The sequence below is a fragment of the Acomys minous genome, assembly GCF_964271855.1.
Source record: "Acomys minous genome assembly, chromosome: 3".
NCBI classification, from domain to species: domain Eukaryota; kingdom Metazoa; phylum Chordata; class Mammalia; order Rodentia; family Muridae; genus Acomys; species Acomys minous.
In genome coordinates this window covers 69,508,112-69,615,611 of record NC_140485.1, presented here as the reverse complement: position 1 = coordinate 69,615,611, position 107,500 = coordinate 69,508,112, and the positions used below count along the sequence as shown (strand labels likewise).

At 50.6% G+C, this 107,500-nt stretch overlaps 3 protein-coding genes across 6 annotated transcripts; all 3 read right to left on the bottom strand.

The window, feature by feature from the left end:
• Positions 1 to 5,355: 5,355 nt before the first annotated feature.
• OCSTAMP (osteoclast stimulatory transmembrane protein) lies at positions 5,356 to 10,985 on the bottom strand. 3 transcript variants are annotated; one of them, XM_084777685.1, is made up of 3 exons: positions 10,700 to 10,985; positions 7,699 to 8,520; positions 5,356 to 6,186 (listed from the first exon to the last, which is right to left on the bottom strand). In XM_084777685.1, the coding sequence occupies exons 1-3, from the start codon at positions 10,730 to 10,732 to the stop codon at positions 5,752 to 5,754; spliced, it is 1,290 nt and encodes a 429-aa protein (XP_084633811.1). In that variant the 5' UTR covers positions 10,733 to 10,985; the 3' UTR covers positions 5,356 to 5,751. The 3 variants fall into 3 exon arrangements, with proteins under 3 accessions (XP_084633811.1, XP_084633810.1, XP_084633809.1); XM_084777684.1 differs by having other exon boundaries at positions 7,699 to 8,698; positions 10,700 to 10,984; XM_084777683.1 differs by lacking the exon at positions 10,700 to 10,985 and adding an exon at positions 9,887 to 10,677 and having other exon boundaries at positions 7,699 to 8,698.
• A 4,136-nt stretch (positions 10,986 to 15,121) lies between these two features.
• On the bottom strand, positions 15,122 to 84,113 carry SLC13A3 (solute carrier family 13 member 3). 2 transcript variants are annotated; one of them, XM_084775077.1, is made up of 13 exons: positions 83,949 to 84,113; positions 60,295 to 60,560; positions 57,568 to 57,731; positions 49,403 to 49,469; positions 46,667 to 46,846; positions 43,194 to 43,319; positions 38,557 to 38,652; positions 37,384 to 37,488; positions 35,607 to 35,704; positions 29,960 to 30,072; positions 21,268 to 21,429; positions 18,777 to 18,914; positions 15,122 to 16,702 (listed from the first exon to the last, which is right to left on the bottom strand). In XM_084775077.1, exons 1-13 carry the CDS (start codon positions 84,057 to 84,059, stop codon positions 16,526 to 16,528), a joined length of 1,803 nt encoding a protein of 600 aa, XP_084631203.1. In that variant the 5' UTR covers positions 84,060 to 84,113; the 3' UTR covers positions 15,122 to 16,525. The 2 variants fall into 2 exon arrangements, with proteins under 2 accessions (XP_084631203.1, XP_084631204.1); XM_084775078.1 differs by lacking the exon at positions 49,403 to 49,469 and having other exon boundaries at positions 43,194 to 43,236.
• A 16,442-nt stretch (positions 84,114 to 100,555) lies between these two features.
• Positions 100,556 to 103,012, bottom strand: TP53RK (TP53 regulating kinase). Its single transcript, XM_084775081.1, has 2 exons — positions 102,649 to 103,012; positions 100,556 to 101,346 (listed from the first exon to the last, which is right to left on the bottom strand). The coding sequence occupies exons 1-2, from the start codon at positions 102,914 to 102,916 to the stop codon at positions 100,868 to 100,870; spliced, it is 747 nt and encodes a 248-aa protein (XP_084631207.1). The 5' UTR covers positions 102,917 to 103,012; the 3' UTR covers positions 100,556 to 100,867.
• Positions 103,013 to 107,500: the final 4,488 nt, after the last annotated feature.

Below are 107,500 nucleotides of genomic sequence, written 5' to 3'. Positions count from 1 at the left end.
GTCCACCTGCCATGCCTGATGCTTGAGGAGGCCAGAAGAGGGTATCAGGGAGGTGATGGGAATTGAACTCTGTTCCTCTGGAAGAGCAGCCGGTGCTCTAAACCACAGAGCCAGCTCTCCAGTTCCTTAACAATATATTTTAACAAAGCCAATTATATATAATACAAATAATGTAAAAACTAGCCCTTCGTCCACAAGGACAAATTATATGTTAAAAGAGGAAAGCTATATAATATGTTTTACTCACTGGAAGGCCTGGAGGTTTCTGACACAGTTATCTGTTCTTGTTAAATACCAAAAGGAGCATTGAGGTGCGGAGGCTGAGAGATGGTCCTCCCTGAGTCAGACTGCCAGAGATTTAATGCTGGACAATTGTATATTGTCTCCTACATCGAATGTGATTGCGTTGTGATTTAAAAAAAAAGGGGGCATCAGAAGGCAGGCCTCAAAAAACAAACCTGTGGTGCCGTGGCAGTCTGGTTAGTTAGCAGTGTTCCTAGAGCGTGTAACTTTAGTTACCTAGTTACCAGAGGCCAAATAGGAAAAAATAAAATAAAATAAAAGCAGAGAGGTAATGTGGAGAAACAGGCAAATCTTTCCCAGGAACCCAGCCATGCCTCACCTCCCAGGCATCCTTGTCAAGACTTCAGACTCAAGGAGTGAGTCATCTTGAGCCAAGAGCATATATAGAATCACATGAGGCAGAGTCCCAAACCAATACCAGCAACTGTATAGCATTAACGAGATATCCAATTTTATTATTTTAAGTCACCGAGTTTCGGGGGCAGTCTGTTATGGGGCAAAGAAGACATGATGGGTCTGCAAGATGCTTCAGTGGTGTGCCGTGGTGTTCTCACAGTGGCATGTGTGCCCATGCACGTACCAAGTGAAAAGAGAACTGAGCTGTCTTTGCGGAAAGATGGATTTCAAAAGCAAATGTGTGGGGAAAATACAGTTGGTTTCTATATATAACAAATGTAAAAGGTGGGCCCAACGTATTAGCAGTGCTTCTAGAAATCATTTAAAATCAGCATACTAAATTTTTTTTTGTGGAATAAGGTGTGAACGAGAAAATTAATATAGAAGATTTGAATTAGAAAGGAACCACATGCGGTGGATTGAATAGGAATGCCCCCTCCATAGACTCACGTGTGTGAATGCTTGGCCCACAGGGAGTGGTACTACCAGGACGTGTGGCCTTGTTGGAGGAAGTGTGTCACTGTGGGAAGCGGGCTTTGGGGTCTCCTATGCTCAAACTTTGCTCAGTGCAGCACAGTCTTATTCTGCCTCCTTCAGATCAGGATGCAGGACTCTCAGCTCCGTCTCCAGCACCAAGCCTGCATCCACGCTGCCATACTTCCCGCCGTGACGATAAAGGGCTAAAACCTCTGAAACTGTAAGCCAGGCCCAGTTAAATGTTTTCCTTTGTAAGAGTTGCCTTGGTCATGTCTTGGTCTTCACAGCAATAAAACTCTAACTAAGACACCATATATGTATGTGGATGTGTGTGTGTGTGTGTGTGTGTGTGTGTGTGTGTGTGTGTGTGTGTGCGTGTTTGCATGTTTGCATGTGTGCAATTACGCTATAGATTAAAGAAGGGAAAAATATTAAGTTACATACTTTTTTTTTTGGCAGACAAGCTTGGTAAAAATAAAAAAGCAGTTTGGTCATAGAGTTGGAAAACTGTTTCTCATCTGGCTGAGGAAGGCTGTCATTCCTGTCACATTTCTAGGACACTTTCTGCACCCAAATTGGAGATCATATGTTCTTTATTCTAACAACGTAGGAGACTCTTAAAGAAGTAACTGAGCTCATGTATAAAGATATGTATCGGTGACATTCCCAAAATGTTTTGTTTTGATTTTGAGGCAGAGTTACACTATTTAAGCCAGGCTAACCTTGAACTTAGGATCACCTTTCTCCACTTCCCTAGGAACTGAACACAGTGGTGGAGTAGTGGGTAGACTGTTGAGATAGGAAGAGGAAAAGAAGGCAGGCTTGGCAGGTGCTGGATTTTGCAGTTTTCCACAGTGGCCACTAGATGGCAGAAGACACCCCATCCCCTACCCCCCATCAACTTCCCCTGGAGGCTCCCCCATGAATTTCATTAGCTAGGAAGTGTGAAGTCTCAGTAGCGGAGGCTGTATAGAAGGCCTGGTGGCACTCAGAGAAAGGATAAGCAGGCTACCAAGATGAGACTTGATAGGCTATGACCATATACGGGGGGGGGGGGGGGGGATAGGGTGAAAGCAGGAGGGAGGGAGGGAGGAACCGGAGGATACAAGGGATGGGATAACAATTGAGATGTAATCTGAATAAATAAATTAAAATTTTTTAAAAAAGAAGAAGAAGAAGGCCTGATGATAGCAAGTGCTGGGCAAGGTTCTAGCTCTTTCTGACTTCAAATAATGTATCCAAATACCATTAATGTGGGTCAAGTAATTTTTTTTTTGTAGCCTCGTGAAACCAGCTCCTTTTTCTGACAACACTTTTCCATTGGGGGACTGCCCCAACCATTACTCAAGAATGCCGTAAATACGCTGTCACGGGCTGTGCACAGCACAACACCAGAGGACCGTCCATTGTGTGAGAAGAACCCACTAGACGGATCTTTGCCCAACCTGTAAAGCTGTCAAGGTCATCCACAGAAACAAGGCCCATCTTCTCTCTAGCCAAGGAGCAGGCACGTGACCCAAACCTAGCATGCCAGGTATCTGAACTTGAACCCGGAGTGGAATGGGGTCACTCTGGCACAGATGCTGTAGAGACTGCCCGTGATGCCAGTTACAGGGGTCTCCCGGGCTCTGGTGGCTCTGGCTTTCCCTAGCTCCTGCAGCTTGCCTTTTGAGTTACCCAGAGATGCTTTCTGTTGCTGGCAAACGAAGAGCCCCCGCGAGTAGGCTGCACATCTGACTCGCTAAGGCAGGAGCTAGGCCCCTGAGAAGGAGTTCTGCATTAGGATGAAGGCCAGTCTTTACTCATCATACACTCTCTTATTCATCTGATCAAAACTCAGGAGGCCTGCTTTGTGCCCAGCCCTGCTCTGCTACATTTGTTTATTATAATATTTAAATTTGTTCTTTGGGAGTTCATGGATATATACAATATATGTATGAATCCAATCAGTGCTGCCAGTAAGTGCACATTATGGGGCCATCCGGTAGAGAATGGACAATCCACCGGGAACCATGCCCCTGAAGAAGTTACTCTCAACCTCAGTGGCCATTGGCTGTCAACAGCTCCTCAGCTAGGAGTGAGGCCTCATGTGCCCCTCTCCAATCCACGCCAGCATGTTGATTGGCTTATTTTGTGTAGGCAACCACAGCTTCTGTGAGTCCAGGAGTGCAAAGCATTTATTTACGTGTGTGTGTGTGTGTGTGTGTGTGTGTGTGTGTGTGTGTGTGTGTGTACATGTCATGGTCAGCATGTGGAGGTCAGGGGGCAACGCCAGGGGGGTTGGTTCAACTCTCCCACCATGTGGGAGTTGAGACTAGAGCTCAGGTTGTCCCAGAGTGTGCCCCCTGCTTCCCAGGGAGCTGTCTAGATTGCAAGGTCCCTGAGGTGACAGGTCTGTGTGCTCCAGACTCGGATGCTGACATCGTAGCTCCTCAAGCAATGGCATCAAGAGGTGAGGTCTTCCGGGTTCCTGTGGTTAGGCCTCCGCAGAGTTAGTGGCCAGGTGAAAGACACCCTCTGTTGCTCTCTTTCCCAGCTCAGTTGTCCTGTGGAACTCGCAGACTGGCAACAAGTTTGTCTGTCTAATTTGAACTTATTCTCCTTTTTGTTTTCAATACTACTGGACATATCTAATTTAGAGAAATTATATTAAATATAATAATCTGATCCTATACCTGAAATGAAAATATCTAACCCTTCCTACTTCTTTTTATTTATTTTTTAATATTTATTTATTGTGTATACAGTCCTCTGCCACATGCCTCCACCTGCAGGCCAGAAGAGGGCATTAGATCACATTATGTATGGCTGTGAGCTGTCATGTGGTTGCTGGGAATTGAACTCATGACCTCTGGAAGAGCAGTCAGTGCTCTTAACCTCTGAGCCATCTCTCCAGCCTACCCTTCTTTCTTTCCTTCTTTCTCTTTTCTTTTCCTTGTGGGTGCTCAGTTTATGTATGCATGTTCATGTGTGTTCCGGGAACATGCAGCTCACAGCATGCGTGTAGCGGTCAGAGGACAGTCTCTAGCACCAATCCTCACCTTCCCCTCGGCTGAGGCTGGCTCTCCCCCTTTTTCTGCTCTGGGTTCCGGCCTAGCTGTAATTCTAGCACTTGGGAGGTGGAGACAGGAGGATCAAGAAGTTCAAGGATACCCTTCTCTACATAGTGTGTCTGAGGGCAATCCTGTGCTACATGCGACCCTGTCCCCAAACAAGGATTATAAAACAAAATAAACAAAGGAAAAAGGAAAGAAAAGAAATGACACCTCTTAGTTACTTTTCTTATTTGCTGTGATAAGGCACCATGACCAAGGCAATTTATAGAAGATAGAGTTCATTTGGGACTTAAAGTTCCAAAGGGCTGGGGCCCATGACCATCATACAGTGAGCATGGCAGGCAGGAACGGTGCTGGAGCAGTAGCTGAGAACTCATGCCTTTGTTTGTTTGTTTGTTGAGACAGAATTTCACTGTGTAATAGCTCTAGTTGTCCTGGACTCACTTTGTAGACCAGGCTGGCCTCGAACTCACAGCAATTTGCCTGCCTCTGCCTCCCTAGTGCTGGGATTACAGGCGTGCGCCACAATGCCCGGCTGAGAGCTCACATCCTGAGACAGAACCATAAGAGCTAACTGGGGGTGATATGAGCCTTTTAATCTCCCAAACCCCACTCCCCGAGATACATCTCCTCCAACAAGGCCACACCTCCTCATTCTTCCCAAACAGTGCCATCCTCTGGGAACCACATAGTCAAATGTATGAGTCCATGGGGGGGGGGGGCTTTGTCACTCAGACCACCACAGATGCTAAGGAATCCGTTGTAGCCACAGTCACAGTGACATGGTTCATCACCTGTGTGTTTATGGTACTGATTTTCTAAAAAATAAATGTGAGCCTCGTGTTTCACACTAGTTATACGGGCTTTGGGGAAAACACTCCTCATATTTCCTCAGCCCCCGCCCTCTCCACAGAGGCAGCTCCTTTGGTTAGTCCTGACAACACTTGGTTCTGTCTTACTGAATGGGGTGTTGCCTGATGCTCCAACCTGAAAAGTCAATTACAGACTTGAAATTTGTTGTCTTATTATTGTTGTTGTTATTTTACTTTGGGGAACTCAAGGCCACCCATGGCTAACCAGAGGCCAGGCTCACTGCCAAGAGTCACCCTGTAATAAACGAGCAGGGTGTCTTGTATTTTTATTTACTAAAGTTGACCAGTCTAGATGTAAAGCTCTGAGGGGGCAGGAGACAGCCAAACAGCTTACTCTTATATTTAATACATATACTTATAAGATCAAGCTTTAAGATTACTGTAAATTCTGAGGGCTCAGAAGCTGAGGTTAATCCACAGGCAGAATCTGCACGTGGACTTTACCAGGGCAGTTTTCGTCTGGTGGGAAGGAACTGAGTTGTCTTGGTCTTCCCCGCCTTCCACATCTCTTTACTGCGCCTTCCCTACTCTTCCGGGCCTTCCACTTGCTGTGATTTCACGCTCATCCCACATGGAAAGCAGATCCCTGTTGCCACGCTCCACCATTATGTAGATACGGAAACTGAGGCACTGAGATGCACAGTGACCTACCCAAGATCACACAGAGGCTGAAGAGGGCCAAGTGACTGAGGTCCCTGTGGCTGCAAAGTGTTTGTCCCTGGCCCGGGTTCCCTGGGTCCTCGGGTGCTCAAGGTGCAGGCCTGTTGGTCGTGTCTCCTCTGGAGCCGGCCCTGCAAGTGGCTAAGCCTCCTGGCCTCCTGGGTCGGGAAGAAGGAGGCGGCGATGGCATGCCGCAGGCGCCAGGCGTAGGCCTGGAGCACCAACGTTGCACCCGCTAGCAGCTGCAGGGTGCCCGCGGCCAGCGCTTCCGAGACTCTGGGCTGTTGAGCCTGTGGCAGGTGGCAGTCCTGGGATGTGAAGCGCAGCTCCCACTGGAAGGAGCGCTGCGTTGAGGCCAACACGCTCTCCACTGGAGGCTGGTTGAGGACGAAGAGGATGAAGTCCAGGACTTTATATGAGGCCTTCAAAACAGAGAAAGGGGTTGAGTCAGAGGAGCCACCAGTCCATTTCCTATCCCTGCCACCTACAGAGCGGGTAGAGGGAAGGGCAGCTGTGACTCATTAGCCATCAGAGCCACATCATACAAATCTTACCTCTGTTATTCTTATTGCTGTCGCTGTTAGCTTAATGGTATGGCCTAATAAATGTTTATTATTAGGCTTAAAATTATTATGGCGGTATTATCTGTTTGGTTTGGTTTTTGGAGACAGGGTTTCTCTATGTAGCCTTGGCTGTCCTGGACTTGCATTGTAGACCAGGCTGGCTTTGAACTCACAGCGATCTGCCTGCCTCTGCCTCCCAAGTGCTGGGATTAAAGGCGTGTGCCACCACCGCCCGGCTATGGCAGTATTATTTACCTGCTTTCATAATCAGTAAAGACACAGACATCTGATATATTTTAAAATAGCCTTAATTCACCTGGGGCAAGGCAGACATTACTTCCTAAGCTACCTTCCACTATCTCCCAGCCTCCGTCCCATGCCATCTGCCTCTGATAATTTGCCTTAGGGCCGCCTTCCATCCATAATCCCAAAATACTTGATGAGGTTGTTCATCTGGGCCATCTCCTTCCACGTGGGACTTCAGAGTTCCTCCTCTGGGCCCACGTGACCCCTTTCTATCCCATGGCGATCCTCTTCCTCTTCCGGTACCTGTCTCTCCCAAAGCCCAGGAACTTTGGCCACACCTACCCCATTCTGCCCTGCCCAGGCTTAGGCCTTTTAATCAGCCAATCAGGAGTAATTTCTTAGACAATGTTAAATAGCAATACTTGGGGTACGTGGCAGTTTGCTCATAAACACTAAGAATCTTGCTAGTGGGGGTGGGGGATGGGGAGTGGGGGTGGGGGATGGGGAGTGGGGGTGGGGGGTGGGGGTGGGGGGTGGGGGAGGGAGGGACAAACAAGTAACAAACACCAAGCACCAGGCCATGCTCCAACATACTACCTTTGAGTAAAGTATTTTTAGAGAAAACTAATGAAAGCTTGGGGATGTAGCGATGGTTGAGGGTAGAGGGACTGCCTAGCATACAGGAAGGAAGCCCTGGGCTCCACCACCGTGATGGAGAAATGCCCGGGGATGTTAGCAATGTACACCTCTGGGTGTGTCTGTGAGGGCGTTTTCAGGGAGAATTAGGTCATGGGGCCTCTGTGCTAATCAACGATTTGATTGGTTGATGGGTCTACAGCACAAAGGCCTTGTTGGAAGGAGATGGAAAGGTCAGAGATGGGGCCCAGCAGGAGGAAGCAGTCACTGGGGGTGTCTGGGGGATGTGCCTAGTCCTGGCCCCTTCCTGTATTTCATTTCTCTGCTTATTTGTCCCCCATCCCCACGCCCACCCCCATGCCCACCCATGCCTCCCTATCATTTGTCCGTCAGACTCCTAGGCATATCCAAGAATGATGACCCAGAGGCCAGCGAATACAGATGCCTCCCACCTGACTATTCTAAGAGCATTCCCCTCCGTGCACTTACGTCATACTTGACTGTTAGTGTGATGGGCACAGTAGGCAGCTTCTGAGCCCAGGCCACAGCTGCCTGTGCCAGGAGGAAGGCTCCATAGTCTGTGGCCACCATCACAGCTGTGGCTACCAGGAGCAGTGCCAGTAGCCCCAGCCTTAGGAGGCAGTTCAGCGACTCCTCCTGCGACAGTTTAGGCTGGGCTGTTTGGAGCAGCCAGGGAGGTGGAGAGGTCAGCAGATGTGTGGCACCAGCCTGGGCCAGCTGCCGAACCAGCTGCCGAGTCGCATAGATATTGTCGAAGCGCAGGTCAGCGAGGTAGCGATAGAGGTACCAGGCCGACTCGCCCAGGAGACCCAGCATAAACAGCCCAGTGACCACGCGCTGAGTCCCCAGTGCTGCCCGAGCTAGGACCTCCAGGCCAGAGAAGTCCTCCAGGACCTGCTGAGTGACTGTGTGCATGTGACGGCGGAAGGCTGAGCCATTGCCCTCTGCCTCAAATGCCAGGCTCCGGCTGGCTGCTTGGCTGGCTGGGCCCAGTTCCCTGGCTGCCTGATGCAGCTGGTATGTGGTGTTAAGCAGACTCTCCAGAGAGCCCTGAGTGACACAGCTCAGCACTCGCCCGGCTGCACGCACATTGGCCAACACGTTTGGCACCACAGCAACAGCCAGGTTGGCTGCACTGTAGGACAGGAGCAACCTGCGGCCCTGTTCGGAGCCCAGGGTAGGCACGCTGAGTGCAAATAGGCAGCGGATGGGGGGCACCAGGCCCAGGCTCAGGAAGACCAGGAGGCCACAGACAGCTGTCACCGAGGCAGGGGGTCCCAGAGGATAAAGCTGCGAAGAGACCAGCCAGTGATGAACCAGGCCTGTGACGACAGTGGCCAAGGAGACACATAGGAGAAGCTGGATCAATAGTTCACTACAGGTGGCTGGGACAGGCTGAGAGAAGGCCTTCCAGGCAGCCTGCAGGGGGACCACTGCCTTGCAGATCCCCGAGCGCCAGTGCTTCCACCTGCACAAGAGAAAATAGGGGGCCCTTGTGTCAGGAGGGTGTGTGGCTATTCTCTGGACCACCTGCCTGGCTGCTAGCAGACTCCTCTTAGAGCCACAGGCACAGGCACGCTTTCCAGATAGACCAACGGGAGGGACTCCGTCCATCCGGGCTCACACCAGCTGAACCAATCTCCAGGAAGTCTTGCCAGGGCTGCCAGTCAATAGCCCAGCGTCTGTGTAATGCTTGAGTGTGCAGGGCTCAGTCTCTGGGCTGAGGCCATGATTACAGGCTCTGGGAGTAGCAGATAAGTTGTGGCAGGAGAGCAAGCATGGCTGAAGTAGAGAATGTAGCAGGAGGAGAGGGAGGGGGAGAGGGAGGGGAGGGGGGAGAGGGAGTGGGAGGGAGGGAGAAAGAGAGAGAGAGGGAGAGAGAGAGGGAGGGGGAGAGAGGGGGAGAGAGAGAGAGGGAGGAGGGAGAGGAGATATCTGGGATCTCTGTGTGTGTGTGTGTGTGTGTATGTGTGTGTGTGTGTGTGTGTATGTGTGTGTGTGTGTGTATGTGTGTGTGTGTATGTGTGTGTGTGTATGTGTGTGTGTGTGTATGTGTGTGTGTGTATGTGTGTGTGTGTATGTGTGTGTGTGTATGTGTGTGTGTGTATGTGTGTGTGTGTATGTGTGTATGTGTATGTATGTGTGTGTGTGTGTGTACCTCACTGTTGATTCCATTCATATATTTATAGATTTCAATGTCCCCTCCATCACTTATAGACAAGGGAATGGCCAGTTGGCCTCTTGGGTACCTTTTCTCTTCAACCAGCCTTAGTCGTTAAATTAGCATCTATCTTATCTATCTATCATCTATCTGTCGTGTATTGCACATTAGATAGACGTGCCTGCATGTCAACGTCATTCTTTCTCCACCTCAATTTTTTAAATTACATTTTTACTTTGTGGGTGGATGCTTGCATGCTACTGTGTGTGTGTGTGTGTGTGCGTGCGCGCGCGCGCGCGTGCACACATCCCTGCAACTTGCAAGAGTCACGGGACAAGTAACTTCTGGGATCTGCTTCTCTTCTTCCATCACGTGGGTTTTAAGGATTGAACTCTGGCTGCCCAGCTTGGTGGCAGGCACTTTTATACTAAGATGTCTCCCAGACCCTCCACCACACTATTCCAAGACAGGGTCTCTCACTGGGATGGTACTCACCGATTTGGCAACACTGGCTGGCCAGTAAGCCCCATGGAGCTGCCTCCACCGCCCCAGTTCTGGGAGTGCAGGTGCATTCTCTCATGAGTTCTGGGGATCCAAATCAGGCCCTTGGAGCATGGAGGCACTTTACTCAGAGAGCCATCGCTCCAGCTCAGCATTGGAGGCACAGCGGTAAGGGAAGCACATTTACTGACTTCCTAGGAGCTCACAATAGTTACAGCAGAAGGAAGGCTACAAAATGGCTGGATCCAGGGACACAGGCTTATCACCGCTTCGCTGCAGGTGTCTGGATGGAGCTGAACATCCGTTGCCTGCAGGGCTGCGAGTCCCAGTGAGCCCCCTACAGGTAGGTGCTTGTCACTGCAGCAAGCCAAGAGTCTTTAACACCTGTAGCCCCTGCCTGGCCCCTGAGGACTTTTAGGGGTTGGGACCTCACACTTCTCTAAAACACAGTGTGATTATTTTTGGAACGGGGAACCGCTGAAGTAATATCAACCAGCACAAATCGTTTTAAGAACGGGAAGTCATGTTAGGAGCTCCGTCAACGGCAGCAGGGGGTGACCTAGCTCTCACTCTGAACCTCACCCTCTGCGCACGTCTCTCACTCAGTTCCCACACAGCTGTATCGGCACCGCTATTCTCTCCACCCCGTCAGAAGAAACCCAGGGCCTAGAAAGGTGAGGAGGCTTCGTTAGTGGTCACAGCTGGCGAGGAGAAGGCGTGAGCCTTGAGCTCACACCCATTTCGATGGGCTGCTGACGTCTCTTGCATGTGGCCCCGTGGCCCTTGTGGCCCAATCCTCAGACCTACCCCATCCTGATGAGGTGTTCTATGGTTCCCCATAGGGTCCTCATGGTCTTTGAGAGCGGTGTTCAGGCAGCTGCTGTGACAGGCGCAGGCAGGTGGAGAGGAAGGGTGGCTATTGGAAAGTCCTGTAGCTTCTGCTTTTTATCAAACCCCCAAGGCTGCCTGCTCCTGCTCTGCCAGGGGCCCACCTCCTGGGGGCGGGGCCAGCTGCCTCATCCTCTCCTGAAAGGCAGTCAGGAGCAGCCAGGCGGTGGGGGAGGGAGAGACACATTTTTCCAGGCAATGCCTGTGATCCTGAGGGCAGGATCATAGCCCGTTTCACAGAGGAAGAAACTGAGGTTCAGAGAAACCATGCAGCTCACTCCACAGTAACAGCAGACTAAGAACTCCAGTCTGCTGTCGCTGTCCCTCCTGACAATTCCTGACCCATAGGGACCCCTGCTAAGGCCACACTGTGCTGTTCTTAACTACGATGTACAGCCACGGGAAGGGAATGATAAACGCTGCCTGCATTGAAAACAGTAGGTGCTTGGGCTGGAGAGATGGCTCAGAGGTTAGGAGCACTGGCTGCTCTTCCAGAGGTCCAGAGTTCAATTCCCAGTAACCACGTGATTCCCAACCATCCGTAATGAGATCTGGTGCCTTCTTCTGGCCTTCAGGCACACATGCAGACAGAACATGGTATACATAATACATAAATAAAACTTTTTTAAAAATGAGAAAAAAAACCAGTAAGTGTTCAATAACTGCACATGTCCCTGTGGTGATTGCCCTGAAGGTGTAACTCCAGGTCATTGTAGAAGCTTATTCCCATCTGGCATGCCGAGATATCTCCCCAGTGTCAGTCCTTACTACCTACCCCAGAGGCCTCCTCAGTCATGGGAAGGGCTGTTCCTCCGCTAAGGGACACAGCTGACAGGATTCTGATTGCCAGACATATTTTCCCTTATAAGGACATCCTGCTCGGCCCTGGGGAAGTGACTTCACACAGAACAAAACTGAGTGAGACACCTGCAGCCCGACTCTCAGAAGGCTGCGAGCCCCTCTAGGAAGCCGGGAGCTCTCACGGGTGACAGATTCCCCACTCCCACCAAAGCCTTGACACACACAGTAGAGGCAGGAGCAGCCAGCCCTCCGGCCTCGTGGGCCTTTGTGAAGCTGCTGCTCTGCCGAGTTGACATACTGCTGCTCAGGTGTCCCAGTGTGACACTTGCACTTCAGTGCCAAAAACACAAACGAAAACAACCAACAACCACCACCACCAACAAAAATAAAACAGCCACGGTTTTAAAGCCAGGAAAGAAGGAAACAGGGAAGGAAGAAGGAGGGAGGGAGCACACACACACACACACACACACACACACACACACAGAGAGAGAGAGAGAGAGAGAGAGAGAGAGAGAGAGAGAGAGAGAGAGAGAGAGACTCTTATTTTGCTGGACAGTCTTAACAGGGCCACCTCTTCTGTAGGAGGCTTGGGTCCTTTGCTGTCTAGTAAGCTGCAAGGAGCTATTCAGCTGGCCTCTGAAGTGGTCCTGGGCTAGAGGCAACAGCTCTAAATGCAATGAGGGCTTTCCCTCTCCAGTGCTGTGTGGCCTTGGGCAAGACATGGTCCCTCTCTGAAGTCTCTATGTCCTCTGATATAAGAGAACAAAGCACTTACTCCATGAGCAGCTACGGCCTGCACACAGAGTATTCAGCAGGTGGTACATAAATGTTCATACCATAAACTTTTCCACCTGAGTTCCATCCTGCAGTCCATAAAATGTGGCCAGCCTTTGCCCAGCTCTGTAGCCAGTTGGTTAGGAAACACAGGGCATTCTGGGAAGCCTCAGGTGGCTGAAGGAGACTTGGAGCCCGGGGCCTGGGGAGGGAAAGGCAGGAGATATTTTTTAGTTTTCTTGGCACACGTGGGCGGCCACCTCACAGCCAAGGGTGACCTGACCTCGAGGCCCACAGCATCCTGAGGGGCTGCTGAGTCACTAGAAGGTCCACAGGGCTGGGCTGGGGGTGTGTGTGTGGGAATTTAATCTCGAAGGAATCAGAGGCACGAGATAAAGAGGAAGTGGGGAGTCTCCAGCTGTTCCCAGGGCCACTCCGCTCACAGCCCCGCAAGGCGCGTTAACGTCCTTGTGCTTTTTAGTGTAGGGGTGAGAAGGTGGCTCAGAATTCAGAGAAGGCTGAAACCTTACCTGCAGGCTGTGGAGATGGCTCAAACTGTGGAGTATTTGCTGTGCAAGCCTGACGACGAATTGCGCCTTAGCCCCAGAGTCTGTGGGGGAAACAGCCAGCTGTGCTGGTGTACGCTCATAACCCCAACCCTAGGGAGGTGGAATCAGGGGGTTTCCTGGAGCTTGTTGGCATGCTAGCCTGGCTGAAGGGTGTCTCGAGGTTCTGTAAGGTTAGGTGAGCAGCTGCTGAGGGTTGCCTCTGGCCTCTGCAGGCACTCGCATTAGTGCACGCATAAACACATGCATGAGGACACACGTCTTGCCGTAGATAACCTAACAGAAACAGAATGGGAGCTGCCAACAGGAGCCGTAGAAGTTTCTAGTAATGACATTAAAACCAAAAACCACTTTATTACTGTGTGTGTGTTTAAGTCGGAAGACAATCTAAAAGAGTTGCTTCTTTCTTTCTACCATGTGGGACCTAGAGATTGAATTCAGGGTCAGTAAGCTTGGCAGCAAGCACGGCATCTTGCCTGCCCTGAAATCCACTTTAATGAAATATTTGTCTCATTGAATATATCCCAGCTCTGACCTGCTTAACAAGTAAGACACGCACAATAGCACGGTGGGATAATTTATATTGATTTTTGTGTCACTGCAAGCGCTTGAGAGAATCAGTCATGCCACGGCCTGAGTGTTAGGTGGGCAAATGGTGACCCGCACCGTCCCATCAGGAAGAGCGTGGGCAGTGCTGCTTGAGGCAGCCAGAGCCAGTGACCACTGGAGCTGAGACAGGGTCATGAGGTCATATTCCTTCATAGGCTGGGAAGGTGGCTTAGTATGACAGTAAGGACAGGTGGGGCCCGGGGTGAGAGGGTGTTTAGGGTGTTTAGGGTGTGACCTACACACAAGCTACCAATTATCACTGCTATTTCATTTGCTTTTATCTGGAGTCAGGAGCTCACGGTGTAGCCCAGGCTATCCTGTCATGCATAAACCCTGATTGTCCTGTTTCAGTCTACCGAGATCCAGGACAACAGGTGTGTTCCACCACACCCAGCTTGGCCTTTTGTTTCCCAAGAGAGATAGAACTCCAGATTCTTAGGTGCCATTCCTGACACCCGGGAAGCTACCCAAAGAGGGACCCCAGAGAGTTAATGACCACTGGGAACAAACACTCCAGCCCCAGCCAAGTTCTGGGACCCTCCTATCACGTTTAGTCAGCCTCCAGCAGGGAACACCACAGGGCCTTTGCTCATGTTCTTGGAGGTGCTGGGGTGCTGGGGCCTCCACAAAGCTCAAATTCAGAGCTGTGAGCCAACAAATCTTTCCCAAGGCCACAGTGCAGAAAGTGGGTTACTGGGCATCTTCGGATGGCAAACAGCGACAGGACTGGCTTGTTCGTTCTTTCTGACATTTGGCACTGCTGGCAGGCTCCAGAGGAGCCCCAGTGTATTTCCTGTGATTCAGTCTCCCCACTTCCCACGCCACCACGGTGAGTGCCTGTCCTCTTGCCTCAGGTTTCTTTTGCTGAGAATGCACAGTCAATCAGTAAAGGGGACCCGTGACAGTCCTAGGAGAGGTGAGGACAGCTGCCATCCGTTAGAAGGGAGCAGAAGCTGGACTTTCAAGACCCAGCTGAGAGCCCTGAACCTGACGTCATTGCTGCGCACTGTTCATCGTCATCCAGACTCCCACCACCGCCATCTCCTCCTTTCCGCAGAGCTATGAGTGTCCAGCCATTGTGTTTGGCCTCAACCCAATGCCACTTTCTCAGAGGAGCTCACCCCAACCCCACGGCTTGAGTCAGCTCATCATGTGGCCGTGGAAATGGTGACCGACCATTTTCCCGTCCATCTGCTGTCCCGCTGCTTGCTCTTCCGCTGCATTCAAAGCAGCACATCATAGTCTAAGTGCCAGCTGAATGGGCCAAGGGGAGTGGTAGAGAAAGATGGAGGTCATGGTCAAAGCTGCAGTCAGTTCAAGGGTCAAATAGTTACTGAGCACTGGCCGTGTGCCGGAACCTGGTCCAGACCTCTCATTACATCAGGGAGCCAGAGAATGGCTTTTTGCTGTTTATACCGAACAGGGTGAGGAATAGAACACACAAGAAAATAAGCGCCTCTGCATCCTGAGAGTACGGAAGTGTGAGTGCAGGGGAGACTGCACGGGAAGGGGAAGTTGGAGGTCAGACTTGCAGAAGTCCTGACCAGGAATCTGGGGGTGCGATTCTGGAAGGCCAAGAGTCACCATATCCAGTATTGACCAACATTTCTTTATTTGAGCACATTTTGGATCAGCAGTATCAGAAATCATGACTCCTGTGGTCACAAGACTGTGGGCGTCTCTGTGCGTGGTCTGTCCCTGTCCTGAGGGACAGTTCCACCCAGCCCGGGGAGAGACTGAAGTTGATTCAGTCTTATGGTGGTGCCACCTCCAACTTAGAGCCTCCTCCAGCTCTGGGAAAACATTCTGACTCACTTGTGCCCTATCAGAAACTGTCTGTCCCTGGGACGTCCACTCTCAGGAGGAAGTGAGGGCTCCACCCCTGGGTGCAAGTAGAGTTTCAAGCCACCCACTGTCCCCACACTGTGCTGTTCACAGTGTGCCTCACACTGGCCATAAGGACAGCAGTTGTCTGCTTTCCAGCTCCAGCCTCTGTTGGAAGGCTCTCCATCTGCACAGTATGTCACAGCATACGTCCCACCTGAGACACTTTGCCCTGGGTTTCTCCGAGGCCTGCACCGACGACCTTCAGATTTTCCCTCTCATCCCTGAAGATTGTGGCTTTTGCAAATAAGACAGACTGACTACATGAGATGGGAGTTGGGAGGCCAAACCCAGCTGTGGGATTAAGAAACAGCTGGTGGTCTGCAGCCACGGAGCCCCTCCCAAGGACCACAGACAGGAGGGTCCTAGAAGGATAATGGGGACCCAGCAGGGCTGACCTAGAGTTAGGGCCCAAGAAAATCAGATGAGAAAAGAGAACCCTAAGTGTCTCGGGTAGATGTGTGAGCTGGGGTTTCTCAAACCCCGTGGTGTGCTTGCTGCTTGCAAGGCTGGGGAAAGCCACAGAGAGTCTCTGGAGGACTTGGACCTGCGTCCTCCCTCTGCCTCAGGGAATAGGAGCCAACCTCTGGCTACCTGGTGTCTGCAAGGGAGATGGTTAAACAGAAAGGGCAGAATCCAGCCCTGCTGTGAACATCTGTAAAAAGTGGCCTGGATCTTTGTTGCCACGCTGCCCCTCCCAGCAGAGTGGTGATGTCTACACAGACCTAAAAGCCAGTGGCAGCCACAGCATGGATAGCCAACTAGCCCAGGTGTGCAAAACAAATGCCATTTCAGCTTTGTTCCTTGTGGCTGAAGTGGACTTTCCTAAACCCTGACCACAGACCAGCTTGAGGGGGGCGGGGGAGAAGCCTGTTCTGCAGGCAGCAGATGCAGGAGATAGCTGGCTTTGAAATGCATGGAAAAGAAAGAGAAGGCATTGCAGGAGGTGAGCCTGTGGCCCACGTGGACCACTGGAGGTCATCCTTGCTTGCTGCCTCCTATCAGATTACAGAAAAGAATTGCTTGGTCAGCATATAGGGTCCTAGCAGCAAGTGACAGCAACAACCCTCAGGGAAGGCCCAGCCCAATTGGAAGTCCCCAGCAGGGCTCAGAGGGCTTGAACTGTGTTGTTGGTCAAGGTGGGTGGCAGCGCGGTGACGTTGGCAGCATGGGGGTTGGCCCAGTCTGGGAAGGTGCCCAGCTGGAAGATGGTCTGTGCCCAGGTGTTCATGGCCAGGCTGAGTAGCAGGACACCCATCAGGTTCATCAGGAGGCCAGTCCGCACCTGCAGTGGAGACCAAGCGAGCTGAGCACTATAGGACCTCAGAGCAGGCAGAAGACGGCGGCTCAGCCCACACCTGGCAGTGCCCCCAGTGGGCATACAGGAGCCAGCCACAACTGTAGGCAACAGATGCTTTCCTAGGCTCGGGCTGGCTCCCAAGCCAGGTGACCTCCCCACTGCACAGAGGGCCTCTAGGTACCGGGCACCTGGCTACAGAGTGGTCATGGGTTAGGCCCAATTAGCACAAAGGCCATGTCAACAAGGTTATCGATTCCCCTTTAAGACAGAAAGGCAAGCCTTGCCTAATAGTCTTATTTGGTCATTATGCCCCTCTCCACATTCAGCACACACATGTAGATACAGGTACATGTGCATGTTCATATGCACACACACTGGAGAGCCAGTTAAGGAAATTCTTATCTTTTTTTTTTTTCCCCCAAGACAGGGTTTCTTTGTGTAGCTCTAGCTGTCCTGGACTCACTTTGTAGACCAGGCTGTCCTCGAACTCACAGCGATCCGCCTGCCTCTGCCTCCTGAGTGCCGGGATTAAAGGCGTGCGCCACCACGCCCGGTGGAAATTCTTATCTTTATGAGACAGGGTCTTATGTAGCCTAGGCTGGCCTCAAACTTGCCATGTAGCTAAGGCTGGCCTTGAACTCCTGCTCCTCTAGCCTTTGACTTCCAAGAGGTGGGACTACAGCTGATTTTCTATAACCTGCCTATCTGATGTTTCTGCCAACATATGTTAAAAGCTCCTTGATTGATGACTTTCTCTGCTCTGCTGCTATGACACCTGACAAAGCTGTTAGCACACCGAAACATGGCGCTTGTGGCATCCGGAGTCTGTGTTTCTGGCCCACGTTCACATACATTTAGCTCCAGGGTACACTGTCTCTTCTCTTTTGTTGAGGTGAGAGCAGCTTTTGCTTTGGCAGCTGCAAGTTCAAGGCCACCAAGGGTCACAAAGTGAGACATCTCAATTGTTCTGACCAGGCTGGCCTCGAACTCACAGCGATCCGCCTGCCTCTGCCTCCCGAGTGCTGGGATTAAAGGCGTGCGCCACCACCGCCCGGCTGAAATCCACATTTTTAATGAATAGGGAGTAGTCTTCCAGTTCACTTCCAGCCACAAAAAGTACCCTCCCAGGAGGCTGACGGCTACCTCTTCTGCACTGCTGCCCCCCAGTGGCCGGACTACAGATTACACTGGGCAAACCCAACTTAGGAAAGAGGCGGGAGGGAGTTCTTTCCCCTGCCTCTTTCTAATTCTTGGTCTGTCCTCATTTATCCTGGTGGGGCTTTATGTCTGATTCAGTAGACTGTCCTCAGCTTAGGTGAGGATGCGTGCAGTGGTGGCGGCTATGGACAGAGGCAGAGAAAAAGAAGGAGGAAGAGAAGAAAGAGACAGAAGAGAGGGAAGAGAAGGAAGAGGAGGAAGGCATAGAAGAAAATGGAGCATGAAGCAGTGGTTCTCAACCTGTGGGTCGTGACCCCTTTGGGGGTCGAATGAGCCTTTCACAGGGGGTCATCTAAGACCATTAGAAAATACAGATGTTGCCAGGTGCGGTGGTGCCGCCTTTAAACCCAGCACCCGGGAGGCAGAGGCAGGCGGATCTCTATGAGTTCGAGGCCAGCCTGGTCTACAAAGTGAGTCCAAGACAGCAAAGGCTGCACAGAGGAAACCCTGTCTCGAAACCCACCCCCCCACCAAAAAAGAAAGAAAGATAGAAAGAAAGAAAATATAGATGTTTACATTATGATTCATAACACTAGCAAAAGCAAAACTACAGTTACAAAGTAGCGATGAAAATAATCTTATGATTGGGGGTCACTACAACATGAGAAGCTGTATTAAAGGGCTGAAGCATTAGGAAGGCTGAGAACCACTGGTTTAGAGGAAGAAGAGACTAGAGAAAGAGAGGGGAGGAGGAAGAGGGGGAAGAGAGGAGGGAGAGGGGGAGGGCAGTGGTTGTAGGGAGATCCAACTGGGGCATGGAACCGACTGGCCATGTCCGCTGTGTCTGGCCATCACCCACCCCTCTTCTTGCCAGGCCACTGATGAGAAGGCCCACACTTACCATGTCTTTGACCAGCAAGTGTCCAGTGGAGAAGGCAATAGAGTTTGGGGGTGTCGAGACGGGCAGCATGAAGGCATAGGAGCAGCCGACCGTGCCTGGAATCATCAGGTACAAGGGGTGCACATGCAGGCGGATGGCCTAGCCAGAAGAAGTCGGTAAGCAATTGAGACCATTGATTGGGAAGAGAGCGGCAAGATACAGAGATGGTCAGAGTGACGGAGGACAGTAGAGTCACATGAGAAGAGGGACAGAGACAGAGACATGTAGACAGACACACAAACACACAACATGCAGTTTTAGAGGAATGGGAGACCCTTCTTAAGGTCAACGATGACAGGGACACACTTCATTTTACCAGGGAGCAGGCAAGGAAACTTATTTAGAATGCCCCTTCCCACAGGAGCGAGCTTGTGGTCCCTGCTGCTCCAGAGTAACTGAGCCTGAGGTCTGAGTGGGGCCCGAGCCACTGCATCTCTCCTATGTTCCCAGGAGCCTAGGCTGCGGCTGGTCTAAGGCCATAGGCTGAGATCCACAGCTTACATAACCAGGCTCAGCCTTGCCCTCGGCTATGTCGTCCTAGAGGTTGCCATGGGGGCACCTATGCTCAGGGTCTGGCTGGAGTTGAGAGAGGAGGTGGGTGTCTCCTTGGCAAGCACTGCCATGTTCCTATAACAGAGAGTCTACCTACCCTCCAGGCCAACTGCATCTCTGAAACTCCCTAGAGGGAATTTGTATAACCCAAACTGTAGGCTTTTTTCTACATAGGCTCTAGCATCATTTCCCAGTTTGTAAGTATTTTTATTCTGATGAGAAGCCATATTTAAATGTCCTTCATCGGTATCTTTTCTAGGAACTGCCAGTTACAGACTCGGTAGGTAGGCTTTGAACTCCCTGCCTCCTTCAGACGACCTCATAGCACCCCTATTTCCACCCACTACCAGGTACCCTAGACTCCAGAGCAGGATCCTGTTAATCCAGTCCCACTTGGCAAGGGCCTGAGGACTCCTGGCTGCCCCAGCAGAGGGCAATTACTCTCATCCAGCACAGTTTCTGGGGCCCATACGCTTCCACCCAGGAACTCTGATGTGAACCTGTCTTGATGCTAGCAGCCTGTGCACACAAGGCGAGGACCAGCTGTACTGTTGGCGACAGCTTTCTAAAAATGCCTGCCTGTCCATTAGGACAGAGCTTAAACACTAACTGTTGACAGCTTTATGGAAATGTCTGCTTTAACACTGTTCATTTACAGTGGAATCTGTTTCTGGGGTTGAAAAAAAAAACAACAAAAGCACATGTACATCTGTGGTTGATACAGTGCCAATGCCATTAAAAATGGAAAAATAATAAACAAAGAGGTACGGAGATAAAGCAAGCCCTGTCCAAAGGTGGATACCTCATCGCTAACATTGTTACCTCTTATCAATTTTGAATTTTATGAACAGTGTCCTATGGCTTGTTTTTCTTCAATTAGTTTACATAAAAGAAAATCACTAGATTTCTAGCATCCACCCATCCCCTTTAATTTTGGGACAGGGTTTTGTCTATGTAGCCCTGGCTATCCTGGCCTTCACTATGTAGATCAGGCTGGCCTTGTGCTCACAGAGATCTCCCTGCCTCTGCCTTCCAAGTGCTGGGATTAAAGGCGTGCACCATCAGATCCCTCTGCCTTTTATATTCCTAAAATGCAGTCCAGCTGTTGGCAGATGTGCTCTCAGCCAGTCCTGGCTTCTCTGCATGCTGGCTCTTGTTCTCCCACTTTGTTTTCTTCCTGCCTTGTTTCCTCTGGGTTTTTGCTGAATCTATCATAGAATACAGGGCTGTCTGCATCTTTCTGTGCCCCCGGGAATGGTTGGGGTGAGGTGGGAAGTCGCAGGTGGAAGGTTTGCTGGATCTTGCCTAGCAAAGGGGGGTGGTTGTGGACAAATCACCCTGACCTCCTCCAGCTCAGCCCATCAATGTCCGGTGCCTTTCATAGCAGAGGGTCTCAACAGGATGAGATCTGTCCTCCCAGGACTCTCTTGGCAATGTCTGGTGCCATCTTGGATTGCCACTGCTATGGGCTGCTGCTGGCCTCTGGTTGTCGGAAGATGAGGAGTGCTCTGACACCCCACAATGTGCAGGACAACCCTCCTTCCAGAAAATTCTTGGACTAACACAGGAGGCAACAGTACTGTGGCTGGACTTTCTCCTATGGTGGTCTGGCGACTCAAGAATTTCCCTGTAACCCAAATTCTTTCTCTTTCTAAGCAACACAGCATGTCCTCGTTGGTTAATTCTCACACAAAGGAAATTTGACAATTACCTGACTTACGTGTTCCTTTAAGAAAGAAGCCCCTGCCATTTGGGAACTGGCTCTGTGGTTCCAACTCTGCTGTGCATTCTGGAAGCAAGCAGGGCAGCTGGGGCCCCAGGGAAACTCTGTGGCAGGGGGACTCCGAGTTCAGAGTTGGGCCAGAGGTATCCCTTTACCTTGCCCCATGGGGACCCTTACCAGCTCTGCCAGGACAGGCAGGAAGATGATGATGGTGGCTGTGTTGCTGGCGAACTCTGTGAAGAAGGCGATGACCACAGTGATGAGCAGCACGGCCAGCACTGGGGGCACGTGCTCCAGGGGGTGCAGCTGCCCACCAATCCACATGGACAAGCCCGACTCCTATGAGCAGATATGCCTTCAATGTCAGTCCCCCCAACACCACCCTTGGCAGGCAGCCACTAGTGCATACTCCTCAGCCGCTTGCTCGGCAGGCCATGGCCCAGTCCCCTGGGGCCCCATGGTCTATTTGGTTAGAAAGCAGAGTCTCTGTTTCCATTTGGGTCCAGCGCCTAAAGTTCCAGCTTGAGTGGGAGAGGGAACCAGACAGACCCTTATGCCTGAGTCTTATTTTTCCAATGATGGTCACCACTTAAAATGCCTACTGTTTCATTCATAGAAGATTAAATATTGTCTCTTAAGTTGCTTTTGTTGTGGGTATTTTTATCACATCAACAGGAAAGGAAACAGAGACAACAGGTGTCTGATATATCAGATGTGGTGCAATGTGGTTGATGATAGGCTTATAAGCAGCCCTAAGGATTTTTATCGCAACAATGAACCAATATTGATTCACAAGACACCAATAGTAGTATGGTACCATTAGTCACCATCTTAAGAATCACCATTATCAAGGTTGGGCACCTGCTGGCATTTGCTGGCTTTGCCCTGCCCTTGGTCCCTGGTTTACTGAAGAGGAAAAATTCTTGTGAGTTGCCTATGGCCCCATAGCAGTGACTGAGATACCTACCTAAATTCATATCAACTTCTAGAAAGTTCCTTATCATTGCCACCTTTCTCTGGAGGAGCTGGTCTGTCACTTGACTTTTAATTAAGAACATTGCCCGTTTGGGTGTGGTAGCTCACACCTATAATGTCGGTACATGGGAGGTGGAGGCAGGAGGATTCCTTGGTAACATAGCAAGTACCAGGCCAGCTTGATACTGTCCCGAAGCAAACACCCAACACAACACAACACAAAACAAAGGAAGATCCGTGTCCAGCGTGGACCATGGTTTCCAGTGCTTGGAAGGACAGAAAGGCTCCCTAGACTCCTCTCTCTGGCCAATGCTACACAATTGTCAGGGTGAGGAAGTCCAGAGGATGGCTAGAGATGCACAGGAAGTAGAAAGGAGGGACATCTGGTTTGAGGGTTTTTTTTAAGATAGCATGGAGAAGAAGGGGCTTTTTCCTTCTGGGACGCAAGCTGAGGAGGAAGGTCAGCTGGGTGCTTTCTCTGCCTCTCTGAGCTAGCAGGCTTTCACTCTAGCATCTGTCTCCTCAGTCTTTATTGGTGAAATTGAACATTTGGGGATTTTGTTTTTAAAACGACAGTACCCTCTTTACTGACCTCTCCAGAAACTGCCGTGGCTAACACCAGTTCATTGCACACACACTCTCTCCCACCACCGAACATATCTTCCAATGCTGATCCAGGCCACTTTCCTTAACACCTCACAGCTGAGGGCCCCCTCTAGCAGGTCTGAATAACAGTGCAGGAAGTGGGGGCCCCCCATCCCACCTCAGGGCTCTTCCTGAGAAAAGTAAGGGAGCTGCAGGTTTAGGGGCCAACCCAAGGCAGGGCTGGATAAGCCCCAAACGCTGAGAATTAAATGCCTGTCAACCACTGCCCAATCACAACCTGGCACCCTCAGGTTCGGGCACATCATCTACGAGAGGCGCTTGATCCCTGCTCTTTCATATTGAGTGAAATGTTCACTGCTCATTCTGAGGTCATGTTTCTTAGTAATTTATTTATTCACCTTTGCAATACTGAATACAGAACCCAGGACTTCATCCATGTGATGCAAAGGCTCCACCACTAAGCTCTAACCACAGGCCACACTTTACTGTTAACTCTGGGACTAAGTTGCTCAGGTTAGCCCTGAACTCACTCTGTAGCCCAGGCTAGCCCGTAACTTTCAATCTCCCTAGTCCAGTCTCCTGAGTAGCTAGGATTGCATGCCTGGGTCACTATATCTGGCTTCAGAAGAGTTCCTGATAGACTTTTGGGGCCCAACAGTTGTTGTCCAGAAAGAACAACACATTACCTTCTCTGATTTACCTTAAATATTACTTTCAGGGCCCAAGTAACAAGAGCTTAAGAGGCTGGGTATGGTGGTTCATATCTTTAATGCCAGCACTTGGGAAGTAGAAAACAAGATGATCAGGAGTTCAAGGCCAGCCTTGGCTACATAGCAAGTTTCAAGCTAGCCAGACCTTCACGAGTCTCTATCTTAACAAACCAAAACCAAAGGACCAAAATCAAAACAAAACCAAATGACAGCTTAGACATATTTCAGCCCAGCAAAGTCCTCCTAGTGTTAAGGCATTTTCTGCAACCTGCAGAATTCTGTAAGAGACTATGCCAGCCCTTTCCTGCTACAGGGAGCACAGGGTAGCTGTGTTCCCACAAGCCATGGTCTGGCACAATGTGCACTGCAGAGAGAGACTGTTAATGACCAGGCAAGTGGCCAATCAAAAGCTCCCTGTGGCCTGGCCTCTGAGGGAGAGGCCTCTTGCCAGTCTCACAGTGCCTTTGACTTGGGCTCCTCAATGAAGGGAGTCTTCTTCCTCTCAGCTCCCCGAAGTTCTGCTGGGGACACTAAAGGGATTTCCCCCAGCCCTTTCCAATCCCCTGAGGAATCATGGCTGTGGTTTCCTTAGAAACAGGCCCCAGAATTCCCAGGGAGTCCAGAGGCCAGCAGCGACCAGAGGCAGTGTGGGTAGAGCTACGGGGCTGTGCTTAGCTGGGCTAAGCGTGCTTTGCAGCTAACCTTCACCTTCCCTATGCCTCAGTTTCCTTATCTGTAAACCAGAGGTCATAGGCAAGAAAAGTGGACGATCTAAAATGTTTGGACACTGTGCGTGCCAAATAGTTGGCTGTCCCTAGTGGTTACCTATGGGGGAACTCAGAGCTGACTGACACAGTGGCTGTCAGACTGTGTTCCCTAAACACCCCAGAGGTGACCAGTGGACCCAAGGCCACTTTGCAGTAGTGGATGGAAGGAGACTGAGCTACCAGGGTGGTGTCACTCTTCCTCCCTTTTTTCTTCAACTAGAGCCTCTCTCTGTGCTCTCCTCACTGCATAGTGTAGCCATGTTTCTTAAGGACAGTTCAAGTCAATGTGCAAAATCCAAAGTCTCCCAGAGAGAGACTAGAATCTGGACAGACAGCCCCCCCAACCTCCCCAACCCCCACCGCCTTTTTATTCTTTAAGTGGCAGAGAAAATGAACCTAATCACGCCTCCAAGAAAGCAACACTGGGGCCCTGGGAAATCTTTCTAAAGGTCTCATAAGACACAGTAAACTCAGCTCTGTGAACTAATTCTTAGCGGAGACAAAGCAAGTTTGAGTAAAGAGAAGGCTGTTGTGTGAGCATTTAACCATTGCAGCATCTAAGAGCTCGGTGGCCTTAGGTAAGTTACCTACCATTTGAGGATTAAATGGGTGTGTGTAAAACATGGCCGCCCCTGGCTATAAGCACAGAAAAGGATTTGTAAGTAATCTGGCGAGCAACAGTATTTTCCTCCATGCTGGCAGTGCTTCCCAAGTACTTAGCTGATATTAATTTAATTTTTGTGACCATGTATGAAGTAGGTGGTATAACTTTCCCCCTCTTATGGTTGAGGACACTGAGGCACTAGGATCTTGTGGTGGCTAGTTTTATGTCAACTGAATACAAGTGGCCTCCATCCTGTAAGGCATTTTGTTAATTAGTGATGGATGGGGGCAGAACTTAGCCCATTGTAGTCACCTGTGCCATCCCTGGGCTGGTGCTCCTGGGTTCTGTAAGAAAGCAGGCTGAGCAAGCCATGGGGAGCAAGCCTGTAAGCAGCACCCCTCTACGGCCTCTGCATGAGTGTCTGCCTCCAGGTTCGTGTCCTATTTGCGTTCCTGTCCTGACTCTCCCTCAGTAATGGACTGTTTTCTGGAAATATAAGCTGAATTAACCCCTTTCCTCCCCAAGTTGCTTTGGTCATGGTGTTTCATGACAGCAATAGTAGCTCTGACTAGAACAGAGCTGAAAGATGTATTCTGAACTTAGACTCCGAATCTTAGCCATTAACAGGCCGTACATAAAAACTGATGGCGATTTCCATTGGAAAGCAGCAGAGGGCAGGAACACATCTCTTGCCTGCCTCCGGGACTCACTGCCTCTGACTTAACCTCAAGCTCCCCAAAGCTTGGTGGATTTGTACTTAAGATGTGATTTACACTCAAGAAGGCACTAGCACACAACCAGACACAAGATGGTCACCTGCCAGCAGCTACAGCAACTGTGACACTCTGTGTGATCGCGGTGATGGCCAGCATTGCAGTACATGGGGTATCTAGTGTGTGCTGTGCAGCAGGTGGCCTGAGGAAGTTATGGCTTCTAGAGAAGCCACATGTCCAGGCCCATTTATGCTCCAGCCAGGGATCCCTAAGCCTTGGGTGGTCTGATTGCACTCTGGTGAAGGCCCTGGACAGGGTCCAGAAGCCAAGAGGTGTCACAAGCTTCCCGGTGGCTCTTGGGCCAGATTATGCCGCCTGGGGACAGAGGCTGGGGTGAGGGGCAGCTGGTAGACAAAGGCCTCACTGAATGGAAACCCTGGCTGACTGCCCAGCGCTGGCCTCCCAGCATGCACTAGGGCCCTGAATCCCAGCCCCAGGGCCAGTGCCCCTCCACCAATCCCCCAGCTTAGGAAATCCTCTGGGGTACAGGGTCTCCAGCAGCCCCTGTCCCAGGGCCAGGCTGTGCCAGTCACTGTAGCAAAAGGCATCTTGGCCATTGAAGTGAGCAGGCCTGAGCCTCCCCGTTACCTTCCACTGGTCCGTTAATGTCTAATCCATATAGCCAACCACATCGGGCTGAGTCCTAAGTACTGTCTCATTTTATAACACGATTGTGACAACTCTGGCAGGTGGCTGCCTTGTCATTCCCATTTTACAGATGGGGAAATTGAGGCCCAGAAGATTTAATAACTTGACCAAGGTGACACACAAGAAAATCTATGATTCTAATGGAGACAGTTTGGTCTTTCCACATGGCCTGAGCCTCCAAACGTGGACAACACACTACTTCCTCCAGTAAGACACCCCAGATACACCGTGTAAGAGGGCACTCTAGCCTTCCTTCTCTCAGAGACATCCTTAGCTGCCTATGGCTTTGATTGCCTGAGGCTGAGCTGATTCTCAAGTGCTTGGCCTGGGATTTCTTGGTGCTTTCTTCCCCTGGCTGAGCAAACAGGCTTCGCAACTGGCTTCTTCTGTCTTTAAAGTGGGGACAGCAGTTCAGAACATACCTCAGATGCACGATGTCCTGGGTTTAATCCCCAGTACAGCCTACGACAGTGGTGCATGCCTATAATCCCAGATCTGGGGAGGCAGGAGGCAGGAGGCAGGAGGCAGGAGGCAGGAGGCAGGAGGCAGGAGGCAGGAGGCAGAGGCAGGAGGCAGGAGGCAGGAGGTAGGAGGATAAAGATTTCAAAGTCATCCTTGCCTATGTAGCAGGTTTGATGCAAGACTTGGCTGCATGGGACCCTGTCTCAACAGAGTGGACTGGAGTGGGATGGGCTGGGCTTGAATAGAGTGGAACAGGATGGGATGGGATGGCATGGGATGGGATGGGATGGGATGGCATGGGATGGGATGGGATGGCATGGGATGGGATGGGATGGGATGGGATGGCATGGGATGGGATGGGATGGGATGGGATGGCATGGGATGGGATGGGATGGCATGGGATGGGATGGGATGGCATGGGATGGGATGGGATGGCATGGGATGGGATGGGATGGCATGGGATGGGATGGGATGGCATGGGATGGGATGGGATGGCATGGGATGGGATGGGATGGGATGGGATGGGATGGGATGGCATGGGATGGCATGGGATGGGATGGGATGGGATGGGATGGGATGGGATGGCATGGGATGGGATGGGATGGGATGGGATGGCATGGGATGGGATGGGATGGGATGGGATGGGATGGGATGGCATGGGATGGGATGGGATGGCATGGGATGGGATGGGATGGGATGGCATGGCATGGGATGGGATGGGATGGGATGGGATGGGATGGGATGGCATGGGATGGGATGGGATGGGATGGCATGGGATGGGATGGCATGGGATGGCATGGGATGGGATGGGATGGCATGGGATGGCATGGGATGGGATGGGATGGGATGGGATGGCATGGGATGGGATGGGATGGCATGGGATGGCATGGGATGGGATGGGATGGCATGGGATGGGATGGGATGGCATGGGATGGGATGGGATGGCATGGGATGGGATGGGATGGGATGGGATGGGATGGCATGGGATGGCATGGGATGGCATGGGATGGCATGGGATGGGATGGGATAGCATGGGATGGGATGGGATGGGATGGGATGGGATGGGATGGGATGGGATAGCATGGGATGGCATGGGATGGGATGGGATGGGATGGGATGGCATGGGATGGCATGGGATGGGATGGCATGGGATGGGATGGGATGGCATGGGATGGGATAGCATGGGATGGGATGGCATGGGATGGGATGGGATGAGATGGGATGGCATGGGATGGGATGGCATGGGATGGGATGGCATGGGATGGGATGGCACGGGATGGGATGGGATGAGATGGGATGGCACGGGATGGGATGGCATGGGATGGGATGGCATGGGATGGGATGGCACGGGATGGGATGGGATGGCATGGGATGGGATAGCATGGGATGGGATGGCATGGGATGGGATGGGATGAGATGGGATGGCATGGGATGGGATGGCATGGGATGGGATGGCATGGGATGGGATGGCACGGGATGGGATGGGATGAGATGGGATGGCACGGGATGGGCTAAGACAGCAGCAGTGAGTCAGGGGTTTTCTGAAGAGACGAGGACTCACTTCATCCTGGCCTCCAGGCTCTCTAGAGGGGACAGTGCAGCTTCTAGCCTTCAGAATCAAGTTCAGTTTGGGTCTCTGCGCTTATGCAAAGCTCCTGGAGACTTAGTTATCCACTGCCACACTGACCCTACCCATATAATGGGGATAGAAATATTACTTCCATTAGGGCTAGGGGTCAGGACTAAATAAGGCAGGCGATGCCTCGGTTGCACTTCAGGTGTCAGGGCTGGCTGACCCTGACCTCACAGGTGAACAGGTGTGAAACTGCACCTCGGAGCTGGTCTGGTTTGTGCCTACCCCGGTCCTAGCCAGCCTCTGAGCTCAGGGTCTCAGAAATTGTGAAACCGGAGCAGGAGCCACATTGTTCTACGTTGTTATTAAGTCTCCATACCTTACAAGAATTAATTTCTAGTTCTTAAACCTAAGGTACCCAGAAAAGCATGCTTTTCTTTCTTAAAAAAGCAAGCTTTTCTTTCTTAAAAAAGCAAAAAAACAAAACAAAACAACAACAACAACAAAAAACCCCCCACAACACTACTTACTTATTATTTATATAGTATCCTACCTGAATGTGAACCTTCACACCAGCAGAGGGCACCAGATCTCATTATAAATGGTTGTGTGTGGTTGCTGGGAATTGAACTCACAACCTTTGAAAGAACCTCTGGGCAATCTCTTCAGCTCCGCAATGTTGTTTTTCAATCTGTGCTGAACTTGTGACCCTGTAATGTACGACTGCCCTTTGCCTGGTTGAACTCATGGCCCCATGATCACTTTGTGCCTTTCAAAAACATGTTATCAAGAGACCCTGATCAATACTCATGACCACCCACGCCATGATGCACGACTCCCCTTTCCTATAAAGGGGGCCTCAAAAAGCCAGCGAGGGGCTGCTCTCTGAAATCCTGACTTAGGGTGAGATGCACCTCTAAAATAAAGCTTGCTTCAGTCAGACAATCATGGAACTTTCTCCGGGCATATTTGGGTTTAACAGAATGGCATTTAGAATGGCCATCAATACCTAGCATTCATGTCACTGGGCTCAAGGCCACAGACTTTGGAGTCTGGATTTGAATCCCAGCCCCATAGCTGTGTGACTTTAGGCAACTCATTTCACCTCTCTGTGTTCTGGCTTTGTTGCAATCAATGGGGTAACAGCAGCATCCACCTCAGAGGTTTGTGGGGAGGTATCCCTAGTGTCATATGTCAGAAGTGGGGTATACTCTCTGTCACCCCAATATTAGTGCTAGCCTTGGCGCATGCCTATTGTGGAACCTGATCCCTCCCTTTCTACACCACCAGGCACTGAAGGAGACTAACAGGCTACAATCAAGAATTGTCCACCTGGGTGACAACAGAGCCTGGCTGTCTCCCCATTTGTTCCCAAGAGGTCAGGAGGAGGCTGGTCACACCTTCCAGGCCCACAGCTTCAGGCTTACTCAGCAGCATGCCCAAAACACCCCTTCTCCCGGGTCTTCACAGATCCTGGGCCTGTAGTGCCATGCCTCCTGGGCTGTGGTCAGTCCTTGCCCTTCCTTCCCACAGTCCCCACTCCCCCTAAGCCCACACCCCAGGCTCCCTCCCTTGCCACAGTGACCCCTCCTTCCTGGCAAAGCCTCTATTCCTCTAGTGCCGGACAGCAGCCACTCCTCCAGGCTTTCACCTCACAATACCCGCCCCACTTCCTGCAGCCCCCCTGCTCCTCCCAGGCCACAATCCTCCCTCCTCCGGTCCACTGTCCCCCAAGTCATTCCAGCTCTCACCTCGCAGCCTTTGGCCATGGCGAAGCCTCCTCCCAGGAGAAGGATGATATTCCAGGGCACTGTCTCCTGGGCTTTCTTCCAGCTCAGCAGGGGCTCAGTCTCCGAGTTGGGAGCTAGGTAGAGAAACAGACCCAGTCTGGCTCAGAGTGGGAAAGATAGCAGCCCTGAAGCCTCATCTTTGTGTGTGTGGGGGGGACTTTCAGGGACCCCAGAAAGACAAGTCGACTCCTAATATCTGTTTTGGGGCTTTAGGGAGAAACTCCCATCCTTTACTCCCATCAGAATGGAAATCATTTTCAAGGCTCCAATAGTTAAAAATATTCTGCGCTCAGGCTTTCCAGAAGCTGGGACACTGTTTAAGTGTCTCACCAGCCTTTCTGGGGAAGGACTATTTTTATCCTCATTTACAAGAGAAAAGGCTTTTCTCCGTGTTTGAATGTGGGGACTGTGGGCCCAGGAGAAGTGGTTTTGGCATTTTGGTTTTGAATACCCATTCTCCAAGGAGAGAGTAGGTTTCTCTGTACAGCTTCTGTGTCCCAGACTGTAACCCAGACTGCAGCCCAGGAGGCATGGGTGCTACAGGCCCAGGGGCTGTTGGGACTGTGGACCCAGGAGAAGTGGTGGATTTGTTTTGGTTTAGAATGCCCATTCTCAAAAACAAGGAGCAAAAAGAGGAAGGAAATTGAGAAAAATACACTCTAGCATTCTTGAGCCCATGGCACTGTGGGGTGGCTACCATTTCCTGGAAAGTGGAATTGGACAGCAGTGGCTGCAGTGGGGTAGGTGGGCAGCAAACAACTGGTCCTAGGGTCAGAGGGAGATGGGCTGGGCTCTGCAGGCTGGAACTGTGGTGAGAAGGAAACTGCAGTACAAAAACAAAGGCAGGTACCAGCCAGACTTGGGGCACCAAGTTAACATCTCCTTCATAAGCTGGGTGCCTTGGGCCAGTGACTCCACCTCTGTGAGCCCTGATTTCCTCATCTGCAAGATGGAATGGCAACACTCCCTTCAAGGACTCGGCAGTGTGAAGGGCTCAGCCCTGGTTCTTCGTCTGCCTAATAAATCCCACATGTCTACCGTGTGCTTAATGCTCTTCTTGGCACCACAGACACAGAAAGTGTATAGAGACCAACTCTTTCCTTGGAGAACGAACATTCCCCAGGGAAGGCAGGTAATAAATACATCTCAACGTTGGGATATATGTTATAAGAAATGAGCACTCAGGAAGGCAAGCGTAAGAGCATCTCTGTGAATGCAAGGCCAGCCTGGTGTACAAGATGAGTCCAGAATAACCAAGGCTATACAAAGAAATGCTGTCTTGAAAACAACAAAAATAAGGAATAATCAAATAATTAGATCAGAAGAGAGATGGTGTGTTCAGGGAGGGCTCCTCTGGGGAGGTGGCATTTGGGCAGAGCTCTGAATGATGCTGCTGAGTAAACCAGGCAGACACCTGGAGGAAGAGCTGGTTGGGCTGATTGGTAAGAGTTATCCTTGCTGTCATCATCACTATCATTGTCCTCACCATCAGCACCATCATTGTCCTCACCATCATCACCATCACTGTCCTCACCATCAGCATCATCATTGTCCTTACCATCAGCACCATCATTGTCCTCACCATCAGCACCACCACTGTCCTCACCATCAGTACCACCATTGTCCTCACCATCAGCACCATCATTGTCCTCACCATCAGTACCATCATTGTCCTCACCATTATCACCATCACTGTCCTCACCATCAGTACCATCATTGTCCTCACCATTATCACCATCACTGTCCTCACCATCAGCACCACCATTGTCCTCACCATTATCACCATCACTGTCCTCACCATCAGTACCATCATTGTCCTCACCATTATCACCATCACTGTCCTCACCATCAGCACCACCATTGTCCTCACCATCAGCACCGCCATTGTCCTCACCATCAGCTCCACCATTGTCCTCACCATCAGCACCACCATTGTCCTCACCATCAGCACCACCATTGTCTTCACCATCAGCACCACCATTGTCCTCACCATCAGCACCACCATTGTCCTCACCATCAGCACCACCATTGTCCTCACCATCAGCTCCACCATTGTCCTCATCACCATCACCATTGCCACCATCATCATCTACTTATCAACCACAGTACAGTGCCCAGTGCCTCAGTGACTGAGGATTGAAGAGAGACACATCAGTGCCACTCATACCCATGAAGGGAAGGCAGTTGGTGTGATCAGGGTACTCACGTGGCCTAGTCTTTATAGTTTATCTCTTTTAACTAGTGGTCTTGATCAGGTGACCTCTTCCCATGGAAACCCAGTGGCCCCTTGCCACGGCTCCATGGTTCCTACTCCACAGAGGAATACTACAAAATGTTGCCTCAGTCGCATCTATGCAAGGCAACTGGTAGCCTGAGGATGGCCACACATGGGATTCCCACCCCTGCCCACACACTAATTCCAGAAACCCCAGACTGACAGCCTCTGCAGAAGGATGTGGTGTGACTCCATAGCCCTAACTGATTGTGCTATTGTTATGGCCACATGTGTTGGCTTTGCATTTTGAGTCATTTGGCAATATCTAAAACTAGGAGAGATTTTATGCAGAAATCTAGATTCTTTACTTCTCTTGAAAAAAAATCAGAAAAACTGAACAGAAATTGGTTCTGGTTTTGTGTATGGTGACAAGCAGTGAAAACAGAGTGACACCTCCCACAAAAGTAGTGTTTGCAGGTGTGAGTGTGCATGGACCTTGGCATGCCCATGGACAGATTTTTCCCCACTATTGTTTTTTTAAAGTTATTTATTAATTATGTATACAGTGCTCTTTCTGTCTGCATATAGACCTGCAGGCCAGAAAGTCTATATGCACCAGGTTTCATTATAGATGGTTGTAAGCCACCATGTGGTTGCTGGGAACTGAACTCGTGACAACTAATCTTACTGTCATCCTGACTGGTTTAAGGATCACCATGGCAACACAGCTCTGGGCATGTCGTCTGTGAGGTTGTTTCCAGAGAAGTTTAAGTAAAGAAGGAAGACCCACCCTGAAAATGGGCAGCACTATCCCATGGGGTTTGAGAGTTGACTATAAAAGAGGAGAGGAGCTGAGCACCATCTTCAGCTCTGCTTCCTGACTGCGTGTATGATGTGACCAGCCACATCCAGATCCTGCCACCATGCCTGCTCTGCTATGATGAACTGCTTCCCCTCAAACTGGGGCAAGGCAATCTGGTTTCATTCTGTTGCTGTGATTAAAAAAAACATCGGAGCTCATGATTCCAGGCTATAGTCTGACGTTGCCGGGAGTCAGGACAGCAGGGATTCAAGCAGCCGGACACATCCCCAGTGGAGAGCAGAGAGAGGGTGGATGCATACACGCGCAATGCGCACCTCGCTTTCTCTACTCCTTAACAGTTCAGGACCAAAATCCAGCGAATGGTTCTGCCCACTTTTAAATTGGGTCTCCCAAAACCAATGAACATAATTAGGACAATCTGATCCCCCACAGACAAGGTGCCGACCGAATCTAGATAGTCCTTCACTGCACTGTCTTGCCAGGTGATTCCAGATGATTAAAACCATCAAACCAGCCGGGCGTGGTGGCGCACACCTTTAATCCCAGCACTTGGGAGGAAGAGGAAGGCAGATCGCTGTGAGTTCGAGGCCAGCCTGGTCTACAAAGCAAGTTCAGGACAGCCAAGATAAGACAGAGAAATCCTGTCTCAAAACAAAACAAAACAAAACCCAACAAACAAAACAAAACACATCAAACCTTTTCCAACGTGCTTCTTATCAGGTATTTGGTAACAAAACTGAGGAAAGTAATGAACCCACCCTCTGGTGCCTAGTCCTTGTGGTGTGGGAACTGTCCTTTGTTTCAAAGACGTGACAGGCTAATGCACTAGGGAGCCACGTGTCCTGTGAGCGACACTTTCCTGCTACCACTCAGCTGGACCTACATGCTCTCTCTGGAGGATTTAGAATTTGGAAGCCAGATATTTCAAGTGGTCAACACCAGTGGCAGGACACCCGCAGGACCCCCGGCTGTGTAAGTGGGAAGCAAGGCCCTAGAAAATGTGGGAGGCCGTAGCGGAGGCCACAAGGCAAGGTGGAAAGAGAGTCAGGGAGTAGTCCTCTGTGTCACCATACCTCTCCACAGTGAAGAATGTAAGGGACAGATCCTAGACTAAGGTCCATCAGGTCGAAGTCTGCTCAGGAGTCCACGTTGCTATGAGGGGACTCCTGGGAGACACTGCCCAAATAAGAACACTCCACAATGGGAGGCAGAGGCAGATGGATCGCTGTGAGTTCGAGGCCAGCCTGGTCTACAAAGTGAGTCCAGGACAGCCGAAGGTACACAGAGAAACCCTGTCTTGAAAAAAAAAAAGAAAGAAAGAAAAGAAAAGAAAAAGAAAGAAAAAAGAAAAAAAAGAACAGGCCACAGCAACAAGACCCTTAGTGGAATAGTCTGGAAGCAGGGATGGAGAACAGCGACAGCCAGAAGGACAGAGAAGACCCTAAAGGGCATGGCGGTGCGGTACAGGTGGGGAAGGAGTAGGCTCAGAGTCCCAAGAAGAAACAACAGGGAGGAAGATGCAAAGACAGACCTGGGGAAGAACAGATGTACCCAGGGTGGACGTGGAGGCTTCAGAACAGACACAAGAGGTGGTCTCTGAGAGGAGAGAAACTCTGAGGGGAGGGAGACCCTAGAGTCATACTTAAAAAGAAAACAAACAAACAAACAAAAACCACCTCCCTGGATGTCTTCGGGCAGTTTGCCTCCCCAGTGTCTGTTCAGTTTATGTCTAGCTCAGGCTTGTCTGCCTGGCTCTTCAGGCATCGGAGTTGCAACTCCTACCTTGAGCAAGAATTTTCTATAAAAATATCCAAAAATAAATATGGTTGGCTTTGTGGGCCCAGAGATCAAATTGAGGCCATTGTCTTCAAGGTCACATAGCTTAAAATAAATAAATAAATAAATAAGCCACTTCCGAGATCTACTGAAGAAATGGAAAGCCCTTTTTCTTCTTTACTTTATTTTATTTTTATTTTTTTGGTGTTTTCAAATAGGGTTTCCTCTCACTCTGTAGACCAGGCTGGCCTCAAGTGCACAGAGATCCACCTGCCTCTGCCTCCCAAGTGGTGAGATTAAAGGTGTACGCCCCTCCACCGCTGGGCATGCTGAGCCTTTTTTTTTTTTCAAACTGTGGAAGCTGAAGTTCCTATAACTGTCACATGCCAGGAAATATTTTTCCTTTGGCCATTTCCCAACCATTTGAAAATGTGGCAAGCACCCTTAGCTCTTGAGTTGGGGGCGGTTGGCACAGATAGGGGCTGGATCTTGCTGGGGGGGGCGGGGAGGAACTGTGGCTGTTAATACTTTTGCTGGACGGTCACCTGGGGGCAGTCCCTAGTCCTCACACGAGGACCTTGTGGCTACCAGTTCTGAGAGCCGCTCCCTGATTCCCAAGCCCCTTGTCTACTCCTTACCAAGCTGAAGGCTCACTCCAGCTGTGTCCATCTTACCTTTGTAGACCCCAGCTGTGGCCATCTTACCTTTGAAGACCCCAGCTGTGGCCATCTTACCTTTGAAGACCCCAGCTGTGGCCATCTTACCTTTGTAGACCCCAGCTGTGCCCATCTTACCTTTGAAGTCAAACCACCACTTGAATGAGGGCTTCTGGGATGGAAAGAAGAACAAGATGATGACAATGGCCACACCGGTGACAGCGTCCGAAACAAAGCTGCAGGGAGAAGGGCCACACGCATGTGACTCTGGCTCCTGACAGGCCAGGGATTGGCAGACGTGTGAAGGAGAGTCTGTGGACTGGGAGAAGTCGGCTCCAAGGGACACTTAGGGCTGTGAGACCATCATCCTGTGCCCAGGTCAGAAGTGCCTTCCCAGGTGGGCTCAAGCATTACCCAGCATTCCCTAGGGCATATTACTGCTATCAAACAAAAGCTTGGTCTCCTGATCTAATAGTCTAGAGTAGGGACTTTCCAAAGAGGAGAATTTGAAAGGCACAGGATATTGGGGTCCATGGAGCACATATAAATCACCTAACCTTAGACCCCGATAAGAGCCCTGTACGTGTGTCTAGCTTCTGCTTGGACTCCTGACACAGGCAGCTCACCACTGGAGGGGCAGCCACCCACACCAGCCTCACAGCCTCCAAACCCAGCTTCCACATTTTAAGAACTCACACGGTGTCTTTGTGAGAGCTTAGTAGACATGAGAGGCCTTCAGAGCAGGCTTTGGGAGAGGACGTTCAGAAAGCACAAATGACATGCTTAAGACCAGATCATGGCCTGGGGAGTGGGGCCTCAAACTCTGATTTTCCCAATTCTGAGTTCAAGGAAGCCCAGAGCTCATTGCTGACTGTTAAAATTCACACCAACCAAGAGTATTTGGAATTGCCAAGAAGATGGAGGAGGAGGTTGGCCAATATCACATCATAAGTGGGCCCACTTTTCTGCCACCTTTCACAGGGACAACCCTAGGGAGGGCACTGGGAACATTTGAGTAGTGAGGTGATCTGTGGGGTTAGCCTTGTGTGTGTGTGTGGGGGGGGGTAGGTTAGCATGTTTCACACTTTTTTGTTTTGCTTTTGTTTTTGTTTTTGTTTCTTGAGACATGGTTTCTCTGTGTAGCCTTGGCTGTCCTGGTAACGTTTTAGACCAGGCTGGCCTCAAACTCACAGCAATCCACCTGCCTCCGCCTCCCGAGTGCTGGGATTAAAGGCATACGCCACCACACCTGGCTATGTTTCACACTCTTAACATGGGACCTCTCCTCCACTGAGCTATTTTACTTACCCTCAAGAATAAGACTCTTTCTTATGCACCCACCCACCAATAACTGCCTCGGTACTCTCAGGGAAAGGCCTGTGCTTAACACGCCTGAGAAGGGCCTTGGAGGCAGGTGTTTGTCCACTTTCCCAACCGCAGCCCCCCATCCTTCCTTCCTACCAGCTCAAGCAGTTGAGTCTGTTCACATGCCTCAGTTTAAGAGGACATTCCTTTTCTGGCCTTGCATTCTTTCCAGAACTATTCACGGTCCGGGGCCCCACTCCATTGTTTTATAGCCCGGCCCACTCACTTGACAATACACCCGGTCCTAGCTGCAGCTGCTTGATAGTCTAGCGCCTGCTCTTGACTGTGCCCATGACACCATCCCAGGCTTAGCATGTGACATATTCTCTATAAGTGAGTGACTTAAGGAACAAACAGCACACTGAGTCACATAGGTCATAAAGACTGAGCTAGATTCTAACCCAGTTTTGTCCGAGTGCTTGTTACCTGAGAAACCAAATGTTATCATCCCCCTAACCTCTTTTGGGAGGGACTTCTGCCCTCCAGCTCCACAAGGCCCACCCCAGGACCATCCCATGAGGCACTGCCTTCTGGATCTGCAGAATCTCACCCAGGCGCGAAGAGGCTGGCCCAGCCAGGGATGAACTTCGGGTCGCGGGAGAAGAGGAGAATGGCAAATGTGCAGAACAAGATGAAGACAGCCTGTTCAGCAAACCTGTGATGCAGAGATGCAGACATGCTGATGGCTCTGAGCCCTCGGGCTGGCCCTGCCCTGCTGCAGGGAGCTCAGACAGGTGCCCTGGGCTGGCCCTGCCCTGCTGCAGAGATATCTGGGGGTGGGGTGGGCATTCACTCTAATGGAAGCCTAGAGTGAGAGAGGGAGCCCCAGGGAGTGAGTGAGTCACATCTCCCCAGGGTCCTCAAAGGCTTCTATTGTTGTTAAGGGGAACCGGCCAGTGTCCTACAGAAAAACCAGACAGACAGACAGAACAAAAGAAAGGCAGAAAAGCAAAGAGAAAGGGAAAATAAAAATGGAAGGGGGCAGACCTGCTGTGGCAGTACGTACTTAATCCCAGCACTCAGGAGGCAGAGGCAGGCAGATCTCTTTGAGTCCAAGGTCAGCCTGGTCTACATGGTGAGTTCCAGGATAGCTAGAGCTACATAACAGAGAGATCCTGTCTCAAAAAACAAACAAACAAAATGGAGGGAGACACAGAGAATCAGTCACACAGACTGACCAAAATACACAGAAAATGACAGATACTCCAAGAGGGGCATACACAGGGAGGGGGCATGGCCAGACATGGAAAGGGGGATGCATAGAGGTAGGAAGACAGACTCTTCGAGTCTGGAGGAAGCAGCGAGCAGTGTATCTAGTTCCCAGACTGGGGGTGGGGCGGGGGCGGGGGCGGGGGCGGGGGCGGGGTGGACTCTTAAGGCATAGGAAGTAATGGCCAAACCACTCCTTGCAGGGGTCTACTTGTTTCTAATCACATGAGAAACATGCGTTAATCAGGCCCACAGCTCTGGGAGGTGGCGTTAGATACCCGAGGCACTACAAGAGAAAAGGCATCTCAGGTGGGATGGGGAAGGTGCCCAACAAAGTCCACCCTGAGCTTTATGGTCTCTAAGGTGCCTTCTGGCACCAGTGCAAGGCAGGAGCCATCTCCTGCCCTCTGTCACCATCACTCTCGGCCACTGATCCTGAGGTGCACCCGAGACTCAGCCAGGGCCAAGCTTGAGGTAACTCCCTGAAGCCCACCCCAACAACACTCCCTCATACCTGATGGGCCCCAGGTTCTGGAACTCTTCCCGAATCACGGCTTTAGCCTTATCTTCTGCATCAGCTCTTATCTTAGATTTCTTCTTCCTCCAGCCCCTGGGGTAGAAAAGAGAAAGGTTAAAGGTAGTGGCTGCCAGGCAGGGCGAGACTACTTCACCCCTAAAGTTCCCTGTTTTGTTAATTTACTCATGTAGATTCGGAAGCCTGCAAGTGTCCTGGTACCCACCTGCCGATCAGGGGACAACTTGCTGGAGTCTCTCCTATGAGTGGGTTGTGGGTATTGAACTCTGGTCTTCAGGCTAAGCTGCACGTGTCTTTACCTGCTGAGCCATCATGATGATCTGACCTGTCTTCCCTACTCCCTGCCTGGCCCAGCCACAGCATGCCCATCCTGTAGGCTTTGATGCCTGATGCGTGGTCTCCTGCCATCTGCCTTTCCTTCCTACAACTTATGCTCGGGTTGGCCTTTTAAAAACCTGAAATGGGGGCTGGAGAGATGGCTGAGAGGTAAAGAGCACTGGCTGCTCTTCCAAAGGTCCTGAGTTCAATTCCCAGCAACCGCATGGTGACTTACAACCATCTATAATGATCTAGTGTCCTCTTCTGGTGCAAAACACTATATACATAATAAATAAATAAATAAATCTTTAAACAAACAAAAAAAAACTGAAATGTGATTCGCTATAAGTCAAACATGCTCATGGATAAACAAAAGGCCAATGGAACAAAACAGAAATAGACTCCATCACCAGTGAGAATTCAGTCTATGGTGAGAACAACGTCTTCGACTGGCCTGGAAAAGAGGGTTAGTCAATCCCAGTGCTGGATGTGCAGGACAGTGGATTGACAGCCCTGGGCAGTTTTCAGTTCTGGGATTAGGGAACACTTCATGCAGTGCAGCATTTATTCGTTTTTTAAAATCTGGGTTCTCCATACACCACAGGGCTTAGGATCGCCTCTGGCCATGCCTGTGAGAAACTGTCTTGGTTGTGCTGACTGAGGTGTGAAGATTCACCTGATTGTAGGTAGGCCAGCTCCCTGGGCAGGAGGACATCCTGGACCGCAGAGAACTGGATGTCAGCCAACGTTTATCCATCACTCTCTGCTTACCGCCTGTGACATGCTGCTTCAGGTGTCCCTGCCTGGACCTCCCTGTCACGATGGCCTGTTCACCTGAACTGTGGGCTGAAGTAAGTAACTCCTCTCCTTCGAGTTGCTTCCACCAGGGCATTTGAGAGAAACTGGCACTGAGCAGTGAGGCCTTTGCTGTGATGAGCCTGACCATGTGACTCTTAGGCCTCTGGAACTGACTTGTGGGAAGAATTTGGAAGAGTTTTGGAGCTTTGGGCTAGAAAAGCCTTCATATGCAGGGGATTGAGTTTAATGGGCCATTCTTCTGGTGGGAGGTTGGAAGACAAAAATGCTAACTAACATGGGTGGGTTCAGGGGGATGTGGGACTAGGACCCATCAGCGCCTGGGCTAGGGGCTGCTTGTACGACATCTTAGCTGAGAACACGGCTTCGTCCTGCTCATATTCTGAGAGCCCGAGTGAAGCTGGAACTGAGAGGTGGTGGACTAATGTGTTCAGCAGAGGAAATTTCAGGGCAGGAGAGTGTTCAGGCAAGTTCTGGGAAAGCAGCTCCAACTGTTAAAGAGAGCAGCGTGACAGAAGAGAAGTGTCCTGACTTACGCTAGGACACAGGGAAAAGTGTCCGTCCACTAGAGGCTCCCAGGTCCATTTAAAGCAAGAAAACCTAAGCTGGGGGAGTGTCTACCACTGAGACAGCTGCCTCAGAGGGTCAGCGCACAGGAACTGACACAACTGTGGCCCAAGGGGGGACAAGGCTGCATCCAGGCTGCATCTCCAGCTGGCAGCAAAACTTGACCGCACCGGTTGTCTAAGTTTGGAAGACTCGGAAGGTGCAAGACTGAAGGGGGTCACAGAGGAGCTGAGGCCTGGTGACGTGTGGCAGGGTTGGAGCTCTTGCACACAGGCCCTGGGAGGCCACAGTGTGAATCTGTGATGGTGAAGCCTCCGCTGGGGCAGAGATTTAGGGACCCTGGAGATGATGGGAACGTGGGACATCTTCCAGGGAGTGGAGCTGTCCTCAGAGAGGAGCTGTGTGTGCTGCAGGGCTGGCATTGCGGGGGTGGCAGGGGTTGCAGGGACATTTGGAACCTAGAACATTGCAACGTGAGTCCCAGGTGCCAGGCTCAGAGCTCCTGGGTTTAGCATTTGCCCTGCTGGGTTTAAGTTTGGCTTTTGTTTGGTTATTCTTGGTTTTTGCCTAACTTCCACTTTCTTTGAACTAGGGAGTGTTGCATGCAGTATTATATGACGGACACATGTAAGCTCATCAAGAACTGGACAGTGTCACATGTGGTATTACATGATGAACACATGCAATCTCACTGTGAAAAGACTTTAGACTTTCCGAGTGTTAGGATTGCTAGCGATTTGGGGACTTTAAGTTGTCTGGACACATTTTTCCTATAACATGGTCATAAGCCCATGGGGCAAATGTAGAAGGCTATGGCTTAAAAGCAATATGTTTGGGTGTCAAGGTGACAGAGGGTGGGGTTGTGATGGTTGGTGTTCACTGCCAATTGGTCAGAATCAAGAACCACCTGGGAAATGGACTGAAGAGATACCCCCACACGCCACTTTGTGTTGTTTTGATTTTTGAGCCATATGCGTATATTGTTGTTTCAAATGGGAAAATATTAAAAAAAAACACTCAGGGCATGGTGCTACATGTCTTTAGTTCTAGCATTCAGGAGGCAGAGGCAGGCAGATCTCTGGATTTGAGGCCAGTGAAGTCTACACAGTGTGCTCCAGGCGAGTCAGGTACACACAGTGAGCTCCAGGCCAGCCAGGTCTACACAGTGTGCTTCAGGCCAACCAGGTCTACACAGTGCACTCCAGGCCAGCCAAGTCTACACAGTGTACTCCAGGCCAGCCAGGTCTACACAGTGCACTCCAGGCCAGTCAGGTCTACACAGTGCACTCAAGGCCAGCCAGGGCTACACAGTGCACTCCAGGCCAGCCAGGTCTACACAGTGCACTCCAGGCCAGCCAGGTCTACACAGTGCACTCCAGGCCAGCCAGGTTTACATAGTGAGCTCCAGGCCAGCCAGGTCTACACAGTGTGTTCCAGGACATCCAGGTCTACATAGTGAGCTCCAGGCCAGCCAGGTCTACACAATGAGCTCCAGGACATCCAGGGCTGCATATCGAGACCCTGTCTCAGACAAACAAGACAGTACCCACCAAACAAACAAAGAAAAGTGACCTACACTGGCTATCTTGTGTGAGGACCAAGCCCCACAAAGCCATCAACAACCTTGTCCCTCCTATATTTGGATGGGGCTGGATCGTTCTTTGTTCTAGGGTGTCCTGTGCCTGTCAGGGTGTTAAGGGGCACCTCTGCTCTCCATCCAGGGGAGTCCAGTAGCCCTTTCAACTGAGAACCAAAATGGTTCCAAATGTCCCCTCAGTGGCTACCAGAACACAATCATTCCTCATTACAATCCCTCCCATCTAGTTTTCTGGCCTTGTCTCTCATAGATCTCTCTGTGTCTCTCTCTGTGTCTCTGTCTCTGTCTCTGTCTCTGTCTCTGTCTCTGTCTCTGTCTCTCTCTCTCTCTTATCTTGAGCCCAGCTGCTAAGTTTCTATCTGCTCCAGAACACCCCTTATCACCTCTGCCCCGGGGCCTCTGCACCATTGAACAAGTGGGGCCAGGAGGAGGGCTACATAGTGAGACTCAGTCTTACAAAGACAAGGAGACGGGGGTATAGCTCAATGACAATGTTTGCCTGGCATGTACAAGGCCCTGGGTTAGATTTCAGGGCACCACAAACAAAATGAACAGACAACAGTGAATTTAAATATCAAACTTCATATGACACCCATAAAGGGAAGCGAGAATCACTGTCACGGAGCAGGGAGATGGCTCAGAGGGTAGCGCTCTTGCCTTGTCAGCACGAGGACCTGAGCTGGATCCTTAGAACCCATGTGGAAAAGCTGGGCATAACGCTGGTGCTTTCAGTCTCAGCACTGAGGAAGCGAAGGCAAGCTAATCCCTGGCTTTTGCTGGCCTGCCAGTCTAGCCTAGGTAGTGAGACCCTATAACAAAATAAAGACAAACAAACAAAAAATAGAAGGGTCAATGGTGAGTAAAGAACGACACCAGAGGTCTTCTGGCCTCAACACACATTTGTGAAAATGTGTGTGCTTCCAAACACAGGCAGGCACGTGTGCATGTACACATGTGCTTGTGCAAACACATACTTATATGTGCACCAACACAGAGACATACACAGACACACAAAGGCACATGCAGACAGACAGACAGACAGACAGACAGACAGACAGATAGACAGACAGACAGACAGACAGACAGACAGACACACACACACACACACACACACACACACACACACACACACACACACAGAGCCACGGTCGTAAGCAAAAAGAAGCCATAAAAGTAGACATGAGGGCAGAGCATATGCCTATGTCCTGGTTTGACACCATCACTGGTCCAAATCATCCTCAAAGCCAGAGCCACTTTTTCTTCGTTCAAAAGGCAACAGGTGAGGCCCACCACCAGCCTTCTAGAAGGTTCCACATACCTCCAACTCATTCCGCCGTAAAGGAAGGAGATCCAGAGCCAGCCCACCAGTAGGAACAGCAGCATGAGAGGGAAGGCAAAGATGAACCAGGAGCCAAAATTTACCACATCACACTGTGGGAAGAAACTGGAGAAGAGAGGAAAGCAAGGGCAGCCATCAGACAGGACCATGAGGGCCAGGAGGGAGGCATCCACGGGGTCAGGACAGAGTTACAGGCCCTGGGAGAACAGAAAGAGAAGACCCCCTTCCCCTAGGCAGAAGGTACCTTTCCTTCTGGTGGGAGGGGTTCTGACTCAGTGGGACCACATGCCCCGTGAGCCTCATTTGGAAACTTCCAAATGTTTCCTGTAAATCTGACCCAAGGGTGGGACCTAGAGGTGAACATCTTTAATCCCAGCACTCAGGAATCAGAGGCAGGGAATCTCTGTGAGTTCAAAGCCAGCCTGGTCTATATATATAGTGAGCTCCAGACAAGCCAGGGATACATAGTGTCACAAACAAAACTGAAAAAAAAAATGTATTAGATTGGGGGAAAAAAGTTATAAAATGATGAAGATAAAATAATACAGACAAAGCCAGGCACAGTGGCAAGCGACTGACCGTAATTCCAGCACAGGAGGCAGACACAGGCAGATCTCTGTAAGTTTGAGGCCAGCCTGGTCTATATAGTGAGCTCCAGGCCAGCCAGAGTTACATAGTGAGACCCTGCCATAAACAAAACTGGAAGAAAAAAAAAAAGAAAAGAAAAAGAAAAGAAAAACTGTGGTATTAGATTGGGGGAAAAGTTATAAAATGATGTTGATAAAATAATATGGACATGTGGTGGTGCACGGCTTTAATCTCAGCACTCGAGAGGCAGAGGCAGGTGGATTGCTGTGAGTTCGAGGCCAGCCTGGTCTACAAAGTGAGTCCAGGACAGCCAAGGCCACAGAGAAACGCTGTCTCAAAAGAAACCCAAGAAGAAAAAATATGTGGACAAATAACTACCAGCAGCCAGTTATAAATAAATAAACAAAACAAAATCAAATATGAGTAGGTGTTGTCTAGCAAACAAGACCATCAATAAACTGAAGAGTGACAGGATTTTATAACTTTGGTTTTCTTTATCTGATTTTCTACAATAAAAAGTGTATCCCATAGCAGATATGGGACAAGTTGCATAAATTCTTAATGTATCAAAATAATACTAAAAGGAAAGAAACCAAGATGCCATAGTTGATTAAATATAATACCCAAGATCAGATCATTTCTACCCTTTAGAAATGTATATTTTCTGTAACGTTTTTATGATAAAATCAGGCTATAAAAGTAGATAAACTGTAGGCAAAATAGTACTAAATAGAAATGTATGCTTACAATATATTACTATTATACAAATCATATTATTAATTAATATATCATATATTAATAAATAACATGTTATTTCTATGCTAACATATGTAAAATATATTCATATAAATATTAATAAATACATTACTATTATATATCATATATAGAAAGGACTATAAGGAAGCTTACTCTCAGTGGAATTAAAGGTTTAAAATTTTTAATATTTCTGTAAAAGTTTATAGTGTGTGCATCTCATTTTGTCACCAGAATAAACCAGTAAAGATGTGTCTGTGCACAAAGGAGCTCACCATAGCCTTTCCTTTCTCCCAGGTCCCTGTTGGGGCTCAGTGAGGCAGAGGGACTCTCCTGTCTCTGCCTCCCAGTGCTAGGATGACAGGTGACAGGTGACACCACATCTGGATTTTCACCTGGGTGCTGAGGATCTAACTTGAGTCCTCATGCTCAGGCAGAGAGCGTTTTACAGTGCTGGAGATGCCTAAGCATCACTTGGTACCACGGCTGCATGTGAGAAATGACCAGCAGCTCCTCAGGCCGTCGTCACCACCACTGCCCTCCCAGCTCTGGACTCTGATTGAACACTAGGTGTAGCTGGCGGCCAGGCTCTGCAGCCATGCTGAATTACCAGGTCCCTTTTAGTGCTGTTTGCCAAATGTTTACATTTGCATTCGTGCAGATAACACAAATAGGCAGTAAGAGGGTGGGGGTTGAGGGGGTTTGGACAGAGAAACTCCGGGGACCCCACCACTTGGAATCCTGGATCTGAAAGTCATAGGGAATCTTGAAATAAGATTGACAAGCCAGAGCCTGCGCTATCAGAGCGAAGCCAAGCACCAGGGAGCCCTTCTTTCCTGTTCTCAGTGTCCAGAGACCCTACCTGCTGGCCTGAGGGCTCCCCTGCAGGAGCCTGCTCAGAGCCAGAAGCCTCCGGCTTGTGCCAGCACCGCCCTCCGGCTAAGATCTGAGTTTTACATCTTGCCACTACACCGCCTGGCCCCTTAGGGTCTCACTGTCTTACTTGTTGATAAGACAGTTTACCAACTATGCTTGGAACTCCCCACCCCACCCCACCCCACCCCCGCCCCATTCTTTATAAAACACTGTTTGCTTGTTTGTTTTTGAGATCATGTCTTGCTAGTACCTAACCTATGAACCCCAGTGATCTTCCGGCCACAGCCTTCAGGGATGCCCCCACCCCTCCCTCCCTGGTCTCGCTGTTCCCTGAGACTCCCAAGAGCAGGCACACCTCGGAGCCTCTGCTTTTCCAGCTTCCAATGTCACGCTCTCACTCTAGGGCTCTTGTGGAAGGTCATCTCAGTGAACAGATGTCCCCGGCTGCCCTATCACCACAGGCCCCGGCCTTGTGGCACGCCACCTGCTCTGCTTTATTTCTGCCCCATTCATTTGCTTTCACTTGGTTTGTGTTTTGAGTCGGGATCCCAGGCTGGCCTCGAACTCTATGAGGATGACCTTGAACCTTGGGTCTTCCCGTTTCTAACTCCTGATTGTGTTACCACACCACCCGGCATTCATTTGCTCTTTGCTCACTGCCTTGTCTTTTTCCCAGAAAAAGATGGGACTGAGTGTCTCTGTGTTCCCACAGCTAGACCAAGAGAGTCACATGATTACCATCCTTGGCTGGGAAGGAAGGGGAGGAGACGAAGGATGGACCCTTGGCCCACAGGGATACTGCATTTAACGTGTGTGTGTGTGTGTGTGTGTGTGTGTGTGTGTGTGTGTGTGTGTGTGTGTGCGAGCACGTGCATGTGTGTGTGAATATGTATTCATTATGTGTGTGCATATGTGTGTGTGTGTATGTGTGGGTGTGTGTGCTCGTGTGTGCATTGTGTGCATACGGAGGCCAGATGTCAGTGCAGAGCCTCCTTCTTGATCACTCTCCACCTTACTTTTTGAGGCAGGATCTCTCCATGAACCTGGAGCTTATTTAACCAACTACACTGGCCGGCCAGTGAGTCCCCAGGGATCCATCTGTTTCTGCCTCCCCGGAGCCAGGACGCATCACTATGCCTCACTTTTAAGTGGGCTCTGGGGATTCAAACCCAGGTCCTCACGCTTGCGCACCAAGCACTTTATCCACGGAGCCATCTTCCCAGCCGCACACTTACCTCTTGAGCTGGCCGAGCAGGATGAGGTTGGGGGCTGTGCCTGTGAGCGTGGCGGTGCCCCCGATACTGGCTGAATAGGGAATGGAGATGAGGAAGCCCTTCCAGATGTTTCTGCGGTGTTCTTCTTCCTTGGAATCCTCGGGCAGCTCCAGCGGGGCCTCTGCATCCTCAGGGTGGCCTCTGTGGGAAAGGACCCAAGAGAAGCAATTAAGAGCCATCTGAGCCTCTGGCCCTGAGAGAAGGCAGCCACCCAATGCTCGGCTTGCTGCTTTAGGAGTCTCTAGAGTCAGAACTGCCACGGACCCTGAAAGCCTTCAGCTCAGATACTCTACTCAAAGAATTTATGCCAAGAAAACAGTGCAGGGTGCACCATGGCATTAAGTATTATTTTACTCAAAAGTAACCTAAATGTTCATCAAAGGGGGATTGGCTACACGTGGAGTCTCTTTCTGGACGAGACATCTCTGCAGCTGTTAAAATGTGTCGTTTGGGGCTCAGCAGGTAAAGGCCCCTGGAACATACATGGTGATAGGAGAAAACTGAGTCCCGCACATGTGCATGGCATGCACACTCGTACACACATGCACACAAAAACCCAGCAAAATTAAAAATTTAGAAGTAAAACTAACCGGGTGGCCTTGAGAGGCATCTGTTACGATGAGTGTCTGTATCAAAATCACATGAGAGGCAGCTGGTATCACTGCCTGGACTTTTCTTGTGATGATACTTGTGTAATACTGTGCCTCAGGGACGCACAAGTACTCAGTCCCCAGCGGTGACACAATTTTGTTTCACTTCTTTCCTTACCGTGTTCCCCCACTTTTGTTTCTTCTTTGAATTTTCTGTATTGTTTTCCTTGTACAGTTTGGGAGTGAACGAAGCAAAGAGTTCCTAACTGCTTCTTGGAGAGACTGTGAGGAAGCCAGAGATGGCATGGCCTGGGATCCTAGTGCTCTGGAGGCCGAGGCCGGAGGACCCTGAGACTGAGGTCAGCTTGGGATACACAGTGAGAACTCCCGGTCTCAAAATCAGAGACCATGATTTGGCTGGACCGGCTGGCTCACCAGTTTACCTCACATGTTGACTTGTCTCTACTCCCCAGTTCTGAGGTTATAGGTGCACAGTGCCATGCCTGGCTTTTCTTTACTTGCATTCTGGGGATTTGAACTCATGTCTTCAGGCTTGCACAAAGGATCATCTTACAGACTGAGCCATCTCCCGTCCCTTAAGGGTGATGCTTACTGTCTAGGGCTACTATAAAGTGCTTATTTATGGATGGAATTTGGAACTGCATGCTCAGGGTCTGAGATAGGGTATGCTGACTAAAGCACTCAGTTCACCGCATACATGTGTCTCAAAACATCTTGATGTTTGTCAGTTATTCTCCAACAAGTCAAGAAAAGAAAACTGGAATGAATATTTTTAAAAATTTCTCTGGGTGATGGTGTCACACGCCTTTAATCCCAGCACTTAGGAGTAAGAAGCAGGTGGATCTCTGTGAGTTTAAGGTCAGCTTGGTCTACAAAGTGAGTCCAGGACAGCCAGGACTACACAGAGAACCTCTGTTTCAAGAAAGCAAAACAAAACAAAACAAACAAACAAACAAACAAACAAAAGCCCAACAAAAACAAGTGCAAGCTGGGAATGTGATTCAACAGGCTTGCCCAGCCTGCACAAAGCCCTGGGTTTGATCTCTGACATTAGAATGAAAATGAAGTTATTGTGTAATGGAGCAGTTTCTAAAACATATTTGAAAATTAATTTTCTTTCTTTTTTTTTGAAAACTGATTTTCAAAACTAATTTTGATTGACCTGAGTTTGATCCCTATGACCTACATGGTAGAAGGAGAGAACTAAATCCTGAAAATTGTCCTCTGTCCTCCACATATATGTTGTGGCTGTAAACACACACACACACACACACACACACACACACACACACACACACGCACGCACACGCACGCACGCACACACATACACACATACATACACACACAACACACACATACACACACACATTTTTGAACAGCATCTCTCATTGGCCAGAACCCACCAAGAAGGCTAGGCAACCATGCTTGGCTTCTTCCTTCCTTCCTTCCTTCCTTCCTTCCTTCCTTCCTTCCTTCTTTCTTTCTTTCTACATGGATTCTGAGATCAAACTCACCTTTGTGTTTGTTTGTTTGTTTGTTTGTTTGTTTTCTGAGACAGGGTCTGTCTGTGTTAGCTTTGGCTGTCCTGGACTCGCTTTGTAAACCAGGCTGGCCTCAAACTCACAGCAATCCTCCTGAGTGCTGGGATTAAAGGCGTGTGCCACCATGCCCTACTCATCTTTGTGTTTGTAAGATGAGCACTTAACTGGTAGGTGCCCCCACCTCCAGCCACACGGATGCCTTTTGGTTTGATATAATTAAATTTTTTGTGATACTATCTTGCTACATTTCCCAGAATAATAACTTCCAAGCTTTCATCCTTCCTCAGTCTCCAAAGGGCTGTAACTACAGGTGTGTGTGTGTGTGTGTGTGTGTGTGTGTGTGTGTGTGTGTGTGTGTGTGTGTACCCACCTGGCTACTGGCTGCTTTTTAAAAAGGAGGGTCTCACCTGAGCCACGGGGCTGAAGGGCAAAAACCTGGATTCTGAATCTCTGGAGAGAACTTGGGGCTGGTGTGATACCCAGTCCTTGTCAATCACCCCCTTGAACCAGGCTCAGGATTCCCCGGGAATGTAGCCAGAGCTTACCCTTCTGAGCTGGCGAGAAACTGCATCTCCGTGGGCACCGTTCGAAGTCCATTTCCCCGCAAAGCAGCTGGGAGAAGAGAGCAGGCACATGGGTGAATGCAAAGGGCACCAACTGGAAGTTTCCAGCTCTTGTGCAGCCAGTCACAATGAATAAGATTTCATTGCCAAGATGGTGTGCTATTCATTGAAGAATAAAAATGAGGGGAGAGGGAGGAAGGAGGGAAGGAAAAGGAGTAGGGGGACATGGGAGGAGGGAAGGGAAGGTCAACACTCTGCATCCTACATCTTTACCCTACATCTAACAGAACCAAAGCTGACCTGAGGGGCCATTACCAAAGGTTCTCTGGGAAAAGATGAGCAATGTGAGGGATGGTATTCATCCATCCATCCATCCATCCATCCATCCATCCATCCATCCATCTGTTCATCCAAAACACAGTCACTGGCCCAGTGCACAGCACTGAACAAGGCCCCTGCTTCACTAGAGACTGGATTCTAGAATAGGAGACAGGCAAGACTATAATAAAGACAGTTTCAAGCAGCGATGCATGTTACAGCAGAAATAAAACCAGGGTAGGAAAGGGAAAGGGGAGTCAGGTGCCACTGATGTCATGTCACTATGGCGGTATGACAGTGGCCAGTCCTATGAAGCTCCATGGGAAACAGGAACAGCAAGTACAAAGGCCTTGGGGTAGGAGAGGCTGGCAGACCTGAGGAAGCTGGGCATACTGGGACAGTAGAGTCAAGAAGGGTTAAGGGGCGTGGAAAGCCAAAGGTGACAGGACTGTAGGCTGCGAGGCCTGAGAAGGAAGACACATTTCACAGGTGTAGGCTTGGATGGGCTACAGGGAGCTGGCTGTCCACATTAAGTAAGGAGGGTGGCTGGCAACAGCGGTTCTCACAGACACTGAGGTTGACCAAGCTGCTCCTGTGTTTCTCTTTGAAATCAAGACCTCGTCGCTCCTGGGAGTGGAAGCTGGAACTCGACACACACTAATTTTACAAAATGGGCCGATCACAGAAAATCTCTTTGTATCTCTTATGTACCCAGCAAGGGGTGAGGAGACACAAAGCTTGTCACTGGGTACTGTCTTCCAGCCCGAGATAAAGAAATAGAATGCGTAGGTGGGTGGGCGTCACAGGAAACACACAGCACAGGGAAGGGGGACAAGAGTCCGGCTGACTGGAGACCTGGATGCGAGGGAGCAATCTGTCATCTCTTAGCTATGTGCTGGAAGTGAGGACAGGACAGGACAGGACACACACACACACACACACACACACACACACACACACACCCACACACCCACACACCACACCACACAGAAACTCGAGCATACACACCCACTCACCATTTGATTTCCTTCTGGACATCAGGCCATACGGTCAGCCCTGTGCACTGAGAGGGTCTAGATTCTTCTTGCCTTGGCCTCTCTCAGTCTCCTCCACTAGCTTGGGGACACCTTTCCTTGCCCCAGGCTGCCACTGTCTTGCCAGCAGCAAAAGAGAACAAGACTTTATGGTGGCTGACAGTGTCATTTCTGCTGTGCCCTGGGGTGCCCCCTCCGTGCTAAGCACAGCAGGGGTCTCAGGTGAAAGGCCAGGTGCTGAACAGCTTTTGGCTAGGGCAATGGAACACATGTCCACATGCAGTGCACGAGGCCAGGGCCCAGGGCACTGAAGCAGGAAGTAAAGGGCTGTTAATAGCACACAGATGGGGGTGGGGCTTGGGGATGGAGGGGGGGGAGTCACTCCCTAGGGGATGACCTCTGACCCAGTGACCCCTGGCCCGCATATCTCTATCTTGCCCTGTATCTTTCTCACTGGGCCCCTGGTACCTGGGGCAGAATCCCCAGCCTCAGGGACTCTGTTGGGTGTGAGTCCCACGAGGAGGGTCTGCAGGGGACGTGCAGTGGACAGGGCCTTGGTGGTTTTGACAAGACTGGCGGGTGATTCTTTTGTGTAATAGGGGTTGAGAGCAACAGATCTGAAGTCACAGAAGGGAAAATAAGGCTTGAGGTGTCTGCTCAGGCCCTGGTAGTGGGCATGTACACTTCGGGCGGGGGGAGGGGGGAAGGGGGGGAGGGGGGGTGTCATCTCATGTAGAACCTGGCTACTCACTGCCTACATGAGAGTTGGGGAGCCCTATACGAGATTGTATGTGGTTCCCAAGGGGCCTGGTGTGTACACTGGTGGGGGTTCATATTGATGTCAAAGTGTTCTGTATTGGGCACTAGTTTTGATGACGATGATGATGAAGGTGAAGTTGGAAAAACAGGAAAACCAAGGGGAGTGAGTGTTCCTTGCTCGACATTTACTCTGGCTGTCCCATAGCGTTCCTGTGACCCAACTGGCCTTAGAGAGATTGAATGGAAACAGGTCTGTGGGGGCAATGTCTCTAGGGCACCTCTGCTGGGTCCTGGAGCCACAGGTCAGCCCAGAGCTTGGTGCTTATGTAAGGGCTGCGCAGACAACAAGCCTTGAGCGTACACTGGGATGGCATGGCGGGAGTGCCAGCACATGGCCTCCAGCAGCTACGGAGTTGGCCTACTTACCATCCTCTGCATTTGGAAAATGAGGCCTGAAGAGGCAGGTCAAGGATGGGGGCAAGGAGACCCCTGTGGGTTAGTGGCAGAAGCAAACCTATGCTATACCCAGGACTGACGATTTACCCTGAACTGCCAGTCTCCACCCATAATTCTCACCAGGTGTCCAAGACATTCCTCCGGCACTTAGTAGGCCTGATGCAAAGCTAATGATTATTCCAACTTCCCTGTCCAACCTCTTGAATTTGCCTCAGGAAAGAGCTGGCCTGTTGTGTTAGGCAAAGAGCACCTCACAGAGGGCCAAATGCATTAGGTAGTTTAACGAACACAACTCACTCAGCACATCCAGTAGCCTGGAGGGAAACTGAGGGTTATCACAGATCCTTACTGGTCTGTTCATTTGCTCACTCATTACCTATGCGCATTTATTGAGCACCTACTATGTGCCAGGCAGTACTGTAAGATACAAGAGCGAGTCAATTACCTCAACCTGAATGGTTGCTCTAACTACAACTCTGTGGGTGGAGCATACAGGCGGCCTCTACCCGGCAGAGAAAAGACTGAAGAGTACAGGTTCGAAAGCTAGGCAAACCTCTTGCTGGTTGATGGACTCAGGTGAAACACAGCTCTGAAGGAATCTACATTGACTGAAGCCTGGGTTCGAACAGCACTCCCTAACGGGTGGAAGGTGTCACAGCAAAAATGTCACCGAACTATTCAGACAGCAGTACCAGGATAGGAAGGAGAGATGGCAGGGACTCCCTGCAAGGTGGGGGACCTCCTGCGGTCCTGTCTAGTGATCCCCACTCTTTCACGAGCATCTGCTCCTATCTGTTCACGTGCTCAGCGCAAAAACATTTTGCCCCTGAGAGCCTCTATCCTTCCACCTCTAAAATGGGGACCACAAACATCAAGCAGGCTCTTGAGAAATGAGCCAGGTTGACACTCGGGGTCTTCAGGAAGGGACAGTTTGCTGTTGCCATTGTTGACCTGCCTATCAGTGACCCTCATGAACTTGGAGCCTCTGAGACACTCCTTGTTCCAATCTGTCTCCACTAACACAAACCCCGCATGTCCTCCCTCCTGCCTGAAGCGCAGAAACGGACTGGAAAGCGTCTCTCTCTGCCCTGAAGTTAACACTGGCCCCTGAGTCTCTGAGGCTGATCATTAACCTTCAGGCTTCTGATTGTGCAGCCTGAAGGCAGACGTCCGGCCTGGGCTCCAGGGTCTTGACCTCCCCACAGCCTGCAGAGTAGGGTTCTTTTCATAACCATTCTTGTGTATGACCTCAGGCAAGTGCCCTCCCCTTTAAAGGTCTTAGAGTTTCTGTTTTTGTTATAAGGGACTGGACAGTCAAACATTCATGTGGCCATCTCGTGGGAAGCAGGAGAGTGGGATGGAAGGACAGCCCCACAGTCGGCCAGCCCAACTCAAACTCTTAGTGCCACAGGCCACGTTGCCATGGTAACCCCCACATCTTTCTTCTTCATCCTCTCCTTATGTCTACCTTGACTCTCACTTATCAAAATGCAGTCGATGGAAGCCCGCCCCATTCAGACACAGGCCTTCAGAAGGGTCCTCGAATAGATTAAGTACCCAGTGAGCATGGTTCTGCAGACACGTCAGGCAAAACAGAAGATACGGGTGCAAGCTGATGTGGAAATGAGTGCAGGGGTAGTGCCAACTGTCTGATGCCACCCCAAGGCCACTGTGAAGTTACCGTCTCAGAGCCCCCACAGCTTGCGGGGGAGCAGTTTAAAGGCCAGCATCTCGGAGTGGGCTCAGCAGCCTGGGTTCTGTAGCCCGAATCTGGCTTCCCTCATTTTAGTTGACCACCAAGAACAGCTCTTACAATTTTAAATAGTTGAAAATATCCGGCTATTGGGAGATAGCTCAGTCAGCAAAGCCCTCACTTTACTAGCATGGGGATCTGAGTTTCGTTCCCAGCACCCAGTAAAAGGCAAGTGCGGGAGCTGGAGAGATGGCTCAGTGGTTAAGAGCACTGCTCTTCCAGAGGACTTGGGTTCCATTCCCAGCACCCATATGGCAGCTCACAACTGTCTGTAACTCCAGATCCAGGAGATCTGACACACATGCAGGCAGAACACCAAGGCATGTACAATAAAAATAAATAAATCATTTTTTAAAAAAGCCAAGTGCACATGTGTCTGTGATCCTAGAGCCAGGGAGGAGGAGACAGGAGGACCCTGGCCGGAGCTGGCCGTCCAGCTAGCCTAGCTGAACCCATGTGCTCCAGGTTTATCCGGGGACCGTGTCTCAGAAGACACCCTGCATGTGCATCTCCCTCAGACACATCTGGACATGTGCAATGTAAACAGAAACACACATGATCCATCGGAGAAGACCATTTGGGGACAACAAAATTATAGGAGATCTTAACTTTGGCTTCCATACCTGGCTTTTTCTCAGCATGTAGTCAGCCATCGGCACCCTGCCACCTTCTTCAAAGGCAGAGTTGGACAGTTGCGACAGAGTGGCCCACAAAAGCCTACAATGTTTACTGTCTGGTTATTTGCAGGGAACAACTGCTAACCCCACTACCTGGCAAATCTCCTGGGTTACCTGGAAGACTTTGTCCTCGTGACAATCCACCTCTGTTACTTCACCAACAGTGACACACCAGGTGTGTCACTCCGCCTTTCCAAACCCCATTCTATACAGTGCTTCTAACCGCTGTCAGGGCCTCGCATGATGAATAAACACCCACACTTGCCAGACATGGGCAGACTGTACATACTGTATGGACCAATGTGCAATTTGTGCATACATGTGTGGACGTGTATGTGCAGGCATGCATGTGTGTGCAGGTGTGCATGTGTACAGTGTACGTGTGTGTATGCGCATGTGTACATGCATATGTTGGATGTGTTAACATGTGTATGCCGTGTACATGTGTTAATGAGTGTACATGTGTACATGTGTGCATGCAGTATGCATGTGTGTATGGCTGTACATGTGTGCATTGTATATTTGTGTGCATGTATATGCAGTGTACATGCATGTGTAGGTGTGCATATATATATGCATGTACAGGTTTGAGTATGTATACAGTGTGTGAATAGGCAGTGTACATATGTATGCAGGTATGTAGGCATGTATGCATGCATGTGTGTATGTGTATATGTGTGCAAACATATCTGTGCTTATGGAAGGCAGAAGTGAACTTCAAGTATTGTTGTTCAGGAGTAGTCATCCCTTATAATATATATGGGATCCCATATATATATATGTTTTTTTTGTTTTTTTTTTTACACAGAGTCTCACATTCAGTGCTGACTGGTGGCCTGGAACTCCCTATGTAGACCAGGTTGGCCTTGAACTTACAGAGATGCACTTGTCTCTATCATTCAAGTGTTGGGATCAAAAGCCAAAGGCATGCACCACCCTACCTAGCATCTTGGGGTTTTTGGAACAGGGACAGCTTGGGACTCAACAATTCGGCAAGGCGGACTGGCCAGCAGGCTCCAGGGATCCACCTGTGTTCACCCCCCCAGTGCTGGGATTACAAGCACTCGCCACTTGGCTTTTTAACATGGGCTCTGAGAACGGAGCTCAAGTCCTTATACTTGTAGGACAAGTCTGTTCTGAGGTAAGCCTATAAACAGATACTTGCAAAGAGCACTGCTAGCATAGTTTCATGGATAATGCTATCCACGGATTCAAGGATAATGCTTGCTGCATTTATTAGCCTGAAAGACACCTCTGTGGGACTGATCAAGCACTTCCATCTCTCATCCCAGGAGGCGTCTCCCCCTCTCACCATTGCAGTCACATCAATTCAACATGGGGCAGAGACAGGGAAGGGCAGAATCACAAGAGCCCCCGTGTTTCCACTAACTGAGACACTTGACTGCCTAACACGAAAGGGAACATGGGAAACTCCACCTTCTTCAGCTTAGCATGTGCATCACGTAGGGTCTGTGATCAAGGAAGAGATAAGGCTGGAGATGAGCTGGCAATTTTGGCCCATGAATGGTCAAATCTTCAGCCTCTCTTAGAAGTATATTGACATCAATAAAAAAGTAAGACAATTTAAAGTAGAGGTAATGCGGCAGTGACGCAGTCACTTTATCACCACAGGTTGGGGTGAATCACAATGAAAAGTCTTGATATCCTTTTGTCATCAAAGTGACCCCCCATGCCTTTCTCTGATATTGTCATGTATGAAGAAAATAACTTGAAGACAGACATGCTTTCTATTGCTGCCAAAAAAAAAATATGTATGCCAAGAGAAATGTAGCTCATTTCTGTATGGGTTTAAAGTCAGGCTTAGCTGCCTTCTCTCTGTGTGATCTAGGACAATAGCTTCCATCTGAGCCCAACACAGTCACCTGAAAACACAGCATCTGCTCGGAGCCAAGTGTCAAAGGGTAGAGAGGTCAGACCTTTCAGGTCAGTACAATCTGTGACAGGAGCTCATCTTGCATCCCCCTGTCAGGCCCTACTCTGAGACAAGGTAGCTCTGGCTGGCCTGGAACTCACTATGTAGACTAGGCTGACCCGGAACTCATATCAACCTACCGCTGCCTCCTGAGTGCAGGTGCTGCAGGCCTGTACCACCCTTACCCCCTTTATCCCCCCTCCCGCCGTGGAGAACACTGCAGTAACAGTGTTCTCCTTGCCAGTCAGCTGGAGAATTCCTTGAGCAATTGCATCTGAAAAAGAAACTGCAGGCTTTCATGTAACTTGATTAAGTCCTTGCAAAATGCCCTTAAGAAGGGTAAGACTGGGGGCTAGAGAGATGGCTCAGTGGTTAAGGGCACTGGCTGTTCTTCCAAAGGTCCTGAGTTCAATTCCCAGCAACCACATGGTGGCTCACAACCATCTATAGTGTGATCTGGTGCCCTCTTCTGTATGCAGGTGTTACATGCAGGCAGAGCACTGTATACATAATAACTAAATAAATCTTAAAAAGAAGAAGAAGAAGAAGAAGAAGAAGAAGAAGAAGAAGAAGAAGAAGAAGAAGAAGAAGAAGAAGAAGAAGAAGAAGAAGAGTTAGACTGGCCAGGTGTGGTGGCGACTGGGAGGCAGAGGCAGGTGGATTGCTGTGAGTTCAAGGCCAGCCTGGTCTACAAAGTGAGTCCAGGATAGCCAGGATTAGAGAAACTCCATGTCGAAAACCAAAAACAAACAACCAAAAAAAAAAAAAAAAAAAAAAAGGGGGAAGCATGGGGGAAGGCTAGCCTGGATCACACTCTCTCCCGCAGTGCCTGAGAATCTGCAGTTCCTGTTCTTACCGGCACGGGGAGTTGCCCATCTGATGCTTGCTAGCCTCTTTGTTTCCTGGGATACTTCTCTGGGTCTCAGAGTTTAGGAACACCTGTTCAAATGCTTGCAAACTATGTTAACTCCAGCACTTGCTTACAAATGTATAGGAAGCACACTTAGCCCATTACTTAGTATACAATTTTAACATCTAAAAAGGCCAAGGTAACCATGGTTTGGTGTATCTGATCCTCAGCCATCACCATTAAAACACTCATCCCACAGTGTGTGCCCAGCACATGAGTGTGCCCTTGGCCTTCCCCAGTGGCCTGTGGACCTCCGGTGTGCATCCTCCGAGCAGTGACATGGGCCCTGGCACCTGCCCAGCCTCACCTGTGCTCTCATCGCCTTCCTGGTGAGGGTCCTTCCGAGCTTCACCCTGGCCAAAGAGGCTCTTGAGGATAGCGCTGGCGATGGGCAGCATCATGGCGGTGGAGGCCGTGTTGCTCAGCCACATAGACAGGAACGAAGTGGTCACCATCATCCCTAGGATGAGCCTGGGTGGCAGAAAGAGTTAGGACTGGGTCTAGAACTCAGGGTCCAAGGGCAACTATGGTCGAGTACCTGGGGAGTCATCTAAGCGGTTGGTTTTACAAGAGGGAAGTTGGGGTCCAGAGAAGGCAGATGAGTAGCAAGCGCGGGAGCAGCTAGGTTTTTCTTGATTTCTTTGGGATGTGGGCACAATGGTGCACGCGAACTTCTTTCTTTCCATCTGTATGCACTTTCTAGGGATCTAACTCAGGCCACCACTGCACTGCTGGCTGTGCCCACCCTAGGTTTGTTTTTAGAGGAAAAATGTGGCTTGGTGTGCATTTGATTTTAATTAATTAATTTATTTATTTATTTATTTTGTTTTTCGAGACAGGGTTTCTCTGTGTAGCCTTGGCTGACCTGGACTGGCTTTGTAGACCAGGCTGGCCTCGAACTCACAGCGACCCGCCTGCCTCTGCCTCCCGAGTGCTGGGATTACAGGCATGTGCCACCGCCGCCCGGCTGACTGGGCACTTGAATCTGCTCCCTTGCTGCTCCTTGTTCTCCCACTTTCGCCTGCACCTACTGCTCGCTCACCTGGGCTTCTTGCCAGCGTGAAGCCACCTGGTGCTTCTGTCCCTGGTCTCTGTCTGGTCCACCCCCCCCCCGCACCCCCCCCCACACCCCCCAACAGAATTGAGGTGTCATGGCATTTTTCCACCTGGAGCTCGTTTAACTACAGGGTTAAGTAGGAGGTAAGTGGAGGCTTTGCCGTAGATTAAACCAAGGACCCCAAGGCCTGTCAGGTTCCCTGTGACTCCAAAGCTTCTGGATTCTTCCTCCATTCCTGTCTCCTCTTAGGCCAGCATCTTCCTGGCCCCCCTGCGGCAGCTTCAGCGTGTGTTTCTTGCCCTTTCTGTCCACTCCACCCAGCTGAGCCCACAGGCTGCCTCCTCCAGGAAGTCCCCCGGCTCTCCGCTGGGACGTCATCCATAAGGGGTCCAAGTCCACTTGGCATTAAACAAGCTTTTATCTGAGAGTGTCCTACAGGATAGTTCTAATGGGAGCAGAGTGTTTCGTAGCATGAACGGGGACTGTGTCACCGAAACACATTGACATGAGCGCTTTTCAATTACACTGTAAGATAGCGGGTCCTCAGCCTTCCTAATGCTGCGGCCCTTTAATACAGTTCCTTTGGCCGTGGTGACTCCCCCAAGCATAAACTGATTTCGTTGCTACTTCATAACCGTGATTTTTTGCCACTGTTGTGAATCACAATGTAAACATCTGTGTTTTCAGATGGTCTGAGGTGACCCCGGTAAAAGGGTCATTTGGCCCCCAGAGGGGTCAAGACTCACAGGTTGAGAACCATGTGCTACTATTAGAGCTTTGGAACCCTGAGGTGTCATGGACAGTTAAAGCTGACACCAAATGATGGTTCTTGTTAGACTTGCCAGGGAGTGCACCTTGTGCTGGATTACTGGAGGTTAGTGTGTGGCACCCTGGCACAACTGGCACAATTGTTAGGTAACTGCACTTTGCTGTCACTGGGCCCATTGTTTTTATTAAATCTCTCCCTCTCTCTCTCTCTCTCTCTCTCTCTCTCTCTCTCTCTCTCTCTCTTTCTCTCGCTCTCTCTCCCTCTCTCTCTCTCTGTCCCCCCCCCCATGTGTGTACGCACACACACAAAGGCATATGTTGGTAGTCAGAGGACCACTTTTGGGAGTTGATTCTCTCCTACTACTACGTCTCGAACTCACTATATGGATCAGGCTGGCCTCAAACTCACAGAGAATCACCTGTCCCTGCCCCCCAGATACCTGGGCTAAAGATATGCACCACCATGTCCCAGGAACACTCCTTTTTTAAGGCACTCAATCATCTGATCAAATCCTCTCTGAGAGACTGAGGCCATTTCTGGTTAGTCTCTCTCTGTCTCCCACCCTCCTGTCTCAGGCGACCTCCCTCTCCTCCTGGCTCCCCTAGGCCCCTCCAATGCCCTCCACACTGGCAGCCAGAGTCCAAGTGATCCCCTGACCTTGCCCACCTAATCCCACAAGGACTTCATGGAGCAAATGCTGACACCCGGCATCACAGAGGTGGTTGCTGCCATTCTCCAGGGCAGAGGATCTTGACCTTCACCCTGGGGGCCTGGTGACACTATTCTAATTCCTTGTGCACAAGGCTGAGGGGCCAGCAGCCCAACCTCATCTCCAGTAAGTTTTAACTTTTATTTTATTGCTTCTTTGAGCCAGGGTCTCACTATGTAGCTCTGGCTGTCCTGGAACTCACTATGTAGACCAGGCTGACCTTGAACTCACAGAGATCCACTGGCCCTCTTCTGCCTCCTGAGGGCTGGGACCAAAGGCGTGCGCTGTCATGGCTGGCACTGAGTGACTTTCAAGCATGTTGAAGACAGCTGTCTTCAACCAAATCAGCTCGACCCTTCACAAGTGAGGAACCCACCAAATTGTCTAGAAACTAATAAGCCAAAACATGCGGGAAATGAGTTTCTTGGTTCAGTGACCAAAAAGGAAGAGCTTTGCTGATCCCCCACCGGCTCCAGGCTGCCCTGTAGCGTGGCCTTACCTGGCAGGCTGGACCCCAACCAGCATAAGGACCTTGAGGGCGATTCTCCGGTGCAGGTTCCATTCCTCAATGGCGCTGGCCATGATCAGCCCGCTGAGGAAGAGGAAGTTGGTATCGAGGAAGTACTGGGGACAGACCTTGCTGGAGGGTAGGATGCCCATGAAGGGGAAGAGGACAATGGGCAGAAGAGCTGTCACGGACAGGGGCAGCGCCTCCGTGCACCAGTACACCGCCATGAGCAAGATGACATACAGGCAGCGGCCTTCCTGTGTGTGGAGCAAGGAATGAATACTTGGTCAGTGACTTGTGCATCAGGCCAGAGGGGTTGGGGGCGGCAGGAGGAGGGGGCGGGCACCAAGGCTCATGCTCAAGGAAGCAGTGGACAGTGTCATCTTGCTCAACTATAAAAAGGGGAAGCTCTCTATGTGCCACAGACACTGTTGGAGATATACGAAAATTCTAGAAAGTTCTGGAAAGGCAGTGGGGAAGTGAAACAGAAGAAAACCAATTAAGAATACTTAGAAGGTTTCCCGAATAGATGCCCGAAGCTTGGTTCTGGTGCGAACCGTGGAGGTGGAGTAACAGATGTGTCCAGTCTTTTGACGCTGGGACAAGATGCCATCCACAAAGATCATGCTTGAAAGTCACATAGCACAGTTACAAGAAAGAAAAGGAAAGATAAGAAAAAAGAAGCCACTTTTTTTTTTAAAGACAGGGTTTCTCTGTGCAGCCTTGGCTGTCCTGGACTACCTTTGTAGACCAGGCAGGCGTCGAACTCACAGCAATCCACCTGCCTCTGCCTCCCAAGTGCTGGGATTAAAGGTGAGCGCTACCACCGCCTGGCTAAGAAGCCACCTCTTTTTTTTTTTAAATTGTTCAGAATTAATTTATTTTGAGTCAAAGAAAAGCTAGTTTGCCAAATGAAGCTTATAAAAACAGTTATGAATAAGTAAGAGACTTCCTAAGATAGAAGAAGCACCTCTTAATGTAAGTTTAGGGGCTGCGCTGATGTCGATCCTTGGCAGTTCTATGCCGTCAAGCATGCTTTGAGCTCTTCTCTGAGACGTTGGACATCTATTTCACAGCTGACTCCTCGTTATTCCTGGTTGAGGACTGATCCTGGGAACATCAATTCTTAGCATTCTCAAATGCCCCAGGCACACACTGAGCGTGTCCCTCCAGCCAGAGCCGCTTGCCATGGAGGCAATCTGAGGCCACTGGTGTGAGTGGGACTGGCCAGCACTGGTTGCAACTACCCTCCCTACAGGACACTCAGGCAGGCACACCCTTCACATGGGAGGAAGGAGCCACACTCAGCGAGCAGGTCCATGCCATTTGCCTTGCTCTGCACACCGCCTGACATAAATGTCAGCTTGAGAAAGGTGGGTCCTTCCCTGTGTAAGGTCATTTACTATTAGCTTGGGTCCAGCGCAAGACATCCATGCTGCTAGGCAGCGGCAGACCCTCTAACATGCTGTTTGGGTTGGTTGTTGCCTTGGCTACCCCCGGATGACTGGCTTCCGCTTCTCCAGGAGAGAACATGGAGTGTGGCGTTCACCCCCATCGAGTAGGTTGTTTTGTTTTTGTTTTTGTTGCTGTTGTTTTAAAGATTTATTTATTTATTATATATACAGTGTTCTGCTTGCCTGTACACCTGCACACCAGAAGAGGGCGTCAGAACTCATTATAGATGGTTGTGAGCCACCATGTGGTTGCTAGGAATTGAACTCAGGACCTCTAGAAGAGCAGACAGTGCTCTTATCTGCTGAGCTATCTCTCCAGCCCAGCTTTTGTTTTTGTTTTAAAATTTAAGTGTTTTATTTATCCTTATTTTCATTTGATGTGCACTGGTGATTTGCCTGCATGTATATCTTTGTGTGGGCATCTAATCCCTTGGCACTGGAGTTACAGTTTTTGAGCTGCCGTGTGGGTACTGGGAATTGAACCTGGGTTGTGTTGAAGAGCAGCCAGTGCTCTTAACTGCTGAGCCATCTCTCTGGCTCCGGGAGGTAAGCTTTATAGCAGAGTTGGTTCTGATGAGCTGTGGGAATCGAGGGGGTAGGAGCTGAGTGTGGAAAGAGCAGGTGGCAGCATCTGAATGTGCACGTCCCTCTCCTCCCTGTTGATGCCCAGTCTCTACTGTGGTGGTGATTAACAGGTGAGGCTTTTAGAAGTGGGAGGAGTGCATTTGTGAGAGGCCTCGGGGCCTTTCTTCTGCTCTGTGAGGACTCTGGACCAGGGCACCTCTCTGAGGCTGAGTACTGACTGCACTGGGAGCCTAATCAGCCAATATCTCCATCTTGGGCATTTACTGGGCCACCAGCCTGAAGCATGAAGGCTCCCAGCTTTTAAGGCTGTGAGCAGTGAACCTGTATTGCTTATCGACGGCCCGGGCTGAGGTGTTTTGTTACGGAAGCTCAAATGGACCGAGCTGCTGCCCTCCTACCATTGTCCCTGCTCATGGCTGAGAAATTCCAGCTTCTTCCAGCTTTAGATGCACTCTTGGCCAAGACTTTCAGGGAAACAGCATTCTGGGACCTGTTCTCACTACAGAGTTTGGTGGACTTTCTAGCAAGATGATGGAAGCATACTGAACACCGTCTCCCAAGCTTGGATCTCATCATCCTTGCCCTAACCTCTTCATCCTGGGTTCCTGTCACACCTCGATCTCAGATCCCGTCTCTGGGTCCCTTGAAGAACCATTGAAGGAATGAATGAAGCCTTCTAGGAGACAGTGGCAGCTTTCTGACCTGGGGGTGGGAGGTATCTGGCACAGGGAAGGAGAGGGGATGCCTATTGCCTGTGCTGGAAGCTTCTTTTGTGTGGGACTCAAAAAGAAGTTGTGTTCTCCAGCTGTGCCCAGAGCCCATCTATGCCAAAGCTAGTTAACCAGGGCTGGCATTGTGTACCCAGCATCTGTCTGCTGTGTTCTGAGGCAGGCAGATGGGAACACAGGTTGCTCTCTCTTGGTCTGGTTTTTGGTTTTCTGATGTACCAGGGACTAAACCTAGGGCTTTGCATGTACTCCTCCAACTCTGAGCTGCGCCCCCAGGCCTCTTTCTACTTTTGTTGGTTTCAGGCCAGAATTTCACTAGTTGTCTAACTAGTTTTGGTCATTGTTCACTTGATGGCCTTGAACATATGCCACAGCCCAGGCTGGCTTTGAACTTGTAGCCCCTCTGTCTCAGACTCCCAAGTATCTGAGATTACAGGCCTGAGTCACCATGTCTGGTGGGAAATATGTTTTTTTTTTAAAAGGCATGTGTGTGGATGGATGTGTGTGTGCGCGCACACACGCATGCGTGCATATTTGTAGGTGTGTAGAGGCTAGAGGACAGCTTCAGGAGTCATTCTGAGAAATGTGGTCTGCTCCTTTGAGACAGAGTGTCTCATTGGCAGGAGCTCATCAGTTAGGCTACATTGGCCAGCCAATGGGATTATGAGCAGAGGCCTCCATGCCAGCTCTCCGTGCCGGTTCTGGAGATTGAATTCAGGTCCTCATGTTTGCAGACAAGCAATTCCTCAACCAGGCTATCTGTATCTCCAGCCAGTGCATTCTACATGGGCAGAAACACAGTGAAGGGGGAGGTTTCCCAGGGGTTGGTCAGGCATTATGGAATCTCTATCAGATACCCAGACCTATCATCTAAGGATGCGTAAGATAGTCCCAAGGAGGGTTCTAAGGCCAAGGGAAGTTTCAAGCATCTGCTAAAGCTCCATGACAGATTCGTTGAAAGCTGACAAGTTACAAAATCATATTTGCATTTGTTTAATGAAGTTTCCTAAGAGGCATTCATACACAGTACCTCTTAAACACTCTAGTTTGTACTCTGTGGAAACAGCTAGGAAATCAGCCCAATTGTATGTGACCTGGGGAGATTCCAGCATTCAACAAGAGTTCCTTGTGCTGTCTAGCCAGTTAGGACCAAAAAATTCTGGGAGAAGAAGGTTCCTGTTTGTTGTGTCTCATTCTCTTCTGTGTTCCAGAACCTAGCACAGCCCCAAACATACTTAGTCTTGTTGTCTGTAGTGGAGAATGGGTAAATAAACATATGAATGAGTGGATGGACAGATGGGTGGATGGATGGATGGATGGACTGATGGATGAAGGGATAGATAGATAAATGGATGGATGGATAAATGAATAGATGGATGGATGGATGGACGTATGGAGGGATGGGTGGTGATTGGATGCATAGAGGAATAGATGAGTGGATGGGTAGGCGAGGGCAGATGGATGGTTGGATGAGTGGGTAGGTGGAAGGAAGGGTAGATGGGTTCTCTTGCTTGGTCCTAGGCTGGAGCTTCAGGACATAGAGGCAGAGAGGGAACATCTGCCCTCAGCTGCAGTAGGGCAGGTGGCTGCAGTCATGGCTGTAGAGTCCTAGGCCCAGCACAAAACAGTGTACTCAGTGGCAGGTGTGGCCCCAGGTCCCATAGGAGATTCCAGAGGAATGATTAGCTACAAGCCAAACAGGGAAGTCAGGCCGACCGTTGAGGCGGAGCTCTCAGCTCCATTTCAGAAAACTGCACACTTCCTCAGAGGCCACAGGTCAAGCTCCCCGCTGTCCTGTGGACACAGTGTTTGTTTCTCATTGTGCTCTCAGATCCCAGAGGAGACAGTAGAGGACTCTTGCAAGTCAGGCCCTCTGACACACACACACACACACACACACACACACACACACACACACACACTCATATAACACCCAAACTAAAACTTTCAGGCAACAATGTGGCTTCTTGGCTAGCAACACTCAGGCTGAAACTCATCAGACAATTACTTGGCAGGAGGCCCCACAGTGACTACAGCGTCAAAGGGATGATGAAGATAAACTGAACAACCATGCCAACGACTTCAGAGAAACAAATCTCTTGAAAACAGTGCACTCAGTTCTAAGAAACAGAAGTAGAAAAGCGAAATATTCCAACACTCCCTTGAGAGATGGAACCGGTCTTTAAGACACCCCTCACCCCTACACACACACACACACACACACACACACACACACACACACACACACACACACATCTCCTCCCTCCCTCTGCCCTGCTGGTTTCAGCCTTGACTCTGCTGAACAGAGTGGGCCTGGCAAGGGTTGTGTCTCGCACATAGTTCTTTGAGAATGGACTAAAAGGGGCATTTCCTGCTTTGGTCTGTGGGCTCAAGTATAACCTGGGGCTGCCTCAACAAGGGTCTCACAAGAAAAGAAAGTAGGCTGGATGGGTTGTGAGGCCAGGTGTACAGAATTGTCCAGAGACATCAATTCAAGAAGCTCCGAGTCCTGTTTTCCTTCTCTGCCCTGACCCATGTCACCGGGTAGATGTGGCAAGACAGTAACAATGACAACCAGCAACATTTCCAGAATACTCTCTAAGTCCTAGGCTTCTCATACACATAGATTCAATTAATGTCCCCAACCAACATCTATGGGGCCACTATTACCTGCCCCCTCTTTTCAGAGGCAGTAGCAGGAAGCCATCCATTTCAGTCATGCCCAGAAAGCCAAGTCCACATCCTGTCGCAGCTCCTGGGCTACTGAGTCTGACCTCGAGTCTTGATTTCCCTGTTCTCTCTTACAGAGACTCCACCTGCACAGAACTCCTCTCTGGATGTGCTGGCCCTGGCAGGACGCTGGGAAAGCAGCAGGGCTTGGGCAGTACATGGATCAGGAATATGTCTCATTGTTTTTCTGGTTAGCAATTGGAACAGTGCTGGTGACCCCAAACATCTTCCCTTCCCCAGCTGAGCATCCTATGTGCAATGGATTCAGGTTTGTTAGGGAACAGAGAGAGGCCACTGCCCCTTATGTCCTCCCAGCCAAGCTGGGTCTGGAGGACAGAAATGATTCAGAACAAAGCTCTTGAACACTTACCGAGAGCAGAATCAGCGGGTAGGAAGTGCATGCAAGCAAGCTAACAGGACAAAGTCTTTTCTACTGTGGTCACCTTGCTGGGGTAATCAGGGCGTTGGCCACAAAGAGGGACAGAGTAGTACAAGATGCTACCTTTGACGATAAAAGAAAAGAGCAAAGTCCATCCCCAGGTATGAAGAAAAGTTGGCGGCCACCGTCGGGTTAGGCCTTAGCATTAGGGGGCCCCTTCTGTTGGCAGTTGCATCCTCAGAGTGTGACAGTATGTGGGTTTCTGGGAAGCAATACCGTCTTTACTACTTATGCACTTGGGGGAGGATGTGTCCTGAGATATGTGACCGTAAAGAGTCTAAGTTAGCTGACTGTAGACGCCAGGACCTTTGACAAGAAGCAGGTTGTCTGGGTGGCAGCTGCAGAATAGTGATGGTTGTGGTCAGTATTGTGATCAATGGCTCAATGTTCTGGTCATCACTGACTTTAGTTGGTTTTGGGTTTGGGAGTCAAAAAAACAAACAAACAAACAAAAAAAAAAACAAAAAAACAAAAACAAAAACAAAACCAAGGTTTACAATCACTGTATAGCCCAGGTTGACCTCAAACTCCACATCTCACATTGCCTCAGCCTCTTGAATGCTGGGCTAACAGGAGTATGTTACCGTGTCCAGCCTGGAACGCACTCTGACTAAAAGAGACATAAAAGCCCATTCCCAAGCGAAGCATGTGACATTCTTCACACTTGGATCCAGCCTGCCTAGAAGAGAGCACTCCAAGGGCGATACTGACCAGACAAAGTCCTGAGATAGCCCACAGGGCTAGTTATGCACAGACACCTGCAGCTCTGGACCCTGACCCCACACTTTCCTCCAATACTTGTCTCTAAAAGAATGGCCCCAAGTGTGTAGTGAGCAGCCGGTGCAGCAGCAGCACAATGCCGCGGTGAACAATACGATGAAAGAGAGTGCAACAGGAAAGGAAATAAACCCTGGAGGAGCTGCGCTACGGAGCAGGGGCCGCAAAGCAAGTGTTCCTCTGTGAAAGGCTAAAGCAGAGGGCACGGCCTCCCTAAAACTGTCTCCAAATAAGAAACAGAAGCCCCAGATGGAGTGCCTCATGCTCGGAACCCCAGTACTGGGCAGGATGAGGCAGGTGGATTGGCATTAGGTCAGTCTGGGCTATGCTGCAAGCTCTAGGCCAGCCTGGTAGACACTGTCTCAAAAATAAGTAAAACAATAAACATAAAATAATAAATGAGTCTAAAACGTTCAGAAGAGGGTGGTGGAGACCTGGGCTTGGGCAGTGAGTGGCAGCAGAAAGCCAGCCTTTAGGGATGGAAAGTAAAGGGAGCATTCAAAACCATACCACAGGCGAGAAGACTCAACAAAAGAGAAGCCAGGCATGATGGATGGGGCACACCTGTGGTTCCAGTACCTGAGAGGCAGAGGCAGGAGGATCACTGTTAGTTAGACTATGTAGTTAGAACTCATCTCAAATAAATGCGTTTGCACATACCCCACACTAACCAGTAAGTATACCATGTATCTGGACACGGACACACACACACACACACACACACACACACACACACACACACACACACACACTCAGCTGCCCATATTAGCTGGGTTTGTGACATGGCACTTCCCTTCTCTTCCCTGCTAATGGACACTCCCACTTCAACTCCCTCCCAAGTCCCATCTATATCAACTTCTTCCTGGAAGATGGGCAGTGTGGCCGTGTGGCTGGCCCGAGCTAATGAAACAAGAAGCTCAGAGTCAGAAGTAGAATCATCTTCTGTGGGAGTGCGTCAGAATTGTGACACATCCCCCCCCCCCATGGGCTCCCCACCTTGGCCGGCTAATTCACTGGTGGCCAGGACACAGAACCAAGGAGTTCTCTGTGTGCTCTCCATGGTCCTGAAATCTCCCCGGCTTCCCCAGGCCTCAGCTTTGACATCTGTAAGTTGGGGGTTTCAGGACAGCAGGACCTGGCACAGGGTCCTGGGATCATTTAGCGATCATCCCTGTGTTGACACTACCTTCAGCACTGGAGGCATGAGCACTTCCTTAGCATGTCCACTCCTTACCACAGGCATCTATGACTTCACCAATTCAAAATAAATAAATAAATAAAAGATATATTTATTTATCAAAATAAAAAAATAAATAATCACCATGCAGGCTGGACATGGTGATACATGCCTGTCACCCCAGCTTCAGGATGGATGACGCAAGAAGACAGGGGCCAGCCTGAGCTACATAGTGAAATCTTGTCTCCAAAAGCAAACAAACAAAAAAAAAAATCCCAAAAAGACAAGTTTCCCTTGTTTGTTTTCTGGCTCACATTTCCTTTTGATGAGTAAAAAATGTAATACTCTTAAATTCCACAGATCAACACTTTGAGGCACCTCTTAGGAATTGAGAGGCACTCAGACACAGTGGGGCCCACATCCTCACTGCCCAGCCACAGAGCTGGGAGCAGTACTTTCTGTCCCTGTGCCCCACTTTACATCCACCTCCACCCCTCCCTGTGGCCCTTGGGACACTACCGTCTTGGCTCTAAGCGACCCTCCAGTGGAGCATCTCCCCCTGTGAGAGATGCTCTTTCTTCCCCCACATCACTGTCAGAAAAGCAAGTGTGATCCTTGCTGAGGCTGTGACATTTCTCACGTGAGCCCACCACTCACTCCACTGTGCCCTGCCTGCGAGCCTGTGTGGCCTGGTTTGCAGCATTTCTTTCTTCCTGTGGCTGCTGTCTACTGTGCTGAGCATGGACGTGAGCAGAGGCAGGCAGGACCCTGTCTGCTCGGGTCCGCCCCCAAGGGGGGGGATGGAGAGAGGGCAGGTAGGTGATGGACAACAAACCAGCAACCGGCTCCAGCAAATGAAAGGAAGCTTAGCCAGAAAGAATCCCAATGCACACGCAAGTGAGAATGAACTCTCTGGAGAGGGACCTTTGAAGTGACACTGAATGAAGAGCTGACTAGGCGCTCAGGCAGCCCGGAACAGGCCTGTCAGAGCCGCCCCTGCTCAGTCAGGGCCTCCACTCTCGTCCGACCTTAAGCCCTGGGAGAGACCTGTGCTCTGGTTTTTACCTGGTGGATTAGTTGTTTTTTGTTTTTGTTTTTGGTTTTTTTTGTTTTTGTTTTTTTTTGAGCCAGGGGTCTTATATAGCCCAGGCTGGCCCCCAACTTACTATGTAGCCATTGTTGGCTTTAAACTTCTAATCCCCCAGCTTCTGCTTCCTGAGCCCTAGAACACAGATTTTGCGCCTGCCCCTACTGGGAATCTCTTCCCCAACCTACTCTGTGGGGTACTCTGGGCTCACCCTTGTTTCTTGTCTATTTAAGAGCAAGGCTAGAGTTAGCAATTGGTTACCATTCTTGATTCAGCCAAAGTCATGCCAGGGCTACCCTGACACACTGGCCAGGACCCAGCCTTCTCACAGGAAGAAGCATTGTAATCTCTCCACCAAAGAAAGCCCAGCTCTGCAACCCTTGTCATGGGGATTAAAGTCTTCAGACAAAGCATGCAGGAGGAGGGGGAGAAAAATGCCATGTCAGAAGGTTAATTTTTGAGCTGGGGAATAATTTCCAGGCAGCCCCAGGTGACTTTTCCTCCCTTGCTCCAGGCTGGCCCTTGAGGGACCAGGAAAGGGACCAGCTGCCCACAGTGGTACCCTCTGTTCCTCTGAGGCTCCAGGAATGCACAGCCACTATGAGACCCTGAGCCAGGTTCTGGCAGGGAAGGACCCGAGCAGGGTTTGAAGTGTCAGCCTTAGGTGCCCTGGCGGTGGTGTGGATCCTTTGCTAAGCTGCCTCTCTTCTCTGAGCCTGTTTGCAGACAGATGGGGACAATGGCACCCCATTACCACCATAGAGGGGTCTACCACCTAGAAGACAGGTCATCCCCACAAAGCAGGTGTGGGGTCCATGGAGACAGCAGTAGACAGGGAACCGAGACCTAGGTAAAACCCTGGACCCAGAGGAACCTGTGACTTATGAGGTGGTGTCCAGTGCTGTGGTGCTTGGGTTCAAATCCTGCCTCTATTACTTAACTCTTTTTAAAACAAATTTCACCTCTTATTTGTGAGTTATCCCTGTGCCTGGCAGCCAAGCACAGAGTCAGCCACATTCACACTCTGCAGGTGTGGCGCCATTTGCTGCAGTGTGGCCCTGCCACCTTGTGCACCTTTCTTTCCTTTTCCATTAGGTTTGCCTGCCCTGGAGGCCCACACCTGTAGCCCTAACTAACACTCTGGAGGCAGAAGCAGGAGGATCCCACATTAAGACTCCTGTCTCAAACAAGACCAAACAAAAGGAAGCCTCAGACTTTCCCTTCTGACGCGCCCATGGGATTCGGGATCATCTCTGTGGGGTGAAGGCGATGGTTGTAGGTGCTATTTGGACACAGGTGTTGAAGGGAATGGAGTTTGGAGCACAGACCACTAGCCTGGGGTCAGGTCCTGACCTGACAACACAAATAAGAACCCAACAGGAACGCAGTCCACAGAGCTAGATGCCAGCTAGAGGCTCCCACTTGTAAACAAGGGTCCTGTGTAGGCCTCAGAGGCCCAGAGATAAGCCCAGGAAGTGTCACCTAGTCCTAGGTGAAGATTCTGTGCCACAGCTCCCAGGTTTCATGAGTGTTGGGACAAGTGCTTGTCCCTTCTGAGCAAGAGGCTGCTCTGAGAGGACCAGGAATTCCTAAGCCTGACTTAGGTTCTCACTCTCTGACTTAGAGACCACCCAAAAAAGCATCTAGGGGTCAAAACAGAGGAGAGGAGCTGGTTGTAGGGAGGCAGGGATGTTGCCCCTTCCCCCACCCAGTGCTGAGCTGACCCCTGGACTCATTAGCAGATGTCCTGACAAATTCAAGCCCCTGGAGCCATTCATTAAAAGTGTTCCTGGGGCAGCTCACACTCTGGCTGCCCAGGCCTCACTAATCATTCACAAGCCAGCAGGCAGTCAGGCTCCAGGCAGGAAGGTCCCTGGATCAGAAGCCCAAGCAGCCTGACCTAGCCCAGCCCTAGAGCAGACTGCTGTGTCCCTCTGGGAAAAGAAGCTGACTCACTGTATGACCTTGTGCAGCTCCTCCCCTGGCTGTGCCTCAGTCTCCCCAACTGTCTCGGAATCCCATCAACTCTAAACATGGGATCAGGAGATGCATCCCACACTTGGCAGTCCAGTCTCCTCAGGAGAGCTTCTCTAGCTTGGGGCAGGGGGGATCCCTGCCTGAAGGTGTTTGGTAAGGTGAACTTCAAATCCTATCTAGAATGTTCCATTCTGTGACCAGGGTCCCAGAAAGTCAGAGGCAGAAAGGCTAGACAATTGAGGTTATCCTCAGCTACATAAGGAGGTTGAGGCTAGCCTGGGCTACATGAGACCTTGTCTCTGAAATAAAACAAAAGAAAGCTTCCTTTGACTTTACATTCAGAACATGTGTCCGAGGCATCTGCATGCCCGGTACTGGGCACAAGGGTGAGCATGATAGACTGGTCTAGTGTGCAGAGGTGAGCAGGGTGAGGAAACTGAGGCTGGTAAGGATGTGCCTGGCTTCCTCTCAAAGAGCTGGATCTTAGCCAAACTCAGATGCTTCATGGTCAGATGTCCTATCTCGTGTCCAGGGCTTCCTGGCATGGGGCAACTTGCCCCACCTCAGTGATCTTCCACTGTCTGACCCAGGAACCTGGCCCTGCCCTCCCAGGCCTGGCACTGGCACTCTCCAGATCCCCTTTGATGGATAGCCTCCACTACTCACACAGGGCCCCCTGCCACCCCATCCCCCCCAACCCCCCCCCCCCCCCCCGTTTCCAGGGCATTGGGCTTTGAGTCAAAGATAAGAAGGGCAACAGGGTGGCCTCCGAGGTTTTTCTCAGCACAGGTACTATCTCCTTTGACCTTCCATGCAGCCCACTAGGGCAGAGGAGCCTTACTCCAGCTTAAAGGGGAAGAAAGGGGGGGCTCTAAGAACTCAGGTCCTTAGTGATGAGGAAAGGCCAGAGGGTACAGAGATGAGCCCCAGCTTCCATTAAAGGCCCTCTGGGCCCACCAGGCACAGGCTCATAGTGATGCAAATATCCAGACTAGCATACAGTACTACAGAGGGCTTCCCAAGTGCCCCTAATGGACCTCATTTCTTTGGTTTGTCAGACACACAAACCGAACTCCCCCATCCCTCCAGCTCCTTACCAGCTGTCTTTTCACTTAGAGAAGCGGAAACCGACTGCAGCATAAAGAAACTGAGTAACATCCCCAAGTTCAAACAGCCAGGAAATAGAGGGACAAGACTGGCACAAGAAGTCTGGCTTCGCCATCAGCAAAGCTGGCCCACAGTGGGAGCAGAAGCCTTGGACACCGCCTGGCCCCAGAGGGTCATGGGAACGTAAGGGCTCTCCTTGCCCTGGTCTTCTGTCTTCTGGGTTCCTGGGAGCTTCGATGGCGCCTGCCTTGAAGTGGAGGAGCTGACAAAAGACAGCCTGTTCCACGTTCCACCACCTTCTACCACCTTCCATCACCTTCCACCACCTTCCATCACCTTCCACCACCTTCCACCACCTTCCATCACCTTCTACCACCTTCCATCACCTTCCACCACCTTCTACCACCTTCCATCACCTTCCACCACCTTCCACCACCTTCCATCACCTTCCACCACCTTCCACCACCTTCCATCACCTTCCATCACCTTCTACCACCTTCCATCACCTTCCACCACCTTCTACCACCTTCCATCACCTTCCACCACCTTCCACCACCTTCCATCACCTTCCACCACCTTCCATCACCTTCCACCACCTTCCATCACCTTCCACCACCTTCCATCACCTTCCATCACCTTCTACCACCTTCCATCACCTTCCACCACCTTCCACCACCCAGCTGTCCTTGTTCTCTCTCTCTCTCTCTCTCTCTCTCTCTCTCTCTCTCTCTCTCTCTCTCTCTCTCTCTGTTGGTTGCTGGTTCTGGGGAGCAGAGGACAGGGTCAGAAAGAAGGAAGTTTTCTCTGCCCCTTTAGCCTCTTCTTGCCCTGTGTGGAAGGCAGAAGCAGCCAGGAAAACCTCTTATGCACTGAACAGGCCACTCAAGAGAGACATGGTGGGTTCCTGAGCCATGACTCACTCTGTTGATGGCTTCCGGGCTTGAATCATGGAGCGGTAAGGTCTGGGGAGAGTAGTAGAAGCCCACCCTTGTGTAACAGGATGACCCAGGCATGCCTTTGAACCATGAACCTTGAGGGTGCTTCTGGCTGAGCCTTTCCTGCCTCAGTCTCTTTTTCTAGCAACAGGGAACCTGCGTTCTGCTCTGCTGACCCTCCATGCTGAGCCACCCAGAGGGAAGAAGTGGGAAGAGCCCATAGAAGCGCTCTGCCGAGGGTTATCCTTTCATTTCCTCCAACAGAACCTTCCAGCACGAGGAGTCAGGCGCCGACTGTGCAGGACTCAGCCCCGCACTGCACATGGGGCACTGGAACCCACTATAGAGATCTGAGGTCCGTGAGTACAGACCACCATCCTCCAGCTGTGGCTTCATCTTGTCTTCACCGTGGGCAGAGGAGTTGCTGAGCTTGCTCCATGCCTCAGTTTACCCATTTCTGAGCAGAGCTACTATGATGAGTGAGGGAGCCAATGCATGGCTGAAAGGTAGCTTGGGGTCTGGTGTGTGGTATGTCCTCAAAAGATCGTGACCCTATTGCTTCCATTCACCTTTCTAAAGGGAGACAGTGACCCTAGCTCCTCTCTCACACTGAGTTGCTGTAAACCAGCACTGTGTTGGGGGTGGGGGGTGGGGCGGTTTAATACAGGAATCCAGGGACCTGTGCCTGGCACAGATGTTCACTCTTGCAGCAGTCATGAGGCACTGAGGTGACAATGGGCAGCTGCTGGGGAGGCTGAGGGAGAAATGTTCCCTGTGTCAAGTGCAGTCAAGGCAGGAGCACATCTTTGTGCCTTATTTTCTCCTGTACTCTCCAAGAGAGAGAGATTAGGGGAAATATCCTATTCAAAGTAGATGCCCCACCAACTTAAATGCCTGTGGATACACTTAAGAAAGACCTCCCCTATGAAAATGTCAAGTCACCAAGAAAGGACATCACAGAAGACACAGAGGATGGTGGGAACATCACCCATGCTCCTGCATAGGCAGAATTAATACGGAAATGGCAATACCAACATTTACCAAAATTAATGTGTAGACCAAGAGCAACACCTCCCAAAATTCTGATGCCACATCTCACCAACCTAGGGAGGGAAAAACACCCAAAATTCGTATGGAACCACAAACAGCAAAAGCAACCATGTGGAGTAGAAACAGCTGGAAGGATCACCACACCTGATCTCAAATCACACTGCAGAAGCGGCAGCAATAAAGACAGCCTGCTGCTGCATAGGAACAGACAGGTAGACCCAAAGAGAACTGGAAACCTGAAAATAAACTGATAAAGCTACAGCTGCCTAGTTTTTGACAAAGGAAGCAAACCCATGCATTGGAAAAAGGATTGCCTGTTTAACCAGTCCTGACAAAACTGGGTGTCCACCTGCAGAGGATGGAAATCAGTGTCATATCTTTGACCTTGTCCCCCCCCAAATCAACTCAAGATGGATTAAAGACCTTGATTTTAAGACCCCAAATCCTGAAGCTTCTAGCCAAGGGATATTCCTCAAGGCAGCAGGGCCGACAAGAGCTTTCTGACCAGAACACGCACAGCCCAGGAGCCGGCCCCAAGTACCAACAGCTGGGAGTCTTTGGCAATCAATAGAGTTCAGAGAAGGAAACAATGGGCAAAGTTAACCAGTCAGCACCGGGAGCTTTGCAGAACGGGTGTCGATCTTGAGAAGCTCTGCTTTAGACAGGGGCTAACATCAGAAGTTACAAAGAATTGCAGAAATTAAATACTGAGGAAACAGAGTTGCCAATCGGCGGAGGTGGGCAAAATAATGGAATAGGCAGTTTTTTCAAAAGAAGAGAAGAAAAGCAAAACAAATAGCCAATCCCTAATTTTAAACGTCTTCAATATCCCTGACCACTACTAAAATGCAAATGGCAGGACATGGGGTTTTCTGGGTATATCCCAGAAACAGAACAGTGGGCTCATGTTACTTCTATTTAAAAAGTTTTGAGGAACCTTCAAACATGTTTCCATGGTGGGCCTATGAATTCGTATGCCCACCAGCAGTAAATAAGTGTTCCTCTTTCTCCACATCCTTCCCAAGACTTTTGTCAGACTTCTCTAATATTTTTTAAAAGAATTTATTTACTTTTATTTTATGTGCATTAGTGTGAAAATATCATATCCTTTGGAACTGGAGTTATAAACAAGTATGAACTGCCAAGTAGGTGCTGGGAATTGAGCCCAGGTCCTTCAGAAGAGCAGGCAGTGTTCTTAACCACTGAGCCATCTCTCCAGCCCCGTCTATTTCTAATACTCATTTCTTCAATGTAGTGAGCGCTCTTAAGCACTGAGGCATCTCTCCAGTCTCCAGGTTATGAGATTTCTTGATGATAGCCGTTGTAACTGGGGTGAGGGCTACCTCAAAGAAATTTTAATTTGCCACAAACCAGCCAGGACAGCTCAGTGAAATGCTTTTTAGCCTTGGTTGCTTCACACGCGTGTGGAGCTGTCCTGAACATCCCAGAGCTGGCATGTGACGCCTGAGCTGTGGTTCTTTTTATTTGTTTTGTTTTTGTTCTTCGAGACAGGGTTTCTCTCTGTGTAGCCCTGACTGTCCTGGAACTCATTCTGTAGACCAGGCTGGCCTCTAACTCAGAGATCTGCCTGCCTCTGCCTCCGGAGTGCTGGGATTAAAGGTGTGCGCCACCACTATCCTGCTGAGCCATGATTCTTAAAAGACTTCTGGGAAGAAATCCCTCCCTGCAGCCTCCTGGGCTCCATCATTTCCCTGCAGAGGAGCTTGATACACTGAACACTGAGGTCTCTCTCAGGCCAGCCTGTGAATTCAGGGCTCCTTAGGAAACTGTGGGTCCCCACCGAGCTGGATGACAGAGGCATGCTACCTTGGAGGGCCCTTCTCCAGTGTCCCCATCCTGTGGGTTGCTGCCACAACTGATGTGCATTTCTGAGACACAGAACACAGACACTGACACCCTCATCGTGCAGGCAGCGGCAGCCAGCCTTTACTAGGCACCTGCTGAACACCAGGCTTTTTGTTTTCCTGGCCAGAGGGTTTCACTGAGCCACTCTGCTGGGGGAAAGTTGAGGCTTGGGAGGAAAACAACTTGTCAAGAGGCTGAATGGTGTCTCCTCCCAAGTGCCTTGTGCATCTGCCCTGGAGGCAGCAGCTTGGCAGTGGCACGCTGTCCCTATCTTCAGGGTCTGGGGGGTATCAGATCCCTTAGCTCATCAATGCAGAGGGCACCGTCCCATGGGGCTGGGTCAGGACACTTGATCTAGTTCCCTGCTGGTTCACCAGGAACCACGCAGGCCTGTTTACACACCTGGCAGAAGTATGGAGACACAGAAAGCTGGCCAGGCCTCAGAGGACTACGGCTGAGGCCCAGAGCTAGGGGTGCTGCCCACAAGAGACAGGAAGCGAGCCACCTAACCAGGAGGACTTCTAGGATGCTCTGGGGTTCCCTGTGGGTAGGCCACAATGGCTTCCCTCTGTACCCTGACCCCAGTCTCCCAGCTAAAGAAGCAGAAGCCATTGTGTTCAGCTGAAATGTGCCACAATCCAGATGTGGGCAGGATTTATTTATTTATTTATTTTGATTTTTCGAGACAAGGTCTTTCTGTGTAGCCTTGGCTATCCTGGACTAGCTTTGTAGACCAGGCTAGCCTTGAACTCACAGTGATCCACCTGCCTCTGCCTCCTGAGTTCTGGGATTAAAGGTGTGCGCCGCCGCTGCCACCACCACCTGGCTTGTGGTCAGGGGTTTTACGAGGCAGACACACTCTAGTGCAGGAACCTATGTTTAAACTCAAGCTTGCCCACTCTGCTGTTGCCAAGCATCCCTCCAGGTGTTAGACAAAGTTCTAGGCCTTGGGGATACAGAGGGAACCCTTTGCCCTGAAAGCTGCCCTCAGGCCAGGGTGAGAGATGGACACGGAACAAAACAACAGACCCGAACACAGTGCTGTACAGACAATCAAGCAGTGAGGCTCTGGAGAGCTTATGTGGGGTGAGTGGGACAAGGTTTTTAAAGCAGTCATCGGGGAGGACTCCTCAGAGGTGGTGCCCAAGGCTCTAAGACCTCAATAACCATAGGCATCCAGGTGCAGCAGGGCCAGAGTTAGTGCAAAGGTCCTGAGGCCAGCATGGCTGGTGGCTTCTGCACCTGGTGGGCTGACACGTGGATGGGCTGCACCACCCAAGCGGCATCTACCCCTTGAGATAAGAAGCCTGCAGCATTGCTCACACAGCAAGCTAACCACTGCAGAGCCCACTCCAGCTGCATGCTTAGAGGGGCCCAAGTCTAGGCTGTTGTTCGCGTCCCCAAATCACCCCAGGGCCAGACACTATCTAGAACAGCCCTGTGTCCCAGAGCACTGGGGTCCTCCCAGCAGCAAGGCTTGACCTGCAGTCCTGCCTCAGCTTTTGTCCCCATGAAAAGGGCTCCAATCTTTCTTCCTCCCTCCCTCTGCCTCCGGCAGGCCCTGGACTTCCTGGGTACCCTTGGTGGCATGGTGGCCTGTTCCTACTTCTAGGCACCTGTGAGTGTGTCGAACTTCTTCCTCCGCAACAGTCACCCTGTGGCGAGGAGCACACTGACAAATACCAGCATCATGAGAAGAGGAGGAGGCAGGTGGATGACGGACAGCCCAACGCAGGGCAGGACCTGGAAGTGATTTGAGACATCTACTAATGTCCAAGTGGCTTTACAGCCTCGGACCCTGGAGGCTGCCTTGCTTGGTGTCACAGCATCAGTTCTATTGGATATAATGTGGCTTCTGCCAGTTCCTGCCGTCATAGTGCCCTGAAGTCTAGTGTGGGGCAGATGGAGGCCCCATTTCCTGCTGTTTCCAGCACAGCCAGCAACGTCCTACCCTCCTCCCTGTCCCTATTCCATCCAGACTAGGAACAATCAATGGGACAGATGCCTTCTGGCTTGCGGGCCTGACCCAAGGTAAAAGCTCGTCTGTCCCTGTCACCCCAACACCATGGTAAACAAGGCAAAAGGCCTGGGGTGGGGGGTGGGGGAGACAAGCAAGACTTTGGGTTCAGCCTGGGGAACACCCGAACGCAGTCACCCACCAGCACTCACAGAGTTGGGGGCGGTGGGGGTGGAGGGCGGCCTCAGATCTGCATCAAACAGGCAGAGAGGACCATGGGACCACAGGAGCTCCTCTCCAGGGTCACAAGAGAGGATTTGTGAGAAGCGCACTGCAAGAGCTTGGCTGGTGGCCAGCATTCCTTTGTTCTCTTATGCAACATGTATTTGCGGGGTATCTACTACACGTCAGGCCCTAGGCTGGGCTGAAGACTCCGGGGTATGAACTGAGAACCCCACTCTTGTGGAGCTGAGCTCTGGGTCGGGGGAGGGGGTGTAGACAGATACATCGTTTCAGTTTAATAGGAAATGGATTGCCAGCAGGTGGCGAAAAGTTGTGAGAGAAAGGGGTGGAGAAGAAAGCAGAGTGCACCTTTCATTTTCCCTTTTAGACAGGACCTGAAGGTGGGGGCAGGGAAGGCCTTGGAGGAGGTGGTGTGAGCCCCAAGGGTGAACAGAGGGAAGCATGCGTGCGAAGGCCCCGGGGTGAAAGCCAGTTCTAAGGTGTCCTCCTGCTTGCCCTGAGTTTCTGCCATCATGTCACTTTTTGGCTCCAATACCATCCTAAATGACCCATGTGATAATGAATCACCAAGATAATGGGGCAATGGCCTCCCCTTCTGTGGGTCACTTCTGTCAAGTCCCTTTCCCGTTCAGTACACAGGGGCTTTGGGTGCCGCCATCTTTGGTGACCACTGTTCGGAGACTTCCTGAACCTGGGTGGTCCCCAGGTTTTCATAGGGTAACAGTGAGCAGTCAGGGCTGCTGGCGTTTTCACAGCTGCCTGGTGTAGCTGGAGCCCAGTCCAAATCCAGCCGATTAGGTACAAAAGGTCAACATAGAAGGCTGGACAGGACACAGAGGCTTAAAGACCCACAGGCTGCCCCGGGCTACTTCCCTCTTGCTTCCAGTTACTTCTGAAACTCTGGTGTACGCCTGCCTTCTCTCCTAATGACCTGGCACCCCAAAAGGCCTCCTCAGGCCCTGGGCTTTGGATGCACCATGTGACCAGGATGACCCAGACCCCAGAATCCATGTGTGCGCTGCCATCTCTGTTCATTCGATCATTACAATCCTGGATCTTCATACGTGGACACACACAAAGGCTCCCCTGTACGTGTATTGAAGGCATGGGGGGCAGGATGGGATTGTAAACAAAAGTAAACAAGAGGATTGTGATCAAGGAAATAGCAGAGTTGTGCGGGACCAGTGACTGCTGTGGTGGTATTTACACAAGGAGATAAGTCAGACCCTGCTCCTAGCTTGCTAGGGTTCAGTGGGGTGTGTGTGTGTGTGTGTGTGTGTGTGTGTGTGTGTGTGTGTGTGTGTATTTATGTCTTTGTGTATGTTTGTTGTATGTATATATGTGTTTGTCTGTATTATGTGTTTGTGTGTGTACATGTGTTTGTGTGTGTTTGTATGTGTGCACGTAAGTGTTTGTGTGTATGTGTGTGTTTGTTGTATGTATGTGTTTGTGTGTGTTCATGCATGATGTATCTGCTTACCTGGAGGCTAGCGGATATCCTGAGGAAGGTCGTTCACCTCCTTGTGACAGAGTCTCTCAGTGGCCTGGCTGTCCAGTGAGTCCCAGGGATCCCCTGTCTCTGCCTCCCACAGTGAGGGAATCACAGGTGCACATGGCATGTTCTGGAGCTTGAAATCAGGCCCACATGCTTCCGAGGCAAGCGCTATACGATCTGAGCTGTCCGCCCTCCAGCCCCCAGCCCCCTCCCTCTCTGGGCCTCAGTGAAATGCTGTAAGGGAAGACACTCAGCAGGGTCTGGTCACAGAAGATGTTGCCCCATGGGGCTGGAATCCTATTGTATTTCCCCACCAGGGCCTCGCACAACCTGGTCACTCTGCCTTCCAATGCCCAGGGCCAAGAGTGGAGGAACAGGCACTGGGGTGGTGCTCTGTCAGGAACAGGACCCAACTGCTCTGTCTCCTTCTCCTCATCTGTGGAGATGAAGGTGGCCACTGTACTCTCTTCTTCTTTTGGTTTTTTTTTTTTTTTTTTTTTTTTTTTTTGAGACAGGGTTTCTCTGTGTAGCCCTGGCAGTCCTTGGACTCACTGTGTACACCAGGCAGGCCTTGAACTCACAGAGGTCCACCTGCCTTTGCCTCCCCAGAGTCCAGGGATTACAGGCCTGTACTCCCTGCTTAAGACTAATGTGGGAGGGAAGTGAGCTGTGCCGTGACAGCCAGGCTCAGGGAGGGAGGGGCAACATGCTGGCCAAGCATGCGTGTAGCCTTGTCTGGGGAGCCCCTTCCTCACCAAGGAGGAAAGTAAGGCTCAGAAACTCCGCCTTCAAGCAAGGAGACACCCTCTCTATTCAGTCTTCCCTTCAGTCTCTATTCTCCCATCACTTAATTTCCTCGGGGCCTGTTTTCCTTATCTGAAAATGAGAGCTGCTCCCATTCCTGAATGTTGAATTAGAGTCACAAAGCCCCATGCTTCCATGGTTTTTTTTGTTTTGTTTTTTTTTAATCATGGGGCCCAAAGGGTAGCCAGAAAGGCAGGCGGCATTCTGGCCATGTTGAAGGGAAGGCCCAGAGGAGCCAGTGACTTGTCTGGGTCCCAGAGGAGGCATGTGGGATGAGAATCCAGTCCTGGTCTCAAATCCCACCAACAGGGAAGTAAAAATCCTCCTAACAAAAGAAAGAGTATCCCTGAACTTGCAGATGAACTACCTCCACCTAAAAAGACACCCCCCCCCCAAAGCCTGTCCATAGAACGCCTACGGGAAAAGAAAGCAGAGCCTTCCCCAGGAGAATGCCCTCCATTGCAGCCTGGTCAGATCACCACCTGTCCCATGCACGAGCAGTTGCTGTCCAGCCTGGACCTTCCCTAGCTTTCCTTCCTTAGCACAACCTCAGAGCCATGCGCCAATGACGGAGAACTCACAGCGGCCAGAGGGACAGAGCAGCTGTTTGCTCCTCATAGAACCAGAGGGAAGGGAGCTACTCTGCAAGCAGACAGGTAGCTGTTAATTCGGAGGCGGGTTACGGTGGTCCCGGCCACACGCCGCCATCCATGCCACCGGAACACCCCCACCTCCGAGAGGGCCTTTGGTAGGAAACACAACAGCCTCTTTACTTTCTGGAGTTGCTGGTAACCCCTGGGGCCATGGAAAATGATCCTGGGGGGGGGGAGGGGGAAATGCCGGGCGCCAGGAATTCTAGGCCTCAGCTTGGCTTTCCCCTTTCCCCTCAAATCGCAGTGTAAGATACAAGGCCAAGAACCTCCGTTCTCGACCCCAGCTTCCCACAGTGGACCAGCTCCCTCTGGACAGCAGGACGTATGGCCTAGGGATCATGGAGGTGGTAGAAGCCCGGGGCTTATCTGGGGCAGCCCCCTGCCCCCCCCCCCCCCGTTACTCCATAACACACCAAGTGGCAGATGCCCTGGCCCTCCGAGTGTCTTCCTTTGACTAGGTACCTGCCACTCTCAAGGATGACCAGACCATGTTTGTCCAGTGCCTCCTGCATGGTGGCCTTGGCATGCTTTGGCCTCAGAAGCTTCCAGGAAGCCACCTGACAAGGGAAGTGGGGCAGACACTACAGACGCTCTGAGCTATGGTTAGCACTTTGAGGTTGGACCACTGGCCCTGAGCGGAGGCCGTGTCTACACTGCCTGGAAGCTTTGAAGCTGGAGTTAGCAAGGAAAACAGAGATGCCCTCCATGAAATCACATTTCACGTTAGATGCAGAGTAGCACACAGCAGCTCTTACTAATCAGGAACCTGAGGAGAAACATGTGAAATCACTCATTACCCAAGCTGAACCCATCTGCCTTCCAAGACAGTTAGAGGCAGTGACATCTAGGGCCACAGAAAGAGTTCTTACCGAGAAGCCACCACCAACAGGTAGTCCTTCCTGGGTAACTAAGGTGCCAGCCCATTACACACAGCCCCACTGAGCATGTGTGACCTTCTGACACTGGCACACCATGCCATCTACAAACACCTAAGAACCTCACCATTGAGTTACAAAAAAAAAATTATATATATATATATATATATATATATATATATATATATACCGTAAGTAAGTTTGAGATTTGTGTTGAGCCATATTTGTGGCTACCCTGGGGCCACCACAGGCTGGCCACACACGCGCTGCTGTCCACTCTTCCAACACCAGTTAAGGTGGCTGCAGCTGCAGCTGCGGCTGCGGCTGCCCCATCCAGTTAAAGGCAGAGTGGGAATGTCCTCTCTCTTGTCAGGGCCTCACTGGAGACCCATGCTGGTGGATCTGTGTCTGGGCTCTACAATTTCACCTCTGGGGCAGAGCACGGAGCAACCATGCGACCCTGCAGGGATCCTGTTCCTTCGAGTCCACAGTCTCGATCCAGACCTCTGCTGGCCACAAGACCAGTGTCCCGGCTTGACCCTCCACCTTTCCTGGAAGAAGCCTGTCACACCAGCCTCAACCAGCCCCACATTGTTTCCCAAAAAGAAGATCACCCCCATTTTAAAGCCAAGGACAGCGAGACCTGGAGAAGGAAGGAGGCTGGGGAGCCCCCAGGCCAGCAATTCGCCCAGGGCCCTGCTGAGCTCATTTATTTGCTCTAGTCAATGTCAACAGAGTCCGATGGGCTGGGTAAGTGAGCACCGAGGAACTCCTAGCTGTGCACGGCCCGCCTGGGGTCACCGTTCCTTGTCAGGTGCACTGGAGGCCTTCTGCAGGCAGCTCCCTGGGTGGGGCTCAGCTGCTTGCTCTTGGTTATCACTAGCTCATGGTACTGTCCTGAGGTGGCCAAGCACCTTCTGGAACAGGCAACTTAGCATGATGGGCCTGGTGCCCTTCGGGGACTCCCGATGGTGCTGGAGCCCCTAGGAACTGATACGCGCCCTGAGCTCAGCCCCGACCTTCCCTCTGAGACCACTCTGAACTCTAGACGCACCAAGGGCTCTGAGCTCTCAGACATGAGCTCGCCACTCCGGGTCACCCTGAGACTGTCTCTTTGCTGTGTCGAAACTGTAGTTGCCGCAGCTTGAGCGGGAGGCGGGGGGTTGGGGTGGGGTGGGGGGTGGTGTGTGTGTGTGTGTGTGTGTGTGTGTGTGTGTGTGTGTGTGTGTCTGCAGGAATTTTCCAGAGGTGACACAGGACAGGTGACCCCTCCTCTAGGAAGCGCTCAGGAAGAAGGCGTAGTTCTCTAACCTTTGAGCAACTGGTACAGAGCAAGAGCAGCTGGTGCGCATCAGGTGCTTACTACATACCAGCCTTGGTTCTAAGATATTCACCATAAGTGTACGTGGCGTTATCGTATTCTCTCTTTTTAAATGGAGATAAGTAAACCAAAGCTTAGAGAGGTTAAGTGACTGGCGGCAGGTCACACAGAGACTGTGTGAAAGACTGTGAGGGGAGATGCCGCAATAGCACCAAGCACGCAGTTAGAGCTCAAAATCTAGAATTTTCTGTAGAAGCAGGTGAAGAGTCAGAGGTATGAGAGAGGCGGACCAGGGAGAGGAAAGGAAGGCAGAACAGGAGCTGGTGTTTCTAATTGGAGGCAGGCTCGAGGCGGGAGGGAGGGTCTCGGCTCGGGGCCACCATACCTTGGGCGGCAGGGCGAAGAGCACGGGCAGCAGAGCCAGTGGCACCAGCAGCAGCACCAACAGGCGCCGCGCGCTCCACACCTTCTTGGCCAGCGCCGCTAGCGCCGCCATCCGCGCGATCGCCGGAGACCCGAGAGGCCCGACTGCCCCTTGCCGGGCCGGCAAGGACCTAAAAGCCCTAAGGGGCGGGGAGGAGCCACGCGGAACCGCCCCGGCCGCGCCTCCTGGGCCGGGGAGAGTTGAGGACAAGGAGCAGGAAAGGGGCCCCAGAGCCGCCCCTCTCTATACACACCCGCAGACCCGCGACCCACTCTGGACTCACGTGGGAAATGAAGCAAAGACCAAGTGAGGCTGAAGGCCTGAGCTTTGTCACCCTAGTTCAGACCCTGTCGAGACAGACCATGGTGCCTTGACCCACAAGTGGCCTCTAGTGACCAACCGTGCTTGCCGCCTCTTCGAGACTGGAGGTTGGTGGGGAGCATGCTTAGTGCGAAGGGCCCAGTCTCCTGTGGTTGGGAGTCTTCCCTTCACAGTGGTACAACCTGCTTGGTTGTGGGGGCGCAGGCCGGGGTAGACAGGCTCTAATTTAGCCCAGGCTGGCCCCAATCTCCTTATGCAGCCGAGGATGACCTTTAACTCCCATCATCCTCCTGCCTCTACTTTCTGAGTGTTGGCATTATGGAAGTGTGCCCACACCCCCAGTTTCAGATGGGCAGCTGCTGGGTCAGCTTATGATCCAACCTCTACTATTTTAAGAACCCAGGGACTCTTTCTTCCTAGTCTGCACTTTTACATTGCTGCCAGCAGCTAGTATCCCCCCCCACCCCCCACCCTCCCGCTTTTCAGAACCCTCCATAGACCATATTTGCAACAAGGGATCATCCGGACTTTTCTGTTTCCCTGAGATGCTGGGAAGGAACCCAAGGCCTTGCCCATGCAAAGCAAGAGGCACGAGGCCCCACACTGGTCTACACCCAGCTGGTCACCTGCCTCCTTACAAGTATGACATGTTTCCCCAATGGCGGCTGGTGGACCTTTGCCTGGAGGCCAGAGGACGCTCCCTCCTGGTAAGCTCTGTGCTCCAACAGGCAGCCAGACCCAAATGTGTTAAAAGATAGTTCCTTGCAGACCCTAACCCACACAAAAGATATCAAAAGCTGGCTCTTTGAAGAAAAACATATCAAAGGTACCCTGGAGACAAACCCCAGAAAGTGTCTTGGGAGTGTCTCCTGCTATTCAAGTAAGCTTAGTTTAAAAACCCAGGGGCTGAAAGGTTGAGCAGCACACCCCTATCCCTTCCCCCACAGCCTTCTGCCCCCCTTGCTCTTTTTAAAACTTACTGAATTAAAATCTAGTTGTTTGACTCTTTTTGTCTTTATTTTATTTATTTATTTATTTTTATTGGTTTTTCGAGACAGGGTTTCTCTATGCAATCCTGGCTGTTCTGGACTCACTTTGTAGACCAGGCTGGCCTCGAACTCACAGTGATCCACCTGCCTCTGCCTCCCAAGTGCCACCACACCCGGCTTGTCTTTATTTTAATAAAGTGTAGCCAAAGGCTTCATTCCCCCTCTGGAAGGGACTCAGATTTTTCTTGTCTCAACCCGGCTGAGCACAGCTGCCCTGCACTTCCTCCCTGCCCAGAAGGCCTTCTCTGCGCCCAGGACCGGTTCTCAGAACCGGACATTCTTCAGCTTGATGTTAGAGCACTTGGTGTTAGAGCACTTAGTGTCAGAGTGCTTGGAGTTAAAATGCTTCTGTTAGAGCCCTTGGTGTTAGGGCCCTTGGTAATAGAGTGCTTGGTGTTAGAGGCCTTGGTAATAGAGTGCTTGGTGTTAGAGGCCTTGGTAATAGAGTGCTTGGTGTTAGAGGCCTTGGTAATAGAGTGCTTGGTGTTAGAGGCCTTGGTAATAGAGTGCTTGGTGTTAGAGGCCTTGGTGTTAGAGCGCTTGGTGTTAGACTGTTTATTGTTAGAGCACATGGTGCTAGAGCCCTCTTGGAATGCTTGATATTTGAGCACTTGATGTCAAAGCACTTGGTGTTTGAGCATTTGGTGTTAGAGCATGAAATGTTAGAGTGCTTGGTGTTAGAGCCCTTGGTGATAGAGTGCTTGGTGTTAGAGCCCTTGGTTATAGAGTGCTTGGTGTTAGAGCCCTTGGTGATAGAGCGCTTGGTGTTAGAGCCCTTGGTGATAGAGCGCTTGGTGTTAGAGCCCTTGGTGATAGAGTGCTTGGTGTTAGAGCCCTTGGTGATAGAGTGCTTGGCGTTAGAGCCCTTGGTGATAGAGTGCTTGGTGTTAGAGCCCTTGGTGATAGAGTGCTTGGTGTTAGAGCCCTTGGTGATAGAGTGCTTGGTGTTAGAGCCCTTGGTGATAGAGCGCTTGGTGTTAGAGCCCTTGGTGATAGAGCGCTTGGTGTTAGAGCCCTTGGTGATAGAGTGCTTGGCATTAGAGCCCTTGGTGATAGAGTGCTTGGTGTTAGAGCCCTTGGTGATAGAGTGCTTGGTGTTAGAGCCCTTGGTGATAGAGTGCTTGGTGTTAGAGCCCATGGTGATAGAGTGCTTGGTGTTAGAGCCCTTGGTGATAGAGTGCTTGGTGTTAGAGCCCTTGGTGATAGAGTGCTTGGTGTTAGAGCCCTTGGTGATAGAGTGCTTGGTGTTAGAGCCCTTGGTGATAGAGCGCTTGGTGTTAGAGCCCTTGGTGATAGAGCGCTTGGTGTTAGAGCCCTTGGTGATAGAGTGCTTGGCATTAGAGCCCTTGGTGATAGAGTGCTTGGTGTTAGAGCCCTTGGTGATAGAGTGCTTGGTGTTAGAGCCCATGGTGATAGAGTGCTTGGTGTTAGAGCCCATGGTGATAGAGTGCTTGGTGTTAGAGCCCTTGGTGATAGAGTGCTTGGTGTTAGAGCCCTTGGTGATAGAGTGCTTGGTGTTAGAGCCCTTGGTGATAGAGTGCTTGGCATTAGAGCCCTTGGTGATAGAGTGCTTGGTGTTAGAGCCCTTGGTGATAGAGTGCTTGGTGTTAGAGCCCATGGTGATAGAGTGCTTGGTGTTAGAGCCCATGGTGATAGAGTGCTTGGTGTTAGAGCCCTTGGTGATAGAGTGCTTGGTGTTAGAGCCCTTGGTGATAGAGCGCTTGGTGTTAGAGCCCTTGGTGATAGAGTGCTTGGCATTAGAGCCCTTGGTGATAGAGTGCTTGGTGTTAGAGCCCTTGGTGATAGAGTGCTTGGTGTTAGCATGCAAATTTCAAATCCTTCCACATCTTCTTGCCTTTTCCCTCTGTGTGTTCCAGTCTAGGAACCCTAAATATCCTGTGTTTGGTTTTCCTAAGTTGCCCTTCACTGTATCCACCTGTGACAGGGCTCAGTCCTTATGCATGAGGTCATGCATTAGGACTATGTGACTCTCCTCACAAGATCTGGGGTCAGGAGATCAGGTGGAGTGAGGACCCTGCTGGGAAATGAGAGTTCACTCTAGATCGATAGCAAAATGGCTCTCTGGAGAATCTAGGCTTCTACCTTAACCAGCAGAGTCTCACTTGTCTGTGTGAGTGTCTGCCACATAAGTGTCTGCAGAGCCCAGAAGAAGCCATCAGATCCCCCTGGAACTGGAGTAACAGGCGGTTTGGTCATGAGCTGCCTGGCCTGGGTGCTGAGAACTGAACTCTGATCCTCCTTAAGATCATTACTAATAGAGCTAGCTCTCCCATCCCACAATCCCGCCTGTTAATCTTTGAATGCAGTGTGTGCAAGGTCAGCAGAGAATGGTGTCCATCACATTTCCCTTCAGAAGGGGACACTTGGCCTTCTTGGGCCTCAGCCTTTGTGTGACCTCAATTGCCTCTGGCTTCAAATGCTCTGAGGGCAAGTGCATGGGGCAGCCAGAGCTCTTTGGCTCCTAGCGCCTGTGTTGGGAGTGGCAGCCAGTGCCTCCCTTGTGTCAAGCTGAGTTACCATGGGGTTTTGTGGTTGTTGGGAGATGACCTCTTCTCACCAAGGCCACCTCATATCTTGAGGCTGGAAGAGTCTTGTAGCCAGTGCTGCTGTCAATCATCTGATAGCAGCAGGGTTGTAACCCCACCCACACAGTTTTGAAGGCCTGACATGCCAGGCATGGCTAACTCTTAGATACCGCACACTTCATTCAATCTCTGGTAACCCCAGTCTGGACTTCTTGGGAGCAAAGAAGCTTCTTAGTTCCTCGGACTCATTGAGTGTCATGGGTGAGTGTGCACCACCTCAGCCTCCCCTGTCAGTTCTCAGGTCTCCTTGCCCTCACGCCTGCAGTTCCTTGCTCTTCAGGGAGGCCCTTTCCTCCCCAGGGCTCCTCGTTCACTCCATCCCCTCCCTTTGGTGTCTTGTCATTGTGCATGGTGAAACCCACGATGCTGGGCAGCAGGCAGATGCAGACCTCCTTCGTAAGTGGCCTCTGTCCCTGCCAACCTGGGGGTGTGGCACATGGGATGCAGTTCCTCAGATGCATGGGATGCAGTTCTTGCTCTTGGGCAGCTGGTCTGAAACTAGAGCGGCGGGGATTTTTCTCTGCTGCAATGATCTTGCCATTTCTGCTAGTTCCTTAGGAGGCTGGCTCATCGGATAAAGCATTTGTTTTCTGAACTTGAGGGACAGAGTTCAGATCCCCAGAACCCACATAAACACCACATAGATTCATTCCTGTAATTCCAGGGCTCAGAATGTAGGGAGAGGGGATACCCAAAGGAAGACCAGCCATGTGGGTGAGCTCTGGGGTCAAGTGAGAGACCAAGCCTCAGTGAATAAGGTGGACAGTGATGGAGGAAGCCTCTCAGTGTCGACCTCAGGCTTTCACACACATGCACACATGTGCTCATGCACCCATACACACAGGCTTACACACATATATACACATGCACACAAACCACACACATAGAGGCATGAAAAACACTATTTACTTCAGACTTTACGTCTTTGGCTCTCTACAAGTAGTTTTCACTGATTATTTTGAAGATCAGAAAGCCTCTTTCTTTTTCTTTCATTTTTTTAAACTTGTTTTCGGGTCTATTGAAAATATAAGAAAACAGATTTAAATGGCTCGACATGGTATTATGAAATTCATCCCAACTGTAGCTGAGTGACCTGCAGGTTGGAGAGGCTGCCAAAGTCCAGAAGCCTCAGTGTTTCCTTGGAGTCAGGATCTACCTCAAAGATCTCCTGGTCTAGGGCTGAGACATCAGGAACATAATTGTCTCTCTTCTCTCTCTTCTTCCTGAAATTTGATAGAGATACCTCTCACAGGACTTCTCTGAATCGCTTCATCAGATGCATGACACAGCCGGCTATCTTGTTGCGGAGTTTCTTACGATCTCCTCGCGCATGTGCTTGCTGGTGTGCAAGGCATTACCCACTCGAGTTGACCTGGGGCCATCTTCTTAAGTCATGGTGCGAATGCAGCCCGTGTTGGCGGGTCTCTGTAAAGAGTGAACGCCTCTTTCTTGATGGAGTTGGAATGGTAGAATGGAAGCAGATTCTCTTGGTTGGGAGCCTTAGCTTTTAAGGGCTAAGTCCATCTCTCCGGGCCCTGAGTAATATCTTGTACCTTCCTATATTAGCCAGATGGCCAGCACTGCCAAAAAATAATGTTCAATATTGCTGCATAGAATACAGGGATTTCATAGCATCTCATGTGGCCGGGTAAGACTGTACCAAGAAAAGGAGCCAGGTGTGGAGGCAGGTGCCTACAGTCCCAGAACTTGTGAGGCTGAGGGGGTAACAGATGGAGAGTTCAAGGCCAGCTTGGTCTGCCCAGCAAGAGCCTGTCTTAGGGTGAAAAAGGAGGTATCTGTTACTCAAGCTTGAATGGTGTGGGAGTATAGGACTAGGCTCAACCTGGTGGTGGAGGTGGTGGTGGTGGTGGTGGTGGTGGAGGTGGTGGTGGTGGTGATGGTGGTAGTGGTGTGGTGATGGTGGTGGTGGTGGTGGTGGTAGTGGAGGTGGTGGTGGTCGTGATGGTGGTGGTGATGGTACTGGTGGTGTGTGTGTGTATTAACACTGTATCTGGGAAGGCATAAAATTAGACTCTAGCAACATTCTAGTAGGAAATGAAGTAAAAGCTGGCTGTTATGTGCACATATACCTGTACTCCCAGGGCTTAGGAGGTAGAAGCAGGTGGATCAGGAGTTCAAGGCCAGTCTTAGCTACAGGATAAGCTTAAGGCTAGGCTGGGCTCCATGACACCCTGTCCCTCTCCCCCTCACACCCCTATGACCCCCCCCACAAAGAAAATAAAGGGAAAGAAAAGAAAAAGTAAAATTTAGAAAGTAGAGTACAAACTTGAGTTGTGGTGTCAAGTTTTGTCACAAGGAGATTTCTGTATATTTAGTGCTTGAGCCACATAAGAGTCAGCTTATGGAAACATGTAACTACATGTGGGTGTGGGAGGGAACTATCATACTCACCTTTAACTGTCAACTTGACACAACTTAGAGTCACCCAAAAAGGGAGTTCTCATTTGAGGGATTTTCCCAGATCAAAACTGGCCTGTGGGCGTGTTTGTGAGGGGTTGTCTTGATTGTTAATTGACATAGGAGGGTCCAGTCTACTGTGGGCAGCACCATTCCCTAGGTGGGTGGTCCTGGGATGTATAAAAAGGCTAGGAGAATATGAGCCAGAGAGCAAGTTACCCAGCATGCAGTGTTACTCCATGGTTTCTGCTTCAAGTTCCTTTCCTCAATGGTGAGCTATGGCCTGGACGTACAAGACGAAATGAGTTCTTTTCTCCCCCATGCTGCTCTTGGTCAGAGTGTTTCATTCGGGCAACAGAGCGTCAGCTAGGACGGGGATTGAATGATGCTTCTGATTCGTGTGATGTGCTCGATTTCAACCCTTCTTAACTCATGGACGCCAACAGCCAGCGCTCCCTGGGAGCTTATGTGGAGCCCGGCTCAGTCCCAACAGCGTCCCATGCCTTAAGTCATTGACTGGTCCTCACATGCCTCATTTTGTAGAGGGCGAAACAGGTACAAAGAGCTCAATGAACTTATGCAAGGACACAAAATGGGGACTTGAAGCACAATAGTATAGGCCAGGTTCACATGCCATGCCCATGCAGCCATGTCCCACAGTGTAGCTGGCCCTCTATACTCAAGGGCTCGTGATGTCCCCATTAAACCACCCATAAGGAGCAAATATTTCAAATAGTAAACCTGTTCTCGGAATATGCAAGTTTTTTTTCTAGTTATTCTTTAGAAGATATAGTGTAATGACTAACAACATAGCGTGTATTAATTGGGACCATAAGTATCAGGACTCACATAAAACATGAGAGGGGTGTAAAAGTTATATGAAAAATTACATGAAAAGCATGTTATATAAGTCAGTTGTGCTTAATGCTTTCCTCAGGGTGTTCCAGAAGCACAGGCTCCAAAGGACAGTCACGTGTGCCTTTCTTAGGTATGAGATTACTGATGTTGGTGATAACATGGGACACAGCCATTGCAGCCAGCATGTGTCTCTCCATGGCAGGCTCTTGCAGGTACTGCAAACTTCAACATGTGTGTGCTCACCCTCCAGGCTGATCCCCGCCTTCAGCGTCCTTGAAATGTCCAGCAGGCTGGTTCCCAACCTTGGTTGCATCTGGGAACCCCTGAGGATTTAGAGGTGCTCTTGCCTCCACCATGAAGCTCCACACCATGAACGGTCACCCCGTGGCCCCTGGCAACTGAGGACCTGCTTCCGGCTCTAGAGCTCCACCCGTTCTGGATGGCTAGCATCAACAGAAGCAGATGGTGTGGGCCCTTTGCTGTCCGCATCCCCACTCAGCAGAGTCTCCATACGTATCCCTGCCTTAGCATGCACTAGCACTTTGCTCCTTTTCCTTGTTAAATAGTATTTCACCGTGTAAAACAACATTTTATCAGTCATTCATCAGTTGAGGGACATTGAGACTATTTGGGGTTTGGGCCAATAGAACGGTGCTGCTTTGAACGTTGAACGCACAAGTCTGTGGGGAGGAGGTGGGAGCAGGTGTGTGCGCACATGCGTGTGCATGTGAAGGGAAGAGGCTGACACTGGGTATCTTGCTCAATTGCTCTTTAAGTTTTGTGAAAGGTGTCTTACTGGGACTGGAGGCTCACCAGTCAGGCCAGGCCGGCTGGCATAAGGGATCCTCCCGTCTCTGCCTCCCAGCTCTAGGACTGCAAGGGCACACCAATGTGCCTGGCTCATTAGGTAGGTGCTGGGGCGCAAGTTCAGTCCTCAGGTTCACACTGGCAGAGACCTTTCTGATTGAGATTTGTAAATCAGGCCAGTGTTGAACTTATGATAGTCCTCCTGCCTCAGGCTCTTGAGAACCTAGATTAATTCTAGAAGTAGAATTGGAGCTGTAGACTTTGGCCTCTTGCCAGAGTCAGACGGCACCATGGTATAGTTGCTCATTCTTGCAGTGACCTTTGACTTGGGGCAGGTGAGTTTTTAAAAATTCATTCCATCTGTGACTTCTTAAAGCACCCTCCCCTTTAAATAAAATCTACTTATGTCTACAATGTCAAGGAATATAGAGGAAGAGACCAAATACCTCAAGGTGTAGAGAGCAGAGCCACAGGGAACTTGCAGCCTGGGGAAGCCTTGAGAGGGTGAAGTGCCTGACAAGAGCTCCCCAGGCTCAGGGCTGGAGACATGGCTCAGAGGTTAAGAGCACTGACTGCTCTTCCAGAGGTCCTGAGTTCAATTCCTGGCAACCACATGGTGGCTCACAACCATCTATAATGTGATCTGATGCCCTCTTCTGGCCTACATGCAGACAGAGCACTGTATACATAATAATAAATAAATATTCTTAAAAAAAAAAAAAAAAAGAGGCCCCAGGCTCATCTCTCAACCTAGGCAAGCACAGCATTCCTGTAAATCCCAGGGCCAAGTGACTTCCGGGTGGACCTGCCCCCGGCTGTGATGAAACCTCCTCCTATGACCCTACGCTGCCCAGGCCGGCATCATCAAAGGCAACAGACAACCTTCAGTGGGAGGCCAGGCCTACAAAGGGCACTTTGGATCTTCCAGGCTGAGGTGGGTGGGCGGATACAAACTGACCCACTCCCTGAGGTCCAAGTGCATGTAACAACAATAACTTTATAGTAGTGAACCCAGGAGGCTTATTTCCAGAGCCAGCCTGCAGCCAAGGGACACCCAGAGCAGCTCTGTTTTCCCTGTTAGGGTAGACAGGAGGCAGGCCAAGCCCTCCCAGCTCTTACCCTGTCCGAGGGCCATGCTCAGTGCTACGTGGCTCCTGTCCTTTTGTGTGTCCATGGCCTCCCATGTGGCCTCTATTGCCCTCGTCACAGAGCAAGAGACTGAAGCTCAGAGATGCTGGTTGTGCCTCGGGGCTGTGCTGCTCGCCCTTGGCCATACTGTCCCAAGAGACCTCCTGAGCCAGGCTGCCATGACACACAGGGGGCAACTAGATGTGACTCAAGGCATCTGTCATGCTCCCATGCTATTGACGCCAGAGAAAGGAATGCCTGGGCTTTCTGGTGGGACTCTGTCCGCCACTGTGAAATTGTGTTGAAGAACTTCATACTGGAAATGGATGCCAGATTAATCAGACAGCACCTGGAGAGCTGAGGCAGGAGAGTCACAAGTTTAAGGCTAGCGTGGGCTACATATTGAGACCCTGCTTCAAAAAGAGAGAGGAGTAGGGGCAAAAAAGAGGAAAGAAGACCAAACCTGGGACTGTGCAGCAAGCCCCACAGTGCTTAATGCTGCAAAGAAACCAAGCAGGAAGGAGGGAGGGGGTACTGGCCACCGCTTAGACTTTCCTTCCCAGGCTTGCTCCTCCCTGCTCCTCCCCTGTGTCACTGTCAGCATCTCCCAGTGTGACATTGCTTGGAGGCTCCAACAGCAATATTGGCTTTGAGGCAGGTCCCAGCAGAGCCCTCAGGTGGGGGCTGGGATTCGTAGTCCCCTAGCAGCCTAGCAGCCTAGCGGCCAGGCCCAGCGGCTCATCCTTCGGGCTTTCCTTCCTCTGGGGAGGGCTGTACTCTGGCTCCTGGCAGACAGGGAGGCTGCACACACGTGACCTTTGATCGTATCAGACCCCCAGCATTCTCATTGATTTTTGTTCCAAACCCCAGGCCAGGATTACATTCTGCTTTGCCTCCAGCAGGGAAGTTGGTGGGTAAATGGGGCCTCTGTATGTGTATGGGTCTCTCTGTGTATGCACATATGTGTGTATGTGTGTGTGGTATGTATGTGTCTATATGTGTATGTATGTGACATATTTGTATGTGTGTTGTGTGTTTATATGTTATATGTATATGTGTATATATATGCATGTATGTGAACATATGTATGTGTATATATATGTATTTGAATGTTTTATATGCATGTGTGTGTGGTTATGTATGTATCTATGTATATAAGTATGTATACATGTGAATGTATGTATATATATATATGCAGGCATGTGTGTATATGCATGCATGAGTGTGTGTGTGTGTGTGTGTGTGTGTGTGTGTGTGTGTGTGTGTGTTATGTGTTCTGGGCAGTGGGAAGAAGGCTCACATCACTCCTTGATACTCTCCAGTAAGCAGCAGTACGTCTCCTGTTCACTTCCTCACAAGTTTTGGTAGCAGTGTAACACAGAATGCATGGTCTGTGGTCAACCATCACCAAGCACAGGAAACAGAGCTTGCCCATCTTTCCAGAAGCAGCCAAGTCACTGTCCTCCCTAAGATGCTGGTCTGACAGCCCAGGGCTGAAGACAGAGTCACAGGAGTGTTGTCCTGTTTTGATTCTGTAAGCAGCTTAGGAGAGAGGGGGCTTATTTCAGCTACAATTCCAGGTTATAGTGTATTATTTCAGGGAATTCCCAGAGCTTGGGGCAGCTGGTCACAGCACACCAGCAGTCAAGAACAGAGAGAGGAATGTGTGCATGCTTGCCCTCAGCTGGATTCCTCCATTCTTACTTCGTACATGTCCCCTGCCAAGGGAATGGTGCTACCCATGGTAGGCTGCATCTCCCCACAACAATGAACCATGACAAACCCCAGCTCAGACATGGCCACAGCCTGACCCACCGACATATCCCTCACTGAGGCTTTCTGCCCAACTGCTACTAGGTTGTGTTGACAATTAAAGCTTTCCTCATAAGGGCCCAGGGTCGGGGCTGCCATGCTGAGTGTGTGCGGGACTGTGATCTGAGGCATGCTAAGTAAGAGGTGCCCCAGGGAAGCACAGGAAGGCCTGTAGACTTTCTTCTCTGGGGTTCTCAAAGGCTCCTGGGGGCATTCCAAGATGGGGAGGCTTCCCTCCCCTCTGTGAGGATAGTGTGGTGGGATTGTTGGGCCCAGGAGTAGCCTGAATGAAGGACAGTGAAGAGAGGTGATAAGGAGAGCACACAGCCCCCTCAAAAAGGGGCAAGAGAGAACAGGCCCACAAGGCTCCCTCCTGATGCTGCTTCCAGAAGAGTCAGACTCCTGGATTTCTGCAACCACCCAACCGTTCAACATTGGCAGCTGAAGACATCATGGGTCCAGCCAGGTCTGCAGGTGCGGCAATGTCTGTCCCACACCAAATGCTTCACTTCATAGGTGGGGAAACTGAGGCCTAAGGAAACCTGCAACTTTCCAAGCTCACAGAGGCAGCTGGAAACAGGATGCGCCAGGCCTTCTGTAGGAACGATCCGAGTCCAGAACAGGTCTGGAGTGTCTTCCATTGTCCCAGACTCTGATCTAAACGGACAAGACCATGTTTCCGGAAGCCCCAACATGACCAAGCAAGGCATCATCAGGTGCTAGAGACAAGCATGGCTCCTCAGGCCTGCAAGGTCTCTGCTTGGGTTCAAATTCTTTGGACATCAGGTACCATATTTTTCAGACTATAAGACGCACCCAGATTTTAGAACAGTGAAACAAGAAAAACAGTAAAAACAACAATGGGACATTAAGGTGTACCCTAATTTCACACACACACACACACACACACACACACACACACACACACACACTTTGGGGGGAGTGCATCTTATGGCCTGAAAAATGTGGTAACCAAAAACTTACTGACAGTGGCCTTTATGTAATAAGCAGATGTCCACTTCCATGTGCAGTGAGATGGGGAGTGGGGCTGGGATGAAGCCAAACGGCAGAGGACAGGTTTGCTCTCATCTGTCTCTGCACACCATCGGTTGCCTCTTCTTGACTCCTTACCTTTGTTGTGGCCTCATGATGACAAGAAGGCTGCTGAACCACCAGTCATCACCACGTTTTAAAAGCAGGAGTTTTTGCTGAACATGGTGGCACAAACCTTTAATCCCCGCATTCAGGAGGCAGGTGCAGGCAGATTGCTATGAGTTCAGGGCCACAGCGGTCTACATAGTGAGTTCCAGGACAGTCAGAGCTACGTAGTGTGACTCTGTCTCAAACCCTGCCCATCCCCCCCAAACAAATAAAAGCAGAACTTGTTGAGGGGGGTATGTTGGAGTCTGGACAGGGAGAGAATTCTCACTGTCCTCTATCACAACCAAATCCTCTCCAGAAGGCATCTTTGCAGCCAGTGTGTACATGCCACACCCCTACCAGGACTAGCCTGACTCTCCTTTAATGAGTTCCCAGACAAATGGTGCATTGTACAGTGGCGCTGGGGTTGGCTCTGTAGGCAGCTGAGGGGAAAGCTGACTCAACTTCCTCATCTGGAAGATGCACCGATAGCTGTCTCCTGCCTTCCCTGCATGCATTTCCAGCTTTCCTCTTGGCAACCCTTGCTTCTCCTCAGAACTTATTAGAAATGCAGATTCTCTGGTGAGGAAAGCAGGAACCAACTGGCAAGCTACTCAGTTTACAATGGACTGCCACAGCCTGTCTTCAGTTTCCATAAACAAGACCACTTGAGTGGCTTCATGACAACACTTGCTCACTGTAGTGTGCCTAGCCTTCTGGCCATGTCCCACATGAACGGTGACATCTGTGAGTTGTCGTACATACTGGTGTGTGACTCAGCTCCCCTTTAAGGAAGGACTGGGGTTTCAGGGAGGGACAAGCAGTCAGCCTCCAGCAGTCAAGCCATTGGTCATGTGGGTCTTCCACCTGTGGGCGGTGGCCTTGCCCGAGCTCCTGCCCCATTCTGGGAAGGCCCACTGGAGACTCTGTGATGTGGGATACCAAAATCCTGGCCACCCTGCCCCATCTTGGGACATCTCTGACAGCCATCTGGCTGCATAGCTTTAGGACTAGCTGAGGGTGTTGCTTGGTCCACCGCTGGGCTTGCCTCTCCCAACCCTCTCCTGTGTGGCGTGACTCAGGAGCCTGCATAGCAGTGGGGACCTAAGCCAATACAATGGGGAACCTGCCTGCCCTCTTTCCAGATAAGGACATGAGGCCCAGAGGTGCAGGAGAGGGTCCAGGCCCTCAGCCACAAGCAAGGAGAAAGTTGGAAAGCCAGGAAATTTCCTAACGTTAGAGCAGCACAGGTTGGAAAGGGTCCAGTAAGATGGCTCAACAGGTAAGTGCGCCTGCTGCCAAGCCTGAAGGCGCAAGTTCAATAGGCAGGACTCACATGGAGGAAGGAGGGCCAAACTGTCCCCTGACTTCCACATGCAGTAGTGCACCCGACACCATCCCAAATGTAAACTTTTTAAAAATTCCTCTCAAAAAAGTGTCCATCTGTCTGCTGAGTGTAGAGCCCCATGGTCCATCCAAAGTGCTCACTCAACTCCTAGGTGAGGGTGAGAGAATGGGTGACAAATTAGGGCAGGAAGAGCCACCCGTTTTCTTGCTTGTGGCACTGAGTGATTGCGGAAGTGTCTGCCAAGGCGATGATCAGAAGTGCTATCTGCTCAGCTGAGGGGTCAGTGGTGAGCTGATGAGCAGCTCCAAGAACGGAGAGTGCTGGGGGGGGGGGGAGAGTAAGGGAGAGTGCTGGGGAGGGGGGAGGGGAGAGTGGGAGAGTGCTGGGGGGGAATAGGGTAGCTTTTCTTTATCAGTAACAAACAACCCCTGGGTGAACAAGGCAGACACTATCTTGGGGTCAGATGCCCCAGTCAGGTAAGTGACTGCCTCTAGCTGACCAAATGGTTGGGGAGGGGCTTGTCCTTCAGCACTGGGCAGACAGTGATATCATAATGGGGGGGAAGGGGGCAGGGGGAGACCACAGTGGGGCGCTTGCCTGGGTGCAGAGCTAATCAAGCACTGAGACCCTCTCTAGCCAAGACAGATAAGTTAAGCTTTAAAAACCAAATTGGGAGGCAGGTGTGGTAGTCCACCCCTTTAATCCCAGCACCTGGGAGACAGAGACAGGTGGAATTGAGTTTGAGACCAGCCTTGTCTACCTAATAGTAAGTTACAGATTAGCTAAAGCTACATACGTACCTTACCTTAAACAAACAAACAAAAAACTTGGCAAAGCATGGCTTATGGGAGCCCACAGCTGGCTGTTTTTGTAATGCTTTACTGGGGACAGTATTAGAATCAGCTCTTGCTTTTGAAGCCGTAGCTCACTCCCCAGCATCACAAGTGCAGCCTTCCCAGTCCTGTGCAGTAGCATTCTGTGGGCATGGCCCGCTCAGCTCATTTACCAGCATACATTTCAGGAGGCACCCAGCATTCCAAGCTCTAAAGGAGCAGCCACTACTCATGGCCCCAAAGATGGCTTGCAAGAGCACTTAGAGCAGAGGTGAGAGTGGTCCTCTAAGGGTTAGGCATGAGTCCTGTCCTGTTGTACTTCCCTGAACCTGCCTTTCGATGACCTTACGCCCGCCCTCATCCCTGTGTCTGGTGCCTCCTGTAAGATGCTTTCGCATGTGCAAAGATGTTGGTGACTCAACTGGGCCAGCACTGTCACACCTGGGGTCTGAGCCCAAGCCACCACCTCCGGTGGGTCAGAATTCAAACGGGTTGGGCTTTGCACCAAGCTGCCGGGGCTGTGGACTCATGCCAGCAAAAACTCTTCTTTGCTCCCATGTAGACTAAGGATCTGAAGCTGCAAAGGTCCCCCTGGGCCCTGTGAGACTCCAGCCCTGGGCTAGCTCACTCCCCATCACAGACAAGGACTGGATAGCACTCCTGCTGGGAGCATCTACTGGGCTCATCACCTCCAGCAGCAGCAGCATCTCTCTCTCACCTGCAAAGACTTGCCCACAGTGCTGCTGCCACCATTAGGCCACACCTCACTAGGTCCACCGGGGCCAAGTAGGCTACCACATGCTCACTACTGCTTCCTCCCCAGGCCACTGCCATGGCTGGATGCAGCAGCAGCCTTGTGGATGCCAAGTGTCTCACTTCCACTCTTGTACCACAGCTCTCTGTATGCCAGCAACCAAAGCACCCCAAAAAAAGGGTGATGCTGCCACTATGTTAAAAACCTTAGGAGGCCCACAAAGAAAACTGTCCTGATATCGGACCCTGTATGAACGGGCCCCTGGTCACCCCACCCCCCCACCCCCGCCAACCTCACTTGCTGCGCGCCAGCCACGCTGGCGTTGTCCCACAGGACTTCTCACCAACCTCCTCGCACATGGCCATGCTTCCCTTGGAATGCGCCCCCCCAGCTTCCAAATTGTGGGTTCTAGTCACACCTTCCCCCACCAAGTGCATTCTGTCCTACAACAAAGGAAGCACAGCTCCTGCTGCCTTTCACATCTCCAGGGCCAGCAGTAAAGGTTTGGGGATCTGCCGACCTGATGCGTGTGTATGAGGAAACTGAGGCCAGGCCTTCTCAGTCATGTTGAAAAAGTTACTGCTAGCTCCTCTGGCCCTTAGAAGACTTTGAAAATGTTACACAAATATCAGTGTCTTAGACTCAGTCACAGGCTGCTTCTCACTTCTTGTCAAATCAGTGGAAAGCCAGGGTGGTGGCTCACACACGCAAACTTGAGGACAGCTTGGGGTAATTTTAGACTTTAAAAAAACAAAAAACCCAAAACTCAGGTAAAGAACGGCATCTCTGGAGTCTGGCTAGAGCACCTCTTGCTCCGTGTCTAGCTCACCACCCAACTATAGTGAGGACGTCCTGAGAGGTGCTTCACAACTGGCTATGAAAGCTCCTGGCACAGTGGCATGCTGTGAGCAGAGCAGGCCATGGTAATCTGTACTAGTAACAGCTCCCCAGGAAGGGACATCTTCACCCTGTCCTGGCCATCTGTCACATGCAGGGCACTCAGGTGGCAGCAGCTGTAGTAAATGGAGCACAGTCCGGGTCCTATGAGAACTCAGTTGTCAGGCTTAATGATTAAGAACCCTGTCTGCTCTTCCAGAGGTCCCAAGTTCAATTCCCAGCAACCACAAGGTGGCTCACAACCATCTATAAATGAGATCTGGTGCCCTCTTCTGGTGTGCAGGTGTACATGCAGATAGAACACTGATATATGTAAAATAAATAAATCTTTACCAAACAAAAAACAAAACAACCTGTTTTCAGCCTCTGTAGACCCAACTTACCAACTTCACAAGACACCTCACCGTCTTTGCTCTGCCTCCCACTGCCTGAGATATAAACCAACTCCTTTCTCTACGCACATGAGCTTCAAGACCTATGGATGCAGAGCAGCAAAAACGCCGTGTGTTCCAGCTGACTGAAAGCTGCAAGCCTGCTTCCCTATAAAAGGAAAATTTGAAGTACTATATTTTTCATCCTTATACTACAACTCTCAAGAATATTTTAAGAATTTATTTGATTTGTAATTATATGTATGTGTGTTTGGGGGAGGAGCATGTACACACACTTATACTCCAATGGATACAGAAGTTCAAGGTTATCCTCAATTACATAGTTTGTGGCCAGCCTGGGCTACTCACCCAGTTCTGCCTAGAACAAACCTTATATACAATAAACCCCTGAGAACAGTGAGCCACGGACTATGGTGGCACAGCACGATCACAGACCACTTAACGACCCCACAGCCTTGCTGTGGTCCAGCCGCATCCACAGCATCCTTCGCCGTGAGCCAGGCATCACAGCACTGTGCTACCCGACCATGGACCGCTTTCGCCCTCTCAGGCGCACCTCATCTAACTTCTTCAGCACCGGACTGGACTTCTTGGACGAGGCGCCGTAGCTCTTCAGAAAGGCTTCGAACACAGGCTCGGTGTGGGGGTGGGTGCTGAGGAAGGCCTTCTCCAGGACGTAGAGGTCGACGCCTTTGTCTTCCGCCAGTCCTGACACGAAGCTCAGGCCAAAGTCGATGAGCACGATGTGCAGCTGCTCCGGGGGCCCTTTCAGGAGCATGTTGGAGGTGGTGAGGTCCCCGTGAATGAGGTCCTGGTCATGCATTCCAGCCAGAACCTGCCCAATTCTCCTGGCCAAGCCCAGGAGGCCCTGGGGGTCCTTTTCAGTCTCCATAGTGGATTCAATATAATCCCGAACAGTCATGGAGTCTTGGACTTCTTCCATATACAAGCAGTTGGAAGCATAGTCCACAAAGAAGACAACCGGGGCAGCGATCCCTGCAATGGACACCCACGTTAGTGCGCGTGCGCTTTAGGACGGCAGGTGATCCCTGCAATGGACACCCGCGTTAGTGCGCGTGCGCTTTAGGACGGCAGGCTTCAGCTGCACAGCGGGACGATCTGTCAGTCCCAATCTGCTGACTTTGGAACAGGGTTAGGAATACTGTGGGGAACGAGACAACTCATCCAGAAGCTTGCCCTGCTTAAGGCCTTCCGGACTACGGCCTGAGACCAGCCCAGGCTGAGTCTGGAACTGTCAAAGCTTGCTCCTCCTTTCTCAAGCCTCCTTAGGGCTGGAATTCATTGCTACCCCCTAAAAAACAAACAAAACAGGAAGCCAGAAGGAAAGCATCCTCCAGTGCGAGCAGTTTCTACCTGACAGGGATGCAGGCAGGAGGTTAAGCGTGTGCCATCCATCTCACAGACTCTAGGCTGCGTGGGTTCAAATCCCAGCTCCCTCCTTAGTGGTTGTGAAACTCAAGGTCCCGTTAGGTATTCTATGCCTCAGTTTCCACAACTGTAACGTGGTAACAAAACCTCCAGTGAACTCTAGGAGTCTCTCCTGAATGTCAACTACGTTCAGGACAATTTCTAGAAACTAGAGACCTGTCAATGAGATTCCATGTAGCCACCATCGTCCTCTGGTAAAACGTATAAAAGAAGGTGAAATAGAAAATATGAATACTCTAACTCCATAAATGCTGCCAGGGCAAGAAAGTATTGCCTGCCTGGGCCACAGACAAGGCCGCCTGGTAGCTGAGGAACCTTGGGCACTTTCCCTCTTTGTGTCTCAGTTTCTCTGGAGGACAGTTTTTTTGTCGTTGTTATTTGTTTGTTTTGTAAGGAGTTAAATGGTTTTTAAAGATACAATGGTTTTAATTGACACAATGAAACCAGACGTTTACTGAACGCTATGTCAGCATACAAACATGTGCCACATATGCCTTCTTTAATGGTCACACCATCCCTGAGACTCCCATTACATACACGGAAACTGGGGCCAAACAACTCGCTGAAGGGCCATTCGGGAAGCAGCGCGAGGAGAAAATGAAGCCAGAGAGCCTGGCTCCACACACGCGCCTGTCAGTACACCCAGTGCTTCCAACTATCAAATGGAAAGAGGACGGCAGGCGGGAGCCGGGGAAATGGGGAAACTGAGGCTCTGGGTACTAAACCACAAATTGAGCGACAGCTGCGGAAACAGGCCGAATGGCGTCCCGCGCGACGCCTTAAGTCCTTAAACACTGCTGACCCGACCCGTCCGTCTTCCCGCGCCCCGTCCCGTTCCGTCCGCCTCACCCGCGCGGCGGCAGCGGAGCAGCGCGCGCGCCTCCTGCACCGTCCGCCGCCGGCCGAGCCGCGCCTCCAGCGCCGGGTGCCGGTAGCCCTTGGGGAAGCGGTGCTTCACCACGGCCGCGCGGCCCAGGAAGCGGCCGCGGAAGACGCGAGCCTCGGCGCCCTGCTGCACCAGCTCCAGGCCGCTCAGGAAAAGGCGGCTCCGCTCGCGCGCCGCAGCCAGCGCCTCGGTCTCCCCCTCCGCCTCCGGCTCCGAGGACACACCAGCCATGCCTTCGGCTCCTTCAGACTCTGCCAGGCGCTTCGGCTCGCTTCGGAAATCCTCCGGCCTCTTCCGGCACACTTTCACCCTGTGGGAGTGGTTCCGCCTTCCGACCTTTCCGTGCTCAGCCGATCCTCGCCGGACGCACGACTTGGCCCTTCCCGCAGCTCTTCGTCTATCTCCGTGAGCGCTCGGCAACACTCGGTTAACAGCTTCTCACTCTTCGGCTTTCTCCGGAAGCTCGTTGGGAAGCTCAGGCTTTGGGACCTGTCTCCAAGTTGAAGGTCCTTTGGGGAAAACTGTCTTGTGGACGCTCTGCTCCTTTCTATTACGGCCCATCTATTTCTTTTCCTTTTCCTTTCCTTTTTCTTTTTTTCTTCTTTTTTGGAGACAAGGTCTCACGGTGTAGCTTAAGTTAGCTTCGACCTCGTGATCTTCCCTCTTCAATCTATGGAAACATGCTCTGTAAGCCCGGAGGGAGGAAGAGGCTAGGCCGAGTTTTCTACCCAGCGACATCACTAGTGTTTAGCATCAGCTGCCAGCACCATCTCTTTGATCAGGTTTCAGCATCAGCAGCTAGCATCATCCCTTTGAGTTGTGGTTTCCTCATTTTCAAAATGAGGGTGCCTGGTTCTGCTGGGGTGAGGCCTTATCAGAATTAAATAGACTGAATATGCGATGCTGGTGGACAGGGGGCCCCTACACATGCCCTCTCACCTCCCTGCCCCTGCCCCACGATCTTTGGGGCCCTGTTGAAAATACAGAAAAGGGGGCTGGAGAGATGGCTCAGTGGTTAAGAGCACTGGCTGCTCTTCCAAGGGCCTGAGTTCAATTCCTAGCAACCACATGGTGGTTCACTACCATCTATAATGTGATCTGGTGCCCTCTTCTGGCATGCAGGTGTACATGCAGATAGAGCATTCATACACATTTAAAAAAACAAACAAACAAAAAATCAGAAGAGAAGCCCTTTGGTCCAGGGTTGCTATGGCACCAGCATCCTAGCTCTGTGGTCCCTGCCTTTTGTTCATACTCACTGACAGGTCCTTTTCATACATCAGACCCTTCGTGTGGGCAGAATTTGTTTTCCAGCATACCTTACCAAGAACCGGTTCCATTTGTAACCCCCAGTGCTCAAGTTTGTAGCTACGTTATCATAAGTGTTTGTGTCCACAGGACCATCTCTATGGTGACCAAAGCCATCTGAACCCTTGCCTTAGAAATCTTCTATGCAAAGGCACTGACTAGAGCCAGGCTTGCTGCATCAGACTGGGTTAGCTCTTTAAACCAGCATCAAACATTTCAAAGACTCCCTACTGTGCTGAGGATAACGACCTGAACCTTAATTCAACCCAGGAGCTCTTATAGACCTTCCCCCCCTCTCCAGAGTCTCCCCTCCCCCGTCATACTCCCTCTGCCCAGAGCTTTCCACCTGCTGTTTCATTGGTGGGGGGGTGGGGGTGGGGGGGTGGGAGTGGGCGTGGCTTTCAGGCCCTCCTCATCCATCACCTAGAACCCCATAGACATCCTTTATTCCCAAGTCTAGGGTCACTTCCCCAGACAAGCCCTTCCTGGCCTCTCTGAGGAGAAGTAGTCCGATTTTATCAGCCCCAGTTTTCCAGTTTCCAGCCCTGTCTGGGATTCCCTTTGGTTCTGGCCGTGCGACTGCTTGATTGACACCCACTTCCCACTATATAACTAGTGGCCAGGCAGAGGAAAAGGAGAGAGAGCCAGAGCGTCCCTGTGACCCCATTGCTCGGAGTCTGAAGCAGGAGACTGCAGACCTCAGTGATACTTGGTACAGGACGTGGGAGGGGGGGAGTATTTAAATTCAAACTTTGACCTTTTAAAAATAATTTTATCTTTTTTTGTGACTTTTTTTTCCTCCAGTTTTTCGAGACAGGATTTCCCTTTGAAAGACCCCCAAAGGGAGACCCTCACTCAAGCCTCGAGATGGCGTGCACCCAAAGACACACAAACGACCGTCTTGCTGTAAACACATGAGGCAGTTTATTAGCGGAGCTCCGGGTCAACATGTATCTCACGCAGGAGACAGAGGGGTCGACCCAGAAGCCCAAGGGTTAGGGGTTTATATGGGCAAGGGTCGTGGGGAGTGGGAAGTTTTGGCGTGGCCACACACGATTGGTTGTTTCAAACATTTGAACATCAGCAAATTGTGTAGGCAGATCTGGGGTAAGCTCAGACTTAATCACATGGGAACAGTCCTTGGTTCCTGTTTTTCTTAGAACCCGAGGGTAGATGTTTATCTGAGCTAACGACACATCTGGTTAAACTCAAACCTGGAACATTGTGTGCGGGCCTCAGGGGGGGATTAAGCAGACACCATAAGATCGGATAAGGGGTCTTGGCTCATTATTCACTCGACCATGTCCGGTACCTGTTTCTCTCAGGAATTTGTCCTTGTGTATTCTCCCTATCTTTTATGGCCAGCCGGTCCCTGGAACACTCAGTAGGCCTTTGTCTCCTATCTCCGCATTCTTTGTGACTTATCATCTGGGACTTTGGGCTAGCATACCTGTCGACCTGCACTTATGAGTTAGAGAGCTCTGCTGTTCTGGTTGCTTTAATGCTAATTAAAAATTTTCCCTTTCACCTTGTAGTCCTGGCTGTCCTTGACTGGCTTTGTAGACCAGGCTGGCCTAGAACTCACAGAGATCTGCCTGCCTCTGCCTCCCCAGTGCTGGGACTAAAAGCATGGGCTACCATGCCCTGCTGTGGCTTTTTTGTTTCTTTGCTTCATTCTTCTCTTTCTTTCTTTCTTTCTTTCTTTCTTTCTTTTTAACTGCCAAATAATGAGGTGGCTTTGAAGGCTTCTGTGTACCTGGGTGCTGAAAAGGCAGTTAGAGCTGTGGTGGAGACCTTAAAGGCACCGAGTGAGAAAGTGTGTTGACTGGAGTGGTGGAAGACAGGCTGGGCCACAGCTGCCCCCTGTAGCTTGGCAGGGGAGCAGGAAGCTGATGCTCTGGGTGGTTGGCAGGAACCCTCTTCATTTGGTTATTTCCGGTAGTCAAGTGCAAGTTTGAGCATAAGCCATGTGTATTCATGCCTCATCCCAAGAAACGTCAGAAAGGAGTGTGGTAGGGGTGAGAGCCTGCTGGTGAGAAGTGGGTTGGCCAGCCACATTCCCCCAGGAGCGGCAAGTGTCCTGTTGAGAACAAGAGCCAATACTACAGGCAGCCAGTGTCTTCTATCATGGGGAGGGGCCCTAAGAATGTGGAAATGTCCAGGAAGAGGAAGGGAAATGGGCTGAAGGCCTACAGCAAACAGTGACTGGGCCCAGGACAGGGACTGTCACAGGCAGCTATGAGAGCTCACCTCACAGCTAGCTCTGTACATGTGGTGCTCCTAGCTTGTGTGTTTCATCCTTTCTAGAATTCTAACACTGCTGTGGGAGTATGAATGAAAATGGTCCCCATAGGCTCACGGGGAGTTGCGCTATTAGGAGGCGTGGCCTTGTTGGAGGAAGTATGTCACTGGGGGGGGGGGGGGCTTTAAGGCTTCAGTTGCTCAAGCCAGGCCCAGTGTCACTCTCTGTTCCTGTTGTGTTATAATCAAATGTATCTGTTCGGGACTAAGAAGCCAGTAACTGACACAAAGAGACTGAAACGTAACTCAAAGCTGTAAGCACTATGCAGGGCAGAGTCTAAACTGCTACTAATCTTAACAATAAACTAAAATAAGCTAATCTTCATAACCTGCATATATCCCAAGCACTTGCCAATCTGGTACTTCTCCGGCAGCTTCTCTCCTCCAACTTTCCCTGTCAACTGTTAACCATCAACTCTTAACTGTCAGCTGTCAACTCCTCCAGGCTCCTCCCACGTCCCCTGGAAGTCCCACCTTCCACTTCCTGTCCTCCTGCCCAGCTGATTGGCTAAACGGTGCTTTATTAACAGTTGTTACATCCACTCAAGACATTCCTCCACAATTCCCCCTTTTTAGTCTAATAATAATAAAAAAATCCTTTTACCTATACATTTATAGTATTACAACAATATACAATATACATACACAAGAACCATAAAACAATCATTATATTCATGTTATTCTCATGTTTTGCTGTCTTCAACCACATCAGAGACTTGAAAAGGAATAAAATTAATTACCTGAGTAAACAGGAAGTGCAGGTTAACAGTTTCCAAAATGAAAAAATGACAGGGACACTTTGCAGTCTGAACAGTCACCCAAAACTCTCCAACATGTTGGAGCATCATCTTCAGCCTTCTGGTCCAGTATATCTGACAGACATATTTGTGAAGCAGGGACTATTGAGGACTTGCTTACCCTGTCTTGGCAGAGTTTGGCTGTCAACTCTACCTGCATCCAAGCTTGCTCATTTCAGGCAGAATTCTGTCAGTGACAGAAAACAAGGACATTTTTGCCCCAGTGGCTGGTTTGCCACATCTGAAGCCATCTCCATATGGAGGTTCCTCAATGCTCATTACCTTCTTTGAGGCAGGCTGGGTGTTGCCAGGAGTCAACCTGTCTCATTGTCAAAGAATCCTCAAAATAGTATAAAAAAAAATCTTCAGATGTCATATTCTGTAGGTCTCTGAGGTTCTTGAAGACCTT

Bases quoted from the DNA above. Each gene is read 5' to 3' on its own strand.
- OCSTAMP (XM_084777683.1), bottom strand. From the start codon at position 10,047: ATGCTGAGCTGGAGCGATGGCTCTCTGAGTAAAGTGCCTCCATGCTCC. The intron at 8,699-9,886 runs GTGAGTACCATC...TCTCTTGTGCAG, and splicing joins CAGCCAGTGTTGCCAAATCG to GTGGAAGCACTGGCGCTCGG. The intron at 6,187-7,698 runs GTAAGTGCACGG...TCTGTTTTGAAG, and splicing joins CACTAACAGTCAAGTATGAC to GCCTCATATAAAGTCCTGGA.
- SLC13A3 (XM_084775077.1), bottom strand. From the start codon at position 84,059: ATGGCGGCGCTAGCGGCGCTGGCCAAGAAGGTGTGGAGCGCGCGGCGC. The intron at 57,732-60,294 runs GTAAGGCCACGC...TCTGCCACCCAG, and splicing joins GTTGGGGTCCAGCCTGCCAG to GCTCATCCTAGGGATGATGG. The intron at 16,703-18,776 runs GTAAGTGTGGGC...TCTCCACTGCAG, and splicing joins ACTTGCTGGTCAAAGACATG to GTGCGGACTGGCCTCCTGAT.
- TP53RK (XM_084775081.1), bottom strand. From the start codon at position 102,916: ATGGCTGGTGTGTCCTCGGAGCCGGAGGCGGAGGGGGAGACCGAGGCG. The intron at 101,347-102,648 runs GTGAGGCGGACG...TGTCCATTGCAG, and splicing joins GCTCCGCTGCCGCCGCGCGG to GGATCGCTGCCCCGGTTGTC.